The 144,179-nt window shown below is 37.7% G+C and overlaps 4 protein-coding genes, 1 non-coding gene and 1 pseudogene across 10 annotated transcripts; 5 read left to right on the forward strand and 1 right to left on the reverse strand.

Annotated features, from left to right (window-relative positions):
• Positions 1-40,616: 40,616 nt before the first annotated feature.
• LOC140866656 (uncharacterized) lies at positions 40,617-42,814 on the forward strand. Its single transcript, XM_073271685.1, has 3 exons — positions 40,617-40,717; positions 41,536-41,756; positions 42,507-42,814. Exons 2-3 carry the CDS (start codon positions 41,554-41,556, stop codon positions 42,691-42,693), a joined length of 390 nt encoding a protein of 129 aa, XP_073127786.1. The 5' UTR covers positions 40,617-40,717; positions 41,536-41,553; the 3' UTR covers positions 42,694-42,814.
• Positions 42,815-51,043: 8,229 nt separating this feature from the next.
• LOC140861730 (glycerophosphodiester phosphodiesterase GDPDL6-like) lies at positions 51,044-105,153 on the forward strand (annotated as a pseudogene).
• Positions 105,154-110,633: 5,480 nt separating this feature from the next.
• LOC140865108 (uncharacterized) lies at positions 110,634-119,316 on the forward strand. 4 transcript variants are annotated; one of them, XR_012144486.1, is made up of 21 exons: positions 110,634-110,983; positions 111,101-111,226; positions 111,421-111,588; positions 111,696-111,779; positions 111,866-111,916; positions 112,147-112,203; positions 112,356-112,438; positions 112,959-113,082; positions 113,162-113,221; positions 113,755-113,997; positions 114,662-114,745; positions 114,858-115,005; positions 115,925-116,052; positions 116,386-116,433; positions 116,655-116,785; positions 116,869-116,951; positions 117,150-117,253; positions 117,539-117,609; positions 118,193-118,536; positions 118,697-118,963; positions 119,047-119,316. XR_012144486.1 is itself a non-coding variant. In XM_073269621.1 (20 exons), the coding sequence occupies exons 1-20, from the start codon at positions 110,684-110,686 to the stop codon at positions 118,864-118,866; spliced, it is 2,607 nt and encodes an 868-aa protein (XP_073125722.1). In that variant the 5' UTR covers positions 110,634-110,683; the 3' UTR covers positions 118,867-119,039. The 4 variants fall into 4 exon arrangements, 1 of the variants encoding a protein (XP_073125722.1); XM_073269621.1 differs by lacking the exon at positions 119,047-119,316 and having other exon boundaries at positions 118,697-119,039; XR_012144487.1 differs by lacking the exons at positions 111,696-111,779; positions 111,866-111,916 and having other exon boundaries at positions 118,697-118,967.
• A 3,795-nt stretch (positions 119,317-123,111) lies between these two features.
• LOC140866542 (uncharacterized) lies at positions 123,112-125,507 on the forward strand. Of its 2 annotated transcripts, XM_073271559.1 has the most exons (5): positions 123,114-123,378; positions 123,498-123,827; positions 123,966-124,124; positions 124,250-124,607; positions 124,685-125,507. In XM_073271559.1, the coding sequence occupies exons 2-5, from the start codon at positions 123,533-123,535 to the stop codon at positions 125,319-125,321; spliced, it is 1,449 nt and encodes a 482-aa protein (XP_073127660.1). In that variant the 5' UTR covers positions 123,114-123,378; positions 123,498-123,532; the 3' UTR covers positions 125,322-125,507. The 2 variants fall into 2 exon arrangements, with proteins under 2 accessions (XP_073127659.1, XP_073127660.1); XM_073271558.1 differs by having other exon boundaries at positions 123,112-123,827.
• A 670-nt stretch (positions 125,508-126,177) lies between these two features.
• On the forward strand, positions 126,178-126,258 carry TRNAL-AAG (transfer RNA leucine (anticodon AAG)). The gene has a single exon. It is a non-coding gene; the product is annotated as a tRNA-Leu (tRNA).
• Positions 126,259-132,588: 6,330 nt separating this feature from the next.
• LOC140894631 (polyadenylate-binding protein-interacting protein 12-like) lies at positions 132,589-136,502 on the reverse strand. Of its 2 annotated transcripts, none has more exons than XM_073303193.1 (11): positions 136,280-136,502; positions 135,506-136,140; positions 135,164-135,271; positions 135,034-135,078; positions 134,858-134,930; positions 134,665-134,777; positions 134,515-134,574; positions 134,378-134,425; positions 134,225-134,293; positions 133,115-133,176; positions 132,589-133,025 (listed from the first exon to the last, which is right to left on the reverse strand). In XM_073303193.1, the coding sequence occupies exons 2-11, from the start codon at positions 136,067-136,069 to the stop codon at positions 132,968-132,970; spliced, it is 1,200 nt and encodes a 399-aa protein (XP_073159294.1). In that variant the 5' UTR covers positions 136,070-136,140; positions 136,280-136,502; the 3' UTR covers positions 132,589-132,967. The 2 variants fall into 2 exon arrangements, with proteins under 2 accessions (XP_073159294.1, XP_073159295.1); XM_073303194.1 differs by having other exon boundaries at positions 135,569-136,140; positions 136,280-136,500.
• Between the last annotated feature and the right edge of the window lie 7,677 nt (positions 136,503-144,179).

Below are 144,179 nucleotides of genomic sequence, written 5' to 3' on the forward strand. Positions count from 1 at the left end.
GTCTTATCTATGACTAGATTATTACAGAGAGGAGCCGAAGGATTCCTTGTTTATGCGATCGATATTCTGAAGTCTAGCCCTGAGCTGAACGATATACCAGTGGTTAGAGAATTCCCTGATGTGTTTGTAGATGAAATTCCAGGTTTGCCGCCGATTAGAGAGATTGAGTTTAGCATTGACTTGACGACAGGTACTCGGCCGATTTTGAAAGGTCCGTACCGAATGGCTCCGATCGAATTGAAAGAACTGATGGAGCAATTGGAAGACTTGATTGCCAAGGGATACATTCGACCCAGTGTATCGCCTTGGGGTGCTCCTGTCCTGTTTGTTAGAAAGAAAGATGGCTCTATGCGTCTCTGCATTGACTACCGCCAACTGAATCAGGCGACGGTTAAGAACATGTTTCCTTTACCTCGTATAGATGATCTTTTTGACCAGTTGCAGGGTTCTTGTATTTATTCGAAGATAGATTTGAGATCGGGTTATCACCAACTGAGAGTTCGTGAAGAAGATGTTCCTAAGACTGCGTTTCGAACAAGGTATGGACATTTTGAATTTCTTGTCATGCCTTTCGGTTTGACGAACGTCCCAGCGGTCTTTATGGGGTTGATGAACCGAATCTTTCAACGCTTTCTTGATGAATTTGTAATTATCTTCATTGACGATATCTTGATCTATTCTAAGAGCCGTTCCGAGCATGCAGAGCATTTGAGAACTGTGTTGCAGATTTTGAGGACAGAATAGTTATTCGCCAAGCTTTCGAAGTGCGAGTTTTGGCTTGACAGAGTTGTCTTTCTGGGGAATATTATTTCAGGAGATGGAATTTCTGTTGATGCCAGTAAGATAGAAGCAGTGATGAACTGGCAAAGGCCGACTTTTGTGCCCGAGATCCTAAGTTTTATGGGCTTAGCGGGGTTTTATCGCAGATTTATTCAGGGTTTCTCTTCCATTGCGAAGCCCATTACCCAGTTGACTCAAAAGAATGCTCCTTTTCTTTGGACAGATGAGTGTGAAGACAGTTTTGTGGAATTGAAGAAAAGATTAACCAGTGCTCCGATTCTTTCTATTCCATCTGGTTCTGGAGGTTTCACAGTTTATTTCGATGCTTCTCATCTAGGTCTTGGTTGTGTTCTTATGCAGAGGAAGCACGTGATAGCTTATGCATCGAGGCAGTTGAAACCGCTGAAAGAGTGGGTGCCCGGTGAGCCAACTTGTGGCTAAGGCCTTTGATGACTCTTTGTATAAACAATCTTTTGTTTAAATATAATTTACACTTTTATTAAAGGCAATGACTTTATCTTTCTTCATATTGTTATATTGTGATATACTATTGTTGTTTTGATAAAGACCTTGAATATACTATAGTGTATGTAAGATGTGGTAGCACATGAGGATGGCTATCATGAAACACATCTTATAGTCACTGTATATTCTAAACTGTTCCTAGTCGATTGAGCCGTCCGATAATAAGGATAAGGATCGCTCGAGTTTGAGACTAGCATTTGCGATGCAGAGTACCACGTTTCATTGGTAAGGAACATAGAGATGTTCGAAGCATGCAAATGGATATTCATATGATGAATGATCGAACTACCCTATCCGGACTTTCCAAGTGGTTATCACTTATCGAGTGGATAAAGTCCGCGGTTTTGGTTGTACACCATTAGTCCTTACTACTTGAAACATCATTGAGACTCTATATGCTAGTACTGTGCTTTGACTCGTTTACCGACTCTATTGGGGTCATCAGGTGTCGGTATTGGGTACAGTTACAACACATATAGGAGTCGATGCTTTGTTGTCAAGGATTCACCACATACTTGCGAGTGTGGATATCCTATGCGATCTGAGGAGATATTAGTGTGACGAATCTCTGGCCAGAGTACATGATGTGATTTAAGAAATGGTTTCTTAGTAGCACATGCGATGTCACTATTTGATCTTCAAGATGCATTGCATAGTTATCGAATCTCGAACGACTCTCGATTTACCAATGGTTGTTGATTCGATCGAGATATATGGATGAAGGGACCGTACTGTACGCTAACCAAAATCTATTGGTTCTTGCAGGCACTATCAGTGATACCTAGGGAATCATGGGGCGATGTTGCTAGGCGCTCTTACCATGATTCGATGGGCAAGTCGGAAATTGTTGTTCCGAGTCACAAGAAGTTGTGAGCCCACGGCTAGCTGTATCCCTGAACCATTGAGGGTCACACAGAGTAATGGATTTTTTAATCCCCGTTGAGATAGTTAAATTTAAAGAGTTAAATTTAATGAACAAAGAAGTTGGACTTCTTATTTAAGAGTAGAGGAGTAAGATTTCCTAAAATGACATAGGGATGGGCATTTTTGGAAATCACTGAATTCGGATTCAGAAAAATTTATCTTGACTTTAAAAGGTGCAGAAATGGTTTCTGTGCACATTGGTGAAATCGGTTTATCAATCGGAGTCATGATGAATTTTATATTAATTTCTGAACATGCGGGCTTTGCTTGTCGGGCTTGAACTTATGACTAATGGTCCCTAAGCTGTTAGCGGCCTACATTATAAATAAGTTATTGCAGTACAAAAATTACACACAACAGGTCACAATTTTCGAAAACCTAGTTATTTTCTCTCTAAAGTGGCCGCCCCCCTCCCCTCTACTCGGGAAAAATCCAGCCTGTGAATTTTGAATTACAGTCTGGTTTAACGGATCAAATTCGTTAATTCTCTTCGCAGAAACTTCTGATAGATTTTCTAGTGCAATCTATCAGAGGGATTAATATACGTTCGTGGACCTGATTGAAGAACAGTTCGTCCATCAGTTCTAGGGATATACAACAAGAGCAGAGCAATCTGTTGGTGTCCATAATCTCGATTCGAGATTGGAGGTAAAAATATATAATTGTTATTTAATTTTTACACACACAATTTAATCGTAAAGTTTTGATACCCATTATGGAATCGTTCCATATAAAATTTTTAAACTTCCGCTGCACCGGGTATCAATTCTGATTGATCTGATCGCCGCGTTCTCCAACAGTGGTATCAGAGCCAGGTTGCTCAGATCAAGCGATTAAATTAATCGATTGTACAAAAAAATTTTAAGCCTCGGTTTTTGAAACAAAATAAATATTTTAAAAATAAAATTTTTTTTTCTGGCAAAACCCGGGCAGCGATTGGATCGCTGCCCGGGGGAGGGGCAGCGATGGTCGCTGCCCCGGGCAGCGCAGGGCGGCGCACGGCGCTGCCCAGGGCAGCGATCGGCGCTGCCCGACCCGAGCCCCTTTGGGGCGCGGGCAGCCCGAGAGTGTCCCGGGCGGCCCGCGAAAAATTATTTTTAATTTTTAAATTAAAATTTTAATATGTTAAAATTCTATTTTGGTCCGATCGAAAATTGTTTTTGATTGGTCCACGAGGCGTCGGATCGAATTGTTCGAGTCCGAAAATTTTAAAATTGATTTTTGGATAAATTTGAATTTTTGGAAAATTTAAATATTTTATCCGTTAAATTGAATTTTGAAATTAATTATTTTTGGTACAATTGATGATAAGATATGATCTTATGGATATATTGAGTAAAATATGATTTTATGTATAAAATTGGATTTTATAGATAAAATATGATTTTATTTGATAGAAAGATAAAATATGATTTTGTATGTAAAATAAGATTTTATATATGGAATATGATTTTATCCTTTTAAATTTAAATTGCCATTGCATGTTATCCAATAAATTAATTTTGAATTAAATGTTATTGGATAAGGATGATCGATTTTCATGACCAATTTTGTAGGTGTATGTTTGGAATTTACATTTGTTTTTATTGTTGTTGGATTTATTAATGGGCCTGGTTTATGGCCCAATATGAATTGTCATATGTAATAAAAGTGGGCTTGGTTTATGGCCCGTTTCCACCCCTTTAAAATGTATCCCCTACTTGTCATTGTTATTTATTGTAAATACATTAGATTTAGTGGGAGATGAAGATTTGAAGATGGAGGTGGGCCCAGCAGACAATAAAGACAGAAGAAATGTAAATTGGAAGCACAATGTAATAGGATTGCATTGCATACTGCATATTACCTAGGATTGGACTAAGACTCGTGATTGGCAACCACGGATCGATTAGAAATGGAATCGATCATCCTATATAATATGTGATATTATTGTTGTATGCATGTTTTAGACATAATTGTGTGAATCCGGCAAGCATACAAAATTTTAAAATGATGAGACAAATTTTCAAAATTAAAATCCCTCATTTTAAATATGATTTAAAATTGATATCAAGATAAATAAAGGAAATTTAAAATTGTTTAAATGTTCCTACCTTCCATCAACGATCAATGTATGAGATGCTACCCGCGGATACGGTCCGGCTCATATTATTGGGGGGGCCCGTTCGTCGGAAAGTTGTACATTGGATCGACACATGTTGTAAGTTGGGTGGAACTCCCATGGGATCGGCTCATATTATTGGGGGATCCACATGGCGATCGTCCATCACAACTTAATATTGATGGGTCATCTTGACATGTCACAATAAACGGCGTCATATTATTGGGCCCTTATTGGACATGAGGTAAAAAACGTGGAGGTTGCTTTGGAAGCAATTGGGCTCTACCTTTTGAAAATTATGGTTGGCTGATATTATTCGGGACCATAGTTTGTCAATAGGACTCCATGTTCTCACTAAGGAAAACAGTTTCCCGTTTTCACTAGAGGGTAGTGAAATCGTTAAAATAGTGGGAGTGAGATTCATAAAATAAATTTCGCCTATTTTATGTCTTAGTAAATTAATTAAACAATCACTGATATTTGTCTGTTTCTTTTCAGTATTTCATAAAGATGAATTCGCGTAATCCACTTTTCTCGATCCTCGAACAAAATAAATTGACTGGCGCAAACTATACGGAATGGTTCCGTAAGTTGAAGATTGTCTTGACTTCGGAGAAGATGCTCTACGTGTTAGAAAAATCTCCTCCGAAGGAAGCACCAGCTGACATAAGTCCGGAAGAGTTAGCCAAACTTGATACATGGTGGGACCATGATATCAAGGCCAAATGCTATATGCAAGCCTCGATGTCTGATGAACTCCAGAGGCAATTTGAGGACACCGTGAATGCTGCTGACATTCACGTACAACTCAAGGAACTTTTTGGGGCTCAATCGAGAGCTGAAAGGTTCGCTACTGTAAAGGAGCTAATGACGTGTCGCATGCGTGAAGGGACTTCGGTCTGTGATCATGGGGTACGAGTGATTTGGCTCATACAGAAGTTGGTAACGCTTGATTTGGTGTTGGAGCATGAACTCAACGTGGACTTACTACTTCTATCTCTTCTTTCTTCGTTTGACGGATTTGTGGTGAATTTCAATATGAACAAGATAGAGGCCTCCCTTGAAGAGATGGTCAATATGCTTGTAACATATGAATCCACTTTAAAGAAGGATAAACCGGCTTTCTTGGTGGGCTCCTCTTCTTCTGCTAAGAAGGGGCCAAGTACAAAGGGTAAGAAACGTTCTGCCCCACCCAAGAAAATCGAACCCGAGAAGAAGTACAAGACAAAGGCTTCAAACATGGAAAAATCCAAGGATGTTTGCCATTACTGCAAGAAGCCCGGTCATTGGAAGCGTAACTGCAAGGAATATCTAGAGCAGTTGCGAACTGCGAAGGGTATGTTCTATATTGAAATAAATGTTTCACTTAATACTACTTCTTGGGTATTGGATACCGGATGTGGATCTCACATTTGCAATGATTTGCAGGTGATGACAAGAAGTCGCAGGCTTAGAATGGGTGAGACCCAGCTGAGGCTCGGAAATGGTTCCAGAGTTGAAGCTAAATATGTGGGAGATATTTATTTAATTTTGCAGAATGGTTTTAAGTTACTTTTAAGAGATGTTTTATTTGTTCCAGATTTGATTAAAAACATTATTTCTGTTTCTATGCTTGATAGAGATGGTTATTCTTGCAATTTTGTGAATGGGATTTGCAATATTTACAAGAATGAATGTTTGATTGGAAATGGACAACTTGAAAACGATCTATATAACATAAAACTAAAAGACGTTCCAATAAATTATGTTGATAAACCGGCAACAACAAACAAAAGGAAAATCGATAGTCAAAACCCGGCAAACCTTTGGCATGCTAGGCTAGGTCATATTTCCTCAAGGAGGATGAACAAGCTAGTGGGAGAGGGCATGTTTGATATGTCTGATATTTACTCTCTACCTACTTGTGAATCCTGCCTGAAAGGAAAAATGACTAAATCTCCTTTTAAGGGGAAACCTGAGCGTAGTCAAAATCTGTTGGATTTGATCCATACAGATGTTTGTGGTCCATTTAGAATTGGTACTCAATATGGCCACACCTACTTCATTACCTTTACTGATGATTATTCTAGGTATGGGTATTTATATTTAATGAAATATAAGTCTGAAGCATTTGAAAAGTTCAAAGAATTCAAGGCTGAAGTAGAAAACAAGCTGGGTAAAAGTATTAAAGCACTTCGATCGGATCGAGGTGGAGAATACTTGAGTACCGAGTTTTTAGAATATCTGAAGGAGAATGGGATTCTCTCTCAGTGGACTCCTCCTATGACACCACAGCTGAATGGTGTATCGGAGCGTCGTAATCGAACTTTGTTGGACATGGTTCGATCCATGATGAGCTTTACTGAGCTTCCACCTTCATTTTGGGGCTATGCGCTTGAAACAGCGGTATTGTTGTTGAACAACGTCCACACTAAAGCAGTGGACAAAACACCATACGAGTTATGGAATGGCAAAGCTCCTAAGTATTCGTACTTGAGGATTTGGGGATGTCCTGCTTACGTGAAGCAGACAGTGGGAGATAAGTTGGATAGTCGATCCACCTTATGTTATTTTGTAGGGTATCCGAAGAATTCAATCGGATATTATTTCTATCATCCTGCTGAAACAAAGGTGTTTGTTTTGAGGAATGCCACCTTCTTGGAGAAGGAGTTCTTATCGGATAAGAAAGGCGAGATGATGGAACTCGAAGAAATTCGAGAAGAACCCGAAATACAAAATAACGATCCTACACCTCAGAAACCATTGATAGACACGCCTATACCTAGAAGATCCGAAAGGACTTCTTGTAGTAACCCAGATACCATTTTAAGATAATAATATGTTAAACATGATTAAGGGTTGGTATTTAACCAATTTCGAAGTGTTATTGGACTTCAGAAGTAAAATTTGAGCTTTTTAATTTTGGGCCGGATAGTAAGCTCCGATCCCGGATAGTAAGCTCTGATCCCGGATAGTAAGCTCCGATCCCGGAACGGAAGCTCCGATCCTGGAACGGAAGTTCCGATCCCCAGCTGTCAGAAATGATCGATGACTCAGTCGCGAGTTTTGACAAGTGTCGGTCATAGAGCAGATCGGAAGCTCCGATCGTAGATCGGAAGTTCCGATCCTGGCGTGGCAGACATGCACGCAATGAGCTGGATCGGAAGCTCCGATTCCGAAATCGGAAGTTCCGATCCTGGCCGAGAAATTTGGCTATAAATAGGGCCGTTCTGTTGGAAAAACTGGCGAGTTCCCAGACCAATTACGATTGATACCCGGTGCAGCGGAAGTTTAAAAATTTTTTCATGGAACGTTTCCATGGTATGGGTATCAACCGTTCATCGATTGAATTACGTGTGTGTAAAATTTAAATAACAATTAAATAAATTTTACCTCAAATCTCGCAACGAGATTAATGGACACCAACAGAACAATTCTGCTCTTGTTGTCTCTCCCTGGAACCGATGAACGCCTTCAATCAGGTCCACGAACAGAGGTTTAATCCCTCTGATAGATTGCACTAGAAAATCTATCAGAAGTTTTCTGCGAAGAGAATACACGAATTTGATTCGTTATTCCTTACTGCGATTCAAAATCACAGACCGGAATTTTCTCTGACAGAGTAGGGAGGGGCGCGGCCAAAAACGTTTTGAGAGGCTAGGGTTTTCGAAAATTGCTCTCAAAATAATGACCTGTTGTGTTTAATTTCTGTACTGAAATAACTTATTTATAATGCAGGCCACTAACACCTTAGGGCCCATTAGTCATAAGCTGGGGCCCGACAAGCAAAGCCCGCTCGTTCAGAAATTAATATAAAATTCATCGTGACTCCGATTGATGAAACGATTTCACCAATGTGCACAGAAACCATTTCTGCACGTTTTAAAGTCAAAATAAATTTTCCTGAATCCGAATTCAGTGGTTTCCAAAAATGTCCATCCCTATGTCATTTTAGGAAACCCTACTCCCTTACTCTTATTTAAGAAGTCCAACTCCTTAGTTCATTAAATTTAACTCTTTAAATTTAACTATCTCAACGGGGATTAAAACTCCATTACACTGTGTGACCCTCAATGGTTCAGGGATACAGCTAGCCGTGGGCTCACAACTCCTTGTGACTCGGAACAACACTTTCCGACTTGCCCAACGAATCATGGTAAAGCGCCTAGCAACATCGCCCCATGATTCCCTAGGTATCACTGATAGTGCCTACAAGAACCAGTAGATTTTGGTTAACGTACAGTACGGTCCCTTCATCCATATATCCCGATCGAATCAACAACCATTGGTATATCGAGAGTCGCTCAAGATTCGATAACTATGCAATGCATCTTGAAGATCAAATTAGTGACATCGCATGTGCTACTAAGAAACCATTTCTTAAATCACATCAAGTACTCTGGCCAGAGATTTGTCACACTAATATCTCCTCAGATCGCATAGGATATCCACACTCGCAAGTATGTGGTGAATCCTTGACAACAATGCATTGACTCCTATATGTGTCGTAACTGTACCCAATCTCGACACCTGATGACCCCCTCAGAGTCGGTAAACGAGTCAAAGCACAGTACTAGCATATAGAGTCTCCATGATGTTTCAAGTCGTAAGGACTAATGGTGTACAACCAAAACCGCGGACTTTATCCACTCGATAAGTGATAACCACTTGGAAAGTCCGGATAGGGTAGTTCGACTATTCATCCTATGAATATCCATTTGCATGCTTCGAACATCTCCATGTTCCCTACCAATGAAACGTGGTACTCCGCATCGCAAATGCTAGTCTCAAACTCGAGCGACCCTTATCCTTATTATCGGACGGCTCAATCGACTAGGAACGGTTTTAGAATATACAGTGACTATAAGATGTATTTCATGATAGACATCTCCATGTTCTACCACATCTTACATACACTATAGTATATTCAAGGTCTTTATCAAAACAACAATAGTATATCATAATATAACAATATGAAGTAATATAAAGTCATTGCCATAAAAGTGTAAATAATATTAAACAAAAGATTGTTTATACAAAGAGTCATCAAAGCCCATAGCCACACAGTTGGCTCACTGGGCACCCACTCTTACAATCTCCCACTTGCCCTATAGCCAACTAGTCATACTACGTAGACCCATTGCTTCGCGATGTTTGTCAAACAATGGTCCTGGCAAGGGCTTAGTAAGCGGATCAGCGATATTGTCTGCAGAGGCCACTCGTTCGACAATGATGTCTCCTCTTTCCACAATCTCCCGGATTATGTGGTATTTCCTCAGTACGTGTTTGGATCTTTGATGAGACCTTGGTTCCTTTGCTTGAGCAACGGCACCCGTGTTGTCACAGTACACCGGGACTGGACCAACAAATTCAGGAATGACGCCCAACTCTTGGACGAACTTCCTCATCCAAACGGCCTCTTTAGCAGCAGCTGATGCTGCAATGTATTCAGCCTCAGTGGTGGAATCCGCTGTGGTGTCCTGCTTGGAACTCTTCCAAGAGACAGCACCGCCATTGAGCATGAACACAAATCCAGAGGTTGACTTCGAGTCATCCACATCACTTTGGAAGCTAGAGTCGGTATAGCCTTCCAATTTGAGTTCTCGTCCTCCATAAACCATGAACATATTCTTAGTCCTTCGCAAGTACTTAAGAATGTCCTTCACGGCTTTCCAATGCATTTGACCAGGATTAGACTGATATCTGCTCGTGACACTCAGAGCAAATGCTACATCCGGTCTGGTAGATATCATCCCATACATGATACTACCTATAGCTGACGCATATGGTACATGTGTCATATTCTCTATCTCTGCATCAGTCTTGGGACACATAGACTTGGATAGAGAAACTCCATGACACATGGGTAGATGTCCTCTCTTGGACCCATCCATTGAAAACCGTTTCAATATGGTATCGATGTAGGTTGCTTGAGTGAGTCCTATCATTCTCTTAGATCTATCCCTATAGATCTGTATCCCAAGAATGTAGGATGCCTCACCCAAATCCTTCATCGAAAATCTACCTGATAACCATATCTTTGTTGACTGCAACATCCCTACATCATTCCCAATGAGTAGGATGTCATCAACATAAAGTACTAAGAATGTCACCGCATCCTTAACTACTTTCTTGTACACGCAAGGTTCCTCCGGGTTCTTGATGAAACCAAAGTCTTTAATTGTTTCATCAAATTTCTGGTTCCAACTTCTTGATGCTTGTTTTAGACCATAAATTGATCTCTGAAGCTTGCATACCTTATGCTCGCTTCCCATGGATGTGTACCCCTCAGGCTGCTTCATATAGATTTCTTCCTTAATGTCTCCATTAAGAAAAGCAGTCTTCACATCCATTTGCCATATCTCATAGTCATACCATGCAGCTATGGCAATAAGGATTCTTATGGACTTGAACATTGCAACTGGTGAAAAGGTTTCGTCATAGTCAACTCCTTGCCTTTGAGTATAACCTTTAGCCACCAATCGCGCCTTGTAGGTCAATACCTTACCATCAGGCCCAAGCTTTCTTTTGTAGATCCATTTACACCCTATTGGAACAATTCCATCGGGAGGATCCACTAAAGTCCAGACTTGGTTAGTATGCATCGAATCCAATTCAGACTGCATAGCTTCAAGCCATAAATTCGAATCCGCATCAGAAATTGCTTCCTTGAAGCTTCTTGGATCACATCCAATGTCGGGTTCATCTTGACCCTCTTCAAGAAGAAGACCATATCGAACTGGAGGTCTAGAAGTCCTCTCGGATCTTCTAGGTGCAGGCGTGTCCAGCAATGGTTCCTGAGGTGTGGGATCGTTATTTTGTATTTCGGGTTCTTCTCGAACTTCTTCGAGTTCCATCATCTCGCCTTTCTTATCCAATAAGAACTCCTTCTCCAAGAAGGTGGCATTCCGCGAAACAAACACCTTTGTTTCAGCAGGATAATAGAAATAATATCCGATTGAATTCTTCGGATACCCCACAAAATAACACAGGCTGGATCGACTATCCAACTTATCTCCCACTGTCCGCTTCACGTAAGCAGGACATCCCCAAATCCTCAAGTATAAATACTTAGGAGCTTTGCCATTCCATAACTCGTATGGTGTTTTGTCCACTGCTTTAGTGTGGACGTTATTCAACAACAATACCGCCGTTTCAAGCGCATAGCCCCAAAACGAAGGTGGAAGCTCAGTGAAGCTCATCATGGATCGAACCATGTCCAACAAAGTTCGATTACGGCGCTCCGATACACCATTAAGCTGTGGTGTCATAGGAGGAGTCCACTGAGAGAGAATCCCATTCTCTTTTAGATAGTCCAAAAACTCGGTACTCAAGTATTCTCCACCTCGATCCGATCGAAGTGCTTTAATACTTTTACCTAGCTTGTTTTCTACTTCAGCCCTGAATTCTTTGAACTTTTCAAATGCTTCAGACTTATATTTCATTAAATAGAAATACCCATACCTTGAATAATCATCAGTAAAGGTAATGAAGTAGGTGTGGCCATGTTGAGTCCCTACTCTAAATGGTCCACAAACATCTGTATGGATCAAATCCAACAGATTCTGACTACGTTCAGGCTTCCCCTTAAAAGGAGATTTAGTCATTTTCCCTTTTAGGCAGGATTCACAAGTAGGTAGAGAGTTAATATCAGACATATCAAACATGCCCTCTCCCACTAGCTTGTTCATCCTCCTTGAGGAAATATGACCTAGTCTAGCGTGCCAAAGGTTTGCCGGGTTTTGACTATCGATTTTCCTTTTGTTTGTTGTTGCCGGTTTGTCAATACAATTCACTGGAACGTCTTTTAGTTTTAAATTGTATAGATCGTTTTCAAGTTGTCCATTTCCAATTAAACATTCATTCTTGTAAATACTGCAAATCCCATTCACAAAATTACAAGAATAACCATCTCTATCAAGCATAGAAATAGAAATAATGTTTTTAATTAAATCTGGCACAAATAAAACATCTCTCAACAATAATTTAAAACCATTCTGCAAAATCAAACAAACATCTCCAATGGCCGTAGCTTCAACTCTGGAACCATTCCCGAGCCTCAGCTGGGTCTCACCCATTCTAAGCCTGCGACTTCTTGTCATCACCTGCAAATCATTGCAAATGTGAGAACCACATCCGGTATCCAATACCCAAGAAGTTGTATTAAGTGACATGTTTATTTCGATATAGAACATACCCTTTGCAGTTCCCAACTGCTCAAGATACTCCTTGCAGTTGCGCTTCCAATGACCCGGCTTCTTGCAGTAATGGCAAACATCCTTGGATTTTCCATCGTTTGAAGCCTTTGTCTTTTGCTTCTTCTCGGGTTCCACTTTCTTGGGTGGGGCAGAACGTTTCTTGCCCTTCATACTTGGCCCCTTCTTAGCAGAAGATGAGGAGCCCACCAAGAAAGCTGGCTTATCCTTCTTAAGTGTGGATTCATATGTAACGAGCATATTGACCATCTCTTCAAGGGTGGCCTCTATCTTGTTCATATTAAAATTTATCACGAATCCATCAAATGAAGAAGGAAGAGATAGAAGCAGCAAGTCCACATTGAGTTCATGCTCCAACACCAAATCAAGGGTCGCTAACTTCTGTATGAGCCAAATCACTCGTACCCCATGATCACGGACCGAAGTCCCTTCACGCATGCGGCACGTCATCAACTCCTTAACAGTAGAGAACCTTTCAGCCCTCGACTGAGCCCCAAAAAGTTCCTTGAGTTGCGTGTGAATGTCAGCAGCATTCACCGTGTCCTCAAATCGCCTCTGGAGTTCATCAGACATCGAGGCTTGCATATAGCATTTGGTCTTGATGTCATGGTCACACCATGCATCAAGTTTGGCCAATTCCTCCGGACTTATGTCAGCTGGTGCTTCCTTCGGAGGTGCTTTCTCTAACACGTAGAGCATTTTCTCCGAAGTTAAGACAATCTTCAACTTTCGGAACCATTCCGTATAGTTGGCGCCAGTCAGCTTGTTTTGTTCGAGGATCGAGAATAAAGGATTTCGCGAATTCATTGTGTGAAATACTGAAAAGGAAAAACAGACATATATCAATGATTGTTTAACAATTTACTAAGACATAAAATAGGCGAATTTAATTTTATGAATCTCACTCCCACTATTTTAACGATTTCACCACCCTCTAGTGAAAACGGGAAACTTTTTCCTTAGTGAGAACATGGAGTCCAATTGACAAACTTATGGTCCCGAATAATATCAGCCAACCATAATTCTCAAAAGGTAGAGCCCAATTGCTTCCAAAGCAACCCCCATGTATTTACCTCATGTCCAATAAGGGCCCAATAATATGACGCCTTTTAAAGTGACATGTCAAGATGACCCATCAATATTAAGTTGTGATGGACGGTCGCCATGTGGATCCCCCAATAATATGAGCCGATCCCATGGGAGTTCCACCCAACTTACAACATTTGTCGATCCAATGTACAGCTTTCCGACGAACGGGCCCCCCCAATAATATGAGCCGGACCGTATCCGCGGGTAGCATCACATACATTGACCGTTGATGGAAGGTAGGAACATTTAAACAATATTTAAATTTCCTTTATTTATCTTGATATAAATTTTAAATCATATTTAAAATGAGGGATTTTATTTATAAAAATATTTGTCTCATCATTTTTAATTTATTGCATGCATTGCCGGATTCACGCAATTTATGTCTAAACATGCATACAATCATAATATCACATATTATATAGGATGATCGATTCCATTTCTAATTGACCCGTGGTTGCCAATCACGGGTCTTAGTCCAATCCTAGGTAATATGCAGTATGCAAATGCAATCCTATTACATATGCTTCCAATTTACATTTCTTCAGTCTTCATTGTCTGCTGGACCCACCATCTTCAAATCTTGATCTCCCACTAAATCTAATGTATTTACAATTAAATAACAATGACAAGTAGGGGATACATTTTTAGGGGGTGGGAACGGGCTATAAACCAAGCCCACTTTTATTACATATGACATTCATATCGGGCCATAAACCAGGCCCATTAATAAAACCAACAACAATAAAGACAAAATGTAAATTCCTAACATACACCTACAAAATTGGTCATGGCAATCGATCATCCTTATCCAATAACATTTAATTCAAAATTAATTTATTGGATAACATGCTGTGGCAATTCAAATTTAAACAAGATAAAATCATATTTTATATATAAAATCACATTTCACATATAAAATCATATTTTATCTCCATATCAAATAAAATCATATTTTATCTATAAAATCCAATTTTACAAATAAAATCATATTTTATCTAATATATCATAAGATCATATCTTATCATCAATTGTACCAAAATAATTGATTTCAAAATTCAATTTACGGATAAAATATTAAAATTTTCCAAAAATTCAAATTTATCCAAAATCAATTTTAAAATTTACGGACTCGAACAATTCGATCCGAAATCTCGTGAACCAATCAAAAACAATTTTTGACCGGACCAAAAATAAAATTTTAAATATTAAAATTAATAAAAAATTAAAAATTAATTTTTCCCGCGGGCCACTCGGGACACTCCCGGGTCGGCCCGCACCCGGGGCGCGGGCCGGGGGCAGCCCGGCTGCCCCCTTAGGGCAGCGCCTGGCGCCGCCCCTGGGCGGCGCCGTGCGCTGCCCTGGGCGGCGCCGAGCGCCGCCCCTGGGCAGCGCCGAGCGCTGCCCTGCGCAGCGCCCAGCGCTGCGCTGGGCAGCGCACAGCGCTGCCTTGGGCGGCGCCGTGCGCCGCCCTGGGCGGCGACGGTCGCCGCCTTGGGCGGCGCTGTGCGCCCCCTTTGGGCGGCGCCGTGCGCCGCCCGGGGCAGCAACAATTGCTGCCCCACCGGGCAGCGATCCAATCGCTGCCCGGGTTTTGCCCCGAAAAAATTTTTTTTTTTATTAAAAATATTTATTTTGTTTCATAAACCGAGACTCAAAAATTTTGTACAATTGATTATTCAATCGATTGATCTGAGCAACCTGGCTTTGATACCACTGTTGGAAAAACTGGCGAGTTCCCAGACCAATTACGATTGATACCCGGTGCAGCGGAAGTTTAAAAATTTTTTCATGGAACGTTTCCATGGTATGGGTATCAACCGTTCATCGATTGAATTACGTGTGTGTAAAATTTAAATAACAATTAAATAAATTTTACCTCAAATCTCGCAACGAGATTAATGGACACCAACAGAACAATTCTGCTCTTGTTGTCTCTCCCTGGAACCGATGAACGCCTTCAATCAGGTCCACGAACAGAGGTTTAATCCCTCTGATAGATTGCACTAGAAAATCTATCAGAAGTTTTCTGCGAAGAGAATACACGAATTTGATTCGTTATTCCTTACTGCGATTCAAAATCACAGACCGGAATTTTCTCTGACAGAGTAGGGAGGGGCGCGGCCAAAAACGTTTTGAGAGGCTAGGGTTTTCGAAAATTGCTCTCAAAATAATGACCTGTTGTGTTTAATTTCTGTACTGAAATAACTTATTTATAATGCAGGCCACTAACACCTTAGGGCCCATTAGTCATAAGCTGGGGCCCGACAAGCAAAGCCCGCTCGTTCAGAAATTAATATAAAATTCATCGTGACTCCGATTGATGAAACGATTTCACCAATGTGCACAGAAACCATTTCTGCACGTTTTAAAGTCAAAATAAATTTTCCTGAATCCGAATTCAGTGGTTTCCAAAAATGTCCATCCCTATGTCATTTTAGGAAACCCTACTCCCTTACTCTTATTTAAGAAGTCCAACTCCTTAGTTCATTAAATTTAACTCTTTAAATTTAACTATCTCAACGGGGATTAAAACTCCATTACACTGTGTGACCCTCAATGGTTCAGGGATACAGCTAGCCGTGGGCTCACAACTCCTTGTGACTCGGAACAACACTTTCCGACTTGCCCAACGAATCATGGTAAAGCGCCTAGCAACATCGCCCCATGATTCCCTAGGTATCACTGATAGTGCCTACAAGAACCAGTAGATTTTGGTTAACGTACAGTACGGTCCCTTCATCCATATATCCCGATCGAATCAACAACCATTGGTATATCGAGAGTCGCTCAAGATTCGATAACTATGCAATGCATCTTGAAGATCAAATTAGTGACATCGCATGTGCTACTAAGAAACCATTTCTTAAATCACATCAAGTACTCTGGCCAGAGATTTGTCACACTAATATCTCCTCAGATCGCATAGGATATCCACACTCGCAAGTATGTGGTGAATCCTTGACAACAATGCATTGACTCCTATATGTGTCGTAACTGTACCCAATCTCGACACCTGATGACCCCCTCAGAGTCGGTAAACGAGTCAAAGCACAGTACTAGCATATAGAGTCTCCATGATGTTTCAAGTCGTAAGGACTAATGGTGTACAACCAAAACCGCGGACTTTATCCACTCGATAAGTGATAACCACTTGGAAAGTCCGGATAGGGTAGTTCGACTATTCATCCTATGAATATCCATTTGCATGCTTCGAACATCTCCATGTTCCCTACCAATGAAACGTGGTACTCCGCATCGCAAATGCTAGTCTCAAACTCGAGCGACCCTTATCCTTATTATCGGACGGCTCAATCGACTAGGAACGGTTTTAGAATATACAGTGACTATAAGATGTATTTCATGATAGACATCTCCATGTTCTACCACATCTTACATACACTATAGTATATTCAAGGTCTTTATCAAAACAACAATAGTATATCATAATATAACAATATGAAGTAATATAAAGTCATTGCCATAAAAGTGTAAATAATATTAAACAAAAGATTGTTTATACAAAGAGTCATCAAAGCCCATAGCCACACAGTTGGCTCACTGGGCACCCACTCTTACACGTTCAGAGTTCATTTTCAATTACGAATTCCCGAGTTTCCTTCTTCAGTTATATAGTATGAGTTATACCCTTGAGGGCCCTATCGGTTATAATCGAAGTTCTGGAATAACCAAGTTGTGGTTATAGTCATCCGGGACTAGCGTCTTCAAAGGGCTTACTTCGGACGAAGGTATGGTCTGGGAATCGATTTAAGTTTTGGGAGTACTTATTAGCTTAGTTAAGGCTTATAGAACTTGTGTAGTGATACGGTGAACTTTTGAATATAGGCTTGGAACCTAGGACCTATTATACTTGAACTAGCCTAGAGGTACGTACACATTGACTGAGATTGCCAGCGAGTATACATGTTTATATGTTGCATTTATTTGGCATTATTATATGGCATGATGTATAATTTACCGTTTTCTATACTCATATGTCATGTGCATATACACGTTGAGCCTAGTCCTTGTTATACCTGATTATAGAGCCGCTCAGCTCTATACTCGATAGTCTGTCACTGAGAGTACCGCGACGGCGGGGGCATTTATGTCTGTCTACTCTGGTGTACTATACGAGTGTGGTTGCACCCAGAGGTTGATCCGTGCGGTGGCAGAACTCATATGGCGCCGGTTCTGAGCATGACTTTTCAGATGATCTTTTACCAGTCATCATGTTGCATGCATTATATACATATGTTTACTCATGTTTATGTACTGGGCGTAGCGCTCACGTCTTAGTTGTTATCTTGGACACACTATTCCATGGGGCAGGTCGCAGGATGGACGGAACTGGTAGTTCAAGGCAGGACTAGGGAGCAGGATCTTTGAAAGTCTTTATACAGCATGATTTATTAGCTGTACAATGTTTACTTTTAAGAATTTCGATATGGTTGTATCACTACAGATTTAAGCCTGGATTATATTACTAAGCTGATATGTAAATTATGGTTAAGTTTCCGCACGTTTTACTCTGTTAAGTAATTGTTGTATTAAGTTTAATGCATGCTATTAGTTGCCAGTTAGTAGGTGATTCCATGCAGGGTCACTACACTTCTAGACCTCCTATTCGATATGGTCTTCTTCTTGAAGGGGATCAAGATGAACCCGATGTTGGATGTGATCCAAGAAACTTCAAGGAAGCGATTTCTGATGCGGATTCAAATTTATGGCTTGAAGCTATGCAGTCGAAAATAGATTCGATGCATACAAACCAAGTTTGGTCTTTAGTAGATCCTCCCGATGGAATTGTTCCAATAGGGTGTAAATGGATCTACAAGAGAAAGCTTGGGCCTGATGGTAAAGTATTGACCTACAAGGCGCGATTGGTGGTGAAAGGTTATACTCAAAGACAAGGAGTTGACTATGATGAAACCTTTTCACCAGTTGCAATGTTCAAGTCCATAAGAATCCTTATTGCCATAGCTGCTTGGTATGACTATGAGATATGGCAAATGGATGTGAAGACTGCTTTTCTTAATGGAGACATTAAGGAAGAAATCTATATGACGCAGCCTGAGGGATACACATCCATGGGAAGCGAGCATAAGGTATGCAAGCTTCAGAGATCAATCTATGGTCTAAAACAAGCATCAAGAAGTTGGAACCAGAAATTTGATGAAACAATAAAGGATTTTGGTTTCATCAAGAACCCGGAGGAACCATGCGTGTACAAGAAAGTAGTTAAGGATGCTGTGACATTCTTAGTACTTTATGTTGATGACATCCTACTCATTGGGAATGATGTAGGGATGTTGCAGTCAACAAAGATATGGTTATCAGGTAGATTCTCGATGAAGGATTTGGGTGAGGCATCCTATATTCTAGGGATACAGATCTATAGAGATAGATCTAAGAGAATGATAGGACTCACTCAATCAACCTACATCGATACCATATTGAAACGGTTTTCAATGGATGGGTCCAAGAGAGGACATCTACCCATGTGTCATGGAGTTTCTCTATCCAAGTCTATGTGTCCCAAGACTGATGAAGAGATAGAGAAAATGACACATGTACCATATGCGTCAGCCATAGGTAGTATCATGTATGGGATGATATCTACCAGACCGGATGTAGCATTTGCTCTGAGTGTCACGAGCAGATATCAAGCTAATCCCAGTCAAATGCATTGGAAAGCCGTGAAGGACATTCTTAAGTACTTACGAAGAACTAAGAATATGTTCATGGTATATGGAGGAAGAGAACTAAAATTGGAAGGCTATACCGACTCTAGCTTCCAAAGTGACGTGGATGACTCGAAGTCAACCTCTGGATTTGTGTTCATGCTCAATGGCGGTGCTGTCTCTTGGAAGAGTTCCAAGCAGGACACCACAGCGGATTCCACCACTGAGGCAGAATACATTGCAGCATCAGCTGCTGCTAAAGAGGCCGTTTGGATGAGGAATTTCGTCCAAGAGTTGGGCGTTATTTCGGAAGTTGTTGGTCCAGTCCCGGTGTACTGTGACAACACGGGTGCCGTTGCTCAGGCAAAGGAACCAAGGTCTCATCAAAGATCCAAACACGTACTGAGGAAATACCACATCATCCGGGAGATTGTGGAAAGAGGAGACATCACTGTCGAAAGAGTGGCCTCTGCAGACAATATCGCTGATCCACTTACTAAGCCCTTGCCAGGTCCATTATTTGACAAACATCGCAAAGCAATGGGTCTACGTAGTATGACTAGTTGGCTTTAGGGCAAGTGGGAGATTGAAAGAGTGGGTGCCCGGTGAGCCAACTTGTGGCTAAGGGCTTTGATGACTCTTTGTATAAACAATCTTTTGTTTAAATATTATTTACACTTTTATTAAAGGCAATGACTTTATCTTTCTTCATATTGTTATATTGTGATATACTATTGTTGTTTTGATAAAGACCTTGAATATACTATAGTGTATGTAAGATGTGGTAGCACATGGGGATGGCTATCATGAAACACATCTTATAGTCACTGTATATTCTAAACTGTTCCTAGTCGATTGAGCCGTCCGATAATAAGGATAAGGATCGCTCGAGTTTGAGACTAGCATTTGCGATGCAGAGTACCACGTTTCATTGGTAAGGAACATAGAGATGTTCGAAGAATGCAAATGGATATTCATATGATGAATGATCGAACTACCTTATCCGGACTTTCCAAGTGGTTATCACTTATCGAGTGGATAAAGTCCGCGGTTTTGGTTGTACACCATTAGTCCTTACTACTTGAAACATCATTGAGACTCTATATGCTAGTACTGTGCTTTGACTCGTTTACCGACTCTATTGGGGTCATCAGGTGTCGGGATTGGGTACAGTTACAATACATATAGGAGTCGATGCTTTGTTGTCAAGGATTCACCACATACTTGCGAGTGTGGATATCCTATGCGATCTGAGGAGATATTAGTGTGACAAATCTCTGGCCAGAGTACATGATGTGATTTAAGAAATGGTTTCTTAGTAGCACATGCGATGTCACTATTTGATCTTCAAGATGCATTGCATAGTTATCGAATCTCGAACGACTCTCGATTTACCAATGGTTGTTGATTCGATCGAGATATATGGATGAAGGGACCGTACTGTACGCTAACCAAAATCTATTGGTTCTTGCAGGCACTATCAGTGATACCTAGGGAATCATGGGGCGATGTTTCTAGGCGCTCTTACTATGATTCGATGGGCAAGTCGGAAATTAATGTTCCGAGTCACAAGAAGTTGTGAGCCCACGGCTAGCTGTATCCCTGAACCATTGAGGGTCACACAGAGTAATGGATTTTTTAATCCCCGTTGAGATAGTTAAATTTAAAGAGTTAAATTTAATGAACAAAGAAGTTGGACTTCTTATTTAAGAGTAGAGGAGTAAGATTTCCTAAAATGACATAGGGATGGGCATTTTTGGAAATCACTGAATTCGGATTCAGAAAACTTTATCTTGACTTTAAAAGGTGCAGAAATGGTTTCTGTGCACATTGGTGAAATCGGTTTATCAATCGGAGTCATGATGAATTTTATATTAATTTCTAAACATGCGGGCTTTGCTTGTCGGGCTTGAACTTATGACTAATGGGCCCTAAGCTTTTAGCAGCCTACATTATAAATAAGTTATTGCAGTACAGAAATTACACACAACAGGTCACAATTTTCAAAAACCTAGTTATTTTCTCTCTAAAGTGGCCGCCCCCCTCCCCTCTACTCGGGAAAAATCCAGCCTGTGAATTTTGAATTACAGTCTGGTTTAACGGATCAAATTCGTTAATTCTCTTCGCCGAAACTTCTGATAGATTTTCTAGTGCAATCTATCAGAGGGATTAATATCCGTTCGTGGACCTGATTGAAGAACAGTTCGTCCATCAGTTCCAGGGATATACAACAAGAGCAGAGCAATCTGTTGGTGTCCATAATCTCGATTCGAGATTGGAGGTAAAAATATATAATTGTTATTTAATTTTTACACACACAATTTAATCGTAAAGTTTTGATACCCATTATGGAATCGTTCCATATAAAATTTTTAAACTTCCGCTGCACCGGGTATCAATTCTAATTGATCTGATCGCCGCGTTCTCCAACAACCGCACGAGACTCGCTATCCAGTTCATGATCTTGAACTCGCCGCTATTGTTTTTGCCTTGAAGATCTGGCGTCACTACTTGTACGGTGAGTCTTTTGAGATCTTTTCGGATCATAAGAGTCTGAAGTATTTATTTTCACAGTCTGAGTTGAATATGAGGCAGAGAAGATGGCTAGATTTATTGAAGGACTTCGACTGCGAGATTAAGTACTACCCGGGGAAGTCGAATGCAGCTGCCGATGCTTTGAGTCGTAAGCTTTGCTCTTTATCTCTTTCATTGATCGGTGTGTCTCGTTTGATTGATGACTGCTGCAATTCTGGATTGGAGTTTGAGTCAGATAGGAATCCGATCAGAGTTTGTGCGATTCAGGCCGAGCCAGAGTTGTTTGTGTCGATCAGAGAAGCACAGAAATCAGATGAGAGTATTCAGAGGTCGATAGAGAAAGTGAGATCAGGACACCAGTCTGAGTTTCAGGTCAGGGATGATGTTTTGTTTGTGAATAGCCGTATTGTTGTGCCTGAGATTGATGAGTTAAGACAGCGTATTCTGAGAGAGGCGCATTGCAGTCGGTTCAGTGTTCATCCCGGAGGCCGAAAGATGTATAACGACCTGAAGAGTCAGTTTTGGTGGAAGAAGATGAAGAGTGATGTTGCGAGGTTTTTTTACCGATGTCTGAACTATCAGCAAGTGAAAGCCGAGAGAAAAAGGCCGGGAGGTCTTCTGCACAGTTTGTCTATCCCAGAATGGAAGTGGGATCACATCTCAATGGACTTCGTCACGAAACTACCCCGGTCTGTTCGGGGTTGTGATGCTATTTGGGTTATGATTGATAGGTTGACGTAGTCTGCTTGTTTCATTCCATATCGGATGACTTATCGACACGACCAGATGGCAGAGTTGTACGTCAGAGAGATCGTCAGATTGCACGGTGTGCCGAGATCCATTGTTTCTGACCAAGATCCTCGTTTACTTCTCACTTCTGGCACAGTCTGCAAGAGGCTCTTGGTACTAGATTGCACTTGAGTACAGCATACCATCCTCAGACCGACGGTCAATCAGAACGGACGATTCAGACTCTGGAGGATATGTTACGAGCAGTGGTGCTTGACTTTGGCACTGCTTGGCAAGATTCATTGCCTCTCGTTGAGTTTTCGTACAACAACAGCTTCCAGACGAGTATAGGAATGGCACCATTCGAAGCGTTTTACGGAAAGAAGTGCAGATCTCCTCTGTATTGGGATGAGATATCTGAGTCCCCAGACTTGGGACCAGATATGATTCGTGATATGGCTGAGCAAGTGAAGATTATTCGATTGAGAATGAAGACTGCTCAGGGCCGACAAGCGAAGTATGCGAATATCCGTCGCAGACCTCTATCTTTTGATCAGGGAGACCGTGTATTCTTGAAGATTTCTCCGTTTAGAGGTACTGTTAGATTTGGGAAGAGAGAGAAGTTGGCACCGAGATTCATCGGCCCGTACGAAGTTTTACAGAAGATAGGCGATCTAGCCTACCGATTAGCACTTCCTCCTTCCTTATCTGGTATTCACGACGTCTTTCACGTCTCGATGCTGAGGAAATACCATCCCGATCCTTCTCATGTGCTTCAGCCTGACGAAGCCGAACTTGATGAAACTCTGAGTTACTTTGAGAGACCGATTCAGATCCTTGACAGAAAGGAGAAGCAGCTCAGAACCAAAACGATTCCTTTGGTAAAAGTTCAGTGGAGTCGTCACGGAGTCGAAGAAGCGACTTGGGAGACAGAATCTGATATGAGGCAGAGATTTCCTGATTTATTCATCTGATGTGAGTTCTTAATTCTGTTCTTGAATTCTTAATTATCTTCTTATGAGTTGATATCGATGATTTCGAGGACGAAATCTTTTCTTAGAAGGGGAGAATTGTAACGCCCCATTTTTATCTTAATTGATGTTATTTGAGATAATCAGTGATTTCAGAATTCGAGACCGGACTTTTTATTGATCAGGGTCCTTTTTGCAATTTTCGGAAATTTCAGGGACTAAAACGCAAAAAGTGGATTTGTTATATTAGAGACTTGTTTACTAAGTCTATCATTCCTCCCTTATCTCCTCCAACTCGGTTTTACTCCATGGAAGGCGCCCAAAGATTTTCCAAGCTTTTGTGATTTCATTTCTAGCTCAATCCGTCCGATAGAATTGATTTTTGACTTGATATCTGCGATCACAGCGACGAGTGCTCCGTTTGGAAGTAAGTTTATCTTAATTCTGAGAATTTTAAATTTATTGATGTTGTTAGAATTTGTTTATATTCGGAGATGATGATTATGAGTTAGCAGTGATCGTTTATCTAAGACGGTTCGAAGATCTAACGACAATCAGAATTGTTATAATTTTTCTTGTCATTTTCGAAAATGATGATTTTGAGATGTGTTGATTTTGTGTTGGGTTTGATGTTTGAGGATTGGAATGAGTATGTTGAGCTGTTGTTTTGTTGTCTGCATTTCCGGATTGGTCAGTTTATAGTCGTTATGCCGTCAGTTTGAGTTTTGGATATCGTTTTGATGTTTTGATCGTATTGAGTTTTGATATCGATTTTGATCCGTGACTTCTTATGATAGTTGATTGGGAGTCCTTGAAGTTGCTAGAGTTGCAGCTTTTGGTAAGTTTGGAAGAGTTGAGCCGGTTCTATATCGATTAATGAACTTGATTGGATAGTTTTTGAATTGAGAATTGTTGTTTTTAGATTGAAGTTTTTGGAACGACAAAGAAGAGGTATAAGATGACTTTGGAATGGAATAGGACGATTAACTCGAGTCGGATTGATTCGAGTGTCCTAGAAGAAATCACATATTGCATGATTTGATTGCTTATTGATTATATGATTGAATTTATATTGAGTGCATGAGATTACATATGCATTCATATTGAGCCCTGATTTATTCAATTTGAATTAGACGATCTAGGGATTGTGGTCGAGTGGCTTGGTAGGCGATTTACTACCTTGTCGAGTAGCTCACTGTAATGCCTTGGAGTCTAGAGGATTAAAACATGCCACGTCCATCTCGAGAGGGGAGTCGGTGTGATCGTTGGATGTTTTAACCTCGGGATCCCAAACCAAAGAAAGAAAGAAAGAATAGAAGAATTGCATCTGATTATCTGAGTCTGATAATCCAGAAGTTTTAAAGACATGCATATCATTTTAATTCATCATTTGATTGGATTAAGTGATTATATGAAGAATGAGTTCATGTTATGACTTGATATGTTTATTTGATAGCATGTTAGTCTCTTTTACTAGGAATATCAATTCTCATCGGATTATTCGACTGTTGTCTTTGTTGTATGTGTACTTGGCAACAGGTGGGGCAGGTACCAGTCAGAGACCTCGTGGATAGAGGACCGAGAGATATAAGTGAGGCTTGGTTTTTAGAAGTCGAATGTATTCGAACTTTTGATGTTTTGTAATGCATGCGAATCTAGTTATGTTTTGAAGTAATTACTAGACTCGAACCTTGGTTGTATCTTGTATCGAGTGGTCGAGATTATGTTTGAATTTGGATTAATGCATGTTGTTATGATTATTGATTGGATTGAGTTTGTAAGGAAAGGCATTCCATGTTCTGAAATTTTCTGGGCAAGGGGGTGCGCTCAATCCTAGGTTATTGCAGGATCGAGCGCGGCCCCTATGATTTCCGAGGCAGAGACTTTCACAAAATGGTGCGCTCGATCCTGGATTTTTGCCGGATCGAGCACGACACACTGCATTCTTTGGGCAGAGAGTTTTAAAGTGTGGTGCGCTCGATCCTAGACTTTTATAGGATCGAGCGCAATACTGTTCATCAAAAAAAAAAAATTTTACTTGTTGCCTTATCTTATAGATGGTGCATGATAATTGTTTATATTATCTTAAGAATAGAATATTAGAACCAAGGCCTCACATTAAGTGGTATCAGAGCAATAAGTTCTTGGATTTTGTTCTAGAAGTGAGCGGGGTAGATCGAGTCTGCTTGACCTTAATTTCTCGCATGTGCTTGATTAATTCTCTGATTAAAGAATATGCGAGCATGCTTTATTGATTGAAAATTATTTGAATTACTTGACTCGGTGATTTAAATAATAAAGCATGAGTTAATTGAGATATGAACTGTATTCATGCAATTGATCTGAGTTCCATCTTTGAATCGAATAAGAAGATCAGAGGTTTTGAGACACTGGAATGATGAGATGTGAATTGAATTATCCATGTTCTAACCCTGTCATTTTAGATGGGTACTCGAAGAAGGCTAGACATGAATACTCCACCAATTATCCCTACGACAGAAACTCCACCGGTTATGACTCCTCCGTTGGTTCCAGGTATAGAGCGGTGGTGGAGATGGATGATTCAATCACGCCTATGGAAGCCTTACTGAAGAGGTTCCAATCTTTTAGGCCGTCGTATTTGAATGGGAAGGAGAATCCGGTCGATTGCGAGAGTTGGTTGGAAGATATTGATCTGCTCTTTGAGTCGCTTGACTACTCGGATGACCGCAGAACTAGACTGGTAATTCATCAACTGCAGGGAGTGGCAAAAAGTTGGTGGATGACAACCAAGAAAGCCAAAGAGAACAGAGGTACGGAAATCACTTGGGCACTTTTTAAATCTGAATTCTATAAAAGATTTTTTCCAGTTTCCTATCGAAAGGACAAAGGTGCCGAGTTTGAAAATTTGAAGCAAGGTAGTATGAGTATCGAGGACTATGTTGCGAAATTTGACAGTTTACTGAGGTTCGCTCCGCATATTGCCGACAATGAGGAGGCAAAAGCAGACCAGTTCATTAACGGTTTGCACCCTGACATCTTTATTCTGGTGAATACTGGGAGGCCAGATAACTTTTCAGATGCGATGGATCAGGCCAGGGGGGCAGAAGCGGGAATGTTAAGGAAGAGGGAGAATCAGTACCAGCCTCAACAGCAACAGCAGAGGCAGTATCAAAATCAGCCGCAGATGAATGAGGGTGGTAACAGTGGTGGTGGCAAGAAGAACTATTTCCGTCCCAAAGGAAAGCAGTTCAAGAAGTCTGGAAGCAGTTCTTCGAGCTCGAGTGGTTCGAGACAGTTCAGTTCTGGTCAGGGTTCAGGATCTTCTGGAGCTTTGTGTAGCAAGTGCGGAGGACGAAACTCCAGCGACCAGTGTAGGGGAATCTTTGGGAACTGGTACATCTGCTAGCAGACGGGACATTATGCCAGACAGTGTCCTCAAAAGGGTTCTGACCAGACTCAGAGTGGAAATGCCTCTCGACAGTCATCTCAGCCTCAGAGGCAATCGACTGCAGTTCACTCGTTCCAACCTCAGCAGCAGAACCGTCTGGGAGGTAATCAAAGTTCGAACCAAGCTTCCCGACCGCAGGCTAGAGTGTTTGCTCTGAATGAGGATCAGGCTCAGACAGCACCTGATGACGTGATTTCAGGTAACTGTAAGATTTTTGGATATTCTGCTTATATTCTGATAGATACAGGTGCATCTCACTCGTTTATATCAGAGAAATTTGTTTTGATGCATGCTTTACCTGTTGAGCCTTTGCCTTCATTTGTTTCGGTTACTTCACCTTTGGGTGGAGGAATTGTGTCGAAGAATTTGGTTAGAAACCGTGAGTTGAAGTTTGGAGAGAATTCGATCGAGTTTGACTGTATTGTACTTAGCCTATCTAATTTTGACTGCATTGTGGGGATAGATGTTTTGACTGAGTACAGGGCTACCGTGGATTGTTTTCAGAAGGTAGTTCGGTTCAGACTAGATATGGAAGATGAATGGAGATTCTTCGGTAAGGGTTCTCGTTCTAAAATTCCTTTGATATCTGTCTTATCTATGACTAGATTATTACAGAGAGGAGCCGAAGGATTCCTTGTTTATGCGATCGATATTCTGAAGTCTAGCCCTGAGCTGAACGATATACCAGTGGTTAGAGAATTCCCTGATGTGTTTGTAGATGAAATTCCAGGTTTGCCGCCGATTAGAAAGATTGAGTTTAGCATTGACTTGATGACAGGTACTCAGCCGATTTTGAAAGGTCCGTACCGAATGGCTCCGATCGAATTGAAAGAACTGAAGGAGCAATTGGAAGACTTGATTGCCAAGGGATACATTCGACCCAGTGTATCGCCTTGGGGTGCTCCTGTCCTGTTTGTTAGAAAGAAAGATGGCTCTATGCGTCTCTGCATTGACTACCGCCAACTGAATCAGGCGACGGTTAAGAACATGTTTCCTTTACCTCGTATAGATGATCTTTTTGACCAGTTGCAGGGTTCTTGTATTTATTCGAAGATAGATTTGAGATCGGGTTATCACCAACTGAGAGTTCGTGAAGAAGATGTTCCTAAGACTGCGTTTCGAACAAGGTATGGACATTTTGAATTTCTTGTCATGCCTTTCGGTTTGACGAACGTCCCAGCGGTCTTTATGGGGTTGATGAACCGAATCTTTCAACGCTTTCTTGATGAATTTGTAATTATCTTCATTGACGATATCTTGATCTATTCTAAGAGCCGTTCCGAGCATGCAGAGCATTTGAGAACTGTGTTGCAGATTTTGAGGACAGAATAGTTATTTGCCAAGCTTTCGAAGTGCGAGTTTTGGCTTGACAGAGTTGTCTTTCTGGGGCATATTATTTCAAGAGATGGAATTTCTGTTGATCCCAGTAAGATAGAAGCAGTGATGAACTGGCAAAGGCCGACTTTTGTGCCCGAGATCCTAAGTTTTATGGGCTTAGCGGGGTACTATCGCAGATTTATTCAGGGTTTCTCTTTCATTGCGAAGCCCATTACCCAGTTGACTCAAAAGAATGCTCCTTTTCTTTGGACAGATGAGTGTGAAGACAGTTTTGTGGAATTGAAGAAAAGATTAACCAGTGCTCCGATTCTTTCTATTCCATCTGGTTCTGGAGGTTTCACAGTTTATTGCGATGCTTCTCATCTAGGTCTTGGTTGTGTTCTTATGCAGAGGAAGCACGTGATAGCTTATGCATCGAGGCAGTTGAAACCGCACGAGACTCGCTATCCAATTCATGATCTTGAACTCGCCGCTATTGTTTTTGCCTTGAAGATCTGGCGTCACTACTTGTACGGTGAGTCTTTTGAGATCTTTTCGGATCATAAGAGTCTGAAGTATTTATTTTCACAGTCTGAGTTGAATATGAGGCAGAGAAGATGGCTAGATTTATTGAAGGACTTCGACTGCGAGATTAAGTACTACCCGGGGAAGTCGAATGCAGCTGCCGATGCTTTGAGTCGCAAGCTTTGCTCTTTATCTATTTCGACGATCGGTGTGTCTCGTTTGATTGACAACTGCTGCAATTCTGGATTGGAGTTTGAGTCAGATAGGAATCCGATCAGAGTTTGTGCGATTCAGGCCGAGCCAGAGTTGTTTGTGTCGATCAGAGAAGCACAGAAATCAGATGAGAGTATTCAGAGGTCGATAGAGAAAGTGAGATCAGGACACCAGTCTGAGTTTCAGGTCAGGGATGATGTTTTGTTTGTGAATAGCCGTATTGTTGTGCCTGAGATTGATGAGTTAAGACAGCGTATTCTGAGAGAGGCGCATTGCAGTCGGTTCAGTGTTCATCCCGGAGGCCGAAAGATGTATAACGACCTGAAGAGTCAGTTTTGGTGGAAGAAGATGAAGAGTGATGTTGCGAGGTTTTTTTCCCGATATCTGAACTATCAGCAAGTGAAAGCCGAGAGAAAAAGGCCGGGAGGTCTTCTGCACAGTTTGTCTATCCCGGAATGGAAGTGGGATCACATCTCGATGGACTTCGTCACGAAACTACCCCGGTCTGTTTGGGGTTGTGATGCTATTTGGGTTATGATTGATAGGTTGATGTAGTCTGCTTGTTTTATTCCATATCGGATGACTTATCGACACGACCAGATGGCAGAGTTGTACGTCAGAGAGATCGTCAGATTGCACGGTGTGACGAGATCCATTGTTTCTGACCAAGATCCTCGGTTTACTTCTCACTTCTGGCACAGTCTGCAAGAGGCTCTTGGTACTAGATTGCACTTGAGTACAGTATACCATCCTCAGACCGACGGTCAATCAAAACGGACGATTCAGACTCTGAAGGATATGTTACGAGCAGTGGTGCTTGACTTTGGCACTGCTTGGCAAGATTCATTGCCTCTCGTTGAGTTTTCGTACAACAACAGCTTCCAGACGAGTATAGGAATGGCACCATTCGAAGCGTTGTACGGAAAGAAGTGCAGATCTCCTCTGTATTGGGATGAGATATCTGAGTCCCCAGACTTGGGACCAGATATGATTCGTGATATGGCTGAGCAAATGAAGATTATTCGATTGAGAATGAAGACTGCTCAGGACCGACAAGCGAAGTATGCGAATATCCATCGCAGACCTCTATCTTTTGATCAGGGAGACCGTGAATTCTTGAAGATTTCTCCGTTTAGAGGTACTGTTAGATTTGGGAAGAGAGGGAAGTTGGCACCTAGATTCATCGGCCCGTACGAAGTTTTACAGAAGATAGGCGATCTAGCCTACCGATTAGCACTTCCTCCTTCCTTATCTGGTATTCACGACGTCTTTCACGTCTCGATGCTGAGGAAATACCATCCCGATCCTTCTCATGTGCTTCAGTCTGACGAAGCCGAACTTGATGAAACTCTGAGTTACTTTGAGAAACCGATTCAAATCCTGGACAGAAAGGAGAAGTAGCTCAGAACCAAAACGATTCCTTTGGTAAAAGTTCAGTGGAGTCGTCACGGAGTCGAAGAAGTGACTTGGGAGACAGAATCTGATATGAGGCAGAGATTTCCTGATTTATTCATCTGATGTGAGTTCTTAATTCTGTTCTTGAATTCTTAATTATCTTCTTATGAGTTGATATCGATGATTTCGAGGACGAAATCTTTTCTTAGAAGGGGAGAATTGTAACGCCCCGTTTTTATTTTAATTGATGTTATTTGAGATAATCAGTGATTTCAGAATTCGAGACCGGACTTTTTATTGATCAGGGTTCTTTTTGCAATTTTCGGAAATTTCAGGGACTAAAACGCAAAAAGTGGATTTGTTATATTAGAGACTTGTTTACTAAGTCTATCATTCCTCCCTTATCTCCTCCAACTCGGTTTTACTCCATGGAAGGCGCCCAAAGATTTTCCAAGCTTTTGTGATTTCATTTCTAGCTCAATCCGTCCGATAGAATTGATTTTTGACTTGATATCTGCGATCACAGCGACGAGTGCTCCGTTTGGAAGTAAGTTTATATTAATTCTGAGAAGTTTGAATTTATTGATGTTGTCAGAATTTGTTTATATTCGGAGATGATGATTATGAGTTAGCAGTGATCGTTTATCTAAGACGGTTCGAAGATCTAACGACAATCGGAATTGTTATAATTTTTCTTGTCATTTTCGAAAATGATGATTTTGAGATGTGTTGATTTTGTGTTGGGTTTGATGTTTGAGGATTGGAATGAGTATGTTGAGCTGTTGTTTTGCTGTCTGCATTTCCGGATTGGTCAGTTTATAGTCGTTATGCCGTCAGTTTGAGTTTTGGATATCGTTTCGATGTTTTGATCATATTGAGTTTTGATATCGATTTTGATCCGTGACTTCTTCTGATAGATTGATTGGGAGTCCTTGAAGTTGCTAGAGTTGCAGCTTTTGGCAAGTTTGAAAGAGTTGAGCCGGTTCTATATCGATTAATGAACTTGATTGGATAGTTTTTGAATTGAGAATTGTTGTTTTCAGATTGAAGTTTTTGGAACGACAAAGAAGAGGTATAAGATGACTTTGGAATGGAATAGGACGATTAACTCGAGTCGGGATTGATTCGAGTGTCCTAGAAGAAATCACATATTGCATGATTTGATTGATTATTGATTATATGATTGAATTTATATTGAGTGCATGAGATTACATATGCATTCATATTGAGCCCTGATTTATTCAATTTGAATTAGACGATCTAGGGATTGTGGTCGAGTGGCTTGGTAGGCGATTTACTACCTTGTCGAGTAGCTCACTGTAATGCCTTGGAGTCTAGAGGATTAAAACATGCCACGTCCATCTCGAGAGGGGAGTCGGTGTGATCGTTGGATGTTTTAACCTCGGGATCCCAAACCAAAGAAAGAAAGAAAGAATAGAAGAATTGCATTTGATTATCTGAGTCTGATAATCCAGAAGTTTTAAAGACATGCATATCATTTGAATTCAGCATTTGATTGGATTAAGTGATTATATGAAGAATGAGTTCATGTTATGACTTGATATGTTTATTTGATAGCATGTTAGTCTCTTTTACTGGGAATATCAATTCTCACCGGATTATCCGATTGTTGTCTTTGTTGTATGTGTACTTGGCAACAGGTGGGGCAGGTACCAGTCAGAGACCTCGTGGATAGAGGACCGAGAGATAGAAGTGAGGCTTGGTTTTTAGAAGTCGAATGTATTCGAACTTTTGATATTTTGTAATGCATGCGAATCTAGTTATGTTTTGAAGTAATTACTAGACTCGAACCTTGGCTGTATCTTGTTGTATCGAGTAGTCGAGATTATGTTTGAATTTGGATTAATGCATGTTGTTATGATTATTGATTGGATTGAGTTTGTAAGGAAAGGCATTCCATGTTCTGAAATTTTCTGGGCAAGGGGGTGCGCTCGATCCTAGGTTATTGCAGGATCGAGCGCGGCCCCTATGATTTCCGAGGCAGAGACTTTCACAAAATGGTGCGCTCGATCCTGGATTTTTGCCGGATCGAGCGCGGCACACTGCATTCTTTGGGCATTGAGTTTTAAAGTTTGGTGCGCTCGATCCTAGACTTTTATAGGATCGAGCGCAGTACTGTTCATCAAAAAAAAAAAAATTTTACTTGTTGCCTTATCTTATAGATGGTGCATGATAATTGTTTATATTATCTTAAGAATAGAATATTAGAACCAAGGCCTCACATGGAGGTTGCATGTAAAATTCTTCAGAAAGTTCTCCAAAAAGGAAAGCGTTTTGAACATCAAGTTGGTGAAGACTCCAATTACGAATAGCAGCTATAGCCAAAAGGCAACGTACTGTAGTGAGTTTTGCAACCGGAGTGAATGTTTAAGTGTAATTGATTCCTTCCCGTTTTGTGTATTCTTTAGCAACAAGTCGTGCTTTGTAATGTTCAACGGTTCCATCAGAATGGTATTTAATTTTGAAGACCCATTTGCATCCAATGGGTTTATGACCATGAGGAAGAGAAACCATGGTCCATGTATTGTTTTTCTTTAAGGGCTTTAAGTTCTGTTTTCATTGCTTGAGTCCACTTGGGGTTTTGAATGGCCTGCTCATAAGTTTCTGGTTCAACTAAGTGAGATATATTCTGCACAAATGTTTGATGTGTAGAAGAGATATTTGAGTAAGAAATGTACCGACTGAGAGGGTGTTTCGTACTCGACGCGAAAGAGGAGATGATTCCTGGAGTAAGCAATATAGCATGGTTTACTTGGTAGTCATGGAGATGAGTTGGTACCTTGATGGATCGACTAGAGCGACGAAGAGGAACCTCTTTTGGTGACAAGGTTTGTGGATGATCTGTATCAAATATGATACGTGTTGAGGATAAGGAATCATTTTCTGAAGTATCATGAGTTGTACGATTTGGATCGCAACTGGGTGGTGAGGTGGGGTGAGCTGATGTTGTTGGTGGATTAATGGTTAGGGGAGTTGTATCTCCATCGGATGGTATGGGTATAACAGGACAATCGGTTTGAGTTTCTGGTTGGGAAGTAGAAAAAGAAAAAGAATTTTCGTGAAAAACGACATCCCGAGAGGTGAAAAATTTCTTTGTTTCGAAGTCATAAACTCGATATACTTTTTGACCGAGAGGATAACCAATAAACACGCACCGACGAGCACGTACATCAAATTTATGCAGGGGTGCGAGGTTAGTCGCATAGCACAAACAACCAAAAACTCGAAAATGGGAATAAGTGGGTGGTTTGTGATGTAAAAGTTCATAGGGTGTCTTGCGAGACAATAAAAGTATGGGTAGTCGATTAATGAGATAGCATGCTGTTTGTATGCTTTCACCCCAAAATTTTAAAGGTATATGTGCTTGAAATCGAAGTGCACGACCTATATTTAAAAGATGACGGTGTTTTCGCTCCACCACCCCGTTTTGTTGTGGAGTACTAATGCAAGAATGTTGAAAAACAGTTCCGTGAGCATTAAAAAATGACAACATAGATATAAATTCACTTCCATTATCAGATCAAAAAGCTTTAATCTCACGATTGAATTGTGTCTTCACCCAAGAGAAAAATTTTTTTAACAAAGATTGTGTTTCAGATTTGAAAGTCATCAGAGAAACCCATGTAAAACGAGAAAAATCATCTACAATGGTTAAAAAAATATCGTGTACCAATATTAGAATCGACTCGGTGAGGCCCCCAAATATCACAATGAATTAAATCAAAAGGTGCAGCTGATGAGATAGAACTACGAGAAAAAGGTAAGCGTGTTTGTTTTGCTAAGGGACAAACATCACAAACATGTTGAGAATCAAAAAATATTTCAGGGATATTTTTTGATAATTCTTGCAAAGGGACAGATGAAGGGTGTCCTAGTCGTCGATGCCAAAGACTTGAGGTAGAGTTGACAATATGGGCAAGATGAGGATTTTGGCTAGGCTTGAGATAGTAAAGCCCGTTATACTGCTTACCCAAACCAATCGTCTTCTTCGTGTCCACGTCCTGTACCGCACAAAAATCAGGGTAGAAAATTACATTGCATCTCAAGTTTCGGGTAAGTTTGCTAACTGATAATAAGTTAACTCGAAAATTTGGTACATGCAACACTTCATCCAAAGTCAATTTAGAAGATAATTTGATAGATCCTGCAGATCTAATCTCTGTTTTACCACCATTGGGTAGCTGGACGAAATCACAATGTTTGTTCGACACATTATGTGTTGGTGGGAATGTGGATATATGATCTGTTGCACCGCTGTCAATAATCCAATACAAAGAACAAATGGAGCCATTTTGAGTAGTATTACAAGTGGGTTCGAGTGTACCTGTGTTGTTGGTGTTAAGGATTATTCCGGAGTGATCATGACGATAATATAATTGCGGAATAAAATAATCAACAAGAACACCAAAGATTTATGTGGTTCACCCAAGATAGGCTACGTCCACAGAGCTGCTGCAAATATTTATAACCGGAGAAATATTACAAGTGTATACAAAACACTATATCTCACCACACCCAAATCCCGAGTATTATCGAGAAATAATTCTCTAACTCACACAAAAGAACACTTAAGAAAACTCTCACTATTTTTCTTATGCTCTCTCTATTTGTAGAAGCTTTGTATTGCTTCGTTTTGGGATGGAGTTGAAATTAAATTTGATGATGAAATTCGTACACTTATTTTTTTGGCGTCTTTACCAAATGTTTGGGAGCCGATGCGGGCAGCGGTTAGCAATTCTGCTGGAAAAGGAAAGTTACAATTCAATGATGTCAGAGATCGAATCCTTGGTGAAGAAGTTCGCCGGAGGGATTCGGGAGAAGCAACATCATCGAGATCTGCCCTAAATCTCGAAAACAGAAGTAGGGGTAGAAGTGCTGAAAAAAATTCTAACCGATGGCGTGGCAGATCCAAGTCAAGGAATGGAAAAGACAAAAATATCTTTGAAAAGAAATTGAAGTGCTGGAGCTGTGGTGAAACTGGTCACATGAAAAAGGACTGCAGATCACCCAAGAATAATGCAAATGTTGTTACTGAGGATGTACATGATGCCTTAGTACTATCCATGGAAAGCCCGATTGATTCATGGGTTATGGATTCGGGAGCTTCATTTCATACCACCGGTGATCGTGAGGTATTCAGTAATTACACTGCTGGTAATTACGGAAAAGTTTTTCTGGCTGATGGAAAACCGTTGGAAATAGCTGGTATGGGTGATATCAGTTTGAAAATGTCAAACGGATCCATCTGGAAGCTCAACAAAGTGAGGCATGTAACAAAGTTGACCAGAAATCTGATCTCAGTGGGACAGCTTGATGACGAAGGCCATAAAGTGACCTTTGGTGAAGGCTCTTGGAAAGTGAGCAAAGGAGCCATGATTGTTGCTCGAGGACAGAAGACTGGAACGCTCTACATGACTTCCAGTTGCAGAGATGTGTTAGCAGCTATGGATGCTGGAGTTAACTCAAGTCTATGGCACTGTAAACTTGGACATATGAGTGAAAAGGGAATGAAGATGCTGATATCAAAAGGGAAGCTACCGGATTTAAAGTCCGTCGAACACAAGCTATGTGAAAGCTGTTACGGTGTTCGGGAGCCTTGGTGAAAATTTCTTAAAATTCTGAGTATGCTCTGTGGTTGCAGCTTTGTCTGATCTTCCACATCAAAAAAGATTTTTTGAAATTTTATTAAGGCAGGTGAAGCGATGGCCGGAAATGACGGATCGGGACCGGGAATCAATAAGTTCGACGGTACAGATTTCACGTTTTGGCGGTTACAGATTAAAGATTATCTGTATAGCAAGAAGCTACATCAACCTCTATCCGGGGTGAAGCCAGAAAAGATGGAGGATGATGAGTGGGAGCTTCTTGACCGACAAGTGTTAGGGGTAATACGATTGACCCTAACAAAGAACATGGCCCACAACGTGGCTGAGGCAAAAACCACGGAGGAGATGATGTCCATTTTGTCGGACATGTACGAGAAGCCATCTGCAAATAATAAAGTGTTCCTCATGAAAAAGTTATTCAACTTGAAGATGGAGGAAGGTGCTTCGGTGGCGGCACACATCAATGAATTCAACACAACTGTTCGCAGAAGCTAGTTCATTACCATTTTCTTTTCGAAGTAGTGCCATAAGTTGATTGTACTCCTCAGCAGTAAAAGTCACCGCTTCTATATTATGCGTCTTCGGTGGATCGGTGATGGTGGTATGAGTGTTATGGGCAGCAGCCTTTTTTCCTTTTGGCTTCACATTTTTTCCATGTAATTTGTGACCCAAGGGAAATCCGTGTAAATAAAAACAACGATCGGTGTTATGGTTATCACCATCACAATAGCTACACTTGTATTGTCTTTTTGAATTTCCATTTCCGAAGGCCGTGGGAGGTCGATTTACTTGAGCTACTTGGGTGGATTGCATTGCATGGTGCGTAATGTTCATTTCACGCTTAGTGGCAACATCAACTTGTCGTTCTTGTTGAAGTACAAGAGCATGTACTTTACGAGTGTCTGGAAGAGGACTCATCATCAAGATCGATCCGCGAATGGTAGAGTACGATTCATTCAACCCCATAAGGAATTGCATAACTCTTTTTTTTTCCTCTCGTTCAGCAAGAGTTTTCAATCCTCCACAAGTGCAACAAATGGGTTTTTGATATGAAGCCAATTCATCCCAAAGAGACTTCATCTTCGTGTAATAAGTAGAGACAGATTGTTGTCCCTGTCGGTGTTCGACAATTTCTTGTCGAATTTGAAAAATTCTGGAATCATCACCTTGTGAGAACCTATCTTTGAGATCTTTCCAAACATCGGCAGCGGTTTCGGCATAAATGACGCTGCTTGCTATGTCAGGATGAATAGCATTTAGTATCCAAGAGAGTACCATATCATTGGAGCGTTGCCATATTGGAAACTTTGGGTCTTTTGATTCTGGAACCTTCACGGATCTGTTTACGAAGCCTATCTTGTTCTTCGCACTGAGGCTAATGAGCATAGCACGACTCCATTGCCCGTAGTTGTATCCTTCAAGTGGTTTAGAAACCAAAATCATCCCAGGATGATCTGAATGGTGCAAAATGATGGGATCTGAAACATCAACGGGTGTTTCTTTTGTTTCACCCATAATGATGTGTTTGTAACGGAAGGTGTTTTGATGTCTGATCACTAGGATAACCTGCTTTGATACCATGTTGAAATATGAAATGGAGATAAATCTTGTATATGTGTTACTAAGTCTTTTGTACAGAGCCTTTATACAGAGGAGTAATAAACTAATTTAAGAATATTACAAGAAAATTCCTTTAATCAATCTAAACCATAAATAGCACACGTCTTTTCATTTGTTTCTCTTAATCACAGTTGTGTGTCCGCTTGATTTTAGTGCAAGATTATTGATTTCCTTTTAACATCAATCACATTTGAGATTTCATTTCTGTCATGATACATTAGTTGATGTCTCTCGCTTGAACACCAGCATGCACATAGGATATCTCAATGCGTCAAGGGACTCAATACTCATTCTGTTTTATTAAATGGGGATGGGGTACTTCTGTATGTCGTGTCATAGATTGTATAGAAACCGTCGACGGTATTACTTAAATAATTAAACAAAACTGTTTTAGTATGGCAACTGAAAGGAATCAAGGTGTGGTGTGTTTGTTATCGTACTTAGCTAGGCTGGTTTATGATCGTTCACATATCGCAAACCATGCTACCAATTGTTAACTGACCTTTTGTGTGAATTTGTACAAAGATGTAATTTTTTTTTATTTTTTATTTAGTTTGTTCCATTCGCAGCATCCCAGTCCGTACCCAGTCATTCTGGAAGGAATTTTATTGTGTCAAGAAAATGTGGAAACACAAGCAAGAGCTGAAGGTTGGGGATGAATAAAATATACCCATCATAGAAAGCACATCTCAACCGTGAAGAAAGAATCGAGTTCATTAGCACAATGATCAAACTTGACTGGCGAAAAAATTGGTGCTCGATAGCTTGGCTCGTGTACTTCTCAACTACTTTTGAATCGATAAATTTGAATTTGTTGGGCAACTTGAGACCATAGCTTGGCTATAGAATTTCATCAATTTTCAAAGGAAGAAGGAAAATATTTCAGAAAAAAAAAAAAAAAAGAAAGAAAATCATCCCACGTATATATTAATTAATTCTGCTTGAAAGTTAATTTAATAATATCTTTATATTTAGACCTGAGGAGACGCTAGCCTTAGAAATTCGGTCACTCGAGACTCTGGATTTTTTATCTTTACATTATAGGTGTAGATCACGAATGAAGTTGTACGTATGCTAGCACGTGTAGTCAATAAGTTGTACTTTATGAGTTTGTTCAAGCATCTTAATTGACGGTTTCTGTTCTTCTCAAAACAAAATAAAATAAAATAATGAAAAAAATTAATTATATTATTAAAGCAAATAATTTCCATGTTAGTTATCAGATGTATTAATTGAACTTAAGAATGTGATGTGTAAAAAAAATTATGGCTTATTTTTCCTTCAATGATAGTAAAACAAATTGATTATAATTCTTAATGTAACAACATTATTAGCAAAATGACGTTGATTAATTTTTTTAATATAATAGTATTACATAAAAACTCCTATAAAATAGTTTTCGTGAAATTTTTAGGTCTACTCATTGCATTATTAGCGAAAGGGATAATTGCAATTATTATCTCAGTAAAATCATGAGATTGCTTAAAACTTTTGATTGTTTATAATCCTTTGTGTTTTGAAATTTTGAGCACAAAAACCTTTGAAAATACGTACGAACAAGGGGTTGTGCTCAAAATTTGAGAGGTATGCTCAAGATTAAAAAACAAAAGAAGCTAATAAATGATTCTGTTTTCATAAGGATTTTTAGTAATCTATGTATTTCACTGGGTAGTGTATACTAGGGATGGAAACAGGGCGGGTTTGGCTAAACCTGAGCCCCGCCCCGCCCCGCCCCGCCCCGCAAACCCGGCGGGTCCAATCTAGATTAGACTCGTTGGACCCGTCAAAAATTAAATAATTTTAAATTTATTAAATTAACAAAATTCATTAAATTTAATTTTAAATATATATTGATAATATTTAAGATAAAAAAATATTCACACAAGTTAAAATTATCAATTTATAATTTATTAATAATTATTAGCCAAAAACATTATAATGATACATTTTCATACTAAGACTATCATAAAATAAATTCATTTCAATCCAATAATATTATACACTCAAATTATGTATAAAATATTAATTATTTAGTATAAAAATATAATTATATATTATTAATATTACATATATATTTTATATTTATATATATACATACATTGGCGGGAGGGGGCGAGTCCGGGATGGGTTTGGCCAAATTCGGGATCCGTCTCGGACCCGCTTGTGGACTCGTCCCGTGGGTCAGGTTTAATGTGGGGTCGGCCCATTGCCATCCCAAGTGTGTACAATTATCCCTTAACGAAATGACCTAGTTTTATTAAAACTAGCAACATGGTATACACAGCTACACGTTGTGTGTGTAAAAAAACTGACGGAAAGAAAGAGGATAAAAAAGGTCATGTGAGCGGTTGAGAAGATTGAAAGAAGTTAAAAGGTTTAATTTTTGAAATATGTGAAAATAGAACATATGGAGTGGTTTGAGAGAAAAAAATGTGGGAGAAGCATAAATTACTATTTTGTCCATATTGAATTCTATCCATCCAAAGCCTTGGGGGGCAATTTGAGAAAGAAATTTTGGTGTCATCCACAGCAGTTATTATAATATGTTCTTCTATTAATAGTAAAGAATAGTAAAGATATTTCAACATTATTATTAGAGCCGTTAATTTGGGTTAGGCCTGCCGAGTCGGCCCATCCCACGGGCCTGGAAAATTATTATTTTATTTTTATTGTGATATATGTATTTTTTAATGAAAGTTGTGATTTTTTTTGTATTAATTACTTTATATAAAATTTACACATATAAAATCAATAATTAATTTTTTATTAATATGTTTCTATTAATATTTATTTATGAAATAAAATTTATAATCAATTATAATGACTTTTATTTATTTTTGTCACCTAGATTGGATTGAGAATTTCTAATTCGCCCAGATTGTGGGCCGACCGACCTGCCAAAAAGCCGGTTTTTGGCGGCCTAGATCGAATTGGGCAAGGAGTAAATAACAAGTGGGCTAAATATTTTGTTTCTTTTCTCATAAAAAGCTAACAGCTTAGCGGCGAGAGAAGTGATAAACCCTCGCCCATTGAGCTTCTCCTCCGGCCAGAATCAAGGTAACTTGATACTTCTATGTAGTTTTGACTCGACCACGGCGTTGATTTTGGCAACAACGATTTCATTTGTTAATGTTGATCAGATCTATAATTTGATTCTGGGGTTTGATTTGATAGTTTTTGTTCGTCGGCTAGGTGTCAATTCGATTATTTTTTTCTTTTTTTTGAGTGTGGACTTATTGAGGAATGGCATTATGTGGAACTCGGATTACTTCTACATTAACGCTTTTTTATTAGATTAATTTTAATGAATTGACAGCTTCAGGTGTGTGGTTATGTTTTTTTGAGCATGCTCTTTAGGTAAATTAACCATCCATGGCCCATGTGGCGATTGATGAGTAAATTATTATTCTTACTAATTTAGACTCTATCTCAGCTTCAAACAAGAATGGGCTATTTCATTAAAGACATCCTTTCTTTACAACTTTTCTCACAAAATTTTAAAATGAAGAATTGATTTGGAGCCTGAGTTATCGCACAAGAATTGGCTATTTTTTTAAAATGTTTGAAGTGAAATGGTCATCTGTTTGGTTGGACGGTCGTTTGATTGATCATTGTTTTTGCTGTTAAATGTTGAGTTATTCCATATGCTTTCAAAATTCAATTTTCATTCCGACGTATTGCTGCACACTTGATCTTCCTATTAGTGGAATTTTTGAAAGGTGGAACCGAGATTAGCTGTGGCTTAGGTGCAAGAGGCCTGACTTAATTTTTGCTTGAATATGAATCAAACCATGGGGTTGGATTGATGATCACATTGTTGTGATTGGTCAGTACCTCAATTCTTGTTAACTTTTTGTTTGAAACTGTTCATGTAGAATTTATTTTGGGGGGTGATGGCATCTAAGTTACCGCAAATAGCATCCAAGTTACAGCAAGTGCAAGCCAAGGCTTGCCAAGCTTCACAATTCGTGGCCAAGAATGGAACCGCCTACTACAAGCAATTGTTGGAGCAGAACAAACAGAACATTGTGGAGCCGCCAACTGTGGAGAAATGTAATGTGCTGTCCAAGCAGTTGTTTTACACTCGTCTTGCCAGGTTGCTCCTTGCAGTATATTTATTTTTAATTTGAACTCACGTGTTTCATTGGAACTCGAAAATTATGTAATCCATTCGTTGCAAAGTTACAACCAAAGTTTGATCTCTCATCTTTTGTGATTATTTAGATTTGACAAAATTTTGATTTTAATGTGTTATTTATGAGCCAACATTTTTCAGTATAGGATGCTTTATGTTTTTGTCATTACATTTTACATATCAGATTGTAATCTTTGTGTTTGCCCCTTACTCTATGGACGGTCGCATAGCTTGCTTTGATTTTTGTCTTTTTTTAAAAAAAAATTTATCACAACTTGAGATCGTGTCTGTCGGCATATTTTCGATTTGAGATTCATTTATGTCACGATGCATTAGTTTATGACAATCAATTGCATGTATTGCACACCAGCATGTGCATCGGATATCTCAATGTGACAAGGGACTCATTCTGGTTTATTATGTAGGTACTTGTGTATGTTGTGTCGCTAATGGTATAGAAACCGTTGACGTTATTACTTAAAATTAAATAAATCGATCAAACTGTTATAGTATGGTTACTGAAAGTAATCAATATGTGGTGTGTTTGTTGTCATACTTAGCTATTCTGGTTTATGACGGTTCACATATTGCGAACTATGCTACTGATTGTCAACTGAGCTTTGTCAAACCAAGCATGCTGTGAGAATTTGTACAAGGATGTATTTTATGTTTTTCCATGTATGTGTTTTTATTAGTTTGCTCCGTTCGCAGCATCCCAGGTCGTACCGAGTCATTCTGGAAGGAATTTGATCATGTCAAGAATATGTGGAAACACAGGCATGAGCTGAAGGTTGAGGATGCTGGCATTGCGGCTTTATTTGGGCTCGAGTGTTTTGCATGGTTTTGTGCCGGCGAGATTGTGGGAAGGGGCTTCACATTTACCGGTTATTACCCCTGAAAATCTGTGTTCAAAATGACACACATTATCCTTCCAATGAAGGCCTTTATGCCTAATTTTGATTTTTTGAGAGTTTTGAAGCTGAGAAACTAATGTTGAATACGACCCAATAATTAGTATACTTTGTTGACTGAATCCTCTCTCGAGTGAAGTGGTTGGAACTTGTACAAATTTGATTCCTGATAGAGATGCTAATTAAAGAGCAAAACTGGCAGAACACTGTAATCAAAATTCAAAATCAAGTCAAACATAATGATATTTTTGGTGCATGTTATCCAAATAAAATCTTAAAATGAATTATTTTTTAGAATAAACGAAAATTTAAATTTAAAATACCGATTTTATTGTTAGGTGTTAACATAAGTTTTTTTTTTTTTTTTTTTTTTTTTTTTTATGAGGAAACCGACTTCGTTTTACTTACAATGGATAGTCGAAGACCTTTTAATTTACCGAGTGCAACAAAAAAGATACAACCAAACATAAAAGGTTAAAATATAAATAAACTTCAATTTTATTTTGTTTTAAAAGCACGAATATTTTTTTAAGAACAAACAAAACGAAAAGATTGCCATTTATTTTTACAGAGAACTTCTTGCTACTACAATACACATGATATATGATACAAGAAAGTAGTAGTACCGCACTGCCTCTCAAAATTATTATGTTGGGACGAACAGACACTGTACTAACATTACTATGATTATTTTTTTTGTCCTTGTTTAATATGCAATGATTTAGTGTTGATAAAATCGACAAAAACACATGACCCAGTTAACTGCCCCTTGCAACATATCCTAGTCCCCTTCCTTCTACAATCCCAATGAATTCTCTTTCAAAGTTGGAAACCTTCTAATTTGTACAGGGTTCAATGCTATTGTACATGTATGCATTTGCCGACGAAGTCTTAGTCAATGGCTAAGGTTGAGGCCTTGAGGGGTTAGTTCGATGCTAGCCTAGGGTAGTGCCCTGGGGGTAGCGTGGCGGATCATGATTGGTCAAAATCTATGGGCCCCACATGGAACTCACTAATTTTGACCAATTATGGGGTTACACATCATCCGCAGGGTACTACCCTGCGGGTGGCATGAACAAAACCGCCTTGAGATTCGATTGCCGCTAACAGGAAATAGTTTTTCTAATTTGTTTAGGTAGATTTAGGGATGCAAACGAGCCGAGCTACTCGTGAGCAGATCGCGAGTAGCTCGGTCAAAACTCGACTCGAGCTCGGTTTGATCGAGCTCGAGCTCAAGTAACTCGAACATATATTGAACTCGAGCTCGAGTTTTAAATGTATGTGATTGAGGTATAAATATAATATATATAATATTATATTATATTTATTTATTCATATATTTTTTATATATATTTATTTATTTATTTTTCGAGCTCGAGTACGAAATTAATTACTCGATCGAGCTCAAGATTAAGTTCGAGTAGTCAAATATGAGTCGAGCTCGAGCTCAAGCATTATGATACTCGGCTCGACTCGATTGCACCCCTAGGTAGATTTAAAAGATTCTTTATAATTTCTCTAATCGGGATGGGTAAGCAAATCTTTAGTTCATGCTCAAATCACGTCTGTAATACGGACAATTACATTGTATCTTTGTCATCTGGATAAAAATTGTACTTAATTGTACTTAAAAAAGGATACGTGTTTGCATTTAAAACATGTGAAGGGGCCAATAATCCTGTTAATCTATCAATAAGCGTCGGTTGTATATTTTGGTCTCACGGAACGGCCAAGCTCTCAAACGGTTGTAAACTTTCAAGATCACTCTTATTTTACTATAAATCAAATTTATCGCAAATCAGATATACGCATAAATTCTTATTAGACAAATACAGAAGTCAATTTTGTATGATGAATTTATAATTCGACCCAACTCATTAAAAAAAATTATTTTTTACACTAAAAATATTATCTTTAATTATAAATATGAATCGATATTGCAATCAATTATATAATATAAAAATAATAATAATATGGTACTATTTGTGATTGAGAAAGGAGCCCACAGTTGTCCGTGTTGTCATTGTCATCTCATAAAATCATCATACATGCCATGATATGTATATATGGATGGATCAGCTTTAAGTGTAGCCCTACCCATTCTATCGTTTTCTCTTCGTCTCCTACATATCAATATATATATCATCATTATATACATATATATATATATATATATATATATATATATCCATAATAGCAGATATATATATATCCATTGCAGCAACCAAATTAAACCATGAAGAATTTGCTCTCTGCATTTGATTTATTGAGGGGAATGTCGTCTGGCTCGACGAAATCAAGTAACAAATTCTTCTTCTAATTTTAAATTTGTTCGGTTTGGTCGGACCAGGCTTCATTCCCCTCAATTTTTTAGTCCAAGCTAGCTAGCCACCCCTCAAGCCGCTTACAAGCCACTCAAAATACAATATCAGTTTTACAAGTCTCTGCTGTGTGTGTGTTTCTGTGTAAATACATACAAAACATACACACACACAGCAGAGACAGATTTACACACACATGCATATATATTTGTGATCATTTTGTTTCTTCAAATTCAACACTCATGACTAAATCTTGAAGCTTACACACACACACACACACACACACCCCTCATGAATTACATGCTGGAGTTTGTTTATTACAAGTTCTTTTTTTTTTTTTTCTCATTGTAGAAGGATGAATTAAACCCTAGCTAGATGGGCATTTTGTTTTCGTTGTCTATTTGTTTTTATTTAAATATTTTTTTTTTCGAGTAATGAAACATGCATTTAATTAGTATGAAGATTTGAGCAGCTGGTGTAATTGAATGTGGAGCAGGAGCAAAGAATAAGTGATAAGATTTGGGATACCTTTATTCATGCAAGCTTTTGTAAGAATATATTCCTTTCTAATTTCTTCATTCACGCTAACGTAAATATGTCTCCTAGATTATTATTTTTACCCTTATACCAATTTTATTATTAATTATTATCTGTTTCTATTTGTTATTTTTGGACAAATGTGTCGGTTTAAATTTCTGTAAAAGATTAGCTTCTTAAAACAAACATGTATAAGGATCCTTCTATTATATATGCATGTTCTTTAATATCAGTTTTTAAACCAAAATGGACGATGCATGCCTGCTCACATGATTGTGCTTTTTAATTAAATATTTTGCAAATGATCATATTATTCTCATTAATGCAACTTATAATTCTTTATAAAATATATATTGATCACCAAATTTTATTATATTTAATTTGAGGGATGTATGTTAATTGTTTTTCAAATTACAACAGAGGAAATGACGGTATAGTCTTCTAGCCCTAGTGATTCAAAAAAGTTTAGTACTATTCTTTTGCCTGACACGAAGACCAGGGTTAAAAATATGTTGCATATTGCTAGTTTTGGCTATGGTAAGGAATAACTCTGGTGCATTTTAAATGAAGTATGATCGTCTGAACAGTGACTCGTGTGATTTGATTTTAGACTAGCATATGAACATCATTTATAAAATTACACGATGAGTAACACTCTCGAACTAGCATAGAATGACAGACAGTTGACACACTTCGCAAAATATTAATAATTAATTAATAAATATTGATCCATCAGTACATGAGTCCAATGATTTAATTAATATATGGCATTATCAGAGCTAAGACACACTATTTTATATATATATATATATATATATAGAGTTTTGTTATGCTGCCCACCTCCATGCCCACCTATGAGGTGACAATCATCCAATGGATGAGATGAATCCAATGGATGATTGTCACCTCATAGGTGGGCATGAAGGTGGGCAGCATAACAAAACTCTATATATATATATATATATATATATATATATATATAAAATAGTGTGTCTTAGCTCTGATAATGCCATATATTAATTAAATCATGGACTTTGACTTAACTCCACTCTTAAAAGCTAGCACAAAGTGAGATAAAGATTTAATCCAAGATGTAATACAACTATATATATATATATATATAACAAGAAATATCTCAAATATTATATCTATATTTATCAGTTCAAGATTAAGATCTCTGTTTTGGATATATAATTAATATATAGTCCAAAATGTATGGCCATTGGATATTTATTAATTACATTCTACATATGTAATTTTGTTTAGTATTTTATATACAAAAATGGTATATTAATTTCAGGAGACGACTTGGGAAAAACATGTGTGTGCAGATAGAGGGAGAAGTTGAGTAGAAAACAAACAGTATCTCTCGTCAGGGAAATTAACCTGCGTTTTTAATTACGTGAGATTATGCATTAATGCAACCGTACTTGTTTTACTGTAAATGGAAAATCGCTGCTCGCAACAAGCCATTCTCGCATTCCAAAGTGTGCCTTTTTTTATGATACACCATTTCAATTTTCACGTCTCCATTTTTAGATTCATGGAAATCAATCAACTATTACGTCATATATATGTATGCGTATAATTAATTACCTACTTTGTCCATCATTGTAAATACTATCATATTTAGACACAAAATAAATTATAATTTGGTAATGTGTCTATATATGTATATATTGTGTTTTTTTAACTTCTACGTTATCAAATTTTAGCTAGTTTCAATCATCTATCTTTTGGTTTTTGACAATTTTAGTCATTCTAAATCTGAAAGTCATTACTTCAAAAAAATAACTAAAATTGATTTTAAAAAAATAAAGATATAATGAATTAAGACTGAAACCTCATTAATTTGAAGAACCAATTTTTTTTTTAAAGAAACAAATATATAAGATCAAAAATGCAATCTTTTCATGGATATATAGAAGTTGGTATTTTATCTAGCTAGTGAAGTAATTAATATTAATAGAAATTGATTACTCTAAGTAACCCATTTGAAAGTCATGAAGTGGCATTCTTTACTAAACATTTTTTTTCAGTATGTCTTAGATTATTCAAAAATACTAAAATACCCTTCTCCTATTTTAAAAATCCTAAATCCTAAATAAAAATAGTAAGATGTTCTCCTATATTTCGAATGCAAATAATAAGTGCACTGTAAGGCTGCTGTTCCAATTTCTCGTATATATCCGTAAAAATACTTCTACAACTGCAGTCATAACTCGCAAATCATTCACTTAATATTTCGACTTCAAATGTTCATATATAATTTTTAAGAACCTTAAAAATTATATAAAAATCATAATGTACAATAATCAAGTCAAATATTTGAAAAAATAAAAAATAAAATTAGAGCAATTAATTGGAGGCAATATATTCAATTCAACGATATGACATGGACAAAAATGATTTGCCATATGTATATGGATATACAATAAAATATTAATATAATCATAAAGTAACAATTATTTGCTTAAAAGATTAAGTGGGAGCGGGGGGAATGAAATTCACGCTTGTTCAAAATAGGATCGACGTGTTTCAAAGTTTAATTCGTACGAAATTGATTAGAAAACAAAGTAAAAAGTTTGAGATGAAGAAATTGATAGTGAATAGAGAATAAATTAAATGGTTTAAAGAATATGTTTGTAATTTGATATAATAACAAATTTTTTGTGATTAATATTCATTAGAAGACTAAAATTGATTATAGTAATTTAACGTCGGTACGTATTTGAGAAAATCCTCATTTAATTAATAGGATGAGTTTTGATATGAACGGCCCATTGGCAACTTGTGCAGGTCGTGACTTTATTTGTGTCCAATATAAAGTCTTCATTAATCTAATACACACGCCACGACTTTTTATTTCTTTGAAATGGCATGCTTGCATGGCTGTCATCCAACGTATATCATTAAAAATTTTAATTATAACAACTAACACGTTCCTCGTGTATTGATTAAAAAAATGTCGAGTTAATGGAGTAAGTGAATGTTTAATTAATAATAAAAAGTTTGATTTTCTCTACCAGTTACATTTTTCGGACGTGTGCATGTCGCACCAGTTATAAGTTAAGGCTTGACGAGTGCTGTTATCTGACCAAAGAAAATATTTGCTCCAAATTAAAATTTAAAACTTACATCGATATATTGATGTCCACACAAATGCATCGTTCGTGTTTTACTATAAATTTCTCAATTGACTGATTATTGGGAACTTTATTTAAATTCTCAAGTAAACTTGAGACGGTATCTCGATCACATTTGTTGCGAAGTTGTTGGTTCAAATTACATTCAAATTTAATTTTTGTTTTTACAAAAATTAATCGTATAATGAAAATTAATTATATATATACATATATAATTGTCGGTTTTGAGATGATTTCATTAAAACGCCTCAAATATCATATACGGCCTTTATTGATGACCCTCTCAAGTATCAAAGACGACTGTTATCGATGATCGTTGAGCACCATCATCTACATTGATCGTCGGAATCGAATTTCGTGGATGATTTTCGTGATTTGCAAAGAGAATTCTAAATTCTAATAGATTCGAGAAATAATGATATATTTATAATTTTTTATGATGAATATTAATGTAGTATTTGATACAAATATAATATATTTAAAATTTTTATTGTTATATATAATAAATATTTAATCTTTTTCGAGTTTGCTATTGGCCCCTCCGGCCTCCGGTATCTAGTTCTGGCTTCGCCCTTACACCCGTGGTTGCGTAGAAAAATTGTTTGAAGATGACTTTCAAAATCATCGTAATTAATAAAATATTTGCAATGGCTTCGCAAAATTTAGTGAAAGTAATATAAAAGGAGATATTTTATTTAAAGATGTCTTTGAAAACCATCGTAAATAAAATATTAATTTGCGATGGTTTCTTCGTCGTAAAAGCCAACGTTTTTTTTAAGTGTGTATATAATATATATAACCACTTCAATTAAACAAATTTTCGATCCCTGCTGTTATACTTAATTATAATTTATATGTAACTACTTGCGGCCTGCAGGATGTCTATTTAATTTTCCCAATTTTTTATACATCAAGTAGGATTTAATTAAAATTTTATTTTTAAAAAACATATTTAACATTTTGTTTATTTTAGGTCCGTTTCCTGTATTTTTTATAGCATGTTTATTTGAAACTTTGACAGAACGTTAACGTTACGTTGGGAACAAGATTACTAATCAGAGGATAAATATATTTGTAATTTGACGTAGGTTTCTTTATAAAATATAAAAAATTATAACATATAAAAGAAATGGGTGTGGTGTCAAATTCATCAGGTCAAATTCATCAGATACAAGGCTGCTAGCAGGGCCGTTCCTATTTGGAGGCCGAAGAGTCGTCTGACTAGGGCCCATTTTTTTTTCGGGGCCCATAATTTTGAAAAAAAAATTATTATATAAAAGTGTAAATTGATCCAATATAAATTAATTATTTTGGGTTTTTTTCATTCATATCTCAGGAAATTATTTTTTCCTTGCCTACTGCCTAATATAAACTTTTTTTAAAATTATTTTTGGGTTTTTTGAATAATTTATTTATGAAGTTTATTATTCCTATGTCTCTTGACAATTTTTTTCAAATATAAATTATATTTCTCGTGCCCAATATAAACAAAAAATATTTTCTCAATAAACCATGTTATATGAAAAGATTGAATGAATTGGTTATGCCATTAATTGAGAAAAAAATTTCTGAACAATTTGATCATGAATATTGTTAGCTCTAAACTGTTAGACGAGTTGTTTTATAGTAATCATTTTGTACATATTTGATCTTATTATTCAATTAAAATAGAAATATTTTGACTATTGCACAGTTCTTAAATCAAAAAATTTGTTATTAGTCTAAAAAAATATCACTACAAAAAAATCCTGAATTAACAATAGTAAAAAGACAACATTTTTAAGGATAAACTGTTGTCTTTTATCTTTTAACAACAATTTTAACGAAAACGGTTGTATTTGAGAGTTTTTCTAAAATTGAAGACAACAAATTTTAAAAAAGACGCTCATTGACAACAATTTTTGTTAAAAATGTTGTCTTTCTGAAATTTTTTTAAGGTAAAAAGACAACAATTTGAATAAAAATGTTGTCTTTAATTTTTTATTTAAAAAAATTAAATTAAATCTAATATCTAATAAACATAAGTATTTTCCTACATTCATTCTCAAACTAAGATTTCTCGTGGTGCCCTAACCCAATCTCCAATCTGCCGCCCTCGCCGCCCTTAATCCGTCGTAAGCAGGCCGGCGATCTTCGTGACCTTTAGTCCAGGCACAGGCGACATCAACCATGGTATGGATCAAACTTTGCGAGTCCGATTTGTGCAACTCGAAGCCTTGTCGCAAATTGAAGTAGTGCGAGTTCTGTTCTTCGTGAGTTTCAGTTGTCTTCAGCCTTTATTTGTTTTGGCGGGTAAGTAATTCTTAATTTTTCGAAGCGATTGATTTTGAATCATGGGCTCTGAATTTATGAATTTATGTGGGCATAGATTACCTCCACCATATTTCTCTGCATTCGAAGTTCATTTGGAATTTAATTTTTTTTTCCATGGAACGATTTTGTATTGCAATCTGCATTTTAGAAAGGACAATTAAGGTTTTTGTGTTTCTGAAATCAATCTTATGAACACAACGAATATTCAAGATGTGGATTCTAAAGGAGAAAAGGTGTACAACATAAATGGATAGAAAATCCATGGATCGTTCGGCTTGGATTACCCCGCCGAAGTCATTTTCCAGAAAGTAGGACGTAAGTTCTTGAAATAATGCATATTTTTTCCTTCACTCTTCGATGTAGTAAGCAATAAATTATAGTCTTTACCCCAAGAAATCAAGATTTTGTAACTACGAATTGGTCTAGGTCCTGTTCTCTGCATGGTAAAGTAATGAAAATAAGGGCTTATTTCGATTATTGTAGCTGTCTTGATATGTAAACTTCTTCTCCTGCAGTACACCATAATATATACACAAGAACAGAAGTATACGATGGTACACCGATCATAAGTCCTTCCCAATTGGTAATCAACGAGAACATGCAATTCCACTGAAAATTCCTCCAAGAATGTGGCTGAACATTCAGGTCTCCCTTTATCTTCGCATATATATTTGGTTTGCGTTAAGGTTCATAATATGTTTTGGCTTATCTTGAGATGTCATTTTCAGTAGGATTTCTTCTTGTTGGAAAACGCGGTGATCAGATCAATTAGGATTGATACCCGGTGCAGCGGAAGTTTAAAAATTTTGTATGAAACGATTCCATAATAGGTATCAACCTTACGATTAAATTGTGTGTGTAAAAATTAAATAACAATTATAAAATTTTTACCTTTAATCTCGAATCGAGATTTTGGACACCAACAGATTTCTCTGCTCTTGTTGTATATCCCTGGAACTGATGGACGAACTGTTCTTCAATCAGGTCCACGAACGGATATTTAATCCCTCTGATAGATTGCACTAGAAAATCTATCAGAAGTTTCTACGAAGAGATTAACGAATTTGATCCGTTAAACCAGACTGCAAATTCAAAATTCACAGGCTGGGTTTTTCAAGCAGAGGGGAGGGGGCGGCGGCCACAATAAATAAAATTAGGGTTTTCGAAAATTATTTTATGACCTGTTGTGTTTAATTTTTGTACTGCAATAACTTATTTATAATGTAGGCCACTAACAGCTTAGGGCCCATTAGTCATAAGTTCAAGCCCGACAAGCAAAGCCCGCATGTTCAGAAATTAATATAAAATTCATCGTGACTCCGATTGATAAACCAATTTCACCAATGTGCACAGAAACCATTTCTACACCTTTTAAAGTCAAGATAAATTTTTCTGAATCCGAATTCAGTGGTTTCCAAAAATGTCCATCCCTATGTCATTTTAGGAAATCTTACTCCTCTACTCATAATTAAGAAGTCCAACTTCTTTGTTCATTAAATTTAACTCTTTAAATTTAACTATCTCAACGGGGATTAAAAATCCATTACACTGTGTGACCCTCAATGGTTCAGGGATATAGCTAGCCGTGGGCTCACAACTCCTTGTGACTCGGAACAACAATTTCCGACTTGCCCATCGAATCATGGTAAGAGCGTCTAGCAACATCGCCCCATGATTCCCTAGGTATCACTGATAGTGCCTACAAGAACCAATAGATTTTGGTTAGCGTACAGTACGGTCCCTTCATCCATATATCCCGATCGAATCAACAACCATTGGTATATCGAGAGTCGCTCGAGATTCGATAACTATGCAATACATCTTGAAGATCAAATAGTGACATCGTATGTGCTACTAAGAAACCATTTCTTAAATCACATCATGTACTCTGGCCAGAGATTCGTCACACTAATATCTCCTCAGATCGCATAGGATATCCACACTCGCAAGTATGTGGTGAATCCTTGACAACAAAGCATCGACTCCTATATGTGTTGTAACTGTACCCAATCCCGACACCTGATGACCCCAATAGAGTCGGTAAACGAGTCAAAGCACAGTACTAGCATATAGAGTCTCAATGATGTCTCAAGTAGTAAGGACTAATGGTGTACAACCAAAACCGCGGACTATATCCACTCGATAAGTGATAACCACTTGGAAAGTCCGGATAGGGTAGTTCGATCATTCATCATATGAATATCCATTTGCATGCTTCGAACATCTCTATGTTCCTTACCAATGAAACGTGGTACTCTGCATCGCAAATGCTAGTCTCAAACTCGAGCGATCCTTATCCTTATTATCGGACGGCTCAATCGACTAGGAACAGTTTAGAATATACAGTGACTATAAGATGTGTTTCATGATAGACATCCCCATGTTCTACCACATCTTACATACACTATAGTATATTCAAGGTCTTTATCAAAACAACAATAGTATATCACAATATAACAATATGAAGAAAGATAAAGTCATTGCCATTAATAAAAGTGTAAATAATATTAAACAAAAGATTGTTTATACAAAGAGTCATCAAAGCCCTTAGCCACAAGTTGGCTCACCGGGCACCCACTCTTTCAATCTCCCACTTGCCCTATAGCCAACTAGTCATACTACATAGACCCATTGCTTCGCGATGTTTGTCAAATAATGGTCCTGGCAAGGGCTTAGTAAGTGGATCAGCGATATTGTCTGCAGAGGCCACTCTTTCGACAGTGATGTCTCCTCTTTCCACAATCTCCCGGATGATGTGGTATTTCCTCAGTACGTGTTTGGATCTTTGATGAGACCTTGGTTCCTTTGCCTGAGCAACGGCACCCGTGTTGTCACAGTACACCGGGACTGGACCAACAACTTCAGGAATGACGCCCAACTCTTGGACGAAATTCCTCATCCAAACGGCCTCTTTAGCAGCAGCTGATGCTGCAATGTATTCTGCCTCAGTGGTGGAATCCGCTGTGGTGTCCTGCTTGGAACTCTTCCAAGAGACAGCACCGCCATTGAGCATGAACACAAATCCAGAGGTTGACTTCGAGTCATCCACGTCACTTTGGAAGCTAGAGTCGGTATAGCCTTCCAATTTTAGTTCTCTTCCTCCATATACCATGAACATATTCTTAGTCCTTCGTAAGTACTTAAGAATGTCCTTCACGGCTTTCCAATGCATTTGACCGGGATTAGCTTGATATCTGCTCGTGACACTCAGAGCAAATGCTACATCCGGTCTGGTAGATATCATCCCATACATGATACTACCTATGGCTGACGCATATGGTACATGTGCCATTTTCTCTATCTCTTCATCAGTCTTGGGACACATAGACTTGGATAGAGAAACTCCATGACACATGGGTAGATGTCCTCTCTTGGACCCATCCATTGAAAACCGTTTCAATATGGTGTCGATGTAGGTTGATTGAGTGAGTCCTATCATTCTCTTAGATCTATCTCTATAGATCTGTATCCCAAGAATATAGGATGCCTCACCCAAATCCTTCATCGAGAATCTACCTGATAACCATATCTTTGTTGACTGCAACATCCCTACGTCATTTCTAATTAGTAGGATGTCATCAACATAAAGTACTAAGAATGTCACAGCATCCTTAACTACTTTCTTGTACACGCATGGTTCCTCCGGGTTCTTGATGAAACCAAAATCCTTTATTGTTTCATCAAATTTCTGGTTCCAACTTCTTGATGTTTGTTTTAGACCATAAATTGATCTCTGAAGCTTGCATACCTTATGCTCGCTTCCCATGATGTGTACCCCTCAGGCTGCTTCATATAGATTTCTTCCTTAATGTCTCCATTAAGAAAAGCAGTCTTCACATCCATTTGCCATATCTCATAGTCATACCAAGCAGCTATGGCAATAAGGATTCTTATGGACTTGAACATTGCAACTGGTGAAAAGGTTTCATCATAGTCAACTCCTTGTCTTTGAGTATAACCTTTTGCCACCAATCGCGCCTTGTAGGTCAATACCTTACCATCAGGCCCAAGCTTTCTCTTGTAGATCCATTTACACCCTATTGGAACAATTCCATCGGGAGGATCTACCAAAGACCAAACTTGGTTTGTATGCATCAAATCTATTTCCGACTGCATAGCTTCAAGCCATAAATTTGAATCCGCATCAGAAATTGCTTCCTTGAAGTTTCTTGGATCACATCCAACATCGGGTTCATCTTGATCCCCTTCAAGAAGAAGACCATATCGAATAAGAGGTCTAGAAGTCCTCGGATCTTCTAGGTATAGGCGTGTCTATCAATGGTTCCTGAGGTGTAGGATCATTATTTTGTATTTCGGGTTCTTCTCGAATTTCTTCGAGTTCCATCATCTCGCCTTTCTTATCCAATAAGAACTCCTTCTCCAAGAAGGTGGAATTCCTTGAAACAAACACCTTTGTTTCAGCAGGATAATAGAAATAATATCCGATTAAATTCTTCGGATACCCTACAAAATAACATAAGGTGGATCGACTATCCAACTTATCTCCCACTGTCTGCTTCACGTAAGCAGGACATCCCCAAATCCTCAAGTACGAATACTTAGGAGCTTTGCCATTCCATAACTCGTATGGTGTTTTGTCCACTGCTTTAGTGTGGACGTTGTTCAACAACAATACCGCCGTTTCAAGCGCATAGCCCCAAAACGAAGGTGGAAGCTCAGTGAAGCTCATCATGGATCGAACCATGTCCAACAAAGTTCGATTACGACGCTCCGATACACCATTCAGCTGTGGTGTCATAGGAGGAGTCCACTGAGAGAGAATCCCATTCTCTTTCAGATAGTCCAAAAACTCGGTACTCAAGTATTCTCCACCTCGATCTGATCGAAGTGCTTTAATACTTTTACCTAGCTTGTTTTCTACTTCAGCCTTGAATTCTTTGAACTTTTCAAATGCTTCAGACTTATATTTCATTAAATATAAATACCCATACCTAAAATAATCATCAGTAAAGGTAATGAAGTAGGTGTGGCCAAATTTAGTACCAATTCTAAATGGACCACAAACATCTGTATGGATCAAATCCAACAGATTTTGACTACGCTCAGGTTTCCCCTTAAAAGGAGATTTAGTCATTTTTCCTTTCAGGCAGGATTCACAAGTAGGTAGAGAGTTAATATCAGACATATCAAACATGCCCTCTTCCACTAGCTTGTTCATCCTCCTTGAGGAAATATGACCTAGCCTAGCATGCCAAAGGTTTGCCGGGTTTTGACTATCGATTTTCCTTTTGTTTGTTGTTGCCGGTTTATCAACATAATTTATTGGAACGTCTTTTAGTTTTAAGTTATATAGATCGTTTTCAAGTTGTCCATTTCCAATCAAACATTCATTCTTGTAAATATTGAAAATCCTATTTACAAAATTGCAAGAATAACCATCTCTATCAAGCATAGAAACAGAAATAATGTTTTTAATCAAATCTGGAACAAATAAAACATCTCTCAAAAATAACTTAAAATTGTTCTGCAAAATTAAATAAATGTCTCCTATAGCTTTGGATTTATCTCTAGAACCATTCCCGAGCCTTGACTGGGTCTCACCCATCCTTAGCCTATTACTTCTTGTCATCATTTGCAACTCATTGCAAATATGAGATCTACATCTGGTATCCAATACCTAAGAAGTAGTATTAAGAAAAACATTTATTTCAATGTAAAACATACCCTTTTCAGTTCGCAACTGCTCGAGGTATTCCTTGCAGTTACGTTTTCAATGACCGGGTTTCATGCAGTGATGGCAAACTTGTTTAGACTTGTCCAATTTTGCATGTAACATTTGGCCTTGAGATCATGGTCCAACCATTTCTCTAGTTCGGCCAACCTTTCGGCAGTTACATCAGCCGAGGTTGTTTTCGGAGAAGCCTTTTCTAACACTTAGAAAATCTTTTCCGAACTTAGGACAATCTTAACTTATGGAATCATTCTGTATTGTTTGCGCCAGTAAGTTTGTTTTGTTCGAGAACATGTGGATTACGAATTCATTGTAATGAAATACTGAGTTGAAACAGATAATAATCGATGATTGTTTAATGAATTTACTAAGACATAAAATAGGCGAAATTTATTTTACGAATCTCACTCCCACTATTTTAACGATTTCACTACCCTCTAGTGAAAACGGGAAGCTATTTTCCTTAGTGATAACCTGGAGTCCAATTGACAAACTATGGTCCAGAATAATATCAGTCAACCATAATTTTCAAAAGGTAGAGCCCAATTGCTTCCAAAGCAACCTCCACGTTTTTACCTCATGTCCAATAAGGGCCCAATAATATGACGCCGTTTATTGTGACATGTCAAGATGACCCATCAATATTAAGTTGTGATGGACGGTCGCCATGTGGATCCCCCAATAATATGAGCCGATCCCATGGGAGTTCCACCCAACTTACAACATGTGTCGATCCAATGTACAGCTTTCCGACGAACGGGCCCCCCCAATAATATGAGCCGGACCGTATCCGCGGGTAGCATCTCATACATTGATCGTTGATGGAAGGTAGGAACATTTAAAAAAATTTAAATTTCTTTTATTTATCTTGATATCAATTTTAAATCATATTTAAAATGAGGGATTTTAATTTTGAAAATTTGTCTCATCATTTTTAAAATTTTGTATGCTTGTCGGATTCACACAATTTTGTCTAAAACATGCATACAACTATAATATCACATATTATATAGGATGATCGATTCCATTTTTAATCGACCCGTGGTTGCCAATCACGAGTCTTAGTCCAATCCTAGGTAATATGCAGTATGCAATGCAATCCTATTACATTGAGCTTCCAATTTACATTTCTTCTGTCTTTATTGTCTGCTGGGCCCACCACCGTCTTCAAATCTTCATCTCCCACTAAATCTAATGTATTTACAATAAATAACAATGACAAGTAGAGGATACATTTTTAAGGGGTGGGAACGGGCCATAAACCAAGCCCACTTTTATTACATATGACAATTCATATTGGGCCATAAACCAGGCCCATTAATAAAACCAACAACAATAAAAACAAATGTAAATTCCTAACATACACCTACAAAATTGGTCATGGCAATCGATCATCCTTATCCAATAACATTTAATTCAAATTAATTTATTGGATAACATGCAATGGCAATTTAAATTTAAAAGGATAAAATCATATTTCATATATAAAATCTTATTTTATCTTTTTATCAAATAAAATCATATTTTATCTATAAAATCCAATTTTATACATAAAATCATAATTTACTCAATATATCCATAAGATCATATCTTATCATCAATTGTACCAAAAATAATTAATTTCAAAATTCAATTAAAGGATAAAATATTAAAATTTTCCAAAAATTCAAATTTATCCAAAAATCAATTTTAAAAATTTTCGGACTCGAACAATTCGATCCGACGCCTCGTGGACCAATCAAAACAATTTTCGATCGGACCAAAAATAGAATTTTAACATATTAAAATTTAATTTAAAAATTAAAAATTAATTTTTTTTCGCGGGCTGCCCGGGACATTCCCGGGCCGGGCAGTGACGATCGCTGCCCCTGCCCCGGGCAGCGATCCAATCGCTGCCCGGGTTTTTGCCCGAAAAAAAAATATTTTTATTTTTAAAATATTTATTTTGTTTCAAAAACCGAGGCCTAAAATTTTTTTGTACAATCGATTAATTTAATCGCTTGATCTGAGCAACCTGGCTTTGATACCACTGTTGGAAAACGCGGTGATCAGATCAATTAGGATTGATACCCGGTGCAGCGGAAGTTTAAAAATTTTGTATGGAACGATTCCATAATAGGTATCAACCTTACGATTAAATTGTGTGTGTAAAAATTAAATAACAATTATAAAATTTTTACCTTTAATCTCGAATCGAGATTTTGGACACCAACAGATTTCTCTGCTCTTGTTGTATATCCCTGGAACTGATGGACGAACTGTTCTTCAATCAGGTCCACGAACGGATATTTAATCCCTCTGATAGATTGCACTAGAAAATCTATCAGAAGTTTCTACGAAGAGATTAATGAATTTGATCCGTTAAACCAGACTGCAAATTCAAAATTCACAGGCTGGGTTTTTCAAGCAGAGGGGAGGGGGCGGCGGCCACAATAAATAAAATTAGGGTTTTCGAAAATTATTTTATGACCTGTTATGTTTAATTTCTGTACTGCAATAACTTATTTATAATGTAGGCCATTAACAGCTTAGGGCCCATTAGTCATAAGTTCAAGCCCGACAAGCAAAGCCCGCATGTTCAGAAATTAATATAAAATTCATCGTGACTCCGATTGATAAACCAATTTCACCAATGTGCACAGAAACCATTTCTGCACCTTTTAAAGTCAAGATAAATTTTTCTGAATCCGAATTCAGTGGTTTCCAAAAATGTCCATCCCTATGTCATTTTAGGAAATCTTACTCCTCTACTCATAATTAAGAAGTCCAACTTCTTTGTTCATTAAATTTAACTCTTTAAATTTAACTATCTCAACGGGGATTAAAAATCCATTACACTGTGTGACCCTCAATGGTTCAGGGATACAGCTAGCCGTGGGCTCACAACTCCTTGTGACTCGGAACAACAATTTCCGACTTGCCCATCGAATCATGGTAAGAGCGTCTAGAAACATCGCCCCATGATTCCCTAGGTATCACTGATAGTGCCTACAAGAACCAATAGATTTTGGTTAGCGTACAGTACGGTCCCTTCATCCATATATCCCGATCGAATCAACAACCATTGGTATATCGAGAGTCGCTCGAGATTCGATAACTATGCAATACATCTTGAAGATCAAATAGTGACATCGCATGTGCTACTAAGAAACCATTTCTTAAATCACATCATGTACTCTGGCCAGAGATTCGTCACACTAATATCTCCTCATATCGCATAGGATATCCACACTCGCAAGTATGTGGTGAATCCTTGACAACAAAGCATCGACTCCTATATGTGTTGTAACTGTACCCAATCCCGACACCTGATGACCCCAATAGAGTCGGTAAACGAGTCAAAGCACAATACTAGCATATAGAGTCTCAATGATGTCTCAAGTAGTAAGGGCTAATGGTGTACAACCAAAACCGCGGACTATATCCACTCGATAAGTGATAACCACTTGGAAAGTCCGGATAGGGTAGTTCGATCATTCATCATATGAATATCCATTTGCATGCTTCGAACATCTCTATGTTCCTTACCAATGAAACGTGGTACTCTGCATCGCAAATGCTAGTCTCAAACTCGAGCGATCCTTATCCTTATTATCAGACGGCTCAATCGACTAGGAACAGTTTAGAATATACAGTGACTATAAGATGTGTTTCATGATAGACATCCCCATGTTCTACCACATCTTACATACACTATAGTATATTCAAGGTCTTTATCAAAACAACAATAGTATATCACAATATAACAATATGAAGAAAGATAAAGTCATTGCCATTAATAAAAGTGTAAATAATATTAAACAAAAGATTGTTTATACAAAGAGTCATCAAAGCCCTTAGCCACAAGTTGGCTCACCGGGCACCCACTCTTTCACTTCTATCAGCAAAATAAAATTAGTCCGGAGAAGTTTCTGCTAGAGAGAACTGATGTATTACCAGAGTTCATCTCATCTCCTGAGATAGGTTTCTTGAAGAGCATTCGACCAAAGTTGGGGGCGGCCAAAACAAAAATCATTTTCCAGTTTCTTGCACAAGATGTTCAAGAACCCATGACTAACGAGACGTACGGTTTACTTGCTAACAAGCTCTCTCTGATCAAATCTATTGCATCTGGGATTTTTGTACCTCAGTCATACATTTGGCCTATGGACAAGGCAAGAGTCTTGCAGCTTGGAACAAACCTCGTACAAGACTCACAAGCAAGGCCTTACGGTTTACGCTTTGGATTTTGCTAATGATAACTATTTGAGTTATAATTACAGCTACGATCCCACCAGAGAGTACATTCAATTCTACAAAATTCTCAATTTTTGGTTGATGGTTTTTTGACAGATTTCCCTTTGACTGCTTCTATAGTGACCCAACCCGGATCCACTACCTAATCAGAGTTACAGTAAAAGCGCACGCAATAAAAGCTTAAAGCGTAAAGTGCGGATAATTAAAATACAACAAATCCAATCGGCAGAATACAACCGACGATATCACAAGTGTATAAGTACTGTTATACAACCAAATCGAAGGTTCAGGGTAAATAAATCCCTACCCTCTACAACCTCACACCCTCTCAAGCTCAATCCTATTGAGAGCCGCCTGGACCATCCAGCCTCAAACCTGCCCCGCCACAAAGTACACAACGAATACCCAAACACAGGGGCGTGAGCTAGAACGCTCAATACGAAGCAATGATATAAATACAAATATGCGCACACAGATGATTTAAAGCTCAAGTGAAAACACTTGCTCATGGCACCGAGAATATACAGTACCGGCTAGAGAGTGGCTCCGCGGGGTACTCGTATACTCCATATCAGGGCTGAGCCAACCCCATCCTGACCCGAATCCAAAACAGGATACAAGCCCCATATGGAAACTGTCATACCTGACTCGAGTCCAAAAATGAGATCATAGTTCCCTATGGAGACTTTCAATGACTCACATCTCTCCAGATACAGTCATACGTAAAATCATGCATGTGCTAAGACGGTAAAACATGCTAAAACATGATAAAATATATAGCACATACTCATGCAACATACATGCAAATATATCATGTCGGCTATCTCGGTCAGTACTTACGTACCTCTAACACTGCTGGACAAACCTAGCTCCACTGGCCTATACTCCAAGCCTACTAGTCCAGTCTACTGCTACTACAATGCAAATATCCATGCATCAGCAATAAAGCTCTAAAAGTCTTAACTAAGCTAAAGCGTACTCCTAAATATTTTTAGGATGCCATAGCTATACCTGCGTCCGTCGTTAGCCCTTTGCTGTCGATAGCCTCAAAACTAGGTCATAGCTCCGCGACGACGCCTAGATCACTAAGCCACTTCCGGATTACCGATAGGACGCCTAGATCTTCCTAGATCTGAGTTAGAAGGCTTAGGAATCAGAGAGAAGAGAGGAATTTGTAACGCCCCAATTTTATCTTAATTAACTTTATTTGAGATAATCGGAGATTCCAGAGTTCAAGAGCCGACTTGATTTTGATCAGGGTCCTTTTTGCAAATTTTGAATTTTTCTGGGACTAAAATGCAATTTTGGACTTAAATAGATATTTAAGCAAGTGTTGGCCTTCCTCTTCACTTCACCTTCTTCCCTACACGCCTCTGAAAGAGTGGGTGCCCGGTTAGCCAACTTGTGGCTAAGGGCTTTTATGACTCTATGTATAAACAATCTTTGTTTAATATAATTTACATTCATTAATGACATTTTCTTTGTCTTTCTTCATATTGTTATATTGTGATATACTATTGATGTTTTAATAAAAACCTTGAATATACTATAGTGTAAGTAAGATGAGATAGTGAATAAAGAGAGATCACTATTATGAAACATATCTTATAGTCACTGTATATTCTAAACAGTTCCTAGTCAATTGAGCCGTCCGCTAATAAGGATAAGGATCGCTCGAGATTGAGACTAGCATTTGTGATGCCAAGTACCACGTTTCATTGGTAATGGACATGGAGATGTTCAAAGCATGCAAATGGATATTCATATGATGAATGATCGAACTACCCTATTCGAACTTTTCAAGTGGTTATCACTTATCGAATGGATAAAGTCCGCGGTTTTGGTTGGACACCATTAGTCCTTACTACTTGAAACATCATTGAGACTCTATATGCTAGTACTGTACTTTGACTCGTTTACCGACTCTATTGGGGTCATCAGGTGTCAGGATTGGGTACAGTTACGACACATATAGGAGTCGATGCTTTGTTGTCAAGGATTCACCACATACTTGCGAGTGTGGATATCCTATGCGATCTGAGGAGATATTAGTGTGATGAATCTCTGGCCAGAGTACATGATGTGTTTTAGGTTACTCGGTTTTCCTAGTAACACATGCGATGTCACTATTTGATTTCCACGATGTAATGCATAGTTATCGAATCTCGAACGACTCTCGATGCACCAATGGTTGTTGATTCGATCGGGATATATGGATGAAGGGACCGTACTGTACGCTAACCAAAATCTACAGGTTCTTGCAGGCACTATCAGTGATACCTAGGGAATCATGGGGCGATGTTGCTAGATGCTCTTACCATGATTCGTTGGGCAAGTCGGAAATTGTTGTTCCGAGTCACAAGGAGTTGTGAGCCCACGGCTAGCTGTATCCCTGAACCATTGAGGGTCACACAAGTAATGGATTACTAAACCCCGTTGAGATAGTTAAATTTAAAGAGTTAAATTTAATGAAAGAGAAGTTGGACTTCTTAACTAAAAGGGAGTGGAATTTCCTAAAATGACATAGGGATGGGCATTTTTGGAAATCACTGAATTTGGATTCAGAAAAATTATCTTGACTCTAAAAGATGCAGAAATGGTTTCTGTGCACATTGGTGAAATCAGTTTATCAATCGGAGTCACGATGAATTTTATATTAATTTCTATATTAACAGGCTTGGCTTGTTGGGCTTGAGTTATGGATTGTGGGCCCTAAGGAGTTAGAGTCCTAATACAATCATAACTTAATCTAGTCTAAAAATTATCTATAAATACATGTGTAGTGTTCGAAAATCATAAGAATTCCTCTCTTGCAATTTTCGAAATCACACATATATTTTCAACGGGATTTTCGAAAATTCCTCTGTCCCTTTAGAGAAAATTCGGTCTGTGATTTTTGTGAAAAATTACATTCTGAATTAACAGATCAAATCTGTTTATTCTCTTCGATAAACATCTGATTGATTTCTAGTGCAATCAATCAGAGGGTTTCTGTTTTCTGTTCGTGGACCTGATTCCGGAGATTGATCGTGAAGCCATCGGTTCCCGGGATATACAAGAAGAGCAGATTAAATTCTGTTGGTGTCCATAATCAAGCCGTTGCTTGAATAGGTAAAAATTTAATTGTAATTTTATTTTTACTTGCATAATTTAATCGTAAAGTTTTGATACCCATGATATGGAATCGTTCCATATCGAAAAATAAAAAAATTTTAAACTTCCGCTGTACCGGGTATCAATTCTTAATTGATCTGAACACGTTTTTTCCAACAGTGATATCAGAGCCAGGTTGCTCAGATCTAACGATTAAATTAATCGATTGTACAAAATATTTGGCCTCGGTTTTTTGAAAACAAAACGAATTTTAAAAAAAATTAAAATTTTGATGGAACAGGGGCAAATCGCTGCCCACAGGCAGCGACGAAGCTGCCCGCCTCCACGTGGGCAGCCCTGTCCCACGTGGAGGAGGGGGGCTGCCCGGGAATGTCCCGGGCAGCCAGGAAAAATTAAAATTTATTTTTTAATTAAAATTTTAATATTTTGGAATTTTAGTTTTTGGTATGATCGAAAATTGTTTTTGATTGGTCCACGAGGCATCGGATCAAATTGTTTGAGTCCGAAATTTTTTTTAAAATTGATTTTTGGATAAATTTAAATCTTTGGAAAATTTGTAAATCTTATCCGTTAAATTAGATTTTATAAAATTAATTATTTTGGTACAATTGATGATAAGATATGATCTTATGTATGTATTAGATAAAATATGATTTTATCTTTTAATTATGATGCCATTGCATGTTATCCAATGTTTTAATTATTGAATTAATTATTGGATAAAAGGATGATCGATTGCCATGATCAATGTTTTAGGTGTATGTTAGGTGATTTACATTTGGTTTTATTGTTGTTGAGTTTTATTAATGGGCTTGGTTTATAGCCCAATTTGAATTGTTATTTGTAATAAAAAGTGGGCTTGGTTTATAGCCCGTTCCCACCCCTTAAATATGTATCCCCTACTTGTCATCGAAATTTATTGTAAATTTGTTAGACTTAGTGGGAGATAAAGATTTGAAGACAACGGTGGGCCCAGCAGACGAAAAAGACCGAATAAATGTAAATTGAAGCTCAATGTAATAGGATTGCATTGCATACTTGCATATCACCTAGGATTGGAATTAGACTCGTGATTGGCAACCACGGGTCGATTAGATAATGGGATCGATCATCCTTAAATAATATATGATATTATTGATGTATGCATGTTTAGACTAAATTGTATGAATCCCGCAAGCATACATAAATTGCATGATGAGACAGATTTTCAAAAATTAAAAATCCCTCATTTTAAATATGATTTAAAATTGATATCAAGATAAACAAAAGGGAATTTAAATATTGTTTAAATATTCCTACCTTCCATCAACGATCAATGTATGAGATGCTACCCGCGGGCACGGTCCGGCTCATATTATTGGGGGGCCCGTTCGTTGGAAAGTTGTACATTGGATCGACACATGTTGTAAGTTGGGTGGAACTCCCATGGGATTGGCTCATATTATTGGGGATCCACATGGCGACCGTCCATCACAACTTAAAATTGATGGGTCATCTTGACATGTCACATTAAACGACGTCATATTATTGGGCTCTTATTGGACATGAGGTATAAACATGGGGGTTGCTTTGGAAGCAATTGGGCTCTACCTTTTGAAAATTATGGTTGGTTGATATTATTCGGGACTATAGTTTGTCAATTGGACTCCATGTTCCCACTAAGAAAACTAGTTTTCCGTTTTCACTAGAGGGTAGTGAAACCGTTAAAATAGTGGGAGTGAAATTCATAAAATAAATTTCGCCATATTTTATGTCTTAGTAAATTAATTAAACAATCATCGGTTATTGTCTGTTTCATCTCAGTATATCTTCGTAATCCACATGTTTCAATTATCGAAAAAAATAAACTTTCTGGCGCAAACTATAAGAAATGGTTCCATAAGTTAAGATTGTCCTGAGCTCGGAAAAGATTTTCTAAGTGTTAGAAAAGGCTCCTCCGAAAACAGCCCCGGCTGATGTAACTTCGGAAAGTTTGGCCAAACTAGAGAAATGGTAGGACCATGATCTCAAGGCCAAATGCTACATGCAAAGATGGACAAGTCTAAATAAGTTTTCCATCACTGCAAGAAACCCGGTTACTGGAAGCGCAACTGCAAAGAATGTATATCGAGTAGTTACGAACTACAAAGGATATATTTTATAAATGTTTCACTTAATACTATTTATTGGGTATTGGATACCAGATGTAGATCTCACATTTGCAATGAGTTGCAGATGATAACAAGAAGTCATAAGCTTAGGATGGGTGAGACCCAGTTAAGGCTCGGGAATGGTTCCAGAGTTGAATCCAAAAGCTATGGGAAACATTTGTTTGATTTTGCAAAAACAATTTTAAGCTATATTTTGAGAGAGATGTTTTTATTTGTACCAAGATTTCATTAAAACATTATTTCTTTTTCTATTCTTGATAGAGAAGATATTTCTTGAAAATTTGCGAATGAGATTTGCAATATTTACAAGAATGAATGTTTGATTTGAAATGGACAATTTAAAAACGATCTATATAAATTAAAATTAAAAGAAGTTCCAGTTGATTATGTTGATAAACCGGTAACAACAAACAAAAGGAAAATCGATAGTCAAAACCCGGCAACCTTTGGCATGCTAGGCTAGGTCATATTTCCTCAAGGAGAATGAACAAGATAGTGGGAGAGGGCATGTTTGATATGTCTGATATTAACTCTCTACCTACTTGTGAGTCCTGCCTAAAAGAAAAAATGACTAAATCTCTTTTCAAAGGGAAGCCTGAGCGTAGTCAAAATCTGTTGGATTTGATCCATACAGATGTTTGCGGACCATTTAGTATCGGTACTAAATTTGGTCACACTACTTCATTACCTTTACTGATGATTATTCTAGGTATGGGTATTTATATTTAATGAAATATAAGTCTGAATCATTTGAAAAGTTCAAAGAATTCAAGGTTGAAGTAGAAAACAAACAAGGTAGAAGTATTAAAGCACTTCTGTAAGTCCCGGGATTATTTAATTTTAATCCGAGAATATTTAATTTGGGAATATTTAGAGTTTAGAATTAAATTCTAATATTCTTAAATTGGAAAGGATTGAAATTGAATTAAATCGCTTTTCCGGGGACTGAATTGCAAATAGTCAAAAGTTCAGGGACTAAACTGAAAATATGATATATATATCTCAATTTCCACTTGAATTAAGCTGAATACACGTGCATATCAGATTTTGGAAAGGAAAAGAAACAGAGGAATCGTCCAAACCTTCAAGAACTCCATTTTCGTCCCGTTCAAGCTTCGATAACTTGCGTTCCGGTTATCAGAAATTCCAGATAAATATATATCTGCGATCACAGCTCCGAGACCTTCGATTTGGTACATGTTTTATTCACATATCTCAGATTTATTTTTATGTGAAAGATGGAAAATTATGATTTTATCATATATGCGTATATTAGCTGTACCGATCGTGTAATCGCAGACGGTTCGGAAAAAGACTGTCGTTCGGATTTTATATGAATTTGGGAAGAATAATTCGAACACTACCATGTTTGATTGATACTGATTTTTATGGTAATGAGATGATATGTTAGAGATTATAAGTTACCTAGATTGTTGGATTGATTTGGATATTGTTTGGATTGCCGGTTTTAGCCGTTATGCCGTTGATTTGCAAAATGTCAAGACTTTGATATTGTTGATTGAACGAAGCATGGTTTGAATGGCATCTGATCTTGTTAGTTATTCGATATGTAATTTATCAGCTTTCTATCGAAGTTGCCGAACTCGAGATCTCCGAGTCAAACCGAGAAGGATTTGAAGCAAGGTTTGCTAGCATTTGCACTTGAGATTGAGTTGAGAAGTGGAACAACCTTTTGATATGAATTTTCATTGATGTACTTGCAGATTTGAAGTACTTTCAGACGAGACATAGAAAGGTATAAATGACAGCAAATCCAGATGGGATAGAACGCTTGAAATAGCTTTCATTTCAAGTATTCCCATGTCAATCACATACTTGTTTCTTTATATTTCTTATGTGATTATTTGTTTGTACTGCTTTGTTTGCTTATATGCTTAGTTGTTCAAGATGTGTTTTATAGCTTTTAATGCATACATCTTATGTTGCATTCATCTTGAACTCCAGCCTTAATAGCACAGAGGGCAGCCATCACCTAGAGTGCAGATGACGTTTGGAGAGCTGTAGTGAGTGGCATGGACTGTAAATTTATTTCTAGAGTCAGCTTGACTCATGGCACAGAATATGGATTTATGTTCAGAGCCAGAAGACTCACTATAGTTGTACCAAAGTCAGAGGACTAAAATACTTGATGCCGCCTCGAATGGGAGTATCGGTGGTTTGATAGTTATTTTATTCCTCGGGATCCCAAAGAACTAAATTTTATTGATATCAGCTTGATAGCCTTCCTTTGCCATTTGCATTGCATTCACGTTTATTATCTCACGTTTAAAGTTGTTTATACTGGGATTTTATTCTCACCGGAGTTATCCGGCTATTGCTTTGTTTTGTATGTGTGCATGGCAATAGGTGGGGTAGGAGCTAGTCAAAAAAGACAAGGATAGCTCGAGATAGAGGCATAGCAAGTGAGGACACGGGCTTAAGTAGCACGACTTGTACTTTATGTTGTTGAACCATGCTAGAAGTGATACAAGAACTTTGTATATTATGGCTTGAATACATGCTAGTTTATGTTTATTATGTTTAGAAGCTTGTAAGACGTTATAAGATAGCATGTATTTGATTTTGTAGCATGTATAAAAGATTATGACTTGTTTATCCATTCTTTGGCAGCAGATTTTTGATAGCATATTCCCCGATCGAGCGAGACCCTGCCTTTTAAAACAAAATTTTTTTTTTAGCTCTTGTTTCTTTAATTCTTTTAAGTACTTGTTTAATTGTTAATTACAATAAATTGCCCTAAGATAAGATTAGCAACCCGGGTCCCCACAATAGGTGGTATCAGAGCATAAGTTTCTGGATTTAGATAGAAGTTGATGAGCGGGGTAGTTTGAGTCTGTCTGATTGTTTAATATTGCATGAGAGTACATGTTATATCTGATTATGTGCATTATCTGCTAGCATGCTTTATATATAGCAATAATTATGTGATTGCATGATTATGTGCTTTTATTGCTACTGCATGCTATATATGTGATTGCATGATTATGTGCTTTTATTGCTACTGCATGCTATATATATGCAATTGTATTCCAGAATATCCTTAGTCAGAACCTGAATTCTCATGAGAATGCATGAGAATGCTTATCAGAGAAGGATGGAATAAATTTCTGCATATTATATTGTTTATGCACTAATCTGTTTGACAATCAGATATGCCTCCCCGTAAAGCACCGGTCATTAGACATCCATTAGTGATTCCTCCAGCTGAACCAGTACAAGTACCACCGCCAATTGTTGAAACTCAGAATGCACAGGGTAGTACATCTACTGACCCGTTGGATCCTACTGCTACTCCAATGGAGACTTTGTTAAAGCGATTTCAGTCATTCAAACCGCCAAAACTAAAAGGAACAGAAAACTCAGTTGATTGTGAAAATTGGCTTGAAGATATAGAACAACTATTTGAATCACTTGACTATACAGATGATCGTCGTATCCGACTGGTAATACATCAACTTCATGAAGTTGCCAAAAGTTGGTGGATTACTACCAAACGGGCATTGGAACAACGAGGTACGATTATCACCTGGACTGTATTTAAAACTGAGTTCTATCAACGTTTCTTTCCAGTCTCCTACCGGAAGGATAAGGGTGCTGAATTTGCCAATCTAAGGCAAGGTAATTTGAATATCGAGGAATATGTGGCCAAATTTTCAAGTCTTTTGAAGTTTGCACCACATATAGCAGCTACTGATGAAGCAATGGCGGATCAGTTTATCAATGGCCTTAATCCAGATGTGTTTACCTTGGTGAACAGTGGACGACCAAATACTTTTGCTGATGCCTTGAACAAAGCTAAGGGAGCCGAAGCAGGTATTTTGCGACAAAGAGGAACACCGTTCATTCCACAGCCATTTCCCCAGCCTGTATCAGCTTTCATTCCACATAATCCGCCACAGTTTCAGCAAACATCTCCCAGATTTGAGGGAGGAAGCAGTGGCAGAAAGGATTCTAGATTCAGGCCAAAGGGAAAGAAATTTAAGAAGCCAGGTAGTAGTTCTTCAAGTTCTAGTGGACAGAGACAGTTTGGGGCAGGTCAGAGAACTGGTGAATCAGGAGCATTCTGTTTTAAGTGTGGTGGAAAACATTCAAGTGATCAGTGCAAGGGTGTGACAGGTAATTGCAATATTTTTCGTCAACCTGGTCACTATGCCAAGGTATGTCCTCAAAGAGCTATAGGTGAAAGTTCTTCTCGACCAATACCTCAGGCCGAAAGGCAATCAGTGCATTCATTTCAGCCTCAGCAACCTCAGCAACAGACCAGAGGAGGAGGAAGCCAGATTGTGACTCAACCTCCTAGACAACAGGCTCGAGTTTTTGCACTTACTGAGGAACAGGCACAGGCGGCACCTGACGATGTCATAGCAGGTAACTGCTTTATTTATGGTTATCCTGCCTATGTTTTGATAGATACAGGTGCATCTCATACATTCATCTCTGAAAAATTTGTTATGATGCATTCTTTATCTTCTGAGCCATTGCCTACTGTTGTTTCTATTTCATCACCGTTGGGTGAAGGTATTATATCTGTTCGAATGATTCGAAATTGTGCGTTGCAATATGACAGGAATGTGATTAATATAGATTGTATAGTACTTGGATTATCAGATTTCGATTGTATTGTTGGTATCGACATGTTAACCAAGTACAGAGCAACTGTAGATTGTTTCCAGAAAGTGGTTCGATTTAGACCAGAAATGGCATCTGAATGGAAATTCTACGGTAAGGGTTCTCGAGCCAAGATTCCTTTGATATCTGTGTTATCTATGACCCGTTTATTGCAGAGAGGGGCGAAAGGATTTCTGATTTATGCAGTCGATGTATTGAAATCCAGTCCAGCAGTAACAGATATTCCAGTTGTGCATGAATTTGCTGATGTATTTCCTGATGAAATTCCTGGTTTACCTCCAGTACGAGATATAGATTTCAGTATTGATCTAATGCCAGGTACGCAACCAATATCCAAGGCTCCTTACAGAATGACACCTATTGAATTGAAGGAGTTGAAGGATCAATTGGAAGATTTGTTAGCCAAGGGGTACATTAGACCGAGTGTTTCACCTTGGGGTGCTCCGGTACTGTTTGTACGCAAGAAAGATGGTTCCATGCGCTTATGCATTGATTATCGTCAATTGAACAAGGTAACCATCAAGAATAAATATCCACTGCCTAGAATAGATGATTTGTTTGATCAACTACAGGGTTCAACTATCTATTCGAAGATTGATTTGCGATCTGGATATCATCAACTGAGAGTACGAGATGAAGATATTCCTAAAACTGCTTTTAGAACAAGGTATGGACATTATGAATTTATCGTCATGCCTTTTGGTTTAACCAATGCTCCTGCAGTATTTATGGGATTGATGAATCGGGTATTTCAGAAATATTTGGATGACTTTGTAATTATTTTTATCGATGATATCTTGATCTATTCCAAGAATGTACATGAGCATGCTGAACATCTCCGACTCATTTTACAGACTTTGAGAAATGAGAAATTATATGCTAAGTTATCGAAATGTGAATTTTGGTTGCAGAAAGTTGTGTTTCTTGGGCATATTATTTCAGGTGATGGGATTTCAGTGGATTCAAGCAAGGTCGAGGCTGTATTGAATTGGCCTAGACCTACATCAGTGCCAAAAATACGGAGTTTTATGGGCTTGGCAGGTTATTATAGACGTTTTATCAGAGATTTTTCCAGCATTGCGAAGCCTATTATGCAACTGACTCAGAAGAATAAGCCGTATGTCTGGACTGAAGCCTGTGAAACTAGTTTCTTGGAGTTGAAGAAAAGGCTTACAAGTGCACCTGTCTTGACGATTCCATCAGGTACAGGTGATTTTGTTGTATATTGTGATGCTTCTCACAAGGGTCTGGGTTGTGTGCTTATGCAGAGAGGTCATGTTATCGCTTATGCTTCGAGACAGTTAAAGCCACACGAGACTCGATATCCTATCCATGATCTGGAGCTTGCCGCTATTGTCTTTGCATTGAAGATATGGCGACATTATCTTTATGGTGAGAAGTTTGAAATCTTTTCAGATCACAAAAGTTTGAAATATCTGTTTTCGCAATCAGAATTGAATATGAGACAGCGTAGATGGCTTGATTTATTGAAAGATTTCGATTGCGAGATTAAATATTATCCAGGAAAATCTAATGCAGCTGCGGACGCCTTAAGTAGAAAGGTATGTTCTTTATCCTTGTCTACGATAGGTGTATCGAATGGTGGAAGATTGTTGTCTTTCTGGATTAATATTTGCAACAGATATGCACCCTATCTGTGTTTGTGCTATACGAGCTGAGCCAGAACTTTTGATACGAATCAAAGAAGCACAGAAAGAGGATCAGAATATTCAGAATTCGATTGCTATGGTCAGATCTGGACATCAATCTGAATATCAGGTCAGTGCTGATAATGTGTTATATGTGAATAACAGACTTGTTGTTCCAGATGTTTCAGCTTTGAAACAACAAATCTTGAAAGAGGCTCACAGTAGTCGATTCAGTATTCATCCTGGTGGCAGAAAAATGTATAATGATTTGAAAATGCAGTATTGGTGGAAACAAATGAAGTCAGATGTGACTGAATTTGTAGCCAGATGTTTGAATTGCCAACAGGTAAAAGCAGAAAGAAAGAAACCAGGTGGTCTATTGCAGAGTCTATCAGTTCCAGAATGGAAATGGGATCACATTTCCATGGATTTCGTTATACAGCTACCACGTTCATCCAGAGGGTGCGATGCCATTTGGGTGATTATTGATCGTTTGACAAAATCAACATGTTTTATTCCGTACAGAATGACGTACAGACATTATCAGATGGCAGAAATCTACGTCAGAGAAGTGGTAAGATTACATGGTGTGCCTAAATCTATTGTTTCAGATCGAGACCCTAGATTTACATCACACTTTTGGCATAGCTTGCAACAAGCTCTTGGTACTCAATTGTATCTGAGTACAGCTTATCATCCTCAAACAGACGGACAGTCAGAGCGGACTATCCCGACACTTGAGGATATGTTGAGAGCTGTAGTACTAGATTTTGGTACTAGTTGGCAAGATTCATTACCACTTGCAGAATTTTCTTATAATAACAGCTATCAGACGAGCATTGAGATGGCTCCTTTTGAAGCATTGTACGGAAAGAAATGCAGATCACCGTTGTACTGGGATGATATCTCAGATGTTCCTGATGTTGGGCCTGATATGATCCGAGAAATGACAGAGAAAGTAAAGCTTATTCAGAAAAGAATGAAAACAGCTCAGGATAGACAAGCAAAGTATGCAAATATCAAACGACGGCCTCTATCTTTTGATCAGGGAGACAGAGTTTTCTTGAAGATTTCTCCGTTTAGAGGTACGGTCAGATTTGGAAAGAGAGGAAAGTTATCTCCACGTTTTATCGGTCCATATGAGATTATCGAGAAGATAGGTGATCTTGCTTATCGACTTGCTCTTCCTCCATCTTTGTCTGGTATTCATGACGTATTCCATGTCTCTATGCTGCGGAAGTATCAGCCTGATCCTTCCCATATTCTTCAGCCTGATGAAGCTGAACTTGACGAGACTCTTAGTTATTTTGAGCAGCCTATTCAGATTCTTGATCGCAAAGAAAAACAGCTCAGAAACAAAATAATTCAGCTAGTCAAAGTTCAGTGGAGTCGACATGGCATCGAAGAAGCGACTTGGGAGACTGAGTCAGACATGAGACAGAGATTTCCAGAGTTGTTTCATTGATGTGAGTTCTTATTTTGTTTTATGCTATTTCATTATCTTATGTGTATACAGATTGTCTATACAGCTTGCTTATGATTTCGAGGACGAACTCATGTCTTAGTGGGGGAGAAATGTAAGGCCCGGGATTATTTAATTTTAATCCGAGAATATTTAATTTGGGAATATTTAGAGTTTAGAATTAAATTCTAATATTCTTAAATTGGAAAGGATTGAAATTGAATTAAATCGCTTTTCCGGGGACTGAATTGCAAATAGTCAAAAGTTCAGGGACTAAACTGCAAATATGATATATATATCTCAATTTCCACTTGAATTAAGCTGAATACACGTGCATATCAGATTTTGGAAAGGAAAAGAAACAGAGGAATCGTCCAAACCTTCAAGAACTCCATTTTCGTCCCGTTCAAGCTTCGATAACTTGCGTTCCGGTTATCAGAAATTCCAGATAAATATATATCTGCGATCACAGCTCCGAGACCTTCGATTTGGTACATGTTTTATTCACATATCTCAGATTTTATTTTTATGTGAAAGATGGAAAATTATGATTTTATCATATATGCGTATATCAGCTGTACCGATCGTGTATTCGCAGACGGTTCGGAAAAAGACTGTCGTTCGGATTTTATATGAATTTGGGAAGAATAATTCGAACACTACCATGTTTGATTGATACTGATTTTTATGATAATGAGATGATATGTTAGAGATTATAAGTTATCTAGATTGTTGGATTGATTTGGATATTGTTTGGATTGCCGGTTTTAGCCGTTATGCCGTCGATTTGCAAAATGTCAAGACTTTGATATTGTTGATTGAACGAAGCATGGTTTGAATGGCATCTGATCTTGTTAGTTATTCGATATGTAATTTATCAGCTTTCTATCGAAGTTGCCGAACTCGAGATCTCCGAGTCAAACCGAGAAGGATTTGAAGCAAGGTTTGCTAGCATTTGCACTTGAGATTGAGTTGAGAAGTGGAACAACCTTTTGATATGAATTTTCATTGATGCACTTGCAGATTTGAAGTACTTTCAGACGTGACATAGAAAGGTATAAATGACAGCAAATCCAGATGGGATAAAACGCTTGAAATAGCTTTCATTTCAAGTATTCCCATGTCAATCACATACTTGTTTCTTTATATTTCTTATGTGATTATTTGTTTGTACTGCTTTGTTTGCTTATATGCTTAGTTGTTCAAGATGTGTTTTATAGCTTTTAATGCATACAGCTTATGTTGCATTCATCTTGAACTCCAGCCTTAATAGCACAGAGGGCAGCCATCGCCTAGAGTGCAGATGACGTTTGGAGAGCTGTAGTGAGTGGCATGGACTGTAAATTTATTTCTAGAGTCAGCTTGACTCATGGCACAGAATATGGATTTATGTTCAGAGCCAGAAGACTCACTATAGTTGTACCAAAGTCAGAGGACTAAAATACTTGATGCCGCCTCGAATGGGAGTATCGGTGGTTTGATAGTTATTTTATTCCTTGGGATCCCAAAGAACTAAATTTTATTGATATCAGCTTGATAGCCTTCGTTTGCCATTTGCATTGCATTCACGTTTATTATCTCGCGTTTAAAGTTGTTTATACTGGGATTTTATTCTCACCGGAGTTATCCGGCTATTGCTTTGTTTTGTATGTGTGCATGGCAATAGGTGGGGCAGGAGCTAGTCAGAAAAGACAAGGATAGCTCGAGATAGAGGCATAGCAAGTGAGGACACGGGCTTAAGTAGCACGACTTGTACTTTATGTTGTTGAACCATGCTAGAAGTGATACAAGAACTTTGTATATTATGGCTTGAATACATGCTAGTTTATGTTTATTATGTTTAGAAGCTTGTAAGACGTTATAAGATAGCATGTATTTGATTTTGTAGCATGTATAAAAGATTATGACTTGTTTATCCATTCTTTGGCAGCAGATTTTTGAAAGCATATTCCCCGATCGAGCGAGACCCTGCCTTTTAAAACAAAAAATTTTTTTTTAGCTCTTATTTCTTTAATTCTTTTAAGTACTTGTTTAATTGTTAATTACAATAAATTGCCCTAAGATAAGATTAGCAACCCAGGCCCCCACAACTTCGATCGGATCGAGGTGGAGAATACTTAAGTACCGAGTTTTTGAGCTATCTAAAAGAGAATGAGATTCTCTCTCAGTGGACTCCTCCTATGATACCTCAGCTGAATGGTGTCTCGGAGCGTCGCAATCGAACTTTGTTGGACATGGTTCGATCTATGATGAACTTCACTGAGCTCCCACCTTTTTTTTGGGGCTATGCGCTTGAAACGGCGGTATTGTTGTTGAACAATGTCCACACTAAAGTAGTAGATAAAACTCCATACGAGTTATGGAATGGCAAAGCTCCTAAGTATTCGTACTTAAGGATTTGGGGATGTCCTGCTTACGTGAAGCAGACAGTGGGAGATAAGTTGGATAGTCGATCCACCTTATGTTATTTTGTAGGATATCCGAAAAATTCAATCGGATATTATTTCTATCATCCTTATGAGACAAAAGTGTTTGTTTCGAGGAATGCCACCTTCATGGAGAAGGAGTTCTTATTAGATAAGAAAGGCAAGATGATGGAACTCGAAGAAATTCGAGAAGAACCCGAGATACAAAATAACGACCACACACCTCAAGAACCTTCAACGGACACGCCTATATCTAGGAGATCCGAGAGGAATTCTAGACCTCCTGTTCGATGTGGTCTTCTTCTTGAAGGGGATCAAAGTGAACCCGACATTGGATGTGATCCAAGAAACTTAAAGTACTTGAGAAGGACTAAGAATATATTCATGGTTTATGAAGGAAGATAATTGAAATTGGAAGGCTATACCGACTCTAGCTTCCAAAGCGACGTGGATGACTCAAAGTCAACCTCTGGATTTGTATTCATGCTCAATGGCGGTGCTGTCTCCTGGAAGAGTTCCAAGCAAGACACCACAGCGGATTCCACCACTGAGGCAGAATACATTGCAGCATCAGCTGCTGCTAAAGAGGCCGTTTGGATGAGAAATTTCGTCCAAGAGTTGGGCGTAATTCTTGAAGTTGTTGGTCCAGTTTCGGTGTACTGCGACAACACTGGTGCCATTGCTCAGGCAAAGGAACCAAGGTCTCATCAAAGATCCAAACACGTACTGAGGAAATACCACATCATTTGGGAGATTGTGGAAAGAGGAGACATCACTATCGAGAGAGTGGCCTCTACAGACAATATCGCTGATCCACTTACTAAGCCCTTGCCAGGACCATTGTTTGACAAACATCGCGAAGCAATGGGATTGCGTAGTGTGACTAGTTGGCTTTAGGGAAAGTGGAAGATTGAAAGAGTGGGTGCCCGGTTAGCCAACTTGTGGCTAAGGGCTTTTGTGAGTCTATGTATAAACAATATTTGTTTAATATAATTTATATTCATTAATGGCATTTTCTTTGTCTTTCTTCATATTGTTATATTGTGATATACTATTGATGTTTTGATAAAGACCTTGAATATACTATAATGTAAGTAAGATGAGATAGTGAATAAAGAGATATCACTATTATGAAACACATCTTATAGTCACTGTATATTCTAAACAGTTTCTAGTCAATTAAGCCGTCCACTAATAAGGATAAGGATCGCTCGAGATTGAGACTAGCATTTATGATTCCAAGTACCATGTTTCATTGGTAATGGACATGGAGATGTTCAAAGTATGCAAATGGATATTCATATGATGAATGATCGAACTACCCTATTCGGACTTTCCAAGTGGTTATCACTTATCGAGTGGATAAAGTCCGCGGTTTTGGTTGTACACCATTAGTCCTTACTACTTGAAACATCATTGAGACTCTATATGCTAGTACTGTACTTTGACTCGTTTATCGACTCTATTGGGGTCATCAGGTGTCAGGATTGGGTACAGTTATGACACATATAGGAGCCGATGCTTTGTTGTCAAGGATTCACCACATACTTGCGAGTGTGGATATCCTATGCGATCTGAGGAGATATTATTGTGACAAATCTCTGGCCAGAGTACATGATGTGTTTTAGGTTACTCGGTTTTCCTAATAACACATGTGATGTCACTATTTGATCTCCAAGATGTAATGCATAGTTATCGAATCTCGAACAACTCTCGATGCACCAGTAGTTGTTGATTCGATCGGGATATATGGATGAAGGGACCGTACTGTATGCTAACCAAAATCTACTGGTTTTTGCAGGCACTATCAATGATACCTAGGGAATCATGGGGCGATGTTGCTAGATGCTCTTACCATGATTCGTTGGGCAAGTCGGAAATTATTGTTCCGAGTCACAAGGAGTTGTGAGCCCACGGCTAGCTGTATCCCTGAACCATTGAGGGTCACACAAGTAATGGATTACTAAACCCCGTTGAGATAGTTAAATTTAAAGAGTTAAATTTAATGAAAGAGAAATTGGACTTCTTAACTAAAAGGGAGTGGAATTTTCTAAAATGACATAGGGATGGGCATTTTTGGAAATCGCTGAATTTGGATTCAGAAAAATTATCTTGACTTTAAAAGATGCAGAAATGATTTCTGTGCACATTGGTGAAATCACTTTATCAATCGGAGTCACGATGAATTTTATATTAATTTCTATATTAACAGGCTTGGCTTGTTGGGCTTGAGTTATGGATTGTGGGACCTAAGGAGTTAGAGTCCTAATACAATCATAACTTAATCTAGTCTAGAAATTATCTATAAATACATGTGTAGTGTTCGAAAATCATAAGAATTCCTCTCTTGCAATTTTCGAAATCACACATATATTTTCAAGGGGAATTTTCGAAAATTCCTCTGTCCCTTTAGAGAAAATTTGGTCTGTGATTTTTGTGAAAAATTACATTCCGAATTAACAGATCAAATCTGTTTATTCTCTTCGATAAACATCTGATTGATTTCTAGTGCAATCAATCAGAGGGTTTCTGTTTTCTGTTCGTGGACCTGATTCCGTAGATTGATCGTGAAGTCATCGGTTCCCGGGATAGACAAGAAGAGCAGATTAAATTCTGTTGGTGTCCATAATCAAGCCATTGCTTGAATAGGTAAAAATTTAATTGTGATTTTATTTTTACTTGCATAATTTAATCGTAAAGTTTTGATACCCATGATATGGAATCGTTCCATATCGAAAAATAAAAATTTTTTAAACTTCCGCTGCACCGGGTATCAATTCTTAATTGATCTGAACACGTTTTTTCCAACAGCCTCCTCCCCCATTGAAGACTCCCCAACGTGAGTTCAAGCTTCCAGATTTCTCCCCGAGTTCGATCCGTCTGTTGGAATTTATTTCTGAAGGCAGATTAGCGATCACGGCTGCGAGAGCTTCGTTCTACCGTAAGTATTTCTCCGATCAGATACGTTTCATTTTTGGGATGTCGTTAGAATCGATTGAGTTGCTAGTATGTTGTTCTTGGCAGAGTTCTGATCGTTTATTATCTGTCGGTTTCGAAATAGAGCGTCGTTCGGATTTGTTATGATTTTTGAAGGGATTTTCGAAATGTTGAGTTTTTATGATTTGTTGGAATTGGATTGTTATGGTTGAATTTTGATTGATAAGAGTTGTTTGGATTGATATTTTGCTGTCTGCGTTTCCGATTTGATCAGAATACAGCCGTTATGCCGCCGGTCTGAGTTTTGGATTATCAATCGGTTTGTAGTGTTTGAGTCAAGTCTTCGATTGAGTTGTATTTTGATCTCGAGCCTTTATTACTTCTTTTGACAGATTCGTTTGAAGGCCGTTGAGTTGCGAGATTTCAAGAGTTGTATCGCTTTGAAGATTGTAGCCGGTATAGTATCGATTTCTTATTATCGCTTGAGGAAGTTTGATTGAATCTTGATTGAGGAATTGTTGTTGTTTCCAGGTTAAAGCATCGACGTTTGAAAGAGGTATAAGATGACTTAGACTGGAATGAAACGTGTGACTCGAATCCGACTTGATTCGAGTGTTTCGAGGAATCACATACTTGCATGTTATTTGATTTTACTCGAATTTAGTTGATTGAGTTATGTTTGCATTGCATTCATCTTGAGCTAAGAATCCTTGATTTTATCGGGCAGGACGGCCCTTTTATTTTAGACGTTTTGGGGGCTATATTGTGAGTGGCCTGGGTGTAGCCGTTTCACCTAATGCTAGCATACTCCTTATAGTAGCACCAAAGTCTAGAGGATGGAGGTACGTAGCACCACCTCGATCGAAAGAGTCGGTGAGTTGTTTACGTGATCTCATCCTCGGGATCCCCAAAAGCAAAAGCAGCAATTTCTTGATTATCCGGACTTGATAATCCCACATTTAAAGACATGCATTGCATTATGCAATTGAATTAAGTTTTGAGATGATTTTTGGAATTGCTTGTCTTGTATATATGTATCATGTTTTGATATATTATTTGATATGCATGTTTGTCTCTTTTACTGGGGATTGTATTCTCACCGGATTATCCGGCTGTTGTCTTTGTTTGTATGTGTACTTGGCAACAGGTGGGTAGGACCGAGTTAGAGTAGACCTGGTTAACGTCAATAGCAAGAGATAGAAGTAAGACTCGTTTAGAAGTAGAATCAGCATGTCAATCTAGTTTATGTTTTGCGAACATGTTTTGTCATTCGAACTTCTCGTTTTGTATTGTAAGCAAGAATCGATGTAGGTACTACCGAATCGGATGTTTTTCTTCCCTAAACTTTTCTTGTATTGTTATTGGCTTGTCAGATACTTTAAATGCAAGTGTTTAGGTTTGGTTGGATTTATTTTCGGTGCCTTGGATTTTTGGGCGAGAGGACGGCACGGGCGCGCGGATATTGGCGCGCGGCTTTTTGGCGAGGTAAGGGCGCGGGCGCGCGGTCGTTTTCCTTTTTAAAAAAAATATATATTGTGATCGCTTCGATTCTTGGTTTCTTTTATGTTTAATTGTTGTTTACTCCGAGAATAGTGGTTTAGAAACGAGGTCTCACATTAAGTGGTATCAGAGCGATAAGATTCTTAGACTGAATTTAGAAGTGAGCGGGGTAGATCGAGTCCGCATGAATTGAATTCTCTCATGTGATTGAGTTATTTAAATTGATTTGTTTAAATACCATGCGAGCATGCTTTATTAATTGAGAATTATTTGAATTACATGACTATGTGATTTAATTTATAAAGCATGAATTATTTAAGATATGAACTGTAATTCACCTGTATCCGGAATTTTGAGAGATTGCAAGGACATCGAATTGCAGCGATTGAGATATCTTGTGTCCTAACCTTTGATTATCAGATGGGTCATCGACGAGTTATTAACAGGAACCCACCGCCAGTTACTCCACCGAATGAGCAAGCTAGTACCGAAACTGTTCAGATTGATGCTACAGTGATGCCGATGGAAACCTTGCTGAAGAGGTTCCAGTCGTTTAATCCACCATTGTTGTTGGGTACAGAGAATCCAGTTGACAGTGAGAGCTGGTTGGACAACATTGATCAGTTGTTCGATTCCCTTGATTACTCCGACGACCGCCGAACTAGGTTAGTCATTCATCAGCTTCGTGGTATGGCTAAGGACTGGTGGATCATGAGAGGTCCTTGGAGAACCGAGGTACAGCTATTAACTGGAATCTATTTAAGTCTGAGTTTTATAAACGGTTTTTCCCAGTATCGTACCGAAAAGACAAGGGAGCCGAATTTGCAAATCTAAGACAAGAAAATTTGAATATTGAGGAGTATGTGGCCAAGTTTGATAGTTTGCTGAGATTTGCACCGCACATTTCCGACAACGAAGAAGCAAAAGCTGATCAGTTCATTCATGGTTTGAACCCGGATATCTTCACATTGGTAAACACTGCTAGGCCAGATAATTTTGCGGATGCCATGAATCACGCAAAAGGAGCTGAAGTAGGTTTGTGGAGATAGAGAGGAAATCAGTTTGTGCCTCAGCAGCAGCAAGAACAGTTTCAGGCACAATCTTCTCAATATCAGAACCAATCATTCCATTACCAGAATCAATCCTTTCAGTTTCAGAACCAACCACCGAGTTCTGAGGGTGGTAGCAGTGGAGGTAATAGGAAGGATTACTATCTCCCGAAGTGGAAGCAGTTTAAGAATCACAGAACCAGTTCTTCGAGCTCTAGTGGCTCGAGGCAGCATGGATTGGGACAGAGTTCGGGTCAGTCAGGCATGTCTTGTGCCAACTGCGGAGGTCGTCACTACAGTGATCAGTGTAGAGGTATTTTTGGAAGCTGCTATATCTGTAACCAGGCGGGGCACTTTGCCAGAGCGTGTCCTCAGCGTGTCCCTGAGCAAGCTCAGAGTGGAAGTTTTTCGAGACAGACAGCTCAGCCTCAGCAACAAGCTCCTACTATCCACTCTTTTCAACCTCAGCAGCAGAATAGACATGAAGGTAATTAGTATGCAAGCCAGCCTCCCAGATAGCAGGCACGAGTCTTTGCTCTGTCTGAGGACCCGCAGACTCAGGCTGCACCCGATAATGATAGATCAGGTAACGTTTGATTTTGGTTTTCTATTCTTACTGGACTGTTAGATACTGGCGAGTTAATTGCCTTCTTATTGAAGAATCTGTTTAACGTTTATCGTGCCTCTAAACTTTTGTTGAATCATTTAAATTGATGAATACTCCAGTAATGTTGTTAATCTTTCTATTAACCGGATCTTTCAGAAGAATTAGTTGAGATTAGGAATTCTTATCGTTGATTTCTTATCTTTTGGAATGAGAATTTTGCTGATCTTTCAGAGTTTTTGAGAATCGTATAGCAGATATTAGTACCAAGCAGTTGTTTGTTATTCTTCAATTTCGGAATTCTTTTGGATTGAATGGTCTTCTTCGATTGTTTGAGTTAATGATGGAATTTGTGCCGATCAGCGCTCTCTTCTTATCGAGATTTTGGGATGTATTCTTATTCAGAGGAATCGCGCTATAGTCTGGACATCGAGACAGCTGAAGACGCTCGAGACTCAATGTTTGAATCTGGACTTCGAGCTCGCAGCGATCTTATTGATTTGGGGATCTGTTATATATTTTTATTATGAAGAGATTTCCGTGATCTTTTCTATGATTTGGGAGTTGGAGTAATTGTTTTCACAGTTGGAGCTGATTTGGAGGCAGAAAAGAGGATTAGATTGTTTGAGATTTCTGACTGTGAATCTTTATCTGAGGAATTATATGCAGCAACTGATGTTTTGAGCTGTTCTTATTTTATCTACTATCTAACTTCGATTGACCGATTGTTGGAATCGGCTACCATTTTCTGTACAGAATGACTTTCAGTCAAGACTAGAGGATTGATATCTTGTCAGAGGTCGTCAGATGTCATGTTTTTGCCGAAGACTGTCAGTTTAGTCAGAGATCCTCGATGCACTCGTTCTTTCGGCAAGGACTTTGATGATATTTGTTGTCTGATTTCAACTCTTTCAGTTCGATATCCTCAGAATGACGGACAACCAGATCAGACGAGTCGAACTAAGATGCATGTTTTGAGTTGGAACCAGAGACGATTGGATTGTGACTAAGCAGATGAGGATTATGCTGACGAGAATGAGTCGACTTTTGATTGGCAGACTTGAAGGAGTAATTGAGAGACACAGTTCGAGTTAGAACCGTGTTTGATTTCGAGGACGAAATCTTTTCTAAGATGGGGAGAATTGTAACGCCCCGATTTTATCTTAATTGACTTTATTTGAGATAATCGGAGATTCCAGAGTTCAAGAGCCGACTTGATTTTGATCAGGGTCCTTTTTGCAAATTTCAAATTTTTCAGGGACTAAAATGCAATTTTGGACTTAAATAGATATTTAAGCAAGTGTTGGCCTTCCTCTTCACTTCACCTTCTTTCCTACACGCCTCCTCCCCCATTGAAGACTCCCCAACGTGAGTTCAAGCTTCCAGATTTCTCCCCGAGCTCGATCCGTCCGTTGGAATTTATTTCTGAAGGCAGATTAGCGATCACGGCTGCGAGAGCTTCGTTCTACCGTAAGTATTTCTCCGATCAGATACGTTTCATTTTTGGGATGTCGTTAGAATTGATTGAGTTGCTAGTATGTTGTTCTTGGCAGAGTTCTGATCGTTTATTATCTGTCGATTTCGAAATAGAGAGTCGTTCGGATTTGTTATGATTTTTGAAGGGATTTTCAAAATGTTGAGTTTTTATGATTTGTTGGAATTGGATTGTTATGGTTGAATGTTGATTGATAAGAGTTGTTTGGATTGATATTTTGCTGTCTGCGTTTCCGGTTTGATCAGAATACAGCCGTTATGCCGCCGGTTTGAGTTTTGGATTATCAATTGGTTTGTAGTGTTTGAGCCAAGTCTTCGATTGAGTTGTATTTTGATCTCGAGCCTTTATTACTTCTTTTGACAGATTCGTTTGAAGGCCGTTGAGTTGCGAGATTTCAAGAGTTGTATCGCTTTGAAGATTGTAGCCGGTATAGTATCGATTTCTTATTATCGCTTGAGGAAGTTTGATTGAATCTTGATTGAGGAATTGTTGTTGTTTCCAGGTTGGAGCATTGACGTTTGAAAGAGGTATAAGATGACTTAGACTGGAATGGAACGTGTGACTCGAATCCGACTTGATTCGAGTGTTCCGAGGAATCACATACTTGCATGTTATTTGTTGGAGAACAGTGTTTCAGATCAATCAGAATTGATACCAGGTGCAGCGGAAGTTTAAAAATTTTATATGGAACGATTCCATAATGGGTATCAAAACTTTACGATTAAATTGTGTGTGTAAAAATTAAATAACAATTATAAATTTTTACCTCCAATCTCGAATCGAGATTATGGACACCAACAGATTACTCTGCTCTTGTTGTATATCCCAGGAACTGATGGACGAACTGTTCTTCAATCAGGTCCACGAACGGATATTTAATCCCTCTGATAGATTGCACTAGAAAATCTATCAGAAGTTTCTACGAAGAGAATTAACGAATTTGATCCGTTAAACCAGACTGCAAATTCAAAATTAACTGGATGGATTTTCCCGAGTAGAGAGGGAGGGGGCGGCCACTTATTAAAAACACTGCTAGGGTTTTTCGAAAATTGTGAGCCTCTGTTGTGCAATTTCTGTACTGCAATAACTTATTTATAATGTGGGCTGCTAACAGCTTAGGGCCCATTAGTCATAAGTTCAAGCTTGACAAGCAAAGCCCGCATGTTCAGAAATTAATATAAAATTCATCGTGACTCAGATTGATAAACCAATTTCACCAATGTGCACAGAAACCATTTCTGCATCTTTTAAAGTCAAGATAAATTTTTCTGAATCCGTATTCAGTGGTTTCCAAAAATGCCCATCCCTATGTCATTTTAGGAAATCTTACTCCTCTACTCTTAAATAAGAAGTCTCACTTCTTTGTTCATTAAATTTAACTCTTTAAATTTAACTATCTCAACGGGGATTAAAAATCCATTACTTGTGTGACCCTCAATGGTTCAGGGATACAGCTAGCCGTGGGCTCACAACTCCTTGTGACTCGGAACAACAATTTCCGACTTGCCCATCGAATCATGGTAAGAGCGCCTAGCAACATCGCCCCATGATTCCCTAGGTATCACTGATAGTGCCTGCAAGAACCAATAGATTTTGGTTAGCGTACAGTACGGTCCCTTCATCCATATATCCCGATCGAATCAACAACCATTGGTAAATCAAGAGTCGTTCTAGATTCGATAACTATGCAATGCATCTTGAAGATCAAATAGTGACATCGCATGTGCTACTAAGAAACCATTTCTTAAAACACATCATGTACTCTGGCCAGAGATTCATCACACTAATATCTCCTCAGATTTCATAGGATATCCACACTTGCAAGTATGTGGTGAATCCTTGACAACAAAGCATCGACTCCTATATGTGTCGTAACTGTACCCAATCCCGACACCTGATGACCCCAATAGAGTCGGTAAACGAGTCAAAGCACAGTACTAGCATATAGAGTCTCAATGATGTTTCAAGTAGTAAGGACTAATGGTGTACAACCAAAACCGCGGACTTCATCCACTCGATAAGTGATAACCACTTGGAAAGTCCGGATAGGGTAGTTCGATCATTCATCGTATGAATATCCATTTGCATGCTTTGAACATCTCTATGTTCCATACCAATGAAACGTGGTACTCAGCATCGCAAATGCTAGTCTCAATCTCGAGCGATCCTTATCCTTATTAACGGACGGCTCAATCGACTAGGAACTGTTTAGAATATACAGTGACTATAAGATGTGTTTCATGATAGTCATCCCCATGTACTACCACATCTTACATACACTATAGCATATTCAAGGTCTTTATCAAAACAACAATAGTATATCACAATATAACAATATGAAGAAAGATAAAGTCATTGCCATTAATAAAAGTGTAAATTATATTAAACAAAAGATTGTTTATACAAAGAGTCATCAAAGCCCTTAGCCACAAGTTGGCTCACCGGGAACCCACTCTTTCAATCTCCCACTTGCCCTATAGCCAACTAGTCATACTACGCAGTCCCATTGCTTCGCGATGTTTGTCAAATAATGGTCCTGGCAAGGGCTTAGTAAGTGGATCAGCGATATTGTCTGCAGAGGCCACTCTTTCGACAGTGATGTCTCCTCTTTCCATGATCTCCCGGATGATGTGGTATTTCCTCAGTACGTGTTTGGATCTTCGATGAGACCTTGGTTCCTTTGCCTGAGCAACGGCACTCGTGTTGTCACAGTACACCGGGACTGGACCAACAACTTCAGGAATGACGCCCAACTCTTGGACGAAATTCCTCATCCAAACGGCCTCTTTAGCAGCAGCTGATGCCGCAATGTATTCTGCCTCAGTGGTGAAATCCGCTGTGGTGTCCTGCTTGGAACTCTTCCAAGAGACAGCACCGCCATTGAGCATGAACACAAATCCAGAGGTTGACTTCGAGTCATCCACGTCACTTCGGAAGCTAGAGTCGGTATAGCCTTCCAATTTCAGTTCTCTTCCTCCATATACCATGAACATATTCTTAGTCCTTCGTAAGTACATAAGAATGTCCTTCACGGCTTTCCAATGCATTTGACCGGGATTAGCTTGATATCTGCTCGTGACACTCAGAGAAAATGCTACATCCGGTCTGGTAGATATCATCGCATACATGATACTACCTATGGCTGACGCATATGGTACATGTGTCATTTTCTCTATCTCTTCATCAGTCTTGGGACACATAGACTTGGATAGAGAAACTCCATGACACATAGGTAGATGTCCTCTAGCTCTTGGACCCATCCATTGAAAACCGTTTCAATATGGTGTCGATGTAGGTTGCTTGAGTGAGTCCTATCATTCTCTTAGATCTATCTCTATAGATCTGTATCCCTAGAATATAGGATGCCTCACCCAAATCCTTCATCGAAAATCTACCTGATAACCATATCTTTGTTGACTGCAACATCCCTACGTCATTCCCAATGAGTAGGATGTCATCAACATAAAGTACTAAGAATGTCACAGCATCCTTAACTACTTTCTTGTACACGCACGGTTCCTCCGGGTTCTTGATGAAACCAAAATCCTTTATTGTTTCATCAAATTTCTGGTTCCAACTTCTTGATTCTTGTTTGAGACCATAAATCGATCTCTGAGGCTTGCATACCTTATGCTCGCTTCCCATGGATGTGTATCCTTCAGACTGCGTCATATAGATCTCTTCCTTAATGTTTCCATTAAGAAATGCAGTCTTCACATCCATTTGCCATATCTCATAGTCATACCAATCAGCTATGGCAATAAGGATTCTTATGGACTTGAACATTACAACTGGTGAAAAGGTTTTATCATAGTCAACTCCTTGTCTTTGAGTATAACCTTTCGCCACCAATCGCGCCTTGTAGGTCAATACCTTACCATCAGGCTCAAGCTTTCTCTTGTAGATCCATTTACACCCTATTGGAACAATTCCATCGGGAGGATCTACTAAAGACCAAACCTGGTTTGTATGCATCGAATCTATTTCCGACTGCATAGCTTCAAGCCATAAATTTGAATGCGCATCAGAAATTGCTTCCTTGAAGTTTTTTGGATCACATCCAACATCGGGTTCATCTTGATCCCCTTCAAGAAAAAGACCATATCGAATAGGAGGTCTAGAAGTCCTCTCGGATCTTCTAGGTATAGGCGTGTCCATTAATGGTTCCTGAGGTGTAGGATCATTATTTTGTATTTCGGGTTCTTCTCGAATTTCTTCGAGTTCCATCATCTCGCCTTTCTTATCCAATAAGAACTCCTTCTCCAAGAAGGTGGCATTCCTTGAAACAAACACTTTTGTTTCAGTAGGATGATAGAAATAATATCCGATTGAATTCTTCGGATACCCTACAAAATAACATAAGGTGGATCGACTATCCAACTTATCTCCCACTGTCTACTTCACGTAAGCAGGACATCCCCAAATCCTCAAGTACGAATACTTAGGAGCTTTGCCATGCCATAACTCGTATGGTGTTTTATCCACTGCTATGGTGTGGACGTTGTTCAACAACAACACCGCCGTTTCAAGCGCGTAGCCCCAAAACGAAGGTGGAAGCTCAGTGAAGCTCATCATGGACCGAACCATGTCCAACAAAGTTCGATTACGATGCTCCGATACACCATTTATCTGAGGTGTCATAGGAGGAGTCCACTGAGAGAGAATCCCATTCTCTTTCAGATAGTCCAAAAACTCGGTACTTAAGTATTCTCCACCTCGATCCAATCGAAGTGCTTTAATACTTTTACCTAGCTTGTTGTCTACTTCAGCCTTGAATTCTTTGAACTTTTCAAATGCTTCAGACTTATATTTCATTAAATATAAATACCCATACCTAGAATAATCATCAGTAAAGGTAATGAAGTAGGTGTGGCCAAATTGAGTACCAATTCTAAATGGACCACAAACATCTGAATGGATCAAATCCAACAGATTTTGACTACGCTCAGGTTTCCCCTTAAAAGGAGATTTAGTCATTTTTCCTTTCAGGCAGGACTCACAAGTAGGTAGAGAGTTAATATCAGACATATCAAACATGCCCTCTCCCACTAGCTTGTTCATCCTCCTTGAGGAAATATGACCTAGCCTAGCATGCCAAAGGTTTGCCGGGTTTTGACTATAGATTTTCCTTTTGTTTGTTGTTACCGGTTTATCAACATAATTTATTGGAACGTCTTTTAATTTTAAGTTATATAGATCGTTTTCAAGTTGTCCATTTCCAATCAAACATTCATTCTTGTAAATATTGCAAATCCCATTCACAAAATTGCAAGAATAATCATCTCTATCAAGCATAGAAACAGAAATAATGTTTTTAATCAAATCTGGAACAAATAAAACATCTCTCAAAAGTAACTTAAAATCGTTCTGCAAAATTAAATAAACATCTCCCACAGCTTTAGCTTCGACTCTAGAACCATTTCCGAGCCTCAGCTGGGTCTCACCCATTCTAAGCTTGCGACTTCTTGTCATCACCTGCAAATCATTGCAAATGTGAGATCCACATCCGGTATCCAATACCCAAGAAGTAGTATTAAGTGAAACATTTATTTCAATATAGAACATACCCTTCGCAGTTCACAACTACTCTAGATATTCCTTGCAGTTACGTTTCCAATGACCGGGTTTCTTGCAGTGATGGCAAACATCCTTGGATTTTTCCATGTTTGAAGCCTTTGTCTTGTACTTCTTCTCGGGTCCGGTTTTCTTGGGTGGGGCAGAACGTTTCTTACCCTTTGTACTTGGCCCCTTCTTAGCAGAAGAAGAGGAGCCCACCAAGAAAGCCGGTTTATCCTTCTTTAAAGTGGATTCATATGTTACAAGCATATTGACCATCTCTTCAAGGGAGGCCTCTATCTTGTTCATATTGAAATTCACCACAAATCCGTCAAACGAAGAAGGAAGAGATAGAAGTAATAAGTCCACGTTGAGTTCATGCTCCAACACCAAATCAAGCGTTACCAACTTCTGTATGAGCCAAATCACTCGTACCCCATGATCACGGACCGAAGTCCCTTCACGCATGCGACACGTCATTAGCTCTTTTACAGTAGCGAACCTTTCAGCTCTCGATTGAGCCCCAAAAAGTTCCTTGAGTTGTACGTGAATGTCAGCAGCATTCACGGTATCCTCAAATCGCCTCTGGAGTTCATCAGACATCGAGGCTTGCATATAGCATTTGGCCTTGATATCATGGTCCCACCATGTATCAAGTTTGGCCAACTCTTCCGGACTTACATCAGCTGGTGCTTCCTTCGGAGGAGATTTTTCTAACACGTAGAGCATCTTCTCCGAAGTCAAGACAATCTTCAACTTACGGAACCATTCCGTATAGTTTGCGCCAGTCAGTTTATTTTGTTCGAGGATAGAGAATAGTGGATTGCGCGAATTCATCTTAATGAAATACTGAAAAGAAACAGACAATTATCAGTGATTGTTTAATTAATTTACTAAGACATAAAATAGGCGAAATTTATTTTATGAATCTCACTCCCACTATTTTAACGATTTCACTACCCTCTAGTGAAAACGGGAAACTGTTTTTCTTAGTGGGAACATGGAGTCCAATTGACAAACTATGATCCCGAATAATATCAGCCAACCATAATTTTCAAAAGGTAGAGCCCAATTGCTTCCAAAGCAACCTCCACGTTTTTTTTTTACCTCATGTCCAATAAGGGCCCAATAATATGACGCCGTTTATTGTGACATGTCAAGATGACCCATCAATATTAAGTTGTGATGGACGGTCGCCATGTGGATCCCCCAATATATGAGCCGATCCCATGGGAGTTCCACCCAACTTACAACATGTGTCGATCCAATGTACAGCTTTCCGACGAACGAGCCCCCCCAATAATATGAGCCGGACCGTATCCGCGGGTAGCATCTCATACATTGATCGTTGATGGAAGGTAGGAACATTTAAACAATATTTAAATTTCCTTTATTTATCTTGATATCAATTTTAAATCATATTTAAAATGAGGGATTTTAATTTTGAAAATTTGTCTCATCATTTTAAAATTTGTATGCTTGCGGGATTCATACAATTTTGTCTAAAACATGCATACAACTATAATATCATATATTATATAGGATGATCGATTCCATTTCTAATCGACCCGTGGTTGCCAATCACGAATCTAAGTCCAATCCTAGGTAATATGCAGGTATGCAATGCAATCCTATTACATTGAGCTTCCAATTTACATTTCTTCAGTCTTTATTGTCTGATGGGCCCACCTCCGTCTTCAAATCTTCATCTCCCACTAAGTCTAATGTATTTACAATAAATAACCATGACAAGTAGGGGATACATTTTAAGGGGTGGGAACGGGCCATAAACCAGACCCACTTTTATTACATATGACAACTCATATTAGGCCATAAACCAAGCCCATTAATAAATCCAACAACAATAAAAACAAATGTAAATTCCTAACATACACCTACAAAATTGGTCATGGCAATCGATCATCCTTATCCAATAATATTTAATTCAAAATTAATTTATTGGATAACATGCAGTGACAATTTAAATTAAAAGGATAAAATCATATTCCATATATAAAATCTTATTTTACATACAAAATCATATTTTATCTTTTTATCAAATAAAATCATATTTTACATATAAAATCCAATTTTATACATAAAATCATATTTTACTCAATATTTCCATAAGATCATATCTTATCATCAATTGTACCAAAAATAATTAATTTCATAAAATCTGATTTAACGGATAAAATCTATAAATTTTCCAAAAATTCAAATTTATCCAAAAATCAATTTTAAAATTTTTGGACTCGAACAATTCGATCCGACGCCTCGTGGACCAATCAAAAACAATTTTCGATCGGACCAAAAATAGAATTTTAACATATTAAAATTTTAATTTTAAAATTAAAAATTAATTTTTCGCGGACCGCCCGGGACGCTCCCGGGCTGCCCGCGCCCCAAAAGGGCTCGGGCCGGGCAGCGACGATCGCTGCCCTGGGCAGCGATCACGTCGCCGCCCGGGGCAGCGACCCTCGCTGTGCCCCCCCCCCCCCCCCCCCCCCCGGGCAGCGATCCAATCACTGCCCGGGTTTTGCCCAAAAAAAAAAATTTATTTTAAAAATTTATTTTGTTTCAAAAACCGAGGCTTAAAATTTTTTTTGTACAATCGATTAATTTAATCGCTTGATCTGAGCAACCTGGCTCTGATACCACTGTTGGAGAACGGTGTTTCAGATCAATCAAAATTGATACCCGGTGCAGCGAAAGTTTAAAAATTTTATATGGAACGATTCCATAATGGGTATCAAAACTTTACGATTAAATTGTGTGTGTAAAAATTAAATAACAATTATAAATTTTTACCTCCAATCTCGAATCGAGATTATGGACACCAACAGATTACTCTGCTCTTGTTGTATATCCCAGGAACTGATGGACGAACTGTTCTTCAATCAGGTCCACGAACGGATATTTAATCCCTCTGATAGATTTCACTAGAAAATCTATCAGAAGTTTCTACGAAGAGAATTAACGAATTTGATCCGTTAAACCAGACTGCAAATTCAAAATTAACTGGCTGGATTTTCCCGAGTAGAGAGGGAGGGGGCGGCCACTTATTAAAAACACTGCTAGGGTTTTTCGAAAATTGTGAGCCTCTGTTGTGTAATTTCTGTACTGCAATAACTTATTTATAATGTGGGCTGCTAACAGCTTAGGGCCCATTAGTCATAAGTTCAAGCCTGACAAGCAAAGCCCGCATGTTCAGAAATTAATATAAAATTCATCGTGACTCAGATTGATAAACCAATTTCACCAATGTGCACAAAAACCATTTCTGCATCTTTTAAAGTCAAGATAAATTTTTCTGAATCCGTATTCAGTGGTTTCCAAAAATGCCCATCTCTATGTCATTTTAGGAAATCTTACTCCTCTACTCTTAAATAAGAAGTCCCACTTCTTTGTTCATTAAATTTAACTCTTTAAATTTAACTATCTCAACGGGGATTAAAAATCCATTACTTGTGTGACCCTCAATGGTTCAGGGATACAGCTAGCCGTGGGCTCACAACTCCTTGTGACTCGGAACAACAATTTCTGACTTGCCCATCGAATCATGGTAAGAGCGCCTAGCAACATCGCCCCATGATTCCCTAGGTATCACTGATAGTGCCTGCAAGAACCAATAGATTTTGGTTAGCGTACAGTATGGTCCCTTCATCCATATATCCCGATCGAATCAACAACCATTGGTAAATCGAGAGTCGTTCTAGATTCGATAACTATGCAATGCATCTTGAAGATCAAATAGTGACATCGCATGGGCTACTAAGAAACCATTTCTTAAAACACATCATGTACTCTGGCCCGAGATTCGTCACACTAATATCTCCTCAGATTGCATAGGATATCCACACTCGCAAGTATGTGGTGAAACCTTGACAACAAAGCATCGACTCCTATATGTGTCGTAACTGTACCCAATCCCGACACCTGATAACCCCAATAGAGTCGGTAACGAGTCAAAGCACAGTACTAGCATATAGAGTCTTAATGATGTTTCAAGTAGTAAGGACTAATGGTGTACAACCAAAACCGCGGACTTCATCCACTCGATAAGTGATAACCACTTGAAAAGTCCGGATAGGGTAGTTCGATCATTCATCGTATGAATATCCATTTGCATGCTTAGAACATCTCTATGTTCCATACCAATGAAACGTGGTACTCGGCATCGCAAATGCTAGTCTTAATCTCGAGCGATCCTTATCCTTATTAACGGACGGCTCAATTGACTAGGAACTGTTTAGAATATACAGTGACTATAAGATGTGTTTCATGATAGTCATCCCCATTTTCTACCACATCTTACATACACTATAGCATATTCAAGGTCTTTATCAAAACAACAATAGTATATCACAATATAACAATATGAAGAAAGATAAAGTCATTGCCATTAATAAAAGTGTAAATTATATTAAACAAAAGATTGTTTATACAAAGAGTCATCAAAGCCCTTAGCCACAAGTTGGCTCACCGGGCACCCACTCTTTCATTATTTGCTTTTACTCAAATTTAGTTGATTGAGTTATGTTTGCATTGCATTCATCTTGAGCTAAGAATCCTTGATTTTATTGGGCAGGACGGCCCTTTTATGTTAGACGTTTTGGGGGCTATATTGTGAGTGGCCTGGGTATAGCCATTTCACCTAGTGCTAGCATACTCCTTATAGTCGCACCAAAGTCTAGAGGATGGAGGTATGTAGCACCACCTCGATCGGAAGAGTCGGTGAGTTGTTTACGTGATCTCATCCTCAGGATCCCCAAAAGCAAAAGCAGCAATTTCTTGATTATCCAGACTTGATAATCCCACATTTAAAGACATGCATTGCATTATGCAATTGAATTAAGTTTTGAGATGATTTTTGGAATTGCTTGTCTTGTATATATGTATCATGTTTTGATATATTATTTGATATGCATGTTTGTCTCTTTTACTGGGGATTGTATTCTCACCGGATTATCCGGCTGTTGTCTTTGTTTGTATGTGTACTTGGCAACAGGTGGGGCAGGACCGAGTCAGAGTAGACCTGGTTAACGTCAAGAGCAAGAGATAGAAGTGAGACTCGTTTAGAAGTCGAATCAGCATGTCAATCTAGTTTATGTTTTGCGAACATGTTTTGTCATTCGAACTTCTCGTTTTGTATTGTAAGCAAGAATCGATGTAGGTACTACCGAATCGGATTTTTTTCTTCCCTAAACTTTTCTTGTATTGTTATTGGCTTGTCAGATACTTTAAATGCAAGTGTTTAGGTTTGGTTGGATTTATTTCGGTGCCTTGGATTTCTGGGCGAGAGGACGGCGCGGGCGCGCGGCCTTTTGGCGAGGTAAGGGCGCGGGCGCGCGGTCGTTTTCCTTTTAAAAAAAAAAATATTGTGATCGCTTCGATTCTTGGTTTCTTGTATATTTAATTGTTGTTTACTCCGAGAATAGTGGTTTAGAAACGAGGTCTCACAGAATTGGTGCACTCCAAATGAACCATCGGCCCCCATATTTATAGACAACTTTCGGAGCCTCCGAACCTAGTTCGGAACGTCCGAACTCGATCGGAACTTCCGATCACCCCTTCGGAGCTTCCGATCGCCCTATATTACATCATCCATGATGTCACCTTGCTGATGTAAGCGATGACGTGTACACTGAGTCCGATCGGAGCTTCCGATCTTGCTGACGGAGCTTCCGATCCTGACTTCGGAGCTTCCGATCCACTTCGGATCCTTCGAACTCCTCTTCGGACCGTCCGATTTACCTTGGACTATTTAGGTACATTTTAGTAATTAATTACCTTAATTACCTCGATTAATTGCGGGTCACTACATTCTCCCCACTTAAGAAATTTCGTCCTCGAAATTTAAGTCTTAGAGGAAAATAGGAATAGTCAACCAAATAATCTTATTACAAATGAACAAGTACAACTTGATATAATGAAATACAAAATCTCAAAATAACTCGGGGTGCTCGGCTAACATCCGGTTCTCCAACTCCCAAGTAGCTTCCTCTGTCTCTCTGCGTTGCCACTGTACCATTACCAACGGTATGCGCTTGTTACGAAGCACCTTGTCCTTCCTGTCAAGAATCCGCAGGGGTTTCTCCACATACGATAGATCCCGATCTACCTTTACCTCGGTCGGATGCAAAATATGCAACTCGTCTGCCACATACTGCCTCAACAAAGACACGTGGAACACATTGTGGATCTCCGAAAGATCGGGTGGCAAGGCCAGACGATAAGCTACATCCCCAACCTTCTCGAGAATCTCGAAAGGACTAATAAATCTAGGTGTCAGCTTACCCTTGCGACCAAACCTCATCACCTTCCGGAAAGGTGACACACGCAAGAATACATACTCCCCTACCTCAAAATGAAGTGTCCTGTGGTGAGTGTTCGCGTAGCTAGCCTGTCGATCCTGGGCTGCCTTAATCCCGCGTCGGATCAACTCTACTGCATCAATCATCTGCTGAATCATCTGAGGACCCTCAACCTGATGCTCGCCAACCTCGTCCCAAAACAAAGGTGTACGACAACGGCTTCCATAAAGAGCCTCGAATGGTGCCATGCCAATGCTGCGATGGAAACTATTGTTATAGGCGAACTCCACCAAGGGTAAATGATCATGCCACGCTGGACCAAAATCCATCACCGCCGCGCGAAGCATATCCTCTAGAGTGCGAATAGTACGCTCTGACTATCCGTCCGTCTCTGGATGATAAGCCGTACTCAAGCTCAAAGTAGTACCAAGGGCTCGCTGGAAACTACCCCAAAATCTCGAGGTGAATCTCGGATCTCTATCGCTGACAATGCTCAACGGAATTCCATGCAATTGAACAATCTCCCGCACATACAATTGCACCATCCTATCAAAGGTGAAATCGCGGTTATAGGGAAGAAAATGCGCTGACTTCGACAACCGATCCACGACAACCCAAATAGCATCACAATTCCTGGAAGACATATGCAAGTGGGTGACAAAGTCCATCGTCACATGCTCCCACTTCCATTCAAGAATATCTAAGCTGTGAAGTAACCCTCCGGGTCGTCTAAACTCTGCCTTGACTTGCTGACACACAAGGCATCGGGACACAAACTAATAGACACTGCGCTTCATCCCTTTCCACCAAAATCGAGTGCGAAGATCCTTATACATCTTCATGCTGCCTGGATGTACAGAGAATCGACTGCGGTGAGCTTGCGATAAGATCTCATCCCTCAAAGTAGAATCCTCGGGTACCACAACTCGACCAGAAAGACACAACAAATAGTCTCCCTGCAAATGGAAACCAGAAGTATTATCACCCTCAGCCAAACGGGTTAACTTCTGCGTCTTCAGATCAGAATTCTGAGCTTCTCGGATTCGTCGATACAACGCTGGCTCTGCAAGCAAAGAAGAAACACGAATCCCTTGCTGTTCTTTCTTATGACGGAATGTGAATCCTGAAGAACAACACTCTTCCACTGCCTTCCGTACCGAATTGGTACGAAGGGAACTCGCATAGACCTTGCGACTAAGCGCATCAGCAACAGGATTTGAAGAACTTGGATGGTACTTGATCTCACAATCGTAATCCTTCAACAGATCCATCCAACGACGCTGTCGCATGTTCAACTCAGCCTGAGTGAACAGATACTTCAAACTTTTATGATCGGTGAAGATCTCAAATCGTTCTCCGTACAAATAGTGACGCCATATATTAAGAACAAAGACAATGGCTGCAAGCTCTAAATCATGTATGGGATAGTTCTCCTCGTGAGTCTTCAGCTGTTTGGAGGCATAAGCGATCACGTGGCCATTCTGAGTCAACACAAACCACAAACCCTGGAGAGAAGCATCAGTGAATACTACAAAACCACCTGATCCAGACGGTAAAGCAAGAACTGGAGCTGTCATCAGACGACGTCTCAACTCACGAAAACTGTCTTCACAAGCATCAGACCAAACGAAAGAAACGTCTTTCTTCGTCAACTGAGTCAAAGGCTTAGCTATCTGAGAGAAATTTTCCACAAAACGACGATAGTATCCTGCTAAACCAAGGAAACTACGAATCTCAGAAGCTGTAGTCGGACGTGACCAATTCAAAATAGCCTCTGTCTTGCTAGGATCAACAGATACACCCTCCTGAGAAATGACATGACCAAGGAACACAACTCGATCAATCCAGAAGTCACACTTACTTAGCTTCGCGTACAATTGTCTCTCCCTCAAGACCTGTAGTACAGTATAGAGATTGTAGGCATGCTCATCCATGCTGCGAGAATACACCAAAATGTCATCGATGAACACCACCACGAACTTATCCAAAAAGTCGCGGAAAAATCTGTTCATCAGATCCATAAAAACAGCTGGAGCATTCGTCAGACTGATAAGTGTATTTTATACACTTAATTTATATATGCTTTTAATTGTTAATTGCTTGTTTCGAGCAGATTTATGTGGGTATTTTAGTGTTTTTGTGGTTACAGAGAATTATTGATTTTATGTGAAAAAGAAGAAATTGAAGAAGAAAAATGAGAAATTACAAGAATAAAAGAAAAGAAGAAAGAAAAGAAGAAAGAAGAGAAGAAAAGACAACAACGATCAGACAAGGAAGTGTAATTGGGCTTTTGTTATTGGGCCTTGATTTGAAGAAATCAGCGCTTCCCATTAGCGCGCAAAGAGAGCTATCGTGCAAAGATTCTAAAGGCGTGAAGAATCGAGATCAGAAGGCTATACGCGGGCGCATGGATTGTGGAGCGGCCGCTTGTCGCGAAGTCAGCGTTTGGAAATTTTTATCGGAAGGAAAGCTTTATATTTTTTATGGGCTTTTGAGTGGGCTTTTTGGAGACACTATAAAAGGGAATTTTTTCATCAGATTTAGGAGGCCGCCACAACACACTTACACAGAAATCAGAGATTGATCGTGAGGAAGGATTTCTGGAGCTTAACTGAAGAACGAAGACGGAGTCTGATAGACCGGACACGGCGTCGACGACGGATTTGTTTCTTATCTTTTATTTAATTCTGAACATGTTTGGATTTATTATTTATTGTTTTCAGAATTTTATTATGAACTAATTTTTTTAGAGTCTAGAGGTCTGATGGAACCTGGTGTAGACACTTTCTTGAATTCTTGATTTTATTGAATTGAATTTCTTCTAGATTAATTATTTTTTCTAGAATTGATTGTCTTTTCAATTATCTGATCAATAATTGATTTGTTATATTTATTTGAAATCTGGCACTCGGGAGAGGAGATTTTGAATAGGACATTAGAAATTACACTGTTAATTGTTTATCTGACTCGGGAGAGCTTATAACTTTAACAGAGCTTTTAAAGAGAACATTGTTTTGTGATAGATCACTGCGATAAATTCTTAATAGGGATATTGGAATTTAATTGTAGTTGATAAACATTATTTGTTGCTCGGGAGAGGGAAATAATACACGTAAGTGTTCTTGACTATTAATTCTTTGAAATTCATGAAGATTAATTAATTAGGATTGATTGTTGTTGAAACCAGGTGAAATCTATACCTCTAGACCATTTTTATCTGATTGATTTTAATCTAAAAGTTGTGTGCGTGCTATCTAAAATCATCTGATTATTTATTTTATTGCAAAATTCTTGATTATTGATTTTCTAGATAAAGTTTAGACTATTTTAATTACAAGTACTAAATATTTTCATTTTACTCCCTGTGGGATCGATATCTGATTTAATCACTATATTAAAACTTGACACTCGTACGCTTGCTAGAAAATTTCACTACACAGACCAAACGGCATCACTAGAAACTCATAGTGTCCATACCGCGTACGAAATGCTGTCTTAGGAACATCCTCCTGTCGAACTCGCAACTGATGATACCCAGACCTAAGATCAATCTTCGAATAGACAGAAGTACCCTGCAACTGATCAAAGAGATCATCTATCCGCGGAAGAGGATACTTATTCTTCACTGTCACCTGATTCAACTGACGGTAGTCAATACACAACCGCATCGACCCATCCTTCTTCTTGACAAACATTACTGGGGCTCCCCATGGCGAAACACTAGGTCGAATATAACCCTTATCAAGAAGATCTTGCAATTTCTTCTGCAGCTCTTTCATTACTGACGGTGCCAATCGGTAAGGAGTTCTGGAAATCGGTGCAGTCCCTGGCACTAACTCAATGCCAAACTCAATCTCCCTTACTGGTGGCAAACCTGGAATCTCCTTCGGAAATACAACTGGAAAGTCACAAACCACTGGTATCTCTCGGATATCTGGCTCTCCTAAGGAAGCGTCAATGGCGTAGATAAGGTAGCCTTCCCCGCCAAACTCTAAAGCACGTCGGGCCTTCAGAGCTGAAACCACTGGCATCGAGGGTCGCGCTCCCTCACCATAGAAATACCAATACTCGTCATCCTCTGGACAAAATTGAACAAACCTCTGATAGCAATCCACTATCGCTCGGTAGGTAGTTAAGACATCTATCCCAATGATGCAATCGAAATCCTCTATTGCTAGAATCATCAGGTTAGCACTAAGCTGATGTCCCTCGAAATCTAAAACACAACCCACAACTAGACGCTTGGCTAAAACCTCGCTCCCCATAGGAGTAGAAACCATTAGCAACACGTCTAAAGGAATAAACGGCAATCTATACTTCTTAGCAAAACGTGCTGAGACAAAAGAATGCGATGCACCGGTATCAATCAAAACAAATGCAGAAAAACCACACAAACTACAGGTACCTGCGATCATCCGATCACTGTCAGCCTCTGCCTGTTCCTGATTAAGCGCAAAGACCTGACCCTGGGCACGTGGCCTCAAAGAAGAATGACCCCGAGAAGGAGTCTGAGTAGGTTGTCTCTGAGACTGCTGCGGCTGCTGGCACTACTGCGAATACTGCTGCTGGAAAGGTGGCTACTGGTACTGAGATGGCTGAACAGATGCCTGAGAACCTCCGGAACCACTCACTGCCCCAATCAGCATAGGACAATCTCTCTTCATGTGACCCTCCTGGCCACACTGGAAACATGCACTGGTCGATCGACTGCACTGCCCTGGCAGATGTCTGCGTCTGCACTGACAACAACGGTTCGGCCTTTGACCACCAAAGTTATGCACTCCACCAGATCCAGAGGAAGAAGAAGAAGTACCTCCTGGCTTCTTGAAGGACTGCCCCCTAGGGCCCAAAGCACTAGCACTCGCTGACCTGGAAGAAGAAGAGTAAAGTCCTCTATTCTTCCGAATACTGTCCTTGGCCTGGCGACAACGGTCCACCAAATCCTCGTAAGTCCCATCGCCGCCCACAACAACCATCCGATGACTATCAGGGTTCAACCCTTGAAGGAAATGATCAAACTTCGCCATAGAACTATCAGCAACATGAGGACAAAAAGGTAGCAAATCAAAGAACTTCTGCTGGTACTCCTCGATCGTCATCGTCCCCTATCGCAAACTCAACAACTCACTGGCTTTCGCCTGACGAAGAGCTGGAGGAAAATACAGTCTCTGATAAGCAGTACGAAACTCAACCCAAGTAGCTGCACCTCTAGCTGCTATGAACGGTGCGGAAGTAGATCTCCACCACTTCCTCGCTCTGTCCTCAAGCATAAAGGCAAGAATCTCCATCCTATCCTCAGCCGTGCAACGGAACTCCTGGAAGCACTGCTCCATCCTCTCAAGCCAATCCTCCGCCTCTTCAGCTGTCTCACCTCCAGTCAAAGGCTTCGGGCTAACCTCCTTGAATCTGCGCATACTCACTCGCTTGCGCTCCTCTGGCTGACCATGACGACGTCTACGATCATCTGGATCGCCCCAACGACCGCCGCCTCCGCTATCGTGGCTCTCATCGTAATCTGCCATCTGTTTCATAAGAACAGATAATTACTTAATCCGCTTTACGATATTCCCAGTGCAATGCGTGCTCTAATACCAAAAATGTAGTGACCCAACCCGGATCCACTACCTAATCAGAGTTACAGTAAAAGCGCACGCAATAAAAGCTTAAAGCGTAAAGTGCGGATAATTAAAATACAACATATCCAATCGGCAGAATACAACCGACGATATCACAAGTGTATAAGTATTGTTATACAACCAAATCGAAGGTTTAGGGTAAATAAATCCCTACCCTCTACAACCTCACACCCTCTCAAGCTCAATCCTGCTGAGAGCCGCCTGGACCGTCCAGTCTCAAACCTGCCCCGCCACAAAGTACACAACGAATACCCAAACACAGGGGCGTGAGCTAGAACGCTCAATACTAAGCAATGATATAAATACAAATATGCGCACACAGATGATTTAAAGCTCAAGTGAAAACACTTGCTCATGGCGCCGAGAATATACAGTACCGGCTAGAGAGCGACTCCACGGGGTACTCGTATACTCCATATCAGGGCTGAGCCAACCCCATCCTGACCCGAATCTAAAACAGGATACAAGCCCCATATGAAAACTGTCATACCTGACTCGAGTCCAAAATGAGATCATAGTTCCCTATTGAGACTGTCAATGACTCACATCTCTCCGGATGCAGTCATACGTAAAATCATGCATGTGCTAAGACAGTAAAACATGCTAAAACATGATAAAGCATATAGCACATACTCATGCAACATACATGCAAATATATAATGTCGGCTATCTCGGTCAGTACTTACGTACCTCTAACACTGCTGGACAAACCTGGCTCCACTGGCCTATACTCCAAGCCTACTAGTCCAGTCTACTGCTACTATAATGCAAATATCCATGCATCAACAATAAAGCTCTAAAAGCCTTAACTAAGCTAAAGCGTACTCCTAAATATTTTTAGGATGCCAAAGCTATACCTGCGTCCATCGTTAGCCCTTTGTTGTCGATAGCCTCAAAACTAGGCCATAGCTCCGTGACGACGCCTAGATCACTAAGCCACTTCCGGATTACCGATAGGACGCCTATATCTCCCTAGATCTGAGTTAGAAGGCTTAGGAATCAGAGAGAAGAGAGGAATTGGTGCACTCCAAATGAACCATCGGCCCCCATATTTATAGACAACGTTCGGAGCCTCCGAACCTGGTTCGGAACGTCCGAACTCGATCGAAACTTCCGATCGCCCCTTCGGAGCTTTTGATCACCCTATATTACGTCAGTCATGACGTCACCTTGCTGACGTAAGCGATGACATGTACACTGAGTTCGATCGGAGCTTCCGATCTTGTCGACGGAGCTTCCGATCTCGATCGAAGCTTCCGATCCACTTCGGATCCTCCGAACTTCTCTTTGGACCATCCGATCTACCTTGGACTATTTAGGTACATTTTAGTAATTAATTACCTTAATTACCTCGATTAATTGCGGGATACTACAGCTTCAGAAGCAATTGGTTCGACTTCTTGACCGACCTGTTATCTGTTGCTGCAAATATTACAATGAATCCTTAATCTGTTATCAGCTTTTTGTTTTCATTTGCTCTTTCTTTAACATGAGAACCATCTTTCTGATGGCAGGATGCATACCTCAGAATAAGAATGCTTCAAGAGTCATTCCAAGTAAGGAAGAAGAAATCTAATGTCATCCTCTCATAGTGTAGTATTTTGTTACTATTGTTATTTGATGATTTTTTTTGCCATTTTCTCGATAGCTTTAATCATATCCCACAATGGAGCAAGTGGTGATTTCCCCGGAGCTACTCATCTTGCATATCAAAAGTCAATAGAAGACGGTACTGATATAATTGACTGCTCGGTTCAAGTATCCAAAGAAGGAATTGCCTTTTGCTTAGACAGATCAGACCTTATGATCAGCAGCAACACTTTACATGGACAGATCCACGAGCGTACCAGAAATCCAATCAGTAGATGAAATCTTTTACTTTGATCTCACATGGAGCGAAATTAAATCTTTAAGTCGTAAGCTTCTCAAATTTGATGAACATGGATAAATTCTCAGTCCAACCCTTTTCTTTTACCTATTTGCGCTGAAATTATTCCTTTATTGCAATCAAATTCAGCTCAAATCAAAAGTTTCTTCGACAACGGACCCGTTAGAAACCCTGGAAACAAGAATAAGAGGAAGTATGTGACCCTTCCCTAGTTCTTGGAACTGGCCAAGACAAAAGCAGTAACTGGAGTACTGATCTTTATTCAGGTGATTCTTTAGTGTCACATTATTCCCTACCTATTTAACTGAATTTCATCCAATAATATATACGTTCTTTTTTATCAGAATGCTGCATATCTTGCTTCAAATAAGAATCTTGACATAGTCATGAATATGGTGTCCACAGCCCTTACCAATGCATCATTCGATAAGCAATTGACTCAGAAAGTTCTTATTCAATCAGATGACAGCTCTGTTCTACTAAAATTCAAGAATTTTCCTAATTACCAAAGGGTACTTTACATCAATCCATCAATAAGCGGTGCACCGCATCAAGTAGCAGATGAAGCGCTGATGCAGTTTTCGTGCACATAGATGTGATTGTACGTGTACGTGTCTTCTTTTAAAAGATTTGCATGTCTTTAGAAATTCTTATGAGTTGGCGTATGTTTAAAGAGTTTTTTTCATTTTTCATTTCTGGCCAATAATATGGTAGATTGTATTTCTTGGTTGGTGTTGCGTTTGTTTAGGATTCATGATCTGCTTTGAACCTCAACATTTTAGATTAGTATGTAAATTTGGTATATCATCTATCCAGATTTTTCATTGGATCTATGGATAACTTTGAGAGGATAATATGGTCTAGTTTGTTTACTTCATTAGCAGCGTGTATCCGAGATTATTTAATTGTGTATCTATAATGAAACAGAGATCACTTTTCCATTTGTGTTCTGATTTTTGTGCTTCTTTTAGTGATGATTCTTATTTGTTTAAGATTTTTAATGAAGGTATTCTATATGTTGTTCTCTGCTATCTTGCGCTGTGTACTTTGATCCAAATGTCTGGTTTATTTTTTTCTGATCAACTTGTGATTATTCAAATTGTTGTTGTTATTATTATTATTATTATTATTATTATTATTATTATTATTATTATTATTATTATTATTTTATTATTATTATTATTATTATTTTGTTTTGCATGTGGAATGTGAATTAATTAATTTGTAAGCAATAGATAAGGCTTCAAATACGCAAATTAGTATAAAAAATCTATGTAACATGACACCATGGCTTGTGCCAAAGCTTAAAATTGTGTTGAATCTGTATTAGGTACTTTGATGATGCAGTGTATATTGGAAGAACTCGCGCATAAGCCAACTGAAATTTCACTAGAGAAAGAGCAAATACTTCAGTATTCTCTCAACAGAATAAAGTCTGTGGAGTGTGATCTAGAGAAAACAAATAGTGTAATTAATCAATTAATTTCGCTTTATTACTTTTTCAAAAATTTAGGCGGCATGCATTCATTCTTTTGTTTGTTTTAGGTTATAAATGCTACAGTGCTAAAGAAGGTCAAAATTGCCGAATCCCTGGAAAATATTTGTGATTTCAGATTTCATGTAAGCCATTTTATTGCCATTAAAGCTACCGTATTATATTTTAACATCCCACCAATTTGTATGTACCAAGTATTTCAAGTGTATTCATTAGATTTATATATTTACCATTGCAACTAAGTTTTAGGGCTTTCATTTTGCAGCGAAGATGATTGTTTTTTTAAGCTTGTGGGTGGTTAAAATTCAAGCAAGTCTGCAAACCACCAGCCGGTTAATTTATGGTTCAGAAAATTTAATTTGACTTTCTGAAATTCCATTAAATTAGAGTTAAGTTGATCATCACTTGTCCATTACTGAGGGATGATAGTGAAGTAGCAGGTGCCATGCATCTAGATAGTTATGGAAAAATGTAAATAAAGTGTTGCGAGAGCATAGTATGTGCGTGTAAATAGATATTGTTGTATGCATTGTTATACATGTGCTTACTTGTTACTCCACTCCAAGTAGAAATTGAAGTTCAATGACAAATCATAGATAATGAATTATTATTGAACCAACTTTTGGTTCAAAAAAAAATTGAGGTACATGCATTGTTATACATATATATATGCTTACTAGTCAGTACGCTTGTTGGCTTCCCTAAGAAAGCTCAGATCAACTAGTAATTCGCTGCTAATTTATTGAATTAGAGATTTATGTGGTTTGAGTGCTGCTCTGTAGCTTCCTGTTTCCTTTTTCCATATCCACATGATCTGCGTTTTCCAAGTTATTCTTATGTAAAATTTGATAATTTTTTCAACAATATCAAAGAATCGAGGATTTGCGAAAAAAGATTGATAAACTTATTGATTAAGTTTTGATAAGTACTATAATGAATTTTATGCTAGTATGAGAATATTATAATTGTGTAACTACGTAGAATTTGATATTTGCAGGTTGAAAAAAGGTCTTTGCATGATTGAATTAAACAAGTTCAAGAAAAGATTGAAGAAAGTTGTTTGAGAAGATGAATGTTGGGTAGATCCATTCGAGCAACCATTAGAATATGTCCGAGTTATTAAATTAACTCTTTATACGTGTCCGAATACATATTCAAAATATTGTAAATATTATTTTCTAATGTTGGAAATTTGTATATTAAATTTTATTTTTGAATTTTGTATTTTAAATTATTTATAATATTGAAAATTTTTATATTAAATTTTTTTTTTGTTTTTTATTTGAAAAAAGACAACATTTTTTATCAGTTGTGGTAAGGAGTTTAAAACTGTTGTAGAAGGCTGTGTTGTTAAAAAGTACGCTCAAAGACAACAATTTTTAACTGTTGTCTTTTCTTTAAAAGACAACAGTTTTTAACTGTTGTCTTTGAGCGTGATTTTTAACAACACAGCCTTCTACAACAGTTTTAAACCCCTTATCACAACTGATAAAAAATGTTGTCTTTAGGAGTTTTTTTGTAGTGTATGAACACACATTATGATTTAGGGGCCTATTTTAAAAGTTAGACTCGGGACAAAAAATTGTTAGGATCGGCCCTGACTGCTAGGTGAATGCAAAAAAACCGAGGATAATTACATGCACAACTAAAATTGCAATATTTAATGTGTGTGTGTGTGATGAAATTTACTAATTAAAGCGTATATACGACTTTTTGTTAATTGGTGTGTGGTTCTTTGTCTTGATGATGCTGGATAATACCCAATTTTAAGTTCAATGTTTTCTGGATTATAATAAATAAATTAAGATAAAGTCAACGGGGCACGACGGGACAAATCGCTTTGTAGCTTAACTATATTTATGGGGTGGGGTCAGATTAATTAATATTTTTTTACAAAAATTCATTTGAGACGGTTTTAGTGTCGTATCTATGATTTTTAGGGTCTGAGTCGAACTTCAAAATAATTTTTTCAACTTTTTAAAAATTATTTAAGATAGTTTTTGAAACTAAAATATTATAAATAATCACTTAAATAATATTTTGCTATTTTATCAGCAAAAACATCAATTATTTGACAAAATACGAAACTAAAAAAAATGAATGCACGGGTTGAATAAATTTCTTACAATATACTAATCATGCCCACAAATAAAAAATATCACAAACATCCCTAAAAAATCAGAAAAATTAGAAAATAAAAATAACATGTAATTAGTCTATGAAATACAAGAATCAATAATGAAAGAGAATGACGAAATTGAAACCCAAGAGTCAACTCCATTAATCATCATGCGATGTGATTGGAACCTGGAGAGAAAAATGACTTGATGAAGAGGACAAAGTTGCAATAATACTAATTTTTTTGGCAAAATCATGAAATTTTAAAAATATTTTATGACACACATACTGATAATATAAATTTATTAATTTTTTTGGGCCCTCTTTTGGACCTGAGCCTGAGGCGGTGGACTCACTCGCCTCATGCCAGGTCCGGGCCTGGACGGTTTCAATGATAATTTTTTAGACGGATCTCTTATATGGATTATCCATTAAAAAGTATTACATTTTATGCCAAAAATATTACTTATTATTATAAATATGGGTAAGGTTGACCCGTCTCACGGATAAGACCGTCTCACAAAAATGTTACTCATATTTCCAACGGAAGTTTTTATCAAGTCACTAATATTTTCTTAATAATTGGAAAAAATTATTATAAAATCATAAATAAAAAACCTATATAATTACCAATTAAAAATTTTTCTTGATGTACATTATAATGTAAATATTTATATTCAATAATATCTTAATTAATAGGTGTCGTGAGAGTCATGATCACGTACGCTATACACATAATTTTTTCTGTTTTCTTCTTTTTCTTTTTCTTCTTCTTTTTTTTTTTAAATAAAAAAATACCATATTTTATCTGGTTTCTATGCGTATTAAGAAGTTTGTGTTTACGAATCAAGTCGGCGAACGACGTTACGTCACTAATAGCATGTGAATTCCCCAAATTGACCCTCCCCAGTTCACGACTCGTGCATGCTTCACCCCAAAGGCATCTTTCTATTCTACCTCCTCTAGAACAAACCCAAACCGCGTAATCCATCCATTTATATAAATAAATACACTGCTCCGTCTCCATTTTTTCAATTCCAATTTCTTCAAGATTTCGGTTTCCTTCCTCCATCATGACCAATATTCCTACATCTCTCACCGATTCTGCTCTCACCCTCTTCCTACTCGCCATCTCCGCATCCGATCCTTGGCCCTTTTCTCTCATCTTCTGTTAAGATCCTCTTATTATTGTTGTACGTTGTTGATTCTTCGATCGCAGAAGACGACGATTTTACGCAGAATACTGTCTGGGTCGTGTAGGAGAATGCAGGGAATGAGCGAAGGAGATCATAGGAAGGGTCAGTTGATGAATTTCGATTTCCACCACCACCACCAGCAAAGGAGTAGTGTTCCGAAGGGATGCTTGGCCGTGACGGTGGGTCAAGGGGCGGAGCAGCGGCGGTTCGTCATCCCGGTGATGTACGTGAACCACCCGCTGTTCACGCAGCTGCTCAAGGAGGCGGAGGAAGAGTACGGGTTCTATCAGAGAGGCGCCATCAACATACCTTGCCACGTGGAGGAGTTTTGTGCGGTCAGGGGCATCATCGATCAAGAAACGACGCCGCATCCCCCCAACCACCACCACCATCACCACCACTTTCTGTGCTTCAAGGCTTGATCGATAATTTTTTTTTTCTTGATTATAATTTGTTGGTTGTTGGCATTTTCTTTTGGAAAACATATTTGGTTGCATGTTCATAAGTTTGTATAAAAACCTTTCCAGAACTTTGTAGTGAATTTTGATCTGATCCTGATCCTGCCGTGCACACATATCTATTTTACCCTTTTATTTATACTATTATATATCATAACATTAGTTAATAATAACTAAAAGTTTTAGTATAAGATGGTTTGGTATAATATTACAGCTAAATAAATCGTCCACTAGCTATTCCATGTAAAATTGCTATGGGTGGTTTGCATATTCCAATCCCTACACTTGGCTCAAAGTCATTGATTTGCGTCATCTTTTATATTTCACGAGAGACTTATCTTAAGAAGATGCAATTAGGTTAATTATGATTCATTAATTCATTTTGCATATTTGGAAGTTGGAATCCATCCTTGATCCTAAAGTCAACCAATGAGGCTTATCATTGTCACGTAGTATGTGAATTCGAACGTTTCATCTATGTTAATTATGAGTTCATTTTTTTTACTGTTACTTTTATCGAACGAGATTCGTATGATGAGGTTTATCCTTACGAACTATAGTTTTAACCTAAGAAATAATTTTTTTGCATATTGAAAATATAGCAATTACGGATTTTAGGGTCATGATGACATGATGAACATATCATTTCCAAAATCTGAGCGATTGACCATTTGGTGCCAAAAATGGATAAGTATTTGGAACATTATGCAAAGACAAATTTAATGATAACCCTAAATCCAAATTTTCTAAATATGTGGCATGAAGGTAGGGCAGATTAGATAGGGTTGAGTCTAGTCCAGTTCATTTATTTTAATTTTTTTAGATAAAATAATAGACAACTTTATAGATTATTTATGGTTAATTACAATAACTTGTTATATATTCATTTTCCACTTATATTACATTCTAAATACTAAAACAGTATTGCTTTTTAAATTTTAATTAAAAAAACTCACAACTATAATATTAACTTTTAAAGTCTAATTAAGTGTGGATCATCGAATACATCAATTTAAACATTTTTTTAAAAAATAATAACATAAAATTGGACATTCGATTTAATCGAACAAATATTTCGAGATAAATCAGTCCAAAGTACTTCGATTTAAGTGAAATCTTTATTTATCACATCATAATTAAGTTTGTGTTGGACAATTGAATGAAAAGGGACACAAAATTGAGTTAGAAAATGTTTCGAACAGAGGAGGTTGAGCAAAGAGGGCTAGACATAAACCGCGCGCGGTTTTGCGCGCTGGAGCGAGCCATGCCGCCTGGGATTCCAGGCAGCGGTTTTCCTTCAAATGAACCCATATTTTCGGACTATTCTTTTATACATGATGGAATAACAGTTGTGATAATATATACTCATTTTAATGTGCATAAGAAGTGGTTTTCCACATAAGGTTGATTCCTTAAAACGAATAGTCGTGTTCTTTGAATACAAAAACTTGATTGTCTATATAAAAAATTCCTTGTCTGCATTATAGAAATACAACACACAAGAGCATACATATTTCTGCATAATTCTCTTATATTCACTAGAAAGTTCCAATTATAAGAGTTCGCAAAAATCAAGTAATTGTTGTGCTTCTATTGCTTGATAAACAAAAGTCGTTGTATCTTAGAGACGATTGCCGATACAAATTTAGCACATTGTAACCGAGCAATTTTGTCTTGCAAAATGAGAGTTATACTCTTCCATCGACAGTCTTTTCATCACTTCAATTTACATACACTTCCAACAAAAGTTGATATCGTGAATAACAGTTTGTTTTTTCATTATTGTTAATTTAAATTTTTTAGCATTAATATTATTATCGGAATTTATTTTTATAAATTGATAATATAATAAATTTATTTTTATCGCATTAAAATTTTAACAATAAACTATAAGAGGGGCCGAGCCCGGCCCGGGGTTAACAATCCCGGCCTTTTATTTATTTGCAACCCCGGGGAAAATCTGTGCCCAAACCGTAGCCTAATCCAAATTCGTTCATTTCCCTCCCTTTATCCCAAATTTCTCCTCTCTCACATGCTTCATCTTCACCATTTTCAAGCTCAAAATGCCTTCCTCCCCCCTGTTTCACAGCTTCTCTCCCTCTATTTCCCCCGCCACAACCTCCGCCGCCGCCGCCGCTCAATTCATTCAACTCCAATTCAAAACGCATCACAATCTCCTAAACGATTCTTCATTGCAGCAGCAGCAGCATCTGGCCTATGTACCGACCAACCATCGGTAGTTATCGATAGCCTCACAGTTTTGCAATGGGATCGCCTCTGTGATTGCGTTGCTTCCTTCGCCGGTACTTCCATCGGCAAGGAAGCCACTAAGGTCTCTGCTCAATCTTAACGCAACACTTACATATGATTGAAATGAATGTCACGCGGGAGCTTTAACAGCTTCACCTTTGCTCTACTCATTTGTCTATTGTTGGTTTTCCATGTGCAGAAGCAGTTATGGGATTTGGATAGGACGTTCGAAGATAGCATGAGACTACTCGAGGAGACTAATGCGGCTGTTGAGATGCATAAGTATGGCGCCATGATAGACTTTACTGGCTTGGATGTTTCATCAGTATGATCAGATTTGTCCTTGTTTTTTTGCTTTTAAGCTTTTCAACTATGAGGTTGGCTACTATATTAAGAGAAGCATGCACAAATCCCTGTTGTTATGCAATAATGAGACAGTCTAGGCTGTTAATCTTTTAACCTAGTTTTCAATATTCTCAGAATTGAAATGTTGGTAATAGTGTAGTTTTCTGGCTGAAGGTGCGAGCTGCTATACGATGTGCTCAGAGGGGTTCTCCTGTGAGTGGGAGCGAAGCATTGGCCCTCTTAGCACTATTGCAATTTGCAGAGATGCTGCAATTAAATATTAAAGCTGCCACCAAGGAAGATTCGGATTGGTATGGGAGGTTTTTGCCTCTTTCAGCAATGGTAATATTGTGATAGTCTAATATAAACATTATTTGTTTCATCACCAGCACTAGCAAATCTTGTAATCCCATTGGTTTCTTCCTTATTTTTTATTAATTTGACTGCAGATAGTTGAATTAGTCATAAATCCGTCCTTGATTAAGTTTATAGAGCAGCTTATAGATGAAGATGGCTCAGTAAAAGATTCTGCGGTTGGTTCACAATATTATCTTTGAATCCAGATATCTGGTTTGTCTATGGTTTTTCCGTAATTTGAATCATTGATGTACTTATTCAGAGTTCTGATTTGAGGCAGGCTCGTGATCGTGTGAGGGTTCTAGAGAGAAAGGTTAATTTTCATTCTTTCCTGTTAGTCTGTTATGATTCTTAAATAGAAGTGAAAGCAATTGGATTTTAGACTGCATGTATAGTTTTGTTGTATTGTTTCCTTCTTGAGTTCTCAATGGGTTGGATTGGCTCTGTTGATGTGCATGTGACACTATCTTTCATTTTGAAGTTTGTTGGGTCTCCAAGAAGCTGCCAGCTTACTCTCTGTTTCTTTCAATCTTCTTTCCACAGTTAAACCAGTTGATTGAAAGCATGATACGGAAAGAAATGAAAGAATCACCCACTATCGTAAGCTATTTTCCTTCCGTTTTAGATATGAGGAAGTCCCTGTTCTCTCATCCATAAGTAGTGCGAAAATAGAAAAAGCATCTATGTATTAATTATCCTAATTTGATGTTATAAAATATTAAAAATGTTCTCTCGTATTTTTAACTGCACAGGAAGCAAGTAATATTGATGGCAGATGGTGTATAAAGTCCGAGGCTGATATGCCCCCTACATTTGAGGGGCTACTTCTGTCGAGGTGCATAAAATATTTTAATTATTTTATTTTGTAGTGCACATACATGGTTCTCGTTTCTATAAGCACTTTATTCTTCTACATCTTTTTTTTTGCAAACAATTCGTGATGTCAATGGTACTGAAACGACTTCCTCTGCTTAGAACTTATAACTTATTACTTACCCATACCTACACTTGTACAAGTCATTTGACCCTTATTTTGAGCTAAATAAGGCGTCGTGTTGATATTATGCATCTATGGTTGATTGACAATGCAGGCTAAATTGATATTGTGAGACGCCAGTGCTTAATTGTCTGGACTGCAATTGCGATTTTGTTGTTTGGAGATGCAGATGTTCTTATTTTTGCTATTTCATATTATTTCTAGGCAAGGTTTTGCATCCTGAATTCATTTGTTTGTAGATGTAAGATTGTGGATAAGTTGATTTTTATAAATGAGTTATATTTATCCTATGGCTCTTTTAACTTGCTTTGATTCTTCTACTAAAAACTTTCCCAAGAAAAATAATGCTATGGTGTAGTAATTTAGGTGTCGGAAACCTTGTAGAACCTCTCGCTGCTGTTCCATTGAATGATGAGTTGCAACAAGCAAGACTATCTGTGGCAAAGGCAGAGGCTGATGTGCTTTTGAAGATAACAAAGAAGGTTTGCGGCCAATTTTGCATTTATTTTTCTATCCTTACTAAAGACTAATAATTGCATTGTGTTTTCTATTTCTGTGTAGATGCAAATGGATCTTGTAGACATCCAACATTTATGCAATTGCATGATTCAAATGGATCTGGTAGGTAGAAAGTACCTCATATCATAGCATATCTGAGTCTAAGATATGTTTTGCAGTTACTAACCATAGCTGTCTCTTTATCAAAGCTTTTTTTCTTTTTGGTCCTCGCCTTAATGAAATGCAGTTTTTTCATGGTTACAATGCCATCCATTTATAAAATCTTACAATCTTGAATTGGACAATGAATGTTTAAATTATAACGTCATTTAGAGCTTTATCTTGAATCTTGAATTGAACTTTGATATGCTTTATGATGGATAGTTGGCAGAGCTGATGCATCCGAATTGTATGCAGAGGGGATGTTATGATTTTTTAAGCCACGCCCTTAGAAATTGTCAAATCACACTGTTGGATCTTAAATCTTTTTTTTTTTTTGGTTTCCAAGAAAAGGCCTAAAAATCATGATCCCTTGATTCTGTAAAATGGTTTATCACAATCCATATCAATTTCAGAATTCCACCAAATGTTTCTAAATGGAGTTATTTATTTGCATATTTTTATTTAGACTTTTTTTTTTATATATTTTTGTACAGATCAATGCCAGAGCACGATATAGCATTTCCTTTGATGGTTCACTTCCTGATTTGTACATGCCATGTGATGAAAATGGCTTTATTGATACGGAAACGTCAACGGAAGACAAAATTTCAAAACAATCATTTCTCACTCTAAAGAAATGGACTTTATATTTGCCAAAAGCTTATCATCCATTGCTGCTTTTACAACATCGGCAGAATTTGCAAAAGGCTTTGAAGGATCTTAGTAATGCTAAATCTGTGAGTTATGATTTAGACTTACCTTTGAAACTTAATTAGTCTATGTTGACATTACCGTTTCTGTGGATACATAACAGTGGAACAACACATGCCCAAAATATTATGGTTTGGTTTTCTGCCCATGCTGCTTGGACTTTCCCTCTCTGGCATGGCTTGGTACCAATGAGTGAGAAACTTTGATCTGCAGACCAACTTTCTATGTATTCTTAATGTTTTTTCCATAAGGTTTTAGGATAGCAAATGCTTAAAGGACTCATCATAAGTTCATCAGTATCTAAAAGAAACAAAGTATTGCAGAGTCATTGGGTTTGGTGTTGATTCTTTTAACTTTCTGAGGATGATGCTTAGGTGATTTATGAGAAGGTATAATATGTTTAGATGTTAATTGTATCAAAGCCACCAAGGCAAAAGGTTCGTGTTGGTTTGCTATGATATAGATGAACTATTCACTAGCTTGGTACCTCTTTAGTTGCCATCACTAACCAGTTTTTAGAACAATACAAACATCTGTAATTTATACACTGCCTCAATTTATTTATTTGTGGATGGGAGGATGTATTATTACATTGTGCTAATGATAAGTATTATGCTCTTTTAATATTTCTCACAAGCTTGCTCGCCTCAAAAAATTTCTGTTAAGTGCTATGTTTGAAATTCCTGCCAGGAAATTAGTAGGAGAAAACTTGCAGGAGGATATGCAAAGTGGAAAGATTCAATCAGTACGAATTTATCGTCTCTAGAAATGCAGGTGAATAAAAGTTAATAAGTTATTGTTGTTACAAGCATTAGAGTTCGTGGATTTTATCATGTAACTGCTATAAACTACCACTTGACTCTATCCATGCCCCTCTTTGCTTCAGGTTTCTATGTTGAAACAAGCTCCACCCATCCCCTTCAACATATTTGTAGAACAGAATAACAAGGTTCTTATTATTACTGGCCCCAATACCGGAGGCAAAACCATTTGTTTGAAGACAGTTGGGTTGGCTGCAATGATGGCAAAATCAGGTTAGCTTAGAATTTTTTTGTTTCTATTTTCTTCTACTCGTTAGCCAATGAAATGTCATCTCATGATTCGCCTAATCAACGAGTCAGGAAACTCTAGAAAATTACCCTTTTTTGCAAGCATTGTTATCTTCTCATAGATTAATGCTGTAGACAGTTCAGTGATTAGCATTTGGAAAATAATATAGTCGTGAGTGCTTGACATCTTCAAAATGCATCGGTTTAGGTAAAAGGTATGGTAAAATCCCCCCCGGACCAACCAAAAAAAAATGATCTGGTCCAGGTGGTCGCTGATCAGAGAAATTTTGTGACAATAATTTGTGTAAATTTGGCTCTATTTAGTGACGAAAGTAGATGAACTGCTTTGGAAAGTTTACGGAAATTAATTTTTGTAATCATGGAGGAAAAGGTCTAGTCAATGTAAAAAGTTGGAGATGGCTTCTTATACTAGCATGAAAGAAGATCCTAATGGCTGATCCTAGGTAAATAAGGGTATTGGGATATTACTGTCGTGTTTGGTTGAAAACATGCTATAATGTTACTGGTCCTCTGGCCAAAAATGACTATACACTCACTGGTGCTCATATGTCTAAAGTCCACTGCGACTTCGTGGAAAGAAATGGAATGGACCGTAAGGAGTTTGTGCTTTATGGCTTATTAACAAGATATTGGGAAATGATGTCTGGATTTTGGGAGTGACAAGTTTCCTTCGTCAAATATATGATCATATGCACTGATATAGAAAAATGGCCTTACATTGTTGCTTTAAGGGTTGGCTGATGGTGAAGTTTCAAGCATGTCCCTGAAAAAGAAAAAAAATGTTAAAAATTACACTTGGTTGCAATGCTAGTAGTATATTTTATCTATCCTAACTTGTACAATGTGAAAATTATCTTTCCATAATATGAAGGAAAAATTGCAGGTCTGTACGTCTTGGCTTCAGAACCAGCAAGGCTTCCTTGGTTTGATTTTGTATTTGCCGACATTGGGGATGATCAGTCCCTAACTCAATCTTTATCTACCTTTTCTGGCCATCTGAAACAAATTAGTGTAAGCCGATATTACTCTTATTTTTTACTTAAGCATAGTCAGAAAGTGCTTAGGGGCACAATTAAATGCATAGCCTTTATGGTCACCTATGAATGAATGGGTCTGCTGTCAACAAGATTTTGTGTATAACATATGAAGCACTATATTGCTCAGTGATTGGCCAAAACTGGAGCAGATAGTGGTTAAGTGTCTTTAATGAATTTTATGTTAATATTCTTTAGTAGAAGGCATAAACTGTTACTGATATAATTTTGTCGCCATCCTTTCACATTTTTGCAGTTCATGTTCCTTGATGAACATAACATTTTGCTTTTCCTTCTCTATACCTTGCAGGAAATCAAGTCCCTTTCAACACGTCTGTCTTTGGTGCTCTTGGATGAAGTATGGAACTTCAATTCTTTATTTTTAATTGTCTAGTCCTCCTTGCAAAAAGTTTTTTTTGTTCTATATCACAATTGCTATAGTTTTTTGCAGTCTGTGAAATAGAAAATGGTGTTTCACTAGCCTCTTTTTAGGATATGGATATGGAACGGGGGGTGGAGAATAAAATTCTTATGATATTTCCATGATATCGTAATGTTATTTCACTTTAAACTATTTAGGTAGGTGCGGGGACTAATCCTCTTGAAGGAGCTTCCTTGGGAATGTCTTTACTGGAATCTTTTGCTGATTCTGGTGCCTTGTTGACTGTAGCTACTACTCACCATGGAGAACTTAAAACTCTCAAATACAGGTAGCTTGTACAAGAATGAATTACTAAAATGATGCATAAAATAATATTATTTAACATGGGACTTATTACTTTAACCATAATAGCAATGATGCCTTTGAAAATGCTTGTATGGAGTTCGACGAAGTGAACCTGAAGCCCACCTACCGGATTCTTTGGGGAGTACCAGGTATTATCTTGTTTATGGAGATAAATGGGCTGGTGGTTGTACAATAGTTATTAATTGTAAAGATTTTAGTATTCTGGTATGTTACTTTGTTCGTCGTATATAACGACTTAGCTTCAAGACTCTAGTGATCTTGTAGAAGCAGGCTGCTAGCGGTTAAATGCAATTGAATGCTGGATTCCTTTTTATTTCTAACTCTAGGGCGTTCAAATGCAATCAATATTGCGGGGAGGCTTGGGATGCCCGCTGAAATTTTGGATAATGCTCGTGAACTATACGGAGCAGCTAGTGCAGAAATTAATGAGGTATGTACAACTGATTATGCGTGCATATCCAGATTGTTTCCTATACAGATGGCACCAGATCTGTGAACATATATACTTTTCTTTATAATTCATCGTGTGAAATTGAGATAAATAAAAATTGTTTGAAGCCTGATTATCAGCAACTCTGTTGTCTGAGTGTCAATAACTACTTAATGTTCAGGTCTATGTAAATTACGTTGTGAAATCGATCCATGTAATTGTTTTTTCTTTAATTTTATCAAATACATTCCGTATGACAAATTCTTGCAATTTACGTCAGTGCAGGTGATAGTTGACATGGAGAGATTCAAGCAGGAATATCATGAACAAATTCATGAAGTGCAGCTCTACTTGCGGTGAGAATCTTTTTGCTTGACAAAGTTTACTCAAGTTTTGGGTTAATTCATTCTCCCCTCATGCTTGTGACTAAGTATCATGTAAAGTACAGAGGTGGGTAGTCTCAAATTAGTTGTGATCACAGATATGACTAGGAGAACTGGGTTTTATACGCAAGAGATCTTACAAGTACAACTGTCTTAGGAGGTCCTTTGGATCCAAATCTTCTCATCCAGAATTCAAAAAATTTCCTAAATTTGGTCAAATGGCATGTATAGTTGTACTATACTATAGCATTTCATTGTGAACTACATAAATTGATGTTGTGACTCTATAAAGAACTTGTATCCTTCTATTGTTGTTTGCTATCTGTACAAGGTACTGGAATCGTATAAATATTTATTTTGGATTGGCTGGCTGGCGGTTAGTGGAAATGTTTTGTATTACCAAATATCTTCACCGTGTGATTTGGGCATGTTCTGATAGGCCATCAGTCTAGGATAATTGTCTGATTTGATTGGGAAACACAGAGTATCAACGGCCACCGTCCTAATATTAGAATATTGTTCCCTGATCCAAGGTGTAACAATTTCTTTCTGATAGGCTCTCAAAGGAACTTCATCAGCGTCTGTTAGTTACGCAAAACAGAGTCATGGTACATGGTATGGAGCAGAGACAAAGGATGGTACAAGAAATATTGGAGGCTGCTGCTTCAGCACGATCAGTGATTCACAAGAAAGTTAGGCAATCTCGGTCAAGTCCTGCTCTATCTCCCTTTCAGAGAGAAGCAAACAAGGATATCCAAACTTCTACTGTCAATAATCATCATTCCACCTTGGAAGAAAATGAAACCTCTGCAGCAACAAAGACTCCAACAGAAGAAAAGGCTACTTCTACAACGACTGAGATTCCATATTCCACAGAGAATACCAGGCTTTTAGCTACAGGTAATCAAATTCTAAAGTGATTCCTGGTCTTTTAAAATGCAAAATCTGAAGCTGATAAAGTTAGATCCAATCGTTGCTTTTTTCATCTTACCTATTTTTATTGGGTTTCAAATCTCCCAATTGTTTCTAGTGCCCCTTTTTCCGATTTTGTATATTGTAGAAAAGAAGTTCGAGCTGCCAAAGGTTGGCGACACAGTGAATGTTCTGTCTCTCAACAAGAAAGCAACGGTCGTGCAATTGGATTCATCTAAAGGAGAAATCATAGTTCAAGCAGGGAATTTGAAGTTGAAGTTGAAATTATCTGATATTACAACTAAGCTAGTCACCTAAGCATTCCCTTCCCCTCGGATAACTTCAAAGAAATCTGCTTATTTTACCTCGCAGGTTTTTTGCATCCCCATATACTGGTTTACCAGTCATGTTGGAAGTATGTAGCTTTCTACCTTGCAACTGTATCTTATAGTAAACCTTAAGTCTGTGTCTGACTTATTTATCTATTTTTCCTGGCAGCCAGACTCAATCCGTTTACATCCAAATACCACTGAGGATGGACCAAGAATAGTTCATTTGAAAACCAGGATCTCACTACTTTTGTTGTAGATTAATCTGAATTCGATTGAGTCGCTGTACAATGTGTCTTTTTAACACACCATGAAAACCAATTCTTAAAACCTACTTGTCCATATTCAGCAGCTGCATTATGTCCACACAAAGCTTTGTAACAAGTTTGATGTTCAGTTTCTCTTAAATTTTGCTATTGTTAAATTTGTTCGTCTCGTTGATTCTCGCTAATTGTCATATTTATTCTTTCATGAGCTTCTTGTTTGTATAGATCCTTTCAATGGCCAGCGTATACCTAACACGAGCTGAGCAAATCATCATTCCAAGAGCTGTGCCATGGTATGTTGCTGTAATACACTTCCACCTTAATATTATATGATGAAAAATTATAAATCTTTTTGAAATGATCAAATTACTTCGAGATATTGTGATATTTATTAGATTAGATCTACTTCAGGGGTTTCATTTCTGCTCTTGATCTATGTCCTAACAACTAAAAAATTTAAATTTCAATATAAAAAAAAAAGGGTTGTAGCAGTGGCATGTCCTCCTCTAGGAGGTGTATAGGGTATATTATTATTATCCCAAATTTGATGATTTTGATTTTGACCATGTCCTGCTCTCCTTTTTCTTTCCCCAAAAGGAGTATTAAATATTATCTTGATTTTTTTATTATTAATTATTAATTGATGAAATATCCCATCATTACATGTATTGGTTGGGGTAGAGTGATTGTTGTTTCCTTGGGGGTGGTAGCTATCGTATCACAAAACGAATCCCTAGTAGGTGGTCCATCCATTTTGTAATAATTCCCTTGTTCCTTTCTTGGAGGCAGCACTCTCTCTTTTCCTATCACATGTTCTCGATTTCTTCTTTCATACCCCCCACCCCAACCCCCACCCCCGGCCCTCTTCGTTACGTTCCATCAAAGTTTAATTTCTTCTAGCTACATGTATTGGATTTGGACTTCGTACGCAAAATTATTCAAGATCCATACACACTCTCTTACATGCATATTATGCAGTGATTAGATTTTACGACACTTTCTATCAAAGTATTGTCTATATTTTTCCAAAGATGGATGAATATAATGCTGAAAAATTCGTGTAGAGTCATAGTTGCAGGATGACATGATAAGATGTGATTCTTCATCATGTATTTATTGAATTGAATCCAACTCAAGTGGGCAAGCCAAATAATGCGAGTGATTCCATGCTACATTGGAAAAACACTTATGTTGTATTTACACGAGATGTTCATATTGTTTTCAAATAAGATGCTCGACTAAACATCTTGTATAAAAAAGATATCGGGAATCTTAACTTCCAGTGTGGCCGAACTCTTTTTTTTAAAAAAGTCGAGAATTTTAACTTTAGTGTATCATAAAATCACCTAAATGAAGTAGACACAATTAACAAGAAGGATCACGTAGAAACACAGAAAGTTTTGTGAGATCGTGTTGCGGATTAATTTTATGAGACGGATATGTATTCGACTCGAATATTTTTTATGTTAAATATATTACATTTTAGCAAACAATCTATATAATATTGTCAAAAGATAATTTTTTCAAAATATCACGTCAATAAATTTCAAAAGAAGCTTGGACATATTATGCAAATTTGTGAGAATAGAAGTTTGAGATCGTAGCCCCTGTATCTAAAAACACTTTTGGGAACCAATCACATATTTTTTGAAAAATAATTTTAAAAAAATTCTTCTTTAAAAATATAGATCGAATGAAGAAAGTGGGAAGCATTGATGGGCATGGACTTATGAGTTATGAGGGTACTACTTGTCTTGTTTTGCATGTGATATCTTGTTCATTCTCTCCTTTTATTAACAGCTGTCTCCCCCACTATTTCTATTTCTTTTTTGTCCCCTAATCATTTAATGCCTTTCCCTTTCCATCTTCCACCACCAATCATCCTCTTGTCAATTCCCTAATATCATTTTTCAAATTTTAAAAAAAATCTAAAATATACTAAAATATATTTTAAAATTCAACAAAAGGAGGGACATAACTGGAATTTTTTTAAAAAAATAATAATAATTCATTTTTGAAAATATAAATCAAATATATTCACCAAAATACCAAAATATTTCCAGACATTGGCCGAGCGAGTCAACAAAATTTTGTATATGTTGTGATGTTTGTAATATTCATTTAAAATATATAAAATTTGGGCCTGGAGATTGTTTGTGAGACGGATCGACTCAATCTATATATGAATGAAAGTTATATTTTTAACATAAAAACTATATTTTTCATGAGTCAGGTTGAGTAGGAGATCCGTCTCATAAAACTAACCACTGAAACGGTCTCACGGGAGTTTTTGTTCATTAAATATATATGTTTTGGATAAATTCTTTTGAAACGGTCTCACGGATATTTATCGTGAGATGGTCGATCGGGTCCATATATTGAGTGAACTTTGAAAAAAAAAATATATTTTACGGATTGAGTCAAGTAGAAGATCCATCTCACAAGATTCACTCGTGAAACAATTTCACAGGAATTTATGTGATAAATTGTTATAATCCATATATCGAGTGAAAAACGATAACTTTGACATAAATTATAATATTTTTATAGGTCAAATCGAATAAGATCTCGTCTTATAAAATTAACCCGCTATATAATATCAGAACATTTTTTATGATAAATTTTCACATGAAATCCCAGTTACTAAAATCCTAGTAGACCAACACTAACTTGGGGTTGAATTTGAACCGATCTATTTCGGAAAAAAGCTTTCTATGACTACTTTGTATACTTTACAGTCTTTACTCATAAGTTATGATACACTCAAAATTATATCTATATACGTATATGTGCGTGTGTATATATGCATTTCAGTCGTCGGAGAGTGAAATGTAAGCAAGTATTGTATAAGAAATATGTTATTATTATTCCATTTCCTTTTGTATTCGTTTCAAACTTTCAAGCCTACCTTTCATGTGTCGTCAACATCACATTCAATTATAATTTTTTTTATGTATTCCATTATTAATGACTTGATAGTTGATACAATCAATTATTTTCACATCTCCTTGGAATAAAGTTTCAAATTTTACTATTCATCGTCAAATTATGTGTGGCTCGATTTTAAAAAAATAAAATATTGTTACATTATATATATAATATAATATAATATAATATAATTAATACACGTATTGTTAGTGTTTAAAATTATCATACATCGTTTGGATAAAATTTTGAGAGTTGCATGTATAGATTTGGACAGTTATCGTCTTTTGAGATAATTTTTGATGTTAAATTAAGTCGAACTGTTGAAGTCCACAATTTTTTGAGTTTTGACACACATAATAAATAATTATGAATGAATTACATTTATATTTCATATAATATATAACTATTCCATGACACAGCTCATCCTTACTTTGGCCGCTTGTTATTTTTTTTCCCCATATAATATGGTTTTTTTGGTTTAATTGAGTTGATGGAATTTGTATAAGTAAATAATATATTATTTTGAAATCAAGGTCCAAATATTGGATTTATCACTAATATTTCTATCTAGGGGGTGTATTAGGGGGTGTATGTGACTCGTGAACAAACTTGATCAAATTCGATTCGAGTTTTGTTTGATCAAGCTTGAATTGAGTTCAAACTTTAATTGCTACTCGGATAATAGTGGCTAAGATTTTCAAGTTCAAACTTTAATGGCCGGCTCAGGTAACTCGATATTTTCATACATCAAGCTCGAAATTGAATGTTAATACTTGATCCAGTTCGAATGAGTTCGAACTTGTAAAATTAAAATCGATTCTAACTCAAATAGTATAATATTCGAGCTCGAATCGACTTGCATGCACTCTCTATCACTACTTAATACCACAAGATTTAAGTGTTTTTCTCTTGAATATATATAGATTAAAGTAATGGGAAAGCGGGTTCAAAGCAAGCTTCATGAATCATGAGACATATCCAAGAGCCGCCTCAAGGGTGCGAATGTTGGAAGCAATGAAGCAAAACCCAATGGCGGCAAAAAAAACAAATACTAAAAATCGTTTATCTTTTCTTTTTCTCACCCATATAAACAGTTTATATTATTATTATTATTAATATAATAAAGAACGAAGGAAACTAAGAAAAATCTCTCTTTCTCTCTCTGTGTCTGGTGAAAGCGAAATTTTGGTATTAGAGTATTTCATGTGTGATTTCATTTTTATCTACAATTTGGGCTGAAGGGAGGTGGGATTCCTGTTCATGAGTGCCGGTGCCTTCAAATCTCAGTAACAACAACTTTTGTGGAGGTGGGGTTTTTCTTGTTTTGGGTTTTAGTGGTTATATCGAAACAAAGGCGGAATTTCTTTTTAAGGAAATAGTTCTATGGAAAAAGGAGCTAATAATAGTGGTGGGTTTTGCGTTTCAGACAAGAAATCATCATTCGCCAGTGATGCTTGTTTGATGAAGCAGCAGGGTACCGAACCATCATTCCCATCCAAGAATATTTGCATGATGGGTTTTCACAATCCCCACCATTTTAGTGACTGTGTTGGTGATGATGGTGGCGGTGGAGGCCGTAGTACCTGTGGTGGAGGTTTGGGGCCCAGCGGCGGCGGAGCGAACGAGGTTGTTGCAAATATATACCTTAACAATGTCGTCTCGACTTCTGGTGGCTGTGCTGAAAAAATAACGAGTACGAGTTTGCAGCCTTTTGAAGTTTTTCCTTATTGTTCTACCACCCGCAGCAAAAGCTCAGGTTAATTAAATATCCTTTCTTTTCTTCCTTTTTATAGCCTCTTTCATTATTTCAACAGTGTTGGAAAGAGAAAGGTCACTGCAGTTTTTTTTTTTTTTTTCCCTTATGTTCTTTTGTTCTTCTCTCGTGTTGATGTAGGAGGGATGGCGGCGAGTGTGGGATTTCCTTTCACGTTTGCCCAGTGGAAAGAGCTTGAAAGACAAGCTATGATTTATAAATACATGATAGCATCTGTGCCTGTGCCTGCTGATCTTCTCTTCCCCCTTTCAAGAAATTTTCCCGACTCTTCTGTGACATGTAAAGATCAAAATGGCCCTCTTTTTTTTTTTTAATCTTCTCTGTTCAAGATTACCCCTTTCTCTGTTCTAAATCAGATTTTATATGGGTTTTTTTTTTTTTCTTGAACTGGGATCTGGTGGCAGTGGCTGGTGGTGATGGTATATACAGTGCCAGATATTGTAAAAAAGGAGATCCAGAACCTGGGAGGTGTAAGAGAACGGATGGCAAGAAATGGAGGTGTTCAAGGGATGTGGCGCCCCAGCAGAAGTACTGTGAACGCCACCTTCACAGAGGCCGTCCCCGTTCAAGAAAGCCTGTGGAAGTTAAAAACAATGCTGAAACTCAAAAGAAAGCACGTCTTGAACAAACCCCACTTCCCACCACAGTTCAAGCCAGTAGTGATGCTTCTCAACAGTTTGCTGCTGCGTATCAGCCCCATTTGTTGTACAATCCTAGGAGTGATCTCAGTGGATCAACTCCTTCCTCTAAAGGAAACAATAGGTATGTATAAGTCGTGACTTGGTGTACTGTGATTCTTTCAATTTGATTTCTTTGTGATCTTGATTGTGTGTTGAAAGGGATATGGGCTTGATGATGGAAAGTGGCATGGCTACATTGGGAGGAAATCACCTCCAATTACAACATTTGATGGAAGCACACATTGGAGTAACAAATGAAAGATCCCCCATTTATGATTTCCATCGAGATTATCCAGAGCAGCAGCTATTGAACTTGCTCCCTTATTCGAATTTATCCGCCTCAGAAATCGAGGCCCCCTCAAGATTCATTGATGCTTGGTCCACTGATAATCTAAACGGGGATCATAGAAACCTTTCCCCTTCATTTAACTTATCTGAGGATATGAATGCTGAAAATGTAATGGATCAAGAAAGGAGAAATGTAGTAACCGGGAGAGATGTGAATGATTTTGATGGTCACAAAGCCAAGGATGATTCGGGGAATTCAAGCCCTGTTTCTTGGGAGCCATTTGCCCGTGGAGGGCCGCTTGCCGAGGCCTTGCAACTCGGTTCGGTTGCGATAGGGGAGTCGAACCCGGCCTCCCCTTATCGTTCGATCGGCACCCCGGCCACTACCATTTCTTCACCTTCCGGAGTTAATCACAGAACATTGTTTTCTAACTCGGATAGCAGTGTCTGCAATAGCCCAACACTTGCAGCTCCCCCTTCAGAAGTTGCATTCCATTGGCTTAATTAGAGCAATGAGAAATCAAGAAATCCCATTATTTTTTTTTTGTCTCAGTTCTTGAAATATGATATCTGGATTTTGGCTCTTTGTTGTTGTTTATCTTTTCTTCTTGTCACATTTATTGTCTGTATGAGCACCTTGAGGTGGAATATTTATTAGTTTTACATTGATTGAATTGCTTCAGATATTGGAGTAGTTTTGTTTTGTGTCCCTTTGATTGAATAACTACGGAATTCAAATATTTCAATTCGAAATGCATTTTGGTTTGTGTATTTGGCAAAAAGTGGCTAAGAATTTTATTGTGTTTGAATGAGGACATTGTGTCCCTACTCACACTGGCAATCCCGTTGATTTTGAAAGTGGGATTATGCCCTTTGAAAAAATATCTACCTAGTTTTGGGACATAGTGTTTTTAAAGCAAAACAACAAACACACTTTTGTGTGTGTGATATTTTGGAATCAGTCTGGTTTAGCTTTTCCCCTTGTAAACCGATGGAAGAAGTTAATGTTTGTGTTGGTAAAAGAAGGGTATGGACTATGAAGCAATGCTTTCTAAATTTTGGGACGTAAATTAATTGATTTGTGCCTAATAATTTGAGATGTCGTGAATAGTTGGCACTTGGAATTTTTGTTGCATTTATGAGTAAATAAATAATAGACAATATTTATAATGCAAATTCTCGCATTTAATGATTTATACGATCTTTATGATGTCGTGAAATAGAAACTTTCAATGGATATAATTCGTCGTACACGAGTTTGGACAGTTGTAACCTGCCTCTTAAATAGAATTTAAGCGATGGAAAGTCAAATCACTATTTTTGGTATGAATATATAAATTGTTTGTGGTCCAATGGTCATCACAGTTGAGATGGCCGAGTTGGTCTAAGGCGCCAGATTAAGGTTCTGGTCCGAAAGGGCGTGGGTTCAAATCCCACTCTCAACATTTCTTCTCTTTTTATTTTTTTCACTCTGCTTTTAATTAATAATAATTATCATTATTATAATAAAATAATCTCAACATTTATTTTTTTCTTTTTTATTTCTTTTTCCCTCTGCTTTTAATTAATAATAATTATCATTATTACAATAAAATATCCACAAGATATTATTGCTTAATAAATAAACAATATTCATCATCGCCTTCACTCTAAAAACCTGACGAGTTCAATTTGGATTGTCTTCGCTAAACATTCTATATTTTTTAATTTTTGGTTATTATATAGTAAAAAAAACTTATAAAAAATTAATAAAACTTCAAATTTACTTTCCATCTTTATAATAATAATTTTTTGAGGAAAAAATATTAGAACAATTTAAAATCTACTATTTATATTCAGCTCGTAACAAAATAAAAATCATAATTATATATTTTCATTTTAAACACATCATTATGTAAATTTTTTTCAATCCTAAATATATTGTTATAAAAAATTAGGTATTAAGGTATAAATTATTCAAAAAATTAAAAATTTGAATAAATTCATAATAATAATAATAATAATAATAATAATCTATACTATATTATAATACTTAAGACCTTTAAAAAAACTGTTTTTGGTATGGTGTGAGGACACCAAAATTTTCTTCCAATTTTGCCCCTTAATTGCAGCCAAACTTTCAGAGCAGTTTCTGTCATTTTATCTTCAATTGAAAATCTAACTGCTCACCCACATGTATTTTTGGAGCACAAAATTTTAATATCATACATTATATTACAGACGCAACGCGTGTACTCCGTAACTAGTAATAATAATAAAAACAACAATAACAACAACAACAACAACAACATTCTTCAAAAAAAAAAAAAAAACAATATAGTGGTGGAATGGGTAAATCAAATCCCAAGAGACGTGCCTCGACCTACTTGACCGGATCTAAATCTCTTCCAGATGGGTTTAATACAAAATATCTTCGGCCTAATTAATGGATTTTGATGATGTCGAAATTTTATCTCGGGTTCGGTCTGATAGAATGGATCCTCCAATTCTCCAATTGAAACAAATCGGGTCGAGTATCAATAATATCTGCAAGAGCAACAACTAGGTCAGGGGGCGCCGAAAGTGTTTTCGGCGTGACCCCTCCGATGCCTAAGTCAGTGTCTTGAAGGCAGAGGGTATGATTAATATGAAAACTGAGAGATATTAGTGCGTGAATGTAAAAGTGAGGGTGAATGTATGATGAATGATGATTAGTGAATAATGAATAATGATTAATGAAAAAAAACAACTATAACAATACCTGTATTTATAGGGAAGAATAATAAGTTACCTGGTAGAATTATAACATGTCCTGGACTAAGACTCTTCATCCATTGGTCCCTTTATAAGCTTATCTCTATCTCGTGAATATTTGAAAAGATCCAAGCTTATCTCATACATATCAGAATCCTAGTTGAACTAGAAAAGGATACCTGCGGCCCATTAGAAACAGCCTATGTCGGCCCATAATGACCAGCCTTGATCAAAGTCCAACATAGCCCAAACTGGGATGGACATTGACATGTTGGGCCATATCGGGTAGACCCATTATAAACGGGCTTGGGTTGAAATATTTTCTCGGGATAACAATAGTACCTCCCTAACTGGTCTAAAAGAAGAATGAGTTTAGACCAAGATTGTAGACCGGACCCTGAGCTCAAATAAAGAGTTGTAGATAATAATTGATTAGAACCGAGCTCGAATAAAGAGCAATAGACGACAACCTGATGAAACCGAGCTCAAATAAAGAGCAATAAACGACAATTGATGTTGACGAGCGGATCAGGCTTTTAGGATAACCACGAGTTGCGTGGGATTACATGATGCCGAGCTTGGTTGGGCTTTGGAGAATACCACTGACGTAGATTTATGACGCCACTGATGTGGACTTTTTGATGTCACTGATGTGGGCTTTTGATGCCACTGATGTGGGCTTTTGACGTCGGACCTGCCCGGGCTTTGAAACCACTGATGTGGGCTTTGAGTGCCAGACCTGCCTGGGCTTTGAAACCACTGATGTGGGCTTTGATGCCACTAACGTGGACTTTTTGAGACCACTGATGTGGATTTTTGATGCCACTAACGTGGGATTTTTGAGACCACTGATGTGGATTTTTGATACCACTGACGTGGGCTTTGAGTGCCGGACCTGCCCGGGCTTTGAGACCACTGTTGTGGATTTTTGATGCCACTGACGTGGGCTTTGAGTGCCAGACCTGCCTGGGCTTTGAGACCACTGTTGTGGATTTTTTATGCCACTGACGTGGGCTTTGAGTGCCGGACCTGCCCGGGCTTTGAGACCACTGTTGTGGATTTTTGATGCCACTGACGTGGGCTTTGGGTGCCGGACCTGCCCGGGCTTTGAGACCACTGTTGTGGATTTTTGATGCCACTGACGTGGGCTTTGAGTGCCGGACCTGCCCGGGCTTTGAGACCACTGTTGTGGGTTTTTGATGCCACTGACGTGGGCTTTGAGTGCCGGACCTGCCCGGGCTTTGAGACCACTGTTGTGGATTTTTGATGCCACTGACGTGGGCTTTGAGTGCCAGACCTTCCTGGGCTTTGAGACCACTGTTGTGGATTTTTGATGCCACTAACGTGGGCTTTTGATGCCGGACCTGCCCGGGCTTTGTATACCACTGTTGTGGATTTTTGATGCCACTGACGTGGGCTTTTGATGCCGGACTTGCCCGGGCTTTGTATACCACTGATATGAACTTTGATATGTTGAACCATAGATTGGGCCTTACAACGAGATTGCATGCCTGATATAATAATATTGGGTCTTACTGCAAGATTGCATGCCCAATATCTGTGAAATAAAGGCCCAAACAAAAATACCAGACAATAGAAGTATAATATAATATGGGGTTAATTAAACATATGAATTCACATAAAAAAATTTATTATGACATATCTCAGATTTTGTCATAACAAGAATAACTTAGTAAAAAATAAAAATACGAGAAGACTTATCTTTATTTCTCGCGTCGTCGAGTAGAGGCGTGAACCTAAGGTGCTCGATAGTAAGTGACATGAGTTAAGTCCAGCCAAGGTTTAATTAAGAGACCGAAAAACACTACAAAAGACATAATGAGAGACCACAAGTGTATTGTCACTTTGGTATATTTGTGAAGATATGTCACTTGTCTTTGAGACATTTGTCATTGCATTAAAATACTTGCCACGTGAAGCTTGTGAAGAAGTATCAAGAATAATAACCGGGTTAAATAACAACATATAATTTAAGCGAGAAAATCATGAGATTATGTGCATGCATCATTATCCAAAGAAATGAACTTTGATAATAAAAAAAAACATCAGCCCATAATTCGACCTAACATAAATTTTCAAGGGAGTAAAACTCGATTTCACTAAACTCCACAAAACTTTAGAGGATACACTGTTAAAATTCCAGAGTAAAATGAAAATAACAGTCTTAATCTGTAGAGTTTTCTACAGGTCCATATAATACTCGGAAGTTTTTAAACATTACCGAGACATGCATGTCGTGGTCATGAATCAATGTTTTGAAGGCCAAATAAAACAAAGTAGCCGAACCAAATGATAATTTAAGAAATTAAAATATTGAGTGCAAGTATGTAGTGGCTTCCGCTGGCAAAACCTTAATTGGGCTAAGACAAATGCACGAAGCTATGGATATATGATAATCGAGACTACATCAGCGATGGTCTGCATAGAAATTGGGAATTTTTCTCAAACTTTATGTATTTGTATAATCAATCAAGGAGAGATCGTGTGTACCTTGTTTCCTTTTGAGAGAATAATTTACTACTCAAACCTGGTTCAGGAATTTTATAGGCACCGTGACGAGCAGCTCATACACGTCGAAAGGGCGGAAGAGTCCAGGCAACTAACATATGGCACGATCTAAGAGCATCACCTTGTAGTTCAAATAAAGTACTGAAAACTAAGTTTCATGGTACGGAACGTTGCTTGAAGCCTGAGCGAATGGTACAACCCATGAGGAAATCGTTGTTGTCTTCCTCTATGTTTTCCGGGTTGCATGGTGGTTTACGGTGTATGCTCGGTCTTGACACGCTGGGGGTGCATTATAAATCAGAACTTATGTGAGCGCACAAGGCAGAGACAACGACTCGGACCATGTCCCTTCATGGTAAGCAACAGTGAATGTGGCTAGCTGACAAGTAGCGGGGATTCCATATATATACATGAGGAAGCGAGACTGGGCTTGGCGGCAAACAAGATTTTAGTGAAATTCTACAAAGTCAGCTTTCGCTAGGATTTTGTAACTAGGGATTTTTGTTTTGGGTTATTTCGTGGAAGGTGCTATAGGCGAAGGGGAAATAGCTGTGGAGGATTGACGGCAGTGTTGTCCAGGAAGTTTAAGATGATTGAATATTGTCCTCACGATAATGTTTGTCTCCACCGTAGATCAACAAAAACTTTGTTGCAAAAATTTTTATTGGAAGCCTCCTTTTTTTTTTTTTTCAACCGTAGAGAACATGGGAATAGATTTCGTTCCCACAGACGGCGCCAATTGATGATGTCGAAATTTTACCTCGGGTTCGGTCTGATAGAATGGATCCTCCAATTCTCCAATTAAACAAATCGGGTCGAGTATCAATAATATCTGCAAGAGCAACAACTAGGTCAGGGGGCGCCGAAAGTGTTTTCGGCGTGACCCCTCCGATGCCTAAGTCAGTGTCTTGAAGGCAGAGGGTATGATTAATATGAAAACTGAGAGATATGAGTGCGTGAATGTAAAAGTGAGGGTGAATGTATGATGAATGATGATTAGTGAATAATGAATAATGATTAATGAAAAAAAACAACTATAACAATACCTGTATTTATAGGGAAGAATAATAAGTTACCTGGTAGAATTATAACATGTCCTGGACTAAGACTCTTCATCCATTGGTCCCTTTATAAGCTTATCTCTATCTCGTGAATATTTGAAAAGATCCAAGCTTATCTCATACATATCAGAATCCTAGTTGAACTAGAAAAGGTTACCTGCGGCCCATTAGAAACTGCCTATGTCGGCCCATAATGACCAGCCTTGATCAAAGTCCAACATAGCCCAAACTGGGATGGACATTGACATGTTGGGCCATATCGGGTAGACCCATTATAAACGGGCTTGGGTTGAAATATTTTCTCGGGATAACAGATTTTAATATTTTTGAGAAATAAATCTGATTTCAGTACATCGAGTAATTAACAGAGACGAAAAAAAAAAGAGAAGGTTTTTAGGATTTTCAAACAATAAAAATAAGACGTCATAATATATAATATTTAGTAAAGAATACGCCTTTAATATGATTGAGTTAGAAATAAGTAAATTCCTTCGGAGGTGGACATGGCTTGGCTAGTTAACGTGGTGGATCCTATAGTGGATACACAAATAAATCAGATCCTTCACGTTCTCTAAAGCTGAAATACGTCGTGCGATATGCATCGATGCGATATTACTAGTTATCCGAGGTACAAATATTACGCAACTTTTATTTTTAGTCCATGGTGAATTACTAGTTATCCGAGGTACAAATATTATATGACATAAACTTTTTTTATGTATAGGTAGCTACGAACTTTTTATTGATTGTGCAAACAGTCACAATCCTCAAAAAAACTTGAGATGCTATGGAATGTGAGCAAAAGAAATCAGAAAGCGCCTACACAAACTAACAATATCAAATTTTATTCACATCTGTCGTTCGACTAATTTTGTATCCTATAGTATTTCTTGTTTTTGCTTCTTCATCCCATTCATCTTTTATTTGGATGAATGGTGTATTTCCTGCGTGACTAGTTAGACTTGTAAGGAACAATTATAGTTAATAATATTACAAGTTTCTCCTTTTGAAAAAATAAGTAAATTCCCATTGTATTACTATATTTAGCTTGAAGGGGAATGTAAGACGTGATAAATAAATACTCACTCACGTGGCCGAGGGACCAAATTTTTATTCATTCATTTACTAAAAAACAATCAACATTTGAGTCTACGACTTGTATTATACCCACTGGTCAAGTCAAAATTGGACGCAAAATACGTTTGAATTCAACATTCACTAGCCATCTCAAGACCAGGAAAAAAAGAAGAAAAGAATGAAGAAAATCTATCCTACTGATTTGTTAAATAACAAGATTTCTGGCTATACGACAAACAGAAACCAGAAAGGTACAGATAAAGATAAAGATAAAGATAAAGATGGATGTTCAACAAATCTCAGATTGGACCTTTTCTTAGTTCTAATAAGATGAGGTGTAATGTAATTCTCCGATAGTAACATAAACTTTGCCGCTAGTGTCAAATGCTCAAAGCATAAAATATGATTAATAAGCAAAATTAGTTTCACTTCAGTTCAGAGGCAGGAAACAGAAGAGTTACATTGAGGCACAGCCTACTGAAATCGACATGATAATTAAGTCTCGGAAATGGTCGTCGTTCTCTACAAGCTTAACAGGCAACCATAGATATCCGATGGGGGTGAAACACCACCTTAGACGCAGTAGACAGAAAACTAATAACATAAATGCCACGAAATACTTTTAGAAAGTTTTGGAATCTATGCAATGGGTTTATATGTAGAGAGAGAGAAGAGAAGAGAAGAGAAGAGAAGAGACGAGAAGAGAGAGGTGTTTATCAGAAAATCAGCTCATGACAGAAACTCGGCAAATAGATCAGTGCATGGACTGGCGTGGTGCACGAGGTCGCACGGGGGTCTTCGATGGGCTTACCCTGCAAAGGGTATCAAGATGAGACCAATTTGTCGTAAGAAAGAGAGGTGGTGGGAACAAATGAAATGGTGTAAAGGGAATGAATCAAACCTTATGGGCAGCAATCCTAAGACTGCACCACTGCAGTTAAGAGCAGCGATTGCACTTTCAGCCTGCCAAACGATAAATGCTTAGGTTGAAATTGAATATCATCTCAAGTTGCAACAAGAAGATGACTGAAAATCTTTCCCACACCCGCACCATCCCCCTCCTATAAAACCGCCAAAAAAGAAAGGGGCTTGCATAGTGACAACAATGTACTAGCAGTCTCTAATTGCACAAGAAAATCAAGGATTCCACCATAAATCAAGATCCGATGTTGAATGAAATAAATAAGAAAAAGTGCCCAAAAGACACTACCCAGGAACATGCCAGAATACTTGATGGTTTCCTCTGAAGAGGACGATCAAAACCAAAACTGAAAAATCGAGGAAAGGGGCTGATAAATGGGCATCGAAAACATAATTCCCGACAAGAAAGCAATTTCTTTAAACTCATCCACCAAATTATATGCAAAATGAAAAAAATGATGCTAATACGCGAAACGAAATTATGGAAATAGAACAATGAGGTTCAAAGATAATCGAGTCCAAAGTTAAGATCATCAACGCAAACTTGCTTGTCACCAGAAAATTAAAAAGTTAAGACAACAACGATTGTTTGACAAACATCCGAAGTTCCCAAGGAATGAGTTGGAATTAAATTATAAAAAACTTATCAGGTTTTTCTTAAATAAAATCGAAAAACTACATAAACCCTTCAGCTCTTTACCCCTGAACAAACCACAAAAGCTATACTCTTAAGACCTCGTGCACAAATTCCAAATAAGTTGATAAGATTGTAAATGACATTCATTGATATGTAAAGAGACTATTTATGCTAGTAAATAGACTTTCCATGAAGTTAAAATGGCGCACAGTGGATGGAATCTATGTCCTGACAAAAGGAGAATAAAACAGGATGCCTTTCCCATTGAATCGATAAAAGTTCCGTTAATGTAGAAAATTTTCCATTGAATGTGGCTAAATTATCATTCCCATATATCACAAGAGATCATTTTCTAGCGTAGATTTCTCCACAGGGAAAAGATCAGCACCCAAAACTTATCCAATATCATATGTTAAAACTAACCAGCAAGATCTTGAAACAAGCGTTTCTTACCATAATAAACTCCACGAAAGCTATACGAGTAGAGTGATGAAAGTCACCAAGCAACCTCAATCGATGAACCTGAATCAAATAATTAAATCCATGGGATGGTTAAATTATCGAGAAAAGAGTTAATTCCAAGTTATCGAATGGGCGTAGACATACCTCACCACAAATGGACTCAAAGAAGAGTTTGACATCAGCTTGAGTAACCTGCATTCAACAAGCAAATAGATCAATGTTCTGTAAATACTTATCATCATTCATCAACATGTCAAATGTACAGTAAACTCCACAACTACCTTTTTATCAATGTTTGTACAGTAAATAGTTCTAGCACACATCTCCCTTTCATCCTCAGACTAGTGGCACAATAACAGATTTTGAGTTAGTGTTTAATCCTTCAAATAAACACATGTTACAGGTAACATGTAAAGGAAGTAAATTCTCACCCTAGGTAATAATGTTGGATTAACTGGTGCAATTGCAGTTTTGGAAGGCAGCACTCTCACAGGATAATATCCAAGCATAGTTCCTGCCAAACTCAAAGCATTTCTAGCCCCTTCTGCAAGTTGTTCCAGAGAATGTCACGTGATACAACTCTGTTAAATACTGTAATAGTCGCCAAATAACTGGCCAAGTTACCTTCATCCGTGAATTCAACAAACGCAAAACGCAGAACCGAATTAGGGTCGCCACAAACACGGCAGTCCACCACCTTCATTGAGAAACGCAAAGTAAAAACGCTTGAAACATGTACCATGTAAGAAATGCCGATTCGAACCACGGGGTTTAAGGAATAGTTACTGACAGGCACTTACCTGTCCACAATTAATGAAAAGAGCAGCAAGTTGCTCTTCTGTAACCTGTATTTCAAACAAGACATGCTGTTACTAAAAACTATCAGAGGTACTGGAATAACACAAACCTCAAAATCTAAATTCTATGTACCTGATGATCGATGTCAGATACATACACAGTCCTCCGGATCACATCATCGCTTTGAGCCATGCTTCGGCTATTCATCCTCCGTTTCCCCTGAGGATAGCCATTTCTCTTCTGTACATAATAAACCATAAGCAAAATAAAATAAAAAACCTTCCTTAAGCCCTATAGCAAAACACGATTAGAATGGTGAAAGGCAATTACCCATTACTATAGTTCATTCAAACCCATTGAGTTAATGTGATTAAAAAAAATTAATCTTCATCAAGCAAATAATGAAACATACAGTTATATAACCTGATTATTACAATGAAACATCAAAATAAGAACCAAAAAAAGGTGAGAAACCTTTTCAAGAATTGAATAGAAACCCTTTTGGCTGGAGAAAAAATTGCCAAATAAAATACCAACCCTTCTGAAAGAATTTCCTGTTGGAGCTCCCGAGTTAGCATGCTGCTGCAATAAAAAGCCGTTGGCGCTGTACCCAAAGTGACCTGCAGCCGCCGCAGCAACATGTGGCGGCGCCATCAGCAACCTGTGGTGGCCGCCGCTGCTAAAGGCGGCCAGCGACGGTGGCACAAATTCTTCCGCCATCGGGTTCAGTTTGGACAGCATTTCCTCTAAATCTCTCATTTCCCTCTTAAACGCCTCCCCTCCATCAGCATCCCCGTTAATTTTCTTCTCCAGAGACACTCCATTGGCGTTGATGGCGTGCTGCTGCAGCTGATGATGGCCGTTGGATATTTTCTGCTGCATCAGATGGTAGCTCTGATCGGTGGGCTTCGTTGACTTTTGGGAATCACCAGCGGCTTTCGTTGACTGCTGATGATGATCCCCAGCGCCTCCGTGCTGCGCCACATCCCGATTCGATGACGTCACCGCGTGAACCCCAGCATCTTCCACCACCGCCATGATCAAAACCCTTCAGAAGAATTTTCTCTACTAAATTTTTTTTCTTTATCTCTCGTATTTTCTACACGGTTCTGCCATAAAACAAACACCCAAAAAAGCAAGAAACCAACACCGAAATTAATTATCTACTTACATCGATCAAACCATCAAATTTTTTCTCTTTTCCACAAATCCAAAAAAAAAATTAAAAAAAACAATCATTTTTTTTACCTGATGGATGAGTTCTAAACGGCTGCCATTGAACAAAATAACTGGAAGATCGCGAGCCAAGAAAAATATCAAACTAGAGAAAGAAAACAGAGCAAAACTTTTTTTAATTTAGTATTTGTTTTATAGTATTCAGAATATTTTACTGAGTCTGAGAGGAGAACATAACATATATTATGTAGAAAATGAAAAAGTAGTACTACTATGTATATATGTAGAGAGAGAGACGCAAATGTTTTAGTGAGATAAAATAAAGCAAATAGTGTGTGTTTTCTTAGGATCGTCCGTTTTGGCTCTTTTTTTAATTTTAATTTTTATTTTTCGCTTTGTTCACCACGTCCCAAAACACCACTGCTGATGCCAGTCTCACAGAAACTATTATTATTATTTATCCAACACACATTAATTTAGCAGTAAAATCACAAAAACTTACGAATCCGAAACGAGATTCGGAGTTCGAGATTCAACTGTAACGAACATATAGATTTTGTGAGACAGATGATATGTCTATATATATAATGAAAATTAATTTTTCACATACCTTTTGCTAAAAAAAAAATTAATTTTTATGTTATAGACTTTTTTTTTTTATTGAAAATTAAAAATTTCCTACCACGAGTGTTTTTGTTATTGGATTAGGGGTAGAGTAGATGATGGTAAAGTCGCGGTGGATCGTACTATTCAGATTGATGACATTTATGTATGCTCCAAAGTTTAATGCATGTGGACCCAAATCTATTAAGTAGGCATCATCAATTCAATTTTATATTTTTAGAGTTGGATTTATGTGATTTTGTTGAAAATTATGGATGGGATACGTTGATTTAAGTACAATTTACATCTAGTTTTCTTTTTGGCATTAATGAATATTATTGTTTTAGTATGATATAATGATCACACAAGAAAATTCATTAAATTGTTTTACAAGTCATATTTGTGATACGATCTACTATTCGATTTGACTAATGAAAAAAATATTATTTTTTAATGTATATGTGAATTGAGTCCACTCATCTCAAAAATATATATATCCGTGACACTGTTGCTACTAAAATCAAGTCAATCTTTGGTAATCATCGTAACAAAAACAAGTACATAACTACACATTCTAATATTCTACAACGAATTATTTCGTTATATTTATATCTAATGAATTAAAATTTAAAATATTAAAATACATTGTATTATATGAGTTAAAAAGGCTAGATGCACATTGCGACATCATTAATAGGAAAAAAAATTCACATGACATGATATTCATCCATACCAACTTAAAATGATTTCTTTTATTCTCCTATGTATCGTGCATCACTGATTAACGATAATTTTATTATAAGTAAAACAAGGAATGGTCTAAATATTTTCTCTTGTGAATTAAAGAAATAAGTTGTGCTCTGAAAATTAGTGAAATATATGTTTGATTTATAAAATATTTGGAAGTATATCCTTGTTTATTTTTTCTGGGAAAAAAACACTTATTTGCAATCTGATGGCTCATTAATTGTCGTCCATGGTTATGAGAGAATTATGATAATTGGATCGAGTGAGAATTATTTTTTCTTTGATTTTCATTTGCACCTGTAAATTTACACACACACACATTTATCATTTATTATTATTATTATTATTATTATTATTATTATTATTATTATTATTATTATTATTATTATTATTATTATTATTATTATTATTATTATTATTATTATTATTATTATTATTATTATTATCTATACTGTTAATTAAAGGAAAGTGATAAATAATAACTGGATTTTAGTGAGGCCTTTTTTAATATATCAGTAATGCACTTAGTTATTTTTTTTTTGTGTTTTCCAAATTTCGTGTTTTTTTTGTATTTTTACAGATATTCTTATTTTATAATTTGATTAAAAAATTTATGAAACAAAAATAAATTAAAAATAAAATGATGATTGTAAAAATAGGTAACGTGTATTCTGAGACACTAGTATTAAATAACAATAATCTCTATAATAGAGACAAAATTATTTCCTGATCTAGTTTGTTGTATTTTTTCCTCCCATTTTCATTTTTATTAATTTTTTGGAGCTTACATTTTATTATTTAAAATTTCTCTATCGTTAATATTCAAAAATATGGTATGAATTTTTTTTGGATATAATGATTCAAATTATAGTATCACCCTTCAATTGATTATATAATTATGATATTATCTTTATTTAAATATAAAACAAATTAATTGTAAAATATATGTAATTACGCAATGTCGATACAGATATATTGCATGAATTTATATATGTAAAATAGATTAACTCGGGTCATACTTGCAATATGTGAAAAAAAATTAATACTTTTAACATAAAAGTAATATTTTTTCATAGTTCAGGTCGGTGTGAAGATCTGTTCATAATTTTGACTCATAAAACTATTTCAAGAGACCGTTTGTGATGTGACATTATTTTATTGGACCTACAATTTATCACATATTTATCACATCCAATATAATAGTGTCACATCATTGGTGGGCATGATAGGTGGGCACTTGAAAGAAACTCTATACATATATATATATATATATATATATATATATATATATATATATATATATATATATATTTCGTGTGTGTGTGTGTGTGTGAAAGGACATGGAATTGGATGAGCCAGGAAAGAATCCTATGAGCAATTGACATGAATCGTTGGTGGTACTATTTTCCGCAAACGCCACTGCCATGTTCCACGTGTATTTGGCATTTTGCGTTACTGTTTTTTTTTTTATATATAAAAAATAAATAATTATTATCATTAATATATTTTGTTTTTTTATATCATTTATTAATATAATATTAACTAAAATCATTTTGCCAAATTGGCAGTGTATTTGGCAATTGGCTCTTTCGAATTAGGTGGTAATAAGGGAATCGGAATCCTGCCGAGTATGTACCACAAATACATTCATTATATTTATACATTAATGATCGGACACACGCGTGCGTGGTGTGTGTGACAGAATTTTATATTTCAAATTTCTGGTTGAATTATGGTATTTTTATAGGTTTAAATAAAAATTATTAATTTTCACGGGAAATATAGAAAAAAACACAATGTTAATTTTCAGATTACCAGTAATTATAAAAAAAAAATCAATTGTTATTGTTAATTATGATTAAATCAGGCAATTGAATTGAAAAGGGGCTGCGAAAAGTGGAACAAGTTACAGAATCTTTTAAATTTACCCCAAAAAAAAAATTACAAAATCAAAGTAATGAAAAGTGAAATGGGCAAAAGATCTTGACGTTTATCTAGTGCGATTTATCATACTAACTTGATTGGTAGGTTATTGTATTAGTTCGACAGTTTATTTACCTTCATAAAATAACGATTGCGGGTTCACACATAATAAAACAATAAATAAATAAAGATGAATAATTCGCTCTTATATCAAATCAGGTTGCCCCTGTCCAATTAAACTTGTAAATTTCAAAAAACAACTCCAATGTTTAAGAAATTGGATAAACATGTATATTTTACGTAAGGGAATGAAACTGGCAAAATATTCACGCCACTATGATCTTGCAATCATCATAATTAAGGGATGCCAACAAGTCAATAACAAAAGAATTAACATATGGGGAGTGTTGGATGTAAATTAAGCAAATCTATGCTCCACGATACATAAGATACACAGTGATTAATTGAACTTTAATGAATTTTACATAAAACTTAGGATCTTTCTCATAATCCCATCCATTATGGTTAACAAACAAAATACAAACGATCGAATTGATTTTTCCCTTGAAAAAACTTATCTACTCTCTCTGGTGTCATTTCAAGTGAAAAATGCATATGTCCCAAAGCCAAAGGGTTCGGTGAGTATTTAAACATGTTTTGCTGGTTGTAATAATATACCTAATCAAAGAAGGAAGCTATTCATATCAGCCAAAGGAGATTTTAAACTATGATTTGTTTAGTTTCTTCACATCTCTGACTTTATTGGTGCTTTTAGAATATGAAAATATGAAGTTGAATTTTTTTTTTTTTTTTTAAAAAAGAATATGAAATACAAAAATAAGAAGTTGAAGAAATAGGACCTTTCATATGGGCCCACATCCAAGCGACCATCCATCAAACCTTGAATCTCAGCCATTGAAATTAATTGCAAATATATATGTGGCAGTGGTCATATTCTTGCCACCATTACCAGCAATTAATAATTGATCCCCAACCTACAAGGCACAAAAGTATTAGGCAAAGTGTTGAAAGAGACGTGAGCATATAAAAAATAAACAAAAATTATTGGGATGCGTGTTCAATGGTAAATTTTGCGGGACATATATATTTTTTTTTTGGAATATGAATAATGTTTATCCATTTTAGATTCGTGAGTTTATCTCATAAAAGACCTACTTATCAAAATAAACAAAGATGCAAAGACCTCCAATTTCAATGTCTAACCATCACTAGTTATTTCATGCCTCGAGCGTGAAACTAAATTAACTAAATATGTTGACGATTATAAGCAGAAATTATTTTACAAAAAAAAATAATAAGAAGAAGAAAATGGGTATCATCACAGATAATGAAGTTTCTCATTCAGCGATGTTCAGCTAGAAAATGAATAAACACGTGAAAAAGAGTTATGACGTCACACGTCACTTTTTGACAAAAAAAATGTTGATTATGTTATTAGTATGATGTCACATAAATATGCTACGTACTGAAAAACTTTACAAAGAGAAAAATAAGTTGTTAGTCAGATCTACATGGATGGGAGTCGACAGCTTTCCTAAGTCCAATGTCTAATATCATTTGGGAAGATGATAAAATTGGACCTTGCGAAGCTTTTTGATAGATGTTGTGAATAATGACTCCTTATAAGTGGGCTCATCACACACTCAAACCCACTATGAGCTCATACCCAAAAAAAAAAAAATATAGATCTTGAGTCCATTTCATTTGTTTGACCCATGATGATGAGAAGTTGAGATGAGTCATGGTAATTGGTAGGTATGGAGGCGGGCTATGAGGTGTGGCAGGTGAGGAAAGGAACTAAGAGGTGTGTTTAGGATTGTCGGGTGTGCTTAGGAAACTTGAAGGTGGTGAGGAGATAAGGATATGAACAAATGAGTTGGGACAAGATAAAGAGTGTTGAATGTGGTAAAGAGTTAGTGATGATCTAAAAGAGTGTTGAGTGTGTTAAAGGAGTCTAGGCGTGCTAAAGAGATACAAATGATCGTGTAAAGGAGTCGGAGATGAATTAAAGTGAGTTGGATGTGCTAAAAAAACAAGGGCTGGTTCGTGTTCAAGAACTGTGGATGAGCTAAATTATAGCCAGATGCATACGAGGTAGCCAATGGAGGTATACTAGGCCGGAGCTCAACCTTAGTAGACGAGTTCATAGGTATTTAGTGAGCTCCGTACCTAGAAAAAACACATGACACTCATCTTGATCCCTGTCTAGGTGAGCTCAATGTCGGTGGTCTCCCCATTTCTCACTTGTGGTCCCCCACTTCACACTTGTAGTCTTTATTTTTGTCTTATAAATACCATATTTTTTTAAATTTCATTTGGCATTCAGTACCATACTCGGATCTTGATGGAACCTTTGTTGTGTTATCCATTATACTCAGTCTTTAACTTGAATGTAAGAGCAAATACACCGGCACGACTTCTTGCCCCTTTTTCTAGCAGTTTGTTCATGATTTCAGACCTAATTCAAGTCCGAAATCTTAGCTCCGATCAATTTAAATCACCGAATACACACCATACCTTTTTAGTGAGTATCAAATAAGATTAGAGGTGCCAAATTTGATGTTTGTCTTTGAAAACACAGGCAAACCAATGAGTAAATTTGGTTTAGCATCACATCATACCTCGAGAGAGCCAGCTCCTGAAGATTTAGAATGATTCTAACCAAGTGAACAACAAGCATATACCATACGAGTAGTTCGAAAGCTATATTAAACAAGAAATTTTGTAATTCTCATTTGAAAATAAAATTAAAATTAAGTTTTTTATTTTATTTGTACTACGATGAAGTTGGGATTAATCATTCGATTCAAATTGGCTTTGATACCAATTTTAAGATCGATAACTCGTTGCTTTACCAAAAATTATACATAGTGGTAATGGTGCAACTCAAATCTTTTAACTTGCAAAACTCTAGATGCATGATTCGATGACTCTATCCAACAGATATAATTATTGATTTATTACACCTCAACAATCCTCCTTCCCCGTGAGGACTTAATTCTCATCTCCGTCCTCATACCCAAAAAATATATATATAGAAAATGTTATTTACACTCTAAATTTATTAATCACACTCCAACCTACATTTTAAATTCATTAAGAGACAAAGATACCCCTATTATTTTTTGTAGCATATGCACCCAATAAAACCTCTATTAGATATTCTTGTATATTATTTATAAAATTTCGTAACATGATTTTTATTTCTTTCATTTACTCTTCCCCACAATTTACTACAGTTAAAAATATTTGGAAAAATTATTTTTTGGTCCTGTAGGTTTGTCACTTTGCGATTTTGGTCGTCCATGTTTTCATATTTCAACTTTAGTCCGTTATCTTTATTTTTTGGCAATTTTAGTCCTTTTTCTGATGTGGCGCTGATGTGGCACCAATACAGTGCTGATGTGAAGTTTAGTGTATAGTGTTACCTGTAACGCCCCGATTTTATCTTAATTGACTTTATTTGAAATAATCGGAGATCACAGAGTTCAAGAGCCGACTTTATTTTGATCAGGGTCTTTTTTGCAAATTTTGGATTTTTCAGGGACTAAAACGCAAATATAAACTTAATTAGATATTTATACCTTGCTTTGACTCTTCTCCTTCACTCATCTTCCCTCCCACACGCCTCCCCTCCATTGAAGAACTCCAAACGTGAGTTTCAAGCTATGGAATTCTTCGTTTTTGTCGATCCGTCCGTTGGAATTTATTTCTGAAGACAGATTAGCGATCACGACTGAGAGAGCTTCGTTCTATCGTAAGTTTTTCTACGATCAGGTTCATTCTATTTTTCGGATGTTGTTAGAATCGTTCGAGATTTGAGTATGTTGTTCTTGACAGAGTTGTGATCGTTTATTATCTGTCGGCTTTGAATTAGAGCGTCGTTCGGATTTGTTATGAATTTTTGAAGGGATTTTCAAAAGTTGAGTTTTATGATTTGTTAGAATTGGATTGTTATGGTGGAACGTTGGTTGATTTGAGTCTATTGGATTGATATAATGCTGTCTGCATTTCCGGTTTATCAGATTATAGCCGTTATGCCGCCGGTTTGAATTTTAAGAATTTTGGAAGTTTTGTTGAGTTTTGGGATTAATTTGGTTTGGATGGATTGTTATTGGACTGTGTTTGTATCCGTACAGATTGATTGAAGATAGCGGAGTTCAGAATTGACAGCTTTCGAATCATTGAAGAGTTGATCGAGGTTTGGTATCGAGTTGATCTCATCCTCGGAAGTTGACTTGAATTATCTTCATCGTTGAACTTTGTTTGGAATGGAATTTTGATTTGGAATTCTTGTATTGTTGTTGTTTCCAGGTTTGGAGCATCGACATTTGAAAGAGGTATAAGATGACTTAGATTGGAATGAAACGAGTGACTTGAATCCGACTTGATTCGAGTGTTTCGGAAAAATCACATACTTGCATGTTATTTGATTATTTGAGTTAATTGAGTTATGTTTTGCATTGCATTCATATTGAGCCAAAAATTCTTGATTTGAGCAGCGGGCAGGACGACCCTTTTATGATAGACGATTTGGGGATTATATTGTGAGTGGCCTGGGTGTAGCCGTTTCACCTAGTGCTAGCATACCCCTTATAGTCGCACCAAAGTCTAGAGGATGGAGATACGTAGCACCACCTCGATCGGAAGAGTCGGTGAGTCATTTACGTGATCTCGT

This window comes from Henckelia pumila, chromosome 4 (assembly GCF_033568475.1).
Source record: "Henckelia pumila isolate YLH828 chromosome 4, ASM3356847v2, whole genome shotgun sequence".
Lineage (NCBI taxonomy): Eukaryota > Viridiplantae > Streptophyta > Magnoliopsida > Lamiales > Gesneriaceae > Henckelia > Henckelia pumila.

Coding starts and splice junctions, on each gene's coding strand:
- LOC140866656 (XM_073271685.1), top strand. CDS start 41,554: ATGGCATCTAAGTTACCGCAAATAGCATCCAAGTTACAGCAAGTGCAA. Junction 41,757..42,506: donor TTTTACACTCGTCTTGCCAG/GTTGCTCCTTGC, acceptor CTCCGTTCGCAG/CATCCCAGGTCGTACCGAGT.
- LOC140865108 (XM_073269621.1), top strand. CDS start 110,684: ATGCTTCATCTTCACCATTTTCAAGCTCAAAATGCCTTCCTCCCCCCT. Junction 110,984..111,100: donor TCGGCAAGGAAGCCACTAAG/GTCTCTGCTCAA, acceptor TTCCATGTGCAG/AAGCAGTTATGGGATTTGGA. Junction 116,434..116,654: donor CTTTGGTGCTCTTGGATGAA/GTATGGAACTTC, acceptor TAAACTATTTAG/GTAGGTGCGGGGACTAATCC.
- LOC140866542 (XM_073271558.1), top strand. CDS start 123,455: ATGGAAAAAGGAGCTAATAATAGTGGTGGGTTTTGCGTTTCAGACAAG. Junction 123,828..123,965: donor CACCCGCAGCAAAAGCTCAG/GTTAATTAAATA, acceptor GTGTTGATGTAG/GAGGGATGGCGGCGAGTGTG. Junction 124,608..124,684: donor TCCTCTAAAGGAAACAATAG/GTATGTATAAGT, acceptor GTGTGTTGAAAG/GGATATGGGCTTGATGATGG.
- LOC140894631 (XM_073303193.1), bottom strand. CDS start 136,069: ATGGCGGTGGTGGAAGATGCTGGGGTTCACGCGGTGACGTCATCGAAT. Junction 134,931..135,033: donor TTTTCATTAATTGTGGACAG/GTAAGTGCCTGT, acceptor TTCTCAATGAAG/GTGGTGGACTGCCGTGTTTG. Junction 134,575..134,664: donor ATCCAACATTATTACCTAGG/GTGAGAATTTAC, acceptor TTGTGCCACTAG/TCTGAGGATGAAAGGGAGAT.